Here is a 134,220-nt window from a genome sequence, read left to right on the forward strand (position 1 = left end):
GCTTAGCACGCTTTCCCCTGGAGTTCTCCTTTGGCTCAGCAGTGGCTACTTCATCACCTTGTGCTTGTACCTGAGCTGTTGGTTTTACCCGACTAACCCTTCCGGATTTCCTCAGCCCATCTACCTTGGTTTTCTTTTGCCCAGAGCTCCCCGCAGTTATACCGACTCTCCTGAGCGGTTTCTTTTCTTGCTTAGCACCAGGCTCCGAACCTCTACGGGGTCTTTTACTTTTCACGTCAGGTTTCCGGACTGAAGATTTTGCGCTAACGTTATTAGTTTTGGACTGTTCTTTCTTCGCAGTTCCTCTGGAAGTGTTTTTGCTATTATTTTTTTGGGATAAAACGTTCCCTTTTTGTACAGCGACAGACCCGGACCCGCGTCTAGCCACGTCAGCCCGAGTATTTTTCAAGGCTTTCGATGCCGTCGCCGCAGACTTACGCGTCAACGCCGATTTTCTCTTCGAAGGAGGAGTCTCTTTGGATATTTTCGATGCCGTTCTCTTTGCGATCGCAGTTTTTGTGTTAGTCTGGACTTTTTTGGCCTCTGTCCTTTTTGTCTTTTGCACAGCTTTTGTTTGACGTGACGGCACAGATTTCACAATGGCTTTTTTTACCGGAGCTTTTGGTTTTGCTGGATTTTTGGAAGCGTTTTTCTTTTGGGGACATGGCTTGCCTTTGTGCGAAACATTATTCCTTTTATCGGTTGTAGCCGTCTGACGTTTGGGTTTCTGTACATCCCTCTTTTGGAAGCACTTGGTGGGTGTAGATTTGCTGGAAACACTGTTTTTTTTCTTCGTTGTAACAGAAGGACATTCCCCATCGTTACCAAGCTTCTGCCGCTTAGATGTCGGTCCCGCTAAAGATGACTTCCTTTTCTGCGATGTCATCTCTGCAACATGAAATGATAATGAATCACGTTCTAAAAACGGTTTCACTTCCAATCAGCAGTTTTTATTCCGTATAAAAACATACAATCCATGTATTTGCTTCTATATCAAAACGAATCGGTTATAATTGGGATCTTTTGTCAGAACACAAAAGTCCACAAGCTGACAGATCAGCAACCCAGCAGATGAACAACCAAGATCATCCAACACAACCGCAACGCACTCTTACGTTATTGTGTTTCCCTTGTAGCAATTACTTTCATATTGTGTAAAAACTTACTAACTTACTGTATGTTTACCTCATCAGCTTTGAGATAATGCCGCTTAGATATAAGAGATGCTAATAACAAACATATAGACTTTACAAGCAACATGATCCTAGACCCCGGGCCTCGTCTTACATCCAGTCTCACTGACACTCTTTGCATATTTACATTGAATTACTGAATTATTATTGAATTCTATATAGTCAGTCACCAAATACTTTACATTTAAGCCAGGATGACATCAAGTCAAATATGTTTGTTATTGTGTGTGCCTTTAACTTATCCCACTGACAGCGCCACAGAATCTGCTGGCGCTATATTAATAAATGTAACGTTACATCCATAACTATAGGTTACAAATGTGTCCCCAAGCATGGAGGATGTATGGCGATCAAAAGCTCTGGCCCTTTACTGTCAGACTAAAGCAGGTGTGATGGCAGAAGCCGCTGGGAGGAAACGGCAGATCACTGCCAGGCAGACCAGACAGGCCGAGGGCTCACATGCTATGTTCCTACGGAGCAGCACTGATAACTGAAGCACGGGGTTTTCATTTGTGCAGCGCTACGGAATACGATGGCGCTACATAAAACAATAATTTGGCTACTAATGTATAGGTTACCTGATCATTACTATACCGCCATTACTATACATCCTGTTAACGGATCAGGCGCCTGCCAAGCAGTAATGATGATGTATCGGAACCTGCCAATACCGGCAGCTCAAAAACCCAACATAGAAACGGAACCAAGTGCCTATTGGAGGAGAGGTAGGATGTGGAGTGGAGTGGAGTGGAGTGAGAGTGGGATCTCAGTAACTCGTGCACACTGTGTTTAGCACTAAAGGCACACGGGGGAGAAGAGGCATTAAGTGTTAACCCTCTCAGCACCGCACTGCTCCCTCGATGGGAAGTCACTTACCGGCCTGAAGAGGAATAACAGAAGTATCCGTGTTTTCAACTCATCGGCTCCCTTTCTCCTATAATAACGAACCGCACTGATTGCAGATCTATTCCACCCGCGGGTCGTTACAAGACAAGCAGCAACGCACACATCTCCTCCCCAATAAATCCAAACCGGAAAAGAAGCGAGCACCGGCAGCTGCTCCGAAAACGCAGAGCGACAGGAGAAACTTCCCGGGAGGAGCAGCAAGGGGTCAGCCGAGCCGCCTGGAGCATGCGCTCTCCACGCTCACTAGCGCCCCACCTCTTCGTGCGCTTCAAGCCTCGTTCTGGATTTTCCTCTCGAATGCTGGTGACTGTGGGGAAAGTAGCCATTGGCGCGAGCGGGTGTGCCTGTTGCCGAGCTTGAGGCGTGACGTCATGTGCCTAAAAGCTGCGCGATACTATGATAAGGGGGGCATCAGAACATTTAAAGGGGCCTCTCAGCTATTGCAAGCATTTCACTGCAGATGATGGCTGGAGCGCTCCTTTATCCTCGGTGCTGTGTCTAGATACAGCCATAGGCGGGTGAGGCATTACACCTATAGAATTACCTGTGTTTATATATACACGTCTTTATATTCATACCTGAGAACTTTCGAGGGGGAGTGACTTTATATATGGGCGGGGAAAGCCACACAACGCCTTTCATTTGAGGGAACTGGGTGGAGAGCAGGTGAGTGGGAGTGGCCAGACACCTGAGTAAGGATGGCCTCACGGGAGGCTCGGGGTCAAACCTAGAGAGTTCCCACGAGTGGTTGTGCCGGCATTAAGTGTATTTTATTTATTGGTACAAAGTTTAAAAAGGGACCCTATCGCCTATTTATTGTCTTGACACTTCAGTTGCTTTCAATAAAGTTCAATGTATCTGGAACTAGGTGGTTTCTGGTCTTTTATTTTCCTACTATCAGGATATAATTCTGGGTTAGTCTGCATTGCTAAAATAAACTTACAAAACTGACTTAGCATTGGTTTTCCTTTGGCGAGAACATACATCAGCAGTGATGTATCTTCCGGTGAGGTCAACTCCTCCATGGTCAGCGTCGTAAGTACGATAAATGGTGCCAGGCGTCTTTAACAAACAGAGCACTGGGATATGATGTCATGAAGCCTATGGAGGCTGTGCCCAGTCCGTCTTGTAACCGGCCCATTGTGCAGCGGGATACTGGGAGGCTTGATTACCCCAGAAGATAATCTGCTAGCTGGTTTTGTACCAAGGGACTGCCAGTCTAGGCAACCTAGGCCATGATACGTCACTGTACATCGGTCACAAGCTCATTAGAGACAAATGATCACATATTCCCGATCCCAGAGGGAATCAAACTCAGTTCTCAAAAACATCTCCATCAAGGGGGGGCGAAAAATAGTACAACGGGACCATGAACCGAAAAACAAATTCCATCGGTATACAACACATGAATAATATTTGGTTTCTAAATACAGTGCAACGTAAATTAAAAAAGTCAGAACCCTAAATCTCCAATGTTGCGTTTTAACCAAACCATGTCATATTTTCCGTTAATAAAGCATCCATGGTTAAAGAATCATATTACCCATGATGCATAATTTATAGGCATTCTATAGAAGACAGCATGAATGCAGAACTCCCTCCCCACCTGGCCTTTCCACGTGTAAGTCATTAAAACCACAACATCAGTGTCCAGCGTTGGGTCAGATGATATCTTCAACTGGAGCTCAATATCTTGCCAGATGTCAACTCCCACCTTTCTACATAAGGTCCTGTCCGTGTGGCTGTACTTGGCTTCCACGTCTGGTTATCTCCTGAATATCAAGAAGTTTCCTTATGAAACTTAGTGATGCTTTTTGTTTTCATACGTTTTTCATCTTTCGCATAGACCCGATGGTTCTGTTTAACTGACGTAACAAAGAAACTACCATGTGTCCGGACTCCTTGAAGATAATTGTGTTGGCTGCACAGGACAAATAATCAACTACAAGAAGTTAGCAAAAACTCTTTTTTTTGTGGGATCAGGAAGAAAATTTTGTTTTCGAGAAACCACAGGATTCCAAACTCTATTCAATGCTTCATTTAGTAAATCATATGGCATTCTTTAATAAAAATCTTGGTAACCTTTTATAAACATATACTTGCAGTGCATGCAGAGGTCGGATATTGTAAATCTACTTTTTTTTTTGCAAACTTAAGATGCCGTAACCTTAGGCAGAATGATGATGAGAGTTATGGGAGTTGCAGCATCAAATGCATGGGCTCCAGATATGCAAAAAGGGTGTCATATGAAAAATGTGTAATTTTTCCCCAGATTGCCCTCCTTATTTATTGCATACATTTATTGCTATTAAGGGAATTATTTCTCTTGCTTTTATTATTTAGAGTGGACATTTTGAGGAAATGAGTTATTAGTACTTGAATTTGGACTGTTATAGCAACTAAGGCTTTGCCTTAAACTACACATCACTTAACTCACCCTGAAGGCAAAGTGTAAGCTGTTTATAAGGTTGTCACCACCGTAATACAATAGCACAAGAGAATATTCACAATCTGCCGCAGGATACAGATCCCTGCCTGACATTTTATTTTAAATTCCAGGTGGCTTCTCCAGGTGTGCCGTCTGACATACAGCATGTAGAGGCGCTGGTTATTACGGGCATTAATCATTAATAATAAGAAGAAAAAGATGCTGAGTAGTGTAAAGTCTTAAACAAAGGTGTTTGTAAGACTAAAAATAAATATTTCTGTCTTGCATCAGTTTTTTTTCACTAGCAGGATTACAGTTAAATAATATGGCAAAGATATTTCCATATACACCCAAGACCCAATGACACACATTCATACAAATCACTGGTTTTTCTGTTTATTTACTAATTTCTAATGTATTCATCCAGTTTTTATATAAGCTGCATCCTCTGCTTCTCGTATGGTTCATTTTAGGAAATACACCGACCCCTTAGAAAACCCCAGACTGTTCAGTTATGGCCAGCATTATGTGCCCCCTTGAGTGATTTCTACGTCACGTACGATATTTCTTGGAAAAAAAAAACATTTACTACAAAACTACAGAGGATAAAACAATAATAATTAAAAAGAAATGGGATGAAAGAAAGGATACAAATGGAAACATTATCATGACACGATATGAAACTAGAACTAGAATGTTGTTGCTGTGAAATTAGACTCACTTGTGATAAATTGAATAAAGCAATCAATGATGGTTTTAATGCTTAAAAATGTATTTTTTATTGTGTCTTCCTTTTTCACAATGATGAAGACAGAGAACTGTCTGAGAGTTTTAGAAACACTAAGAATTCTAAAGGGTACAAAGGCCATCTCCAAAGACCTTGGCGTCACAACATTATTAAGAAGTTTACTGCTCATGGAAATGTCAAGAACCTCCCGGGAAAAGAAGAAAATTGATTAGAGAAGTCTTTAAAGCTTGGTGCACACTGTGTAAAAATCACCATGTGAGACATCCGATCAGACAAAGGCTGAAGCAATGGAGCGATGCTTTCAACTCATAACACTGGCCGCACACTGAAGCTAGAAGGTCCTTATGGGTGATCGCCAAGGAGGGCCCCACTGCTTAAAGTCAAACATTAAATGGCACAGCTGAGCTTTGCCAAAACATACCTAGTGGGACAACGTCCAATGGACAGATGTAACAAAAGTAGACCTCAATGCAGGCCAGCTATATACTTATAGACGACAAATTTAAACCTATAAGGAAAAGAACACTGTACCTACAGCCAACTATGTGGAGGATCCGTATTGGGGATGCTTTGTTGCCTGTGGTACTTGGAGGCTTGGGATATATTAATGGAATCATGAAATCATAGAATTACCAAGGCACTTTACAGCAGAATGTGCTAACCAGAGCCAGAAAACTAGGTACTGTATCGGTTAAAGATCGTGGGTTGTCCAGCAGAAAAATGATCCAATGCACATATCCAAAAGCACAAAAGAATGGTTGAAAGGGAAGGGGTTTTAGAAGAAGCTTAGATGGCTACAAGACACCTTTGGGGCTCTGTCATTGTTTCCAAATGTTGTGCAACCAATTATTAGGGAAATGAGCATTTAATGCAGTCCAGGTCATAGTTTATGATTTTCCTGTGTGGTCACTATATGTCAGTTGAAAAGACATCTTTTTTGTTGCATACTTTTTGGATACCCCATTAAAATGTTCCGATAATACAAAGTAGGTACATTACACAATGTACAGAATATTCAAGGATGCTGATAATGCTGACCATAACTATATAAGTAAAAACATATATGACCAAAACTATGTGGACATCCCTCCTAATTATTAGTTTTATGTGTTTCAGCCTTTTTTAATTTTTCGTACACCCACACAAATTATATTGTTTTTTCAAGGACAGATACCATTTCTATTTTCTATACTATTTTTAGACATACAGTCCAACATTTAGTATGAATAATACATTAAAATATATATATATATATTTTAAATGTGTAATATTTTACTATGAAAACAGTCCCCCAACCAGTTCAGTTGACCAAAATACCACAAAATATATTAATGTAAGCGTCCTGAATATAAAAAAAAAAACCCAATATGCATAGGTTTTTTTAAAAAAAAGATTTTTGGAAGTTACAATAGAGTTTCCCTTTAAACATTGTTGCATATTTATGCTATGTATATCATATGGCATATAGTAAGAAAAAGGTTTTTTTAAAAAGCCAATTTTTAGTTGCAAACATATTTTGATCCCAAATATATTTCTTGTTTACACAAGATTAAGACTGTAGGGATATATGAATTTAGCCAGTACATAGTGTGCAGCTTTCAGAAAGTAGGCTTACAGCCTCCTTCCATTTCTTGCGAATGTTAGCTTGGAGGCACAAGAAATATTGTTCTGTTGTGCACGTGCAAATTAAAAAAGCAACTTCAATAAATATTAGAGAAGTACAAATATTTAAAATACTTTTCTCACAAACCCAGCGTCTTTAGTAGAAACACTTGAATCTTCAGTTGTCAGATTATCTGATCTTGACCTTGAAATTTGCCCAACTTAGGCCCAGTAAATATAGCCTTTTGTGATAGCAATCATGCTACCTTTCTTTTCAACATGAGCATCAGGATCAGTTTATAGTCTGATTGTCAGCACGTTAGTATTACTTTGCTGTATCTATACATATTGGTACTCAACCCACATTTTTGTGACTTGGTGATATAAGTTCTTTATTAAAAGGCTGTGTATTGTATTTTATAAATTGTTCTGAGATATTATACTACACCCCACATTATTCACCATGAAGGGCCACCATTGGCTTTGCTTCAGCACTCACTATGGAATCCCTTTCATGCATGGTTAATTTTATATATATTTAATATAAGCAAAGTTTACTTATTTTTTGTATTCAGCTTTGTGACTTTGCATTTATACTCCCATGTCATTTCTATAATTGCCCCAGGACAGGGTTTGGGATATTTTGTCCTAGTGATTACATATAATTAACTTTAGCGGATGCAAACTGATAATAAAGAAGAGCTGCCACCTCACTTTTATATCATTATTGTTCAATGGTTGTAAGGAATATCTATGTAATGTTTGGTGCATATAGTCACATAAATAGTAACTTCATAATGTATTTCTATGTTTCACGCAAGTACTTTACTCAGGACTCAGGATCCTCTGCTGTTTGAGAAACTCGTCCTTGTTAGCTTGAAGCCTTTTGGAAATCAGAATACGGCACTGATGCAGGGCACAAAATTATCACAATAATTATACAGTGAATGGCATCAATCGTCATTACATGAGCTGTACAAGCATTTGTATCTGCAACAATACTCTGGCTTCACATACAACACTTCCGGAGTCAGCTCAGGTAGTACGCCCCTTAATGTTTGGAGTCGAGCTGGGAAGAAGACGCTACTGTAGCAAACAATGGATTTACTGGCCATTATTCACACCGGGGTAACAGAAGCTAAGGAACAAGAGTCTTACTTTACATTTCTTCTTCAAGTAACAAAAATGTTCTTTGGAACCCCAACAGGGGAGAAGAAAAAAAAAAAAGGGAGATTTCTGAACATTTTATAACATTACAGCTTTTAAAAGTATAGGCAAGTTGGCCATAACAGCGCCATGGACCTTATAGTGTTCTATAATATAAAATGAACTAATAGAAATAGCAGTAAACGAGTTGAGCCAGACCCATCAGACAAGCTTCCATGTCTGAGCCAAACCATGTTCTCACCCCGAGCCTGGTCTAAATGAATTTCAAATCCAACAATATGAACTCAGAACGGGTTAAAATAAAATTGTTTATTTTAACAATGAACAAAAATATATTAAAAGAAATTCAAAATTAGCTGGTTTCGAAATAAATAAGTAAAAAGGACACCGTTTAATATTACAAGAACCGGCTATCTGTTGAAAGCCATGTAAGGTACACACAATAAATTAAGTAGCAATCTAATGAATATTGTTACAATACACATTTGCTAGATTTGATCAATACATTGTGCAATCATACGTTCTTCATTCCTTTTTATATTTCATATATTATTTATATATATATATTGTTACAATGGCCCCATAAGCATGCATTACGTTATAACAAATCAGGATCTGAGCATCCTTCACATTTGTAATTTGGCAATGCTTGCCGTTCTAGGCAAAAAAAATAATGCCTATACGAAAACCCTGAGGAATGTTTCTCTCTGTACATTATGATTTTGGTGGAGTGCAGCTCAATGTATGCAAAGTTTATTTTCATTAAGGTCATTAGTGGTAACATAAAAAAATAGAAAATGCTAACATTCCTGTATGTTCTTGTTTAAATAAAAAATACATATGTATATGCATTTGCAAGTGCTGTTGTTAACCCCATGTGCTTCCTTCTGTAGAGGCATAGTCTTTTGAGTACCAATTTATTCTGACTCAAATAGTTAATTTCAGGCTTCATCAGCAACTCGTGGGTTAACGTATAAGTTGCATAAATTGGATTAGCTATTTCCATACCTGCCACTGTACATTAAGGAGTTTTAAGATATGTAAAAAAAATCAATCAGTGTTAGGTAGCGTTACATATTGTGGATTTCATTTCCATTCTCGAAAATAGCCTGCACGAACTGCTTAAAAACCCTATCCATGTAAGTTTGCTGTCTTGGCCAAATTCCTTCAAGAAAACCAATATGGCCTCCGTACGCTGTGAGCACCAGAGCTATATTTGGGTTCTGTTTGGCACTTTCCACAGGAATTGCTAGAAAACACAAGCACAGTTTTACATAAGGTTAACGTCCAAAGAAATACTAGATGTAACAGTTCACATAAGGCTCTTTTATCAAAGAGTCCCTTATTTTTAGGTGCTTACTATTAGTTACTACTACAGCTTACATATGTAAGATACATATGTAACATGTCTTCAAAGTATGTATGTATATTATATATCTACAGTACACACACACACACTCTGTCATGGAAACCAAGGACATTTCTAGCTGTATAATTGTAGAATGGTTTTCTAACCATCAATTAGCCTTTTAAATGTAGACTTGGATGAGCGGATACAAAACAAAGAAGTGATAAAGGGCCTCTGTACGTATATGAAGATATTCCATTATAAATCAGCCAGTTCCAGCCACAATAGTCTTTTACAACATTAACAAAGTCTGCACTGTATTTCTCATCCATTTCAGGTTATTTTAATGGACAAACTTGCATTAGAAGTGGTGAATAACATATCTTTTGCGATTGTGCATCCATCCTCATATATCTTTCATACATTCCCTTTTTCTTGTGGTTTTCAATAAGTACTCACCATGTCCTGGTGAAAAAACATCATCCATAGCATTAAGGCAGAGCACCGGTATCTCGATTGATTTTAACCTGTGGCATGGGCTTGCATCTTTATAGTAGTGATTGTTTGTTGGATATCCAAACATCACCGACGTAAACCTTGTATCAAACTCCCGAATGGATCTTGCCTGCGATTTGAACAGTGTTAAAATGTCAAAAGCAATAAGTTCATAAAGCAAAATATAACATAACCCACGTGTCTACACCACAGAATAACACACAATTATACAATTAACCTCGCTTTTAAATGGATCACTACTCAATATCGATATACTGGAATTTAGTGGAAAAGTATCACTTTTGTAATAACACTTTTTGCATAAGAAACCTATTTCCTGGTAATGTTGAATGCCCTTTAATCAAGCTTGCCTAATTCCTACTTTCCTGGGAACACGTGTCATGTGACACAAAAGCCCCCACTGATAGGATGTTGCCATAGAAGTTGAAATGGCTTCTTAAAGGTGTCCATGTTTTATGTGAGTCATAAGAGAGTATAAAATGACACTAATACCGTGTTGATATTTTGTCTTAGTGGAACAACACCTTTAAGAGGTATAACGCATACATCAAAACAACCCTCTATTAACTGGCTATAAATTAAGTGCTCTCATAAATACCAATAAGAATTACGATGTGTACCTAGATGTCTAAAGTGTGCTTTTTCTAAGCAAAAAAACTTACCTTCAGGATGTAATTAATATCAAATTGCTTCTCCAAAACAGCCCGGTGTCTGGAAAAATGAATAATCATTAAATATAATAGATTATGCATAATAAGTGAATTTAAACCAACGACTATAGTTCCATATTCTTGAATACACCATATTACAGATCAGCAGTTCCCCTGATGGTTTTTTTGTTTTGTTTGTAATTTTGATTTATGTGCTGAATATATATATATCTTGTTTTTTGCATGTGGTTCTTTTCTTTTCCAAAATTCGCATTCAGAATAATAAGTGGTACTTTCACATACAATGTTTCGAATAAGCTATAAATTACACATTCTCTCAAACGTTTGCGTAGATTTACATTTCAATCGTAAAATCACTGGGTGGACAATCTTTCACTCGGGGGTCTATTCACTAAAGGGAGAGTTGACTTCACTATACATTATGAAAGGCCAATCCCAGTGAGCTTCTGTGGTAGCAAGAGCTCTGCTGGTCCTATATAACGTACAATTAAATTAGCCAGATTCCTTCACCCTTTAACTTGTGCATTATGCAGGGCCAGCTTATCTGCCAGAGAAACTTGCTAGTGTTGGCCCTTCATAATGAATAGTGAATAAACCCCAGCGCCCATTTCAATTTATTATTTAGTGATGTTATAAGAATTGTGTAATGTGTGCCGATTTAGTAAAAACTTTCACTGTTTGAGACCTTGGTACTTTGCAAGGCAAGAGATCAGACTTCCAAATTACCTGATACCTTAAAATGAAAGAAGGGAGAAAAGAGAAGGGTTTCACGTTTTAAGCTTCCGATCCCCTATCCGTTTTAAGAAACAGAAGTAAATTGAAAGAATAGCCAAGAAAAGCAGCGTGTAAGCAGACCTGGATAGTTAGCAGAGTTCTATTACCTCCGGGAGATATATTTAATATACCCATGCATTCGCTCTCGGGACCTCAGAGGCATCTTCTCCAACTCTAACTCGAGACTCCACTTTGTCTTGGGTTAATTAAATCCTATTCATGCTGCTTCATGCAACGGAGGCTCACCTGATAATTGAAGCCTGCAGACAGGTTGTTAAATAGTAATTGAAAAGTATCCAGTTGACGGGTTTCTCGAGGGTTGTAGCCGACTCAAAAACCTCCCAGCCAGCCGAGAACACAGCGGCCCCCAGCAGGGGAGTCTGGCGGCCACTTTTACCCAGGTAATTTAGCAGCAGCATTCTATACGGCATAAGCAGAGAGCATATTAAAAGGCATAGACATTAGATCATTCGTGTTACAGCAACATGCCCATACCGCACACGTAATAGCCTCTATTCCCATTGATTAGCGCTAGGTTCAGTTTATATCAATATCTGTTGTGTGCAGCCCAATGAGGGGAACATCAGCATCAAGTGAATTCTAATACTATAATAAACTGCAGTTCTAGAATGTTGGGTCGGAATTAAACTGCCTGATATAGACTCTAATTCTCGCAGATAAGTATATGTTATAACTGTTACACTTATTGATAATACCTTGTCTTACAATGCATTGAAACTTTATTGGCACTAAAGGTGATTTAAGATGAGGGTGCAATTTAACGGACCTCACCCAAAAGCCCATAAAATGAGACCAATCTGTATTTTTTGGTAGTGAGAAAGCGGACCTGTCATCCACAAAAGGTGCTTTTGACAGGATCCACTGCAGGTACGAATCACACTCCCCTCTGATTTGATTCCCACGAGTAACGTGAGGTCCTTAATCAGGGGTGTCCAACCTGCGGCCCTCCAGCTGCTGCAGGACTACATCTCCCATACTCCTCAGCCAGCCCCTTAGCTGAAAGAGCATTATGGGAGATGTAGTCTTGCAGCAGCTGGAGGGCCACGGGTTGAACACACCTGTCCTAAATGATGGCTAAATAGAACATCTAAGACATTACAACCAATACAAGGTAATATGGGCTTCACCTGAAATCACAGCAATGCTGCTGCAGTTTTGCCCCTGAGAGAGGGGAGATGATGCATATATAAACATTTGAGTCATTGGAACTATTTCCATTAGAATTAAACATGAATGTAAGAAATCATTTTTTATACTTTTATTTTGTTCTGCACATTTTAGGCCTGAATGCAACTTGAGTGCTAGGAACATATGGTATCAATTAAGTGACGTAGTTTAGAGGGTCTTCTGTGGAATGCTGGTGTATCATATTACTGTTCCAATAGGATTCCGTTACGTATACCCTAACCAAATGTAAAGGGGTATAAATTGGCATGACTACAAGGACAAGGTCTCTTTCTACGCTCTTTCCACGCTCTCATCTTCATCTCACCAAGATACTAAGCCTACAGTACCTTTTATCAACATTTGTTCCAGCATTGGTATTGTATGAATTGATAATTTGTCATCGAATAAACCTAATTAATAGACTTTGAAGCTGTGGTCTTGATTGCTGTTTGATCACTGGAGAAGCTTAGATATTCAAGACAAAGAATATTCTAACAATGAATAAATGAGTGTTATATTTCCTTAAATTAAGCAACGGCTCCCCAACACATGGGGTTTATTCAATAAAAGAAGGGTTGTTTGTGGTTTACACTTTCCTCTCTATTCATTATGCCAGCTGTCCTTGTAATGCATTATTCTTTAGGTGAGGAGACTTAAGAAATCTTGCTGATTTAACTATACATTATACAGGGCCAGCCAACAGACACCTCTGTAAGCTACATTAACTTTTGTTTCCTTTTGGACCATTTACAATGAAGTCTGCAGACAGACAGAGCCTTTGTCACTTGGGGCACTGGCAAATCTGTTGCTATGGCAATAGCGGTAACTGTAGCACTCTACTCTATAAGACACAGCTGTACCTTGACAGATATAGCCCATGTAAGTTGGATATGTAAGGTGTATGTGCAAGGGTATTGGATGGAGCCATTTATATCTGCCAAGGGCACATCCCAGTGCTCTGATGTGTACGGCCAATTCTTCAACTCCAGTGTTGCAACGGACTGGATGTCCGAGCCTGGAATGCACAATCCAGTCCAGGATTTCCATGAAACTTGCAACAGGTGCAGGATGGGACACACGCATATAATTTGATGGCAGATAAGAACCATTCGGCCCATCTAGTCTGACCATTATATATATACACACACACATACATATATACACATATACACAAATAGAAAATTCTATTTGGGGTAATCTGCAAGAATATCCCATTACTGGCTTCATTCGCTGATCCTTGGAAAAAAAAATCATAACTGCCCCTTTAAATCACTTACCCTCCCATTGAAACTCCTGCAGCCACAAGTGGAGCTCCTGGGTACAGACTGTGCACATGATGAATGACTCTCTCCAAATCCTCTGTGTTTGAAGCACAGTAAGTCCTCGGCGTCTACGGGAATTTAGAACAGTAAAAGGACACATTGAGCTTTGTGCAAAGTTTAAGGCAATATTAGTTTTATGGCTATTTCAATGTCCAACGCACTCCCGAACGTTTCAGGACAGGCATCACGTCCAGTCCATATTACTCAATGACTGTTCAGCGCCACTACAGGGAGCGCTCTGCCGGCTCGTTCATGAAAACGTACACAATAAAATGCATGCGTGTTTGGAACAATGTATTTATAACGTTCACAAATTTTCCCTCTAGATTGTAATCTCGTTTGAGCAGGGCCCTCACCTGTTGTCTCTGTAAGTCAAATTGTTATGTCACATACTACTTGTTATGTCCTGTCTACCCATTGTACAGCGCTACGGAATTTGATGGCGCTATATAAAACAATAATAATAATTATAATAATTAATGATATAACGATTTCCTGACATTCAAAAACTAGAAACCTTCATTCAGGCTTTTACTTTTTCCTGCGCAAATGATCTAGATTCACCTTACACCTCTCGTTTCCTTGGTGATTGACAGTGAGTTGATGGAAACCTCTTGCATTTAAATGGCTGTGTGCCAGCCATTCCTCTGAGTATATTACCGCGCCTATTGCATCCCTTTCAATAATGGGAACCAACGATTCTCTGTCACGGCGTTCAATGTAGAAGTAGCAGCAAACTGATCCCTGTTTTAGCCCAACCACCTATGGATCCATCAATTCCAGTCCAATGGTTATTAAATAGCGGATCGTCATCTTCTGACAAAGGAGGGCCTCTTAAAGTCCTCCCACCTTCCCATTTAAATGTATCTATTTAAATGGGAAGCTCTTCGTTAAACCATTTGACCCCTTGTTTTAATAGAGACTATATTTTTACTTTGGCTCCAGCCAGTCCCTCTCCATACATACTGGTTTTCTGGCTCGTATAGTTATCTCATGAGGCACGTTGACCTCCATTATTCAGTCTCAGTTGCCCAGTGACCCTGTTGAGGTAAGGGGCAGTTGATGACCTTAAATATACTAAAAATTGGAGCATACCAAGTATGCATAAAATGATTTTTTTTTTTAAATACTTTAATAAAAGTAACTGCACATTATAATAAACATAAACATCATCAATGACCATTTTTCTTTGCTACTGTCCCATTAACTATACTATATTTAATATTTGTTCACTAAACAATGAGATGACCAGGAACATTACTTTATCCAAATAACTGGTTTTTAAGCGAACTGAAAAAATTCGGAGGATTCGGGTCTTGACCCGGAGAACCAGCGCTCACCCGGCAATCTCCGGGTCAAACAAAATATACTTCTAAACCATTGTTCCTAAATTCTGAAAATACATTTTAACGATGCAAACTCAAAAGAGTTAAACGCTTAAACGCTGCATTTTAATTCACAACTGATGCGAATGCTCTAAATATACTTGGATTAGTCACTGAAGAAATATCAGTGGAAAATATTGAATTTCAAGATTACATGGAACAGTTGCTTAAATGATTATAAATAAAAAAAAAAAGGGAAAATCCGCATTTATTATGCGATTAGCGCCTTGGAATGCCGCATAATAGAATACCAAGCAGAAGCTTAGCATACCAGTATATGTTAAGCTGATTATGTTCACACACAGAGCGTGTTCATGTTGAAGATATACTTGGTTGATGGACTTGATCCTAATTAATAAGGATTTTGTACAGTTTGCTGCAGAACTGCAATTGTGGGGAAAAAGACACAGGACTGATTGTTCTCTTTGATAGATCCTAAACTGCATTTGCATTTAAATAGTTAGGCAAACAATAAAACAACTTAGAGACGATATCCAAGCACAGTTGAGTAAAAGTAGTACTGCGTAAGCAGAAGATGATTGACAAAGTGGTTTTGAAAGTTGTACGATGATGTTAAATGGTCGAGAAAGGTATAAAACTGTTAGGAAGCAGCCAAGCGAGCGATGTCATATCCCGGCCTCAGACCAAGTGAGCGTGCTGGGTATGAGGAAACACTGATGGAGTGAGCTGTTCTCCCCACTACCGGCCACTCCACCAGTTAGTTATCAATTATTTTATCAAATAATTTTATATACTGTAAAATCTCAGGTATGATACACACCTATGTCTAACATGCAGGTCTAACTTTATGGACTCAATGGATGCAACCACCAGGTTAGGTCACTGGCTGATGATGGGTAAGACCGATCAATAACCTTAAGAGTCATTAATCGGGTAACAACGTATTACAGAGCACTGAATGTGACTGTCTCCCCACAAGCTCTTCGGGACCAAAGAGTTAACCCTTTCAATGCAGACATTTTGTCATTGAAGGGGTTAACGCTGCACATTCGCTCTCATGGATCATGCAGCACAAACATGTTTTTACACAAGTATAACATGCGCCCCCATTTTCTCTAGTCTTAAAGAGGGGCTAATTTGTGCGGCACCAAAAGATCAGGGAAGAAGCCTATCACGCAAAGTTAATGCTATAGCGCTGGGCTTTACAGGGAACTTTAGCACCAATCTAGTAAAAAGTGTGCATCAAAGCGTGCATTTTATGATACGTGGGTCTTGGCACATTTCAGTGCACTGAATCCAGGCGTGTGTTGCACGGTGGATTGCAGCATCCAAATAGATCTAGAATAGATTCTAGGGGCACTGCGTCCAAAAAGTGCATTGCAACAATCTCCTCTGATGTCATCCTGATGCTGATATGCTGTTTAATTATATGACGCTCTCTGGCATGTCACTGACTTGTCCCAACCAGCCGCGCCTGCATGTTGCCACCGGTCCACCTGCCACTAATACACGGTGCCAGTCTTCTGTATAAATCCTACCCTTTATTCATGAAACAGAACCAAGAACAACCCAAACAGATACAGTTCTGTTGTGTATCTGTTAACAGGTTTTAAACAAGTGATGTGTGCAGTGTAATGACGGCTATAACCACGAAATGAGTAATAAAAAAAGGCAGGGATGCCAAAGATCTAATTATCAATGTATCATAAAGAGCATCACTTGTGGAACAATAATTAGAAACCTGCATAAACTACCATGTATTCATCGCTATGAACAGACAATCTCATCTGCTGTGGACTACAATTCTCATGATGCACCAACACAGGATGACAAATCGTGCATCACGCACACTCTGCAGTTTACAAATCCCACCATGGGTCTTGGCTCTATGACTTTTATCCTACACACCCTATTCCACCAAATGAGCCACAATGAGGAATTGACTTTGTGGACAGCCTGCAATGAACACGTATGTCTGGCTCCCTGTTTACAGTTTTGGTGTCTAGTTATTTTTTTTATTTGACCTAATAAACAATGTTTAATGTTTTTTTGAACATATTGGCTGCTAGTCTTTACTTTACAGGACCACATAGAACCTCTCCAATTCCACATTGTCCTAGATGGTTATAATAAAACATAATGAAAGCTGTGGCTGAAACTCTAGGATATTCATTGAAGACTTTAAAAATCGCATGTGATGAGGCTTTGGCAGGGGGTCTTTCAGCAATTTGATTTATTTGTTTTTTTGTTGTTATACCATTTCATAAAACCATGTTTTACACACCACCTAGTTATCCGTAATCCAAGAATACCTTCGTTTTAACCAAGTAGGTAAAACAGGTTCTAGCCAAAGCATTTATTCATTAAAAGGGAAAGTTCAAATCTAGTAGGCTATGCTGCCAGCTGCCCCGTCCCCCATTTCCTTGTCTGGGGAAAGAGACAGTAAAGGCATGCATGGTACAGCCTGAATACTAAACTAACTTCAATACGTTACAGCAAGCAGCTGATATACAAAGACTGGGATTTCAATATGTCAGAATTTGCATTGGAAGCAAACACAAAGGGGTGCTGGCTGAAGCCTCACAGCTTAAAAACTTGTACACTTGGCATACAAGACATAAAGATGATCATCCGCACAAAGAAAGAATAAATATTTCTCATGTCCTAAAGGCATAGTAAGTAACTGAAATAAATAATTATCAATAAAACTCCATTAAATGAAAAGGGTTTTGGAATCTTTACCTTCTTTACCCTTAATTCACTAATACACTTGGGTACGTGGCTGTGGATATTTATTTACAGCTCAAATTTAACAGATGTAGCATTTTTTATTTGGATGGCTCTCTTGGTGCTGACATTCGCCTGCAATCAGGAAATCCAATATTGCAGCAAACGGTTATATACGTAATATAGCAGAATGGCATTTCTGTCCATTAGTTAGAGGCTACATATTTATTGCTACATTCAAGGGGTCTCTGTGGCCAAGTATTCAATTGCTAGTCGTTATTTACTACTTCAATACCTGAGCGTTCCTTAATGCAGTGAAACAAACACAGTATGGACCTTAAACTAGGAGGCATCTGAGTCATCTTCTGAAAGTGGACCATCTTGCTGTAGGATTTCTATACCTTAAGGGTTTTAAAGCAAATTATTAAAACAGAAATAAATGCAAATAGGCCACTCACAGAAAGCATACTGCCGTTTCAAATCAAACATAGAGCGGTCAGGCTGAATTGTCTAGCTCCAGCTGACCACGAGTACAGTATATGCAAAGTGGTAACTGGACTTTCAAAATCCATGGTGGACTTTGCATTTACTGTACTCTCGGTCGTGATTCCTGATTTTCCCAAAGCTACACTATATGACCAAAAGTAAATAGACACCTCCCCTAATTATTGGGTTTTGGTGTTTCGGTCACACCCGTTGCCATCGTGTGATTATGGGTAATTCATCATAATGTGACATACCCAGGTCTTTACGCACATGTCCGGGTTGGACCCATTTTAGCATTTATGCATGCTCAGTACTTCATGCTCAGAGTACAACTCAGATTGTAAGATGATGCCCCACATCACACTGCATACTTGCCAGCTTTCCCGATTCGGTTAGGACAGTCTCAACAGCTATTCATTGTGGGTAGAGAGTATGAACATCCCAAATACACCCTGTGGCCAGATCCCTGTATTATGACTTTAAGGTTTTGGGACTGAGCACTGGCAGCTATGCTATTACTAAATAAAAATCTGACACCTAACATGTGAGGATTTACTAAAGTGAACGTTACTATGTATGGACATTTTACCCATTGTACAGTCCTGCAGAATGAGATTACTCTATATAAATCCATAAATAATATATAGATAATATACAGATTTAGTACAGACACACTAAAATACAGTGGTTGTCATTTAAAATCACACTTTACTTTTGCTTCCAGTTTCACCTTGTTAGGATGCATTAATTCCTGTTTGCAATGAAGGTTGAAGGTGTCCGTGAAAATATCTATTAAAAGAGTAAGTTCACATCTTTCCCTCTCCCGCTTGTAGTCTTCTCCCACGCATCGTTACCACATCCTGTGCCTTTCCATATCATATAACAATCATTTCGTGTAGTATCCTATGTAACTATTCTGTTTTATACCTATTGATTCCGGTTAACCCGCTCATTTACATTGGTAACACTACGAGAAAGACCGTGAAGTTGTTCTGTGCAAAAAAAACAAAACAAACCGAAACTGTCTCCCCCTTTAAACAAAGTAACTATCCCAAACCCCATGAGAAAAGTTTTATTGCTAAACTTGTTACAATGTTACACTGACATAATTCTCCTACCAAGAAGCCTAAACAAATGAATCTACATAAACTGGGAAACAACATCTCACTTAACTTTGCAACACTGTAACCTGAACAATACAATCATTTTCAGAAGGTTTCCACATATGAAGAATTTGGCCAGCATGAAGATCTGACAAATGCATCATGTTTTCTCAAAAGCCACATTATTATAGGAAACCAAATACCAAAATGTTTCAGTATATTCATGTCAGGAAACTAATACTATAAAGTTCTTGGCATGATTTTTACAATACTGGATATAGCTGAAATTTTTAAATATGGCAGCAAACAAGAAATCAATACAACCCATAAGTTGTCTTTAAAAGGGAAACTGATGCTGTCACAGCCTTTAAGCATAATTAAATTATATCATTGGAACTATTTCTAGCTTTCACTTCTTGTGTGGCAATCATGCAACCGTTTGGGAGATGTTCCGTTGACGTTAACCTGATGGAGGAGGAGATCTGTGGCAGGGCTAGCATTTTCTAATGTGTTTAGTGTCACGCAGTTATCGCGCTTCTCCTCATCCACTCTAACAAAGGCTGCCTGAAGCAATCAACAGCAACTCAACTATAGAGGAGAGATACCGTATTTCCCCATGTATAAGACACTCCCATGTATAAGACGCACCTTAATTTTGGGGCCCGAAATTTGAAAAAAATGTATTATCATAAAATTCATCCTCATCACTCCCATCCATTAACTGCCCCTAAATTAACCCTAAACACCCCATCAACCATAACTGCCCCTAAATTAACCCTAAACACCCCATCCACCATAACTGCACCTAAATTAACCCTAAACACCCCATTAACCATAACCGCCCCTAAATCAACCGCCACCTCCCCTAACTTTCAGCAGCCCAAATATTAATTTTATACTTACTGTTAGATGAGTTGCAGTCTGAGCAGTGTGGATGCTATAAGGAAAGGGGCGGGGCCAATCGGCAGTGAGTCAGAAAGGGACGGGGCCAATCGGCGGTGTGACTGCAGGGAGGGACTGGGAAGTAGTAACTGCAATCTACAATCTACAATCACTGTGTAAGACGCATCCAGTTTTTAGACCCCACATTTTTCGAAAAAAGGTGCGTCTTATACATGGGGAAACACGGTGATATAGTGGTGAAGAATTATCATGCAGATCCTGCAGAAGGGAAATTAATATATATTTCCTTATAGTATACATATAAGAAGAGTTTTTTAGTTTCGGATTCGTACAAATTTTAGTGCAATTTGTCAATTTTGTTGAGACGAATGAACAAGATGACGATGAGGAGCGATCCCAACAAAAAAGATATGTTGTTCTGTCTTCTTTCCTTGTCCGCTTGATACTTTTTTACTGACTTTCCTTAACGGAAAGGATAGTAGTTAGAAGTGGACAAAGAAAGAAGACAAAAGAACAAGAATAGGCAAGAGGTGAAGCGGAACCGTGGGAATTAAGATGGACACAGAAGCGGTTCGGTGGAGAAGGTAGGGAGACATTGAAAGAGAGTGACTTTTTTCCCGAATCATCATTCATTGTCTGAAAACAAATGGACCGCAAACAAAACGAAAACTTTGTCAGAATCGTTTTTCCATCTAATTTGTCATAAGAGGTGTATTTGTGGCTACAGAAAAGGGTAAGCTGGCTCAAAGATCTAGGTTTAGTATTCTTTCACTGAGCACCGAGCCAGAGGCAAGAAGGAGCTTGCTTGTGGCAATAAACAGCAGCAAGTCTGGGCAAGGCTGCCAGAGGAACCAAGTTGTCTGTATAATTATCAGTGATTTCTTTTCCAATTACATCATCTTGTTATTTTATTCTGAAAACACGTTTTATGATGTGTTTCTTACTTGTTGTATTATAATGTTAACTGAAACTAACCGTCCCTGAAATAATACAAGAATACAACTAACTACAAGGGGAATTGTGTTGGTACAGATTAAGTAAATACCTTACTTTATTTTTTTTACTTGGATGTTATGTTGAAATATCTACATAGTCAAAGTAATAGTGCCGCGGTGTTTGAAATGAAAGTATTATTAGGTACTCGGACTAATGCCTCTAAAACAGACATATGCAAATAAGGAGCCCGTGTGATTATGGGTAATTCATCATAATGTGACATACCAAGGTCTTTACACACATGTCCGGGTCGTACCCATTTTAGCATAAATGCATTTTTATGCATGCTCAGTACTTCATGCTCAGAGTACACCTCCCCTAATTATTGGGTTTTGGTGTTTCGGTCACACCCGTTGCCATCGTGTGATTATGGGTAATTCATCATAATGTGACATACCCAGGTCTTTACGCACATGTCCGGGTTGTACCCATTTTAGCATTTATGCATGCTCAGTACTTCATGCTCAGAGTACAACTCAGATTGTAAAATGATGCCCCACATCACACTGCATACTTGCCAGCTTTCCCGATTCAGTTAGGACAGTCTCAACAGCTATTCATTGAGGGTAGAGAGTATGAACATCCCAAATACACCCTGTGGCCAGATCCCTGTATTATGACTTTAAGGTTTTGGGACTGAGCACTGGCAGCTATGCAATTACTAAATAAAAATCTGACACCTAACATGTGAGGATTTACTAAAGTGAACGTTACTATGCAGGACAAACCCAGTTGTATTCAATTAAACTTTTTAGCAACAAACTTGTTCCCAAGTTCCAGCAAGATAAATGGAACAACTATTCTTTGGGGAATTTGGCAAACGGTGAATTCCCTTCTTACAATTAAACAAGTGCCGTCTAAACATAGTTGGGCTTCTGCCTAATTGGCCCAAATTTAAAGCTACCAAAACTCAATAACTATACATGTGGGACATAATCATTAGACACCTCCCTGGGATTAACAGGGAGTTCTCAGCACTGAAGCAGTCGGTTAGGGTGACATCCATAGAAATGCGGTATTCATTAGTCAGGCACTTACAACAACTTTGCACCTGTTCTAGATTTTAATAAGGTAGCTGGTCATTCAGCGTAACTGTGTATTCTAGCTTAAGCCACCTTGGCCAAGGCCTAGGTTGGCAGGTCCATAGGGAAGGCAGCCCTTCTGCCACATAAGAGGGAGCTTGGTCACTCTATTGGATGTTCAGGCTCTATGTAATGCCGCTACTCAATGGATTGGTTAAAAGGGAGGTCAATGATCTCCCCAACCAGCCCAACACAATGGAGTGCTGTTCTCAGTTGGTACAGTACCCTATAAATATATATATATGGTTTTCTCCCGAGCCATGCTTCATTTAAAAGTGGAGTATTAGGATATGATGTCATCGCCAAAGGTAAATAAACCACTGTAGAGCCTTACCGTAAGAAAGAAGAAAAATAGGCGTGCTTACATATTAAAGGAAAATGTCTACAGCAACAATCAGAGCCTTCAAGTTGCTGACAACTGTCGATTACTGTACAGCACAAGTGCATTCTACAGTAATAAGTAGTGATGAAGCCTTACCAAGAGTTCCTCACCAGCAACCCCTCGATTGTTGAACACAACACACCTAAAAAAAACAAATAAATAAATAAATACCAAACTGAAAGAGACAAACTATGTTCTTCATATTTAAAGGCATCATATCTGAAGACTAAAAACTTATATCATATCAGCAGTAATTCTCCAAGTACATGAAATGAGATCCATAGATGAGTTTTTCTTTAGTACATAGTGCCATAGTATGTCTTGTCACTTTAGGGAAACCTGATGTACAGAATGCTTAGGTTTGTCATTACAAACGCGAACATGAGGACAGCTTCATTAAAGAGTGACTGACATGGACTGAATCCACATAGAGGATGTCAGCCTATACTAAACCTAGCTCTTCCCCTCCAACACCCCATTTTCCCCTAGAGTTTAAGCCCCTGTTTGACTACGTGGCCACCAGGACTTGTAGGCTAAGGCATGGTACAGAAAGAGAAGGCAACCCAGAATCCAAAGACAAGCCGATAGGAATGAACCTAAGACAACGTCCCCAAATAGTAAGGAAGCGCACCCAAAGCTCAGAGAACTGGCAGGGAATACGGACGTCCCGGACCAATTTGTACGTTGGTTTTAGCGGAAAAAGATTGTTGGAATTGGACAGCAAACATGCATCCAAGGAATATAACAGACATGATGCGCATGATGCATCTCACCAGAAGAGAATGATGCACCAGGTGCGACATCCATTGTGTGATACGATAGACAGATGACAGCTGGACAGCAGAATGGGGCATTTGCAAGGTGGACACCACAAAAAATATAAAGAGACCACCAACGTATATGCCCTAAAGTGCATATAATGGCTGGAGTGTCCATTTAAAGGGTAAATGCAAACGGAAAGGCAATGCATTTTGGTTCTGCGTTCTCACGGTGAATGTAAGCTTCGTATATCAAATGTCTGGACTTTACGAAATATTTGCTTCCTCGCAGGACAACGTTATAGGAACACGATAATTAGCAAAAGAGAAAATGAAGTGAAAGACACCAGACCCTCTTCTACAGTAACAAATGACTATTAAAATGTAAATTGTGAACACACAATTCTAGTATAAGAACAAAAAACATTTTTTCAAGGTGGATTTGTTTTTCACTATGAAATAATCCCAAAAAGCACTGCTTTCAGATAAAAAAAAATAGTAAAAAAAAAATATAACTATTGAAAAACTTGATACTTTTTACCGACCAACCGTGTTATTTGACAAAACACACTGGATTAGGAGATACCGCAGCAAAGATCACACGAGGAACATGTCTATATTCAATTACTTCTAACCAAGGAACACGGGCTGCGTGTATCTAGCATGTTGCAGTATCATGACTCATTGCTTAGCAAGCACATTTACCTATGTGCCAAGCGCAAGCACAAGCAGCAAATACTGTGGCACCAGCTGGCCGGTGGGTGATTTACGCATTAACGATGCAAAAACAAGCAGGAATAAGTCCTGTTATGTGTTCTGTAAAACGTCCTGGAGGGCAAGAATCAAACGCTAACTTTCCGAGTACGCGGAATACCACGACCCGGCTGGAGACGCTCTCTTGTCCTGAAGGGACCCCAAATCGAATAGTATCCGTAATTCCTCCTATTTCCTTAGGCAGTTCTTACCCACATAGAGGCATTGTGATGTAGTGTAATGGTAGCCGTCAATGATAGCACCCTCATTAAAGAGAAGAACTATTGCATCCGGCACAGCCTCTTTCCCCCAGAGGTTCAGCCCCGGGGGAATTCCATGGCCATTGGGATTAGGAAGCTAAGGCGAGGTTCTGGTGGGTGAGTTCTGAAGTCTTAATACAAGCCAAAAAAGTCAAGGCCGTCAAAACTATGACAAAACATGAAAACGCGGAATTAACATACCTTTCCCCATGGACATACCTGGGAGGGTAAGCTACCTGGAGATCTCGCTCTTCTTGCAGAGTGGCCTTGTGAGGGTCAGGGGGCAAAACCAGAAAGCCTTAAATGGGTGGGCATGGAGAAACATCACTCCCCTGCCCGTAAAGAGGCGGCTTCACCTGCAGAGTTCCCAGGTATGCCCATGAAGCACACACCAACGCATAGGTTTAGTTAATGTACAAAACCTTAAGTTCTGGCTTACGCAATAATGACATCTACGAATGAAAGATGAAACTCTCTCGCAAAACAGACCCGAAATCTCAAGTGCGGCACTGAGCGTGGGTTCTTCCGGGACCAGCTATAGCGATATAGAATATTATATTTTCCCCATTATACGATACATTCGGGGTAGAACCGGCATTATTCTCTGATCCGCAGAGTACCGTACCTGTATCCTAGTCCTTCGCTGTGTTTAATCATGTGAAGGATATAGGACTCCCGACTTGTTCCTGTAAGACCAGGCAGTAGAAGGATTGTGGGTCTTGTGCTGGCGTCGGGGTAAAGTGTATTATCATCATCATTATTAAACCAGTCCAGTGAAATCTGTCCTCCATCTGCTGTTTTAATAAGCTCGCTGTAAGACACAATAAACAAGAAATAGATGCGCCTTCATTAAATTACAGTTATAATGATAATCACAGTAAGTAGAAGGAGGTGTAACATGTATGCTTTGGCAACCAGCCATCTCTATGATATGATGGATACACTGATCCCCTAATAACTCAGTGGCAGAATTTTAGATTATAATGATAGAGATTAGAATATGGCAGAGGTGACACTCTGCGCTAGATCAGATAACACATCCTAACCACAATACGCGATCTACTGCAAGACGAGATGTACATCAAAATGACTGATGGAACCGTATTCCCCGATGAAGCAATTACAGGCAGCCGTCCCGGACAGAAGACCCGATGTAGAAGATAAGGGCTTTGTGTTGAACGTCTTCGCCAATTACCCTGTTCTCTTCCTCAAGAACGCGTGATATTACCATTAAAGAGACATGCACTGCTTGTTAATGTTTAAAATAGCACACCGTTTTTAGCCGGGGGGGGGGTCCACAATCCTTCTCAACTCATTATCTGTTTGCCGGTCGGAAATATTGCTGCGATAAGGTCCTTTCCCTGCTTGTTGACAGCTAAAGCACTAATGGATGCCTGTATTCTATCCCACATTGATCGCAGTTAATCTTATTACATCTGGTCTATTTCATGGAGTCATTCTCTGTCTCATCGTATGTCTAAGCCGTTCCTTATGAATGTGTCTCCCCATTTCCATAGTAATCCTCTTAGCTTCATGTACCTCCTCGTTACTGCTCCCTCATCATATGCCTCTTCTTGAAACCTGGGTCACGGAACGGCTCTCCCTCTACCCTCGCTCTACTTGGGTGGGCAGCATGAAGAACATGCTCTTGCGCGAGAACGGTTGTGAAGACTGAGACATTCACAATATCCTTGCTGGTCACACTTCTTATAGTGGAGGCGCCATATATTTTATTATAATTGCATTTAACACAAATTATTGTTAAAAAGCGATCCGCTGTGGGCAAAGTTACCCGCTCATAAACGGTCGCGAGCACTGCGTTGAAGAGTCGTGACATTAATGCAATAAGTCGTACAAATAAATGTCTGACGTACGCAGTCCTACTCTATAACCCAGGCTCTCAATAAAGCGTTCGAAGTCGCCTCCCCGATGAAGAATCTATAATTAAATACTTATATGCGTATGCTTATATGCATACTATGCATAAATCATACATAATAACTGAATTCAACCATCGTCCAGGTAAACCAGTAGAACAGGTTGAATAGATATGAAACAAATGCTGTTCTGCTTACTCTGCTGAATCTAAGTTTGGATTTCGTCTGAACACAACCTTCCGTACGCCGTTCCTATTCCATGCTCGGAGCTATTGTACCTTTTGATTTGCTGTCCATTGAAGCCCCTAATGTGCGTACCATAAAAATATAATGAACTTCCAGATCTATATAGCCATTATGGTTTACTTCCAATATGTTAGTATTGCAGATAATATTAATTATTTATGAGCCGGTGTCTTTTCTCTGCTGTATGTCAAGCATACATTTATGTCAAGCATTTTTATATGAAAAATGACTGGAACCGTGAAAAAATACACGCACACACACACAGCGCAAGAAAACGTAATGTCCCATTTTGAGAAAATTGGTAACAAAGAAATTCCGGTGCAAAGTATGAAAAGTAGTAATGTTTACCATGGTTATTTGGTTGCCATGGTAACACAGCTACTTTTCCAATTTGCCCCAGAATAATCTTTAAAAAATAACCCCATCATGTTCATGTTGTCCGCAATCCATTTCAGGAGTCTGAAGCTATTTTCACAAGGCAGGCCATGTATAAATAAATACATTTGTAGATAAAAGCAGTAAATGCACCTATGTAGACCAGAATCAGCCGGGACCTAGTAGACGTTTGGCAACTGCCTGGAGCAAGGGGAAATCAACAGTTACCCTGGAAAGGGCATTAATGGTCACCCCAGAAACTGCCCCTAGTGTGGGAAGCCTCTATGAGACGGGCATTAAGCCATCCTGAGGTGTGAGTCTTTACATCAGGAAGAACGGGCATGTAAAAAGACTCAGCGGCATTTTTGTTTTTATTTCTAGGATCTTAAGTAAAATCAGAGTTACATCTCTTCTTATTTCTACACCAGAAACAGAAGAGAAGCAGGGGGAGGACTTTCCAAGAAATAAAACAAAGAAGAATAACGTGTGGGTGAGAAGGACGGCAGTAACCGGGTAAAGAACTTAGATCTCTATCAAAGAATGCAGAATTCTCAATGAAGTAACCTTACTAGAAACATACAATCTGACAGCATTTATGCATCGATTGGCCCATCTAGTCTGCCCTGATGTTAAGACTCAGACCTTACTTAGTCCTCGTTCTCGTCTTATTTTCAGGATAGCCTTACGCTTACACCATGCATGTATACATTCTGCTGGGAGGCTGTTCCACATACCTACCACTAAGTACAGTTAAACTTCCTGACCCTGACTTCAGATGATGGCCTCTTCTGGCGTTTCTCCCCCCCCCTTTAGCTAGCCGGGGAGCGCTGCGCAGCGATCACAGAGGCATTTACCAGCAGAGCCGCGGTGATTGGGTCAGAGCCGCGGTGATTGGGTCAGAGCCGCGGTGATTGGGTCGGAGCCGCGGTGATCGGGTCGGAACCGCCGCGCTCCCACCCGCAGGTACTCACTTGTTGTAATGCACTGGTGGCTTGACAGTGATGAACGGTCTCAGCAGCGTCTGGGCTCTGCCTTCCCAGCACCACATCGTGGGGTAGTAGGTTTCCGCCACGGCCGGGCAGCGCTGCTTCAGGAAACGGCTGAAAGCTTCCCCCCCGACCACCAGCTGAGGCTTCTGCAGCGTGGAGAGGAATGTGAAGGAATGATTGGCAGTCGCTGAGTGTGCGCTCACCCATAGCAATAAGCACAAGGAGCTGGCACCATTCGCCCTGATATAAGGCTGATTGATCACGTGCTGCCACCTGCATATACCCCGAACATACAGATAACCTATCCCCCACCCCGTCATTTATTGCCATAGGTGATAAGGATGGGGAGAGGTACCCCACGCTAATACCCCACTACCCACGGCTACATTGCCATGTAACCTCCCCTCCGTACACTCTCACTCACCTTCGCGATGACAGTCAGGTAGTAACATGCATAGGCTGCCCCGAAGCCCAGCACCAAGGACAAGCCCACCCCGGAGCCGAAAAGCCCCACTCGCACTTGACTCTCTAGGTACAGGGACAGCTCCCTGGTTAGCCCTTGAAGGTTAATCATGCCCAGCATTATAGCACCGAGTGTCAGCCCGGGGGGTCTGCTGCAGCCGCCGCTACAGGGTACCGCGATCCGAAAGCAGCGGGTAGGCAATCGGCACAGGAACCGGCGTTACACAGGGATGGGGAGACTGTCATCGCTCCACCTACAACCAATCAGAGGCTGGAAAATGGCGAGGCCAGCCCCTTCTTCGTTAACGACCAATCAGAATCAAGCAGCGTTCCCACGGTCAGCCCATTAAGAAACGCAAGGAACCAATACCAGGGCTCTTGTAGAGGGCATCCTCAGACAAAGCCGCCTCTCGCCTGCGAAGCAGTCACATTGTGCTGACAGTATCACGATGTCACAGGTGTGGCTGAGTGTTATACAATGCCTGTCACACTATCTTCCTGCCGGGGGCTGTCCGCCACATGATACAATATCCCCCCATTCTGCGATGGTATGTGCCATACTATTTAGTCACATACTGAGGCACCATGCACATCGCAAGGGTGAGAAGTACCATGTGGCTCTCCTTAGGTGGATTACAACGAAAAGCAAGTGCCATTACTGCTAGGAGCCGGGTGTTAAATCCCAGAACATCTAGCAGCCAGGTGTTTATAGGAAAAGGGGGGTTGGGTTATACTGGAGCCAAGATGTGCCCCCCACCCAACATCCACTTACACACTCATTATGCTTTCTAGTCCCCCATGATACTGAAAGTGTTAATTCGTAGTGCTGTATTTGTGGTTAAACAGTTAACTTTATGAAAGGCTGAATGAGCTTCTTCTGCAAGGAGTAAGATGTGGAGTTAATGTGATGAAGAAAAACGCTTGAAGGTCAAAGTGACTCAAAGTCCAGCCATCAAATGCATTATAGCTGAGAGGCCATTTCCATAACATGTAACGTGTAGGAGATCCATGTGTTTGGCCGGACGTGTCTCCTTGCATGTGTTATACTCACTAGACTGGTGCAAATGGACCAAAACCAGTTCAGACAAATTTGTCGTGCTGTTTTTGTTCCATTTGTTTTCAAACAATAGACTTTATTTCTTGCCCTTTCAGTTCAAGTTATATTTGGGGGGCTTTTTCCATTCGTAAATCCAATTTGTTGTCGCTCAACCTAACTCGCGTTCTCTCACATTCCCTATGCTCTCTGACACTCTCATGCTCTCATTTACTGTCTCTTGCTGTCTCTCAATGTCTCCCATTTTGTCCGAGGCCCATTTCCTGTCCTTGCCTCCTTTTTCCCAGCTCCACTTCTTGACTCTTGTTCTTACGTCTTCGTCTGCTTCTCTCTGGTACCAGATTCGATATCCAGGCAGCATTTTGAGAAAAAGACAGAACCTCCATGCACACCCTCTCCACAATTTTGTACTCCAAGAAGCCAGAATTTTGCAGACGGTCTCCGCCTTTTTCCGGAAATTCTCCTGGAGGTCTGGATAACAGAGCTGATATCGAAGAGAAGCAGACGAAGACAGAAGAACAAGAAGAGTCAAAAAGTGGCGCTGCGAAAAAAGAGACAAGGAGAGGAAACGGGCCGTGGACAAGGAATCGAGGCCCCCAAACAGTCGGCGTAGAGGGTGTGCATGGAGGTTCTGCCCTTTTCCCAAAACACTGATACCAGTGAGAATTGTACGAAGACAGAAGAACAAGAAGAGTCAAGAAGCAGAGCTGCGAAAAAGGAGACAAGGACAGGTAAACGGTCGGCTTTAATTGAAATTTACAAAGTTCATTAATTGGTACAGATGTCTGAACACGAAGAGGAAGCCCAATGACACAAACAAAAACAAAGCAGAGAGCTCATCATTTTTATTTGCATTTTGTTGCTTTCCCACTCTCACTCACACTCTTACTATCTCTAATATTAACCCTCTTTCTTACTCTCATTCACTCAAGCTCCCTGTCAATGTCTCCCTACCTCTTTTTCAAACATTTGTGCCAATTAAGGAAATTTTCAAATTTTAGTGAAATTTGTATGAATCTGAATGCATGAGTCTAATACTTACTGCCAGACAGCTCTGTCAAAGGCTTGGTGAATGCTGTCAGCAGGGGCCTATTCAGACCCCTATGAGCATGCGCAGAGGGTGCTCCCATTGATTTGAATGGGAGCACCTTTCTGCTATTGATTGCCTCAAAAGAATATGCAACTGAATACTGCATGCTATGGAAGGGGTACAGTATAAGTTGGCCAGTTGAGAACATCAAACCAGCCCACGAGATGTCTGACTGCCCAGCAGTGTCAGCTGCTCCCTTTTTGCCCCCAGACCTGCTCCACTAAGCCAGTATACACCTCCGTCTCACTCTGATCTATTTTTTAATACTTAAAATACTAGTTTTTTGTCTAAACATAAGAACATATCTTGGTTGATTGGTGTCCTATAAGTTACCAAATATCATAACTGTCAGAAGTAAAAACCATGTGTAGCATTAACAAAGGTTTCATATGTAATAGAATACCTGTTACCTTTAAACAGCTTCTGTGCTCAGCATCGCTCAGGACTGAACGTTCCTACAATAAAGTTGTCATGCGGTGAGTACAATCTCACAGATTTCCTTAAAGAATAGATACAGCAAACAAGTTACACAAAAACAAGTTACAGTGTAAAGAGTTACATACCCAAAGGAATCCACAAAATTCACTAGTGTTTGCAATCTAGTCTTGTGACGAGGGCTTCTGTTTCTCACGAAGTGCAACATTTCAGGATATCCTGACACCAAGGACAGGGGACAATAAGAAACCATTCGCTTTACGCAGTGAAGAAGTCTTCCTGTAATGAAAAGGGACTGCACAGGGACTGCAGAGGTCTACATTATACCCCCGCGTCTTGCAGCAGAAGCCCACTGGGGTGGGAAGTTTATAATTCATTGTGAAGTGGGCAAGACAAAACCCCTATGTCTTGGTATTAGAACACACAATGTGACAGCAGCTGTAATTCTAGATCCAAATGATGTATTATAACAAATCCCAGCAGGCGACTGTTATGCCTCAGTAATAAAAGTAATTTCTGACTGTAAATTATTACCTCTTATTTATTGTATATAGTCAATAGCACATTGTAAGCACATTAATTAATACGCACTGGCACATGTATTCACACACTCCCAATTACGCAAACGTACAAACTCGCGCTAACACACATACATACTCACAATTACACATACTCACATGCACTGGCCCTTTCTGAAGACTTTTGAACTGCCCCTGTGTTTGCATTAATTTCCCCCGGTAAAATAAACCTCTACATCCCTATGTTTGTTTCGATCTTCTTTTTATTGCTTAATTGTGCTGTGCTTTTATTTCCATATTTTTTTTAAAACACTAAGACACTGCGAGCAATTATATATCTAATCATAAAAGGGGTCTGTCTTCCATCCAACTCACATCAAAGACACCTTTCATTTCTAATTCAGTAAATGGCCCCTAGAATCAGCAGCACCCGCATGTAATAAGAAAAGTTTCTGAAAGCATAATCTCAAGTCTTTCGCCCAACATACATGATGGGAAATTATTCAAAGAGGAAGTGTTAGCAGAAAGTCATTAATAATAATTGCCCATTGCTTTTAGTGGGCATCAGTGCAGTTGTAGTGGAGATATTTAGTGTAAATGTCCACTCCATGGAAGCTGAGATTGGTGGCAGCCTATGGCAGGGCCAACATTATCTGAGCAATTTCCTATTTTCATCACTCTCCCTTACAAAAGCTGCCTGAACCATCAATGGCAATCAGCAAGATCTAATCGTGAAGATCCTGTGAAGATCCTGTAAAAATACATGGTCACATAGAATAGGCATAAGGTGTGTTTTTAGTATATATTGTTTATTTGAATCCATATACACTAATCGATGAGCTTATTTAGTGGATAGATACATAAAACGTAGGATCTGGGAAACGTGAAAGATCTGGTTTAAGAAAAGTAAAACATGATAACCACGATCAGGAATGTGTTCTAGCCTGGGACAAACTGACCCACTTAGACCACGGAGGATTTGGTGAACTGGCACAGCCTTCATACACTGTCTTTATGTCACGGAGTGCCAGGATATTATGGCATACCACGGCATTCCACGGTGGAGACAACAGCCATGGAGGTGGCGGCTGGGGGTGCTGCCCTAGGTAAATGTGTCACTGATGGTAACGTTAACATTGGAGAGGTCTAATGTGTAAAGCTCCGCAGGCACAGTGAAAACAAACATGGATGAAATGTTTAGGAAACAAGGAGGGCACCAGAGAAACTCTGAACACATGTACAATCCTCTTCTCTACTAGTTGATGTAGTTATTTTAATTGACAAGACCACGCTATACAGATACAACTCACGTGTAATATCCACAGAGGACATAGTACATCTAGTGATAAAAGCTAACTGCATCTTGGAGGTTACTATATACATCAGTCAAAGTACAATGTGCCAAAGATAGACCAAGAAGGTCCAGTGGCGCAAAGAGTATGTTATCACAAATTAATTATAAATTAGAGAGTCCACATTCTCCCTGGCACATGTTTAATCTCAGAGCTTCAAGCAGAGCACCCAGTTGGCATTTCCATCATGGCACTGCATATCTACAGGAATATCTAAAAAAAAAATATTAAAGAGCAGTCTAGTGTGTAATACAGTCTAACCAATGAAGATTGCATATATTGTAAGTGCTTTAATGCATTTGTCACCTGTAGGGAAATAAAAATATAATTTACCTTCAGGAGAAGCTGCCCATCCATAGTCTGTGGGGGGTCTCCTTAGACTTGTTGAGCTGGTAATGAGTACTCCACACATGTGCTATGGCAAGCAGGAGATATGTTCAGCTGAAGGCAGCTGATGCAATTTAAAGTGGACACTCCACTATCATGCATATATTGACATCATTATTGAGTTTACTCATTACAGATTCACCATACAAAACAGATCTGAGACACTCACCGAGAGCACACGTTCACTTCATAGCCTGTCCTACCATCCGTCCCACTTGGAAGCTTCTTACATTTTAGCTCTCTTATGCCATTACAGAGGAAAAACATCCATCAACATCAGTCTGATTGCCCCAGGGGCAGTCCAGAAATGAAATGTGAGGCAAATTTCCCCTGCACGAGGGAAACAACCACTCCAGATATTTGTTTTGGCCTTCATGGGCCTCGTCAGTGCGGTCCAGTTGGTATCGGCCAGTGATTCTATAAAGACATAGTGCTTACTGCCTACCCCAAGGGATCCATACCATCAGCACGATGTTTTGAATTATTCAGTGCTGAAACACTGTTGATACAAATTTATGTTGCAGGACAATTGCTACAAAGTTTTTAGTTGGATACAATTTTTATATACAAAATATAGGTTTTTCTTATATGGGACTTTATACCGTACTTATTTAGCCTGAACCGTGTACCAATATTGATTAGGAGTGTTATATTATATGTTTTATTATATATATTTCTTGGTATTTCTTTTTTTCTGGTCAATTAAGCAACTGAGTCTAGCCACAAGGGCCCTGACAGTTGTGATTTTATTAAAAGTGGTTTTTATGCTGTCACATATATTTCTAGATTTTTCTTATTTCCCTAAACTGCCATTTCCAAATGTCATTGTGGTTTACTGAGGACTGATACAATTGTTTTAGTATTTTTGCAGTTGGTATCCCTCTAGGCACAAGAGAGCAAGGAGGTCCACGTCTGGATTCACCTTTACACTTGGGGTGAGCCCTAAGAGATCCCTGAAGGGTGAATACCATAGAGTACAAATCTGAGAGGACAACCGCTTCATTGCCTGGGAGCATTTCATGTTATAGCTCTCTTGTGCCGTTACAGAGACACATCTTCATCAACATATCAGTCTGCACTGTCCTTGGAATGGGGACATAACCTTGAGATGCTCCCAAGCAGGACGCACCGTAGGATGGCTTATGAACTGGCTGTCTGTTCTTGGCAAGCATTTGCATCGTTACAGATTCACCAAAACAGCTTACAGTAAAAGTGAGAGATATGGTCACATTATTGTAAAGTGACGTATTTGTCATTATAAGAACATCCCATCACAGGTTGTCTAAGCAATATATACCGTATTGGCTCGGATATAGGCCGCCCCCGTATATAGGCCGCACCCTAAAAGTTTGGTGCTTTTTAAAAGAAAAAGTTTTTTTTCTTTAAAAAAGCACCAAAAAAAACATGCTGCCACTCTGCCCCCCCAAGATATGCTGCCACTGTCCTCCCTCCCCGAGATATGCTACCACTGTCCTCCTCCCACCCCGAGATATGCTGCCACTGTCCTCCCCCCCCCCCCGAGATATGCTACCACTGTCCTCCCCCCCCGAGATATGCTACCACTGTCCTCCCTCCCCGAGATATGCTACCACTGTCCTCCCCCCCCGATATGCTACCACTGTCCTCCTCCCCCCCCCGATATGCTACCACTGTCCTCCTCCCCCCTCCGATATGCTACCACTGTCCTCCTCCCCCCCCGATATGCTACCACTGTCGTCGTCCCCCCGAGATATGCTGCCACTGTCCCCCCCCCGAGATATGCTGCCACTGTCCTCCTCTGCCCCCCCCCCTCCTCGACTTACCGGAGCAGACTCCCGGGTGTCTTGCGGGGCCGGCGAGGGACATCTACGCAATACGCGTATGCAACTTCCGGTACCGGTACCGGAAGTTGCATACGCGTATTGCGTAGATGTCTCCCGCCGGCCCCGCAAGACACCCGGGAGTCTGCTCCGGTAAGTCGGGGGTGGGCAGAGGTAAAACGCTTAGACAACCTCCCGTGCCGGCACCACACCCCCCCCTGTGGGAAGTGCTGGCAGGGGAGGCTGTCTGAGCGTATCGGGGAGTAGGATACGGGTCCCCTGCACCGCTGCGGGGGATCTGTATCCTAACCCCGCTGCCTGCCCGGCGCCCGGGACTGCATGTCCCGGGCGTCGGGCGCTAGACCCCGAATATAGGCCGCACCCCCACTTTAAAAACTTAAAGTGGGGGAAAAAAGTGCGGCCTATATTCGAGCCAATACGGTATATAATAGTGAAGTGGGTTTTTATAGTCTGCTACAAAAGTAGCTTATGTAGTAAATAGCCCCAGTGCGTTTGTCAGAGCGATATTAAAATCCTTGTAAGAAAGATGCGAAGCTGTTGAAAACACGCTAAAGCCCTTGCAACGCCATGTTCATGAACGCTGATTCACATTAATACCTGTTGACCATAAAGGCTAAAAATCAAAGAATGCGTGAGAAATTTCAAGGCTATGATTTCCTGAACTCTACTAAAGAGCGCATAAATACTTTCCTTGTATCAGACACAGCATGCAAAGAAGGACTTTTCAGTGTGCGAGGCATAGTGTGGGTGTGAGAAAACAGGAGCAGCGATAAGCGGCAATATAGAGAGTTTGTGGGAAACTTGTTAAGGTCAGTAGCATCTAACAAGGGAAAGAATATCAAAATACATTTTAATAGGACACAGTTAACACTTTCGTTATTAATGCTGACAAATACATTGAGAAGAGTGTTCTGGGGTCCTAAATAATCATCTCTTATCCTAACTTATACTTTTTTTTGGTTTAGTGCAAAATATTGCTTGTCTCCTGTAGCATCACTCGCTGCAGAGTTCCAAACTGCCTACTGTAAGGTACCAAACTCTGGATAATGGTCTGTGGCTGTTTTCGGGGTTTGGGCTAGGCCCCTAGTTTCAGTAAAGGGTTAATGCTACAGTGTATAAAGACATTGTGGACAATGCTACTCTTCTAACTTTGTAGCACCAGTTTGGGGAAGGCACTTTCCTGTTCCAGCATGGCTGGCCTCCAGTGCATCCATACAAAGTTTGGTGAGGAGGAACTTCCACAATCAGGGACAAATTTAAACAAAAGATACAAACATGTTTCATTTTATATATTTTTTGATTTTATTGTAATTACTATTCCAGTGGGTAGCCTGAATGGATGCCAATGTATGCATTACTAATTATAGAATGGCTTAGGACAATCATTCCATAGATTTTGTAAAGTGTAATAACTATTTTTTTCCATAAATAATAAAAGAATCAAAATATTAGACTAGGTAATAATTTAAATTGGAATAATCATAGTCCTTTCACTTCAGTTTCTCCTATGGTAATTGATCATTTGATGGCGCTATATAAAACAATAAATAATAATAATAATAATAGGCTGCGTTTCTCTCCAGTTCAGAAAGCAGACGTCCACCATCAGTAGCAGAGTTTCTGAATCACAGAACTCGATGTACGTAAAAGTGTAGATAAGGTATCGTGTTCCTTTCTACTTTACTAGTCTGGCACTGCTCCTGCTATTACAAAGGTTGATCTGTATTGCAGCCATACATAGTAAAGTTGAAACAATGATGTGTCCATCGAGTCCAAAAGTTCCAAGATATCTCTAAACCAGCTGATCCAGATGGCCGCAAAGAAAAAGTTTTACTAAGATGAATATTGCACTGAATGTCTGTTAGTAGTCACTTAGCTAATATGCGTGACAGGGTACTTCTCTATGTACTGTATAAATAAAACATGTTTATTGATGTTCTCATCACATTAAAAAGCAATTTCAACATACAGCATGGTGATGGAAAGGAAACACGTATCGGTCTTATAGTCCTTCTTACTAATAGCGGCACGGGGCATAATAACTGTGTCTCGAATTAGCACACAGACTTTGCACAGCAGGTTCTGTGTATGTTCCGTCTCCTTTGCCTCTGTCTGAGGTTCCGTCAGTGACTTTCCTTGGGAGTTGGTTCCTTTTCCACAATACAAAAACCTACAGAGCCAAAAACTAACAAATCGGTACTATAAAAACCATGTTTAAAGGTGCTCTGCCTACTTTGCTGTGGTTAAAAGCAGAATATCCATCAAATATTATATATTAAAGTACTTTAAACTGCTTTCATATGCACTATTCAAGCCTAAGCATTTATCTTCAGGAGAGGTTGCAGCTCGAAGAGGTCAATAAGTGGTCGGAAAGCATTTGCACTGAAATCAAAGGAAGAGATTTCCGTGCATGCACACAGGTGGCGCTCCGGTGGGGGGTCAGTAAGTGCTGGAGCTGGCTGGCAGTGGCAGGAGATGTGTTGGGCCAGAGTAATCTAAAGGAACCAGCTTATACATTTGATGGTTGTAGTCTTTCTCTAACACTTTTGTAATTAAATGCTACATTGAATACATTATTTGCAGTACTACTGAATGGCCAAACCATTACAAAAATGTGAAATTTTGCTGGGAATAATTAATGGTCAAGTGAAAATAAAAGTTGCCGTAGCAACTTGTGTTTTTTTTATGCAGTTAAACAGTCAGAAGAAATAATTTAATGACAGATCTACTAAGATGTATTTGGTAAATGGGACAGAACCTTTAAGGCTCCGCATTGCATGGACTGGGCTGTGATGCTTTCTTTGGGTGAGCCAAGGTACTACAAAACAAGGCACAAACCTGGAATATGGTCATTCACAGTACGGTAGTATTTTACTGAGGACGCTAATGATGATTGATATTTATCTTTTTTAAAGCCCAGAGGTCATTGCTTTTATGTGAAAAAAAGTAGAAAAGTGAAAAAGGTCCAAAATGTGTCCATTTAAGTGGCATGTTGGGCACCAGATCACCATATTTTCTTTCTACCGAGCCACACTCCTCGAAGGCAAATGCAACCCCTTCCTTCCGTCCTCAGCCTGCAGGCCTGAGAGTGTGCCTTGACGTGGCGGGTGATCTTAATTATGCTTTGGCCAATTCATATAACCAAAACCTCTCATTTATATTATGTTTATATATTTGTTGCCAACTTTATTAGGGTAAGAAGAGCAGACAGTTTTTGTTTCTTGTATACATTGTACAGCCAATACACTGTTTCTTGCAGCATGCTTACACCTGTTTGGTAGGCCTCGTATTACACATTTGTATTATTTGAGCCTGGGACTAGCTTAGTGCACCGACATTTTTTCTTTTCCCAGGCCTGCAGGAGCGACAGGTCTTCTTGGTCCTTTGCTTAAGAGAAGGACCATTGCAAGTGCCTAAGGAAGGGGGCCAGCAGCAAGGGCTACCATATCAGAAAGGTCAAATCTTCAGGGGGGATCTGGCTCCATTGTGGTCATTTTCTGTGATTCAAAAATAATAAACTACAAAGCTGAATATCAGTGAAATAAACACACACACAAAAAAAATAAAACACATACACAATGTAGCAAACAAGGGCGAACATGAAGACATACAAAACATAAAAAAGTGCTTCATTTCAGGCCCCAGTGTCGTTAAATTCATAAAGTCTGGGGCTAGTGACACACTTAGAGAGGTCCAAGGTGCTTGGTGTACCTACCAGCTGTGTCATGTTATGGTGACACGTGCCCAGACTTGGACCTTAGTGTTCTTACATTATCAGAACCTGCTTTGGCACTCTATGTTTGTAGGCCACCAAATCCACCTCCAAAAACATACATGTTAATAGTGCTGCGGGGACGGGGGCAAAAGTCAGACTTGTAACCTGTACTCACAGAGACAAAGCAAATAGATTCGGTCAACGGATATTTAGATCTAATGATATTCTGCTTACTTGCGAGCAGGAGGCTGCTCCTGGAAATGTACAAAGAAACATGGCTGCCTGTGACGCGTTACTCACCTGCATGAGTTTTGATTACGCTATAAGGCTTGATATACCCCAATGCTAGATATATTTTGATCTATACATTACCAGCAGTATAGGTAGTATATTCAATAACTGCCAGCTGTCACACTTTCCCTGGAGACAGCTGGCATAGTCCAAGAACGCTTTTCAAGAAAAGGACTCAATTCTCCAAAGAGAGAATACATTTGATGATTTAAGGCCTAAGACTTATGTAAAAAGTTGTAAAAAAAATAATATATGCCAGAGTGGAATCTTCTTTAAAATGATTTTGATCAGGAAACGTGACCAGGCTAAAGATATAATAATAAATTGTATGGCGCAGTCTGTGTGTGTCGGTAATAAGCAATTTAAACCATGTTCTAACATTTTGAGTTAATCCTAAAAATCAGGTTTTAATCCATGTGGAAAAAGTATGAAGATAAATAATTTCACGAGCTTCATTCACTGTAATCTGAGTCTCTGCTGACCCCTATCGGACACGTAGTGTAATTACTCACAAATACTATAAATACGTGCGATAACAGAATGGGAGTATCACAGCAAGCAACCCCCTTCACAAATGACCCCAGACGCAGGAGCGCAGTGGGGCCACGTAATGCAACGTTATGTGACCCTACGGTAACAGTGTTATAAAATAATAGTGCTATAAAAGAAGGCTCCGGGCAAGGTAAAGGTGTGAGGTAAACATGTTTAAGTGTGTGTGTTAGAGTGAGTGTTAGCATGTGTGTGTGTGCTAGCATGTGTGTGTGTGCTAGCATGTATGTTGAAGGAGAAGACAGACAGGAAGGGGTGACAGCAAGGAGCTGAAGGGAGTGCTCGGCTTTAACTACCCAAAGGGTCAGAAGGTTCCAGCCCATTCTTCATCCTAACTTTTTCTTCACAGTTTAGTCTGGTGGAAGGTCATAAATTCTACCAGCCTTAAAAGGGGGATGAATTTAGCTAAGGGGTTCAATAAACTTGTCAGCTTTAGAGCGCTGCTTCCAACGCAATTTGTTTCCAAGAAATCTAAACTGCACAGCTGTATCTATTTCCACATTACTAAATCATACCTCCCAAATGTCCCATGTTTCCCAGTTTGAGGACTATGCCTCTTTTGTGGGCAGTATGGATCGCGAGTCAGTGGGGGACTGGGCCGGATTGGCAATGAAAAGCAGCCCTGGAAGTATATGGACACCACTTACAGATATCTGGGAACTCTCCGGGTCTGACCTGGAGATCTCTGGGTGAAGCACTTCTTCTGTGGTTCTACGGGTCAAGACCCGAATCCTCCCGGTCGTGGGGTCTTGACACGCCCCGCTCCCCGCCCATTTTCCCTTTAAGTGGGGGACTCCCACGGATGTCATGGGACCGCCCCCAGATGTCCTGGCCGCGTCCCGCAAGGGAAAGCTCCGGGTAGCCGGAGCCCAGAAGCTCCCAGGTATGATCATATATTTTACCGCGTGGTTGAGCGCTTGTGCCGAGACGGCACACCCCTCACACATACCTGTCTGAATCAAACTATTTGCCATCCAAATAGCTATAAATCATTCTTTATAAAATCATATGAAACTGTTCCTTAACCCCTTAAGGACAACAGATTGTACAGAAACCCATTACATGTACAGGCTTTGTTGTGAAGGGGTTAATGATAACAGAATTCCACATTGTTATTAAACCCCAGGAACCAAAAGTGTTAAAAGGCCCAAATAAGTACCTGGCAACCCTTCTTCTCAAACATGTCCCACAGTGCCACCTTTGCCCCCAAACAGCTTGTTAGTGCCCCCAAACAGCTTGTCTATGCCATCGTTTCCCCAAACAACTTGTCTGTGCCATCATTTACCCAAACAGCTTGTGTGTGCCATCATTTCCCCAAACAGCTTGTGTGTGTGTGTATGTCCTTAAACAGCCTGGATGTGACATCTTTGCCATGCCAATTACATATACATCCATACCACAAACACCTACACATCCCCATTAACACACACACACACACTAAAACACCAGTGGGTGACACGGAGTTTCCCCACAGTGACCTGGAGACCCAGAGAAACAGTGATTCACCCGGGTTCTCAGGGTGAAACCCAGAAAATTGTGAGGTATGGTGATTAAGAGTGTGTGCTTATAAGGGCTCACCTCCGTACCATGAATCTTGGGGCCACCAGGGCCAGTCTAGGGATTAAAAGTGACTCAGTTTAAGGAAACTGGACACGTGTGGCCATAAGCCATGCACTTCTACTCTCATAGTGTGCAGCCACGCACTGAAGAACAGGATCTACCTAAATAAACTGATAGGGCAGGGGATGACGATGTGGCCTTGGTGCTTTAAGGCCAGCGGCCAGCAAATGATGTAAGTGCGGCTGATGACGGGCTATGAGTGGCCGCACGTAACGTGTTTATGCTCACTCAGCCAGACATGTCCAGCCAGTGGCCGCACACCCAATCTGCCACTGGAGTAGCTGATTAGGTAAGTACGAAGCGATGCTGGCCAGCGGCCCACCGGGAACTTACCCCAATGTGCCAGATGGCAAGTCAGGGCCTGGCTACAAGCAAACAGAATATGTGACTATAATGATGGGATGCAGAAGCCGTCTGGAAGGTAAATGTGTGTTGGCTGAAGATGTTCACACAAGGGTTGTGCCCATTCCAGCTGTGATCATCTCCAGGTAACTGAAGGCATACATGCAGATCCCCGGGGCTACTGGATACATCAGATATGGCCGGCGCGCGGCATTCACCTCAGTACATGGGCTTATTCCCATAATCCGCGCTCGCTTCCAACATGGTGTGTGGTGACCACTGGGATTCACTCATACCGGCTATGTATGAAAAGGGAACGCATCCCGTGTAATGATCTCATATATTGGGCCCTATTCACTAAAGGGAGAGTTGCCGGGAGTTGTGGTTTCAACTCCTTGACTTCGCTATACGTTATGAAGGTCCGACCTGTGAGTTTCTGCTGCAGGATGAGCTTGGCTGGCCCTGTATAATGTATAGTTAAATCAGTGAGAGTTCTTCAGTCTCCTTACACAGTGTTAGCCCTTCATATGGAATAGTGAAGTTAGAGAGTGAATAAACTCCATGAGGTTCTTCCACTGCAAGAAGAGCTTGACTGGCCCCGTATAATGTATGGATAATATAAACCAGTGAGATTTCCTTAGTTACCTCGTTTGAGCTATGCATTATACAGGGCCATCTCTTGGTGTATAGCTAAGTTAACTAAGCTGAAACCACAGCTTCTACGAACTCCCGCTTTAGTGAATGAGCCCAGTCTCTGACGGCTATTTTTTAGGGATCATAGGAAAAAAATCAGCCCGTGGCCAGTGATAGCCACGAGGACTTCCTCCAGAAACCGGGACAATTCTAGAGCCGTCTCTGGGATTATATTGGGGTTTAGTTAAATGTTTTGCGGCTTTAATATAAACACTAAACAGGTACTTACACACTCAGGCCTACATGCATGTTTAAAATCCTAACTGGATCAGCCTCTACCACTTCTGCTGGGAAGCTTTTCCACGTATCTACTACCTCTCAGGTAAATAAAACTTTACATTACATGTAAGCCTCTGGGTTTATAATATGCGCTCTTGTTCTGTGTTCATAGATGGAGGTTATCAGGTACCCAGAAGCGGTTTATTTGATATAATAATAATAAAAACACGTAATTTTTTTTCTTTTTACTATTGGTGTTGTTTAAGCAAAAAGTCATTGGTTTTCACATAACGGCAGCGATAAGTATTTTCCAGGCGAATTCTTCGTGAATATAATGCAGGTTACGCCGTGTTCCCGGCAGACGTGCCTCCCCACACTGCCCCAGATGAGCTCATTGTCATGTAAAGCGCTGGGTATACCCGCCGGAGAGTCTGCTGTCTCCGCCCCGGGCCTGCCAGCGCGGTGCGCGCCCCCGTGTCCCCGGCGCAGGCTCGCTGCCCAGCAGACGGCTGTATCGAGCGGCTCCCTGGCTGAGGTGGCGGCCTTATCCCTGCTAGTTTGGTCAGACCCGGGGAAAGTTTGTGGCGGCTGCGGCTTTGCGGCCTGGTTTCCGGGTACCTGCGCCTGTGCTAGCGGCAGCGGCCCTCCCCAAAGGCCCGAGCGCTTGTCTGCTGCACGGAAAGGCTCGGAAAGTGAGGCAGCCGGGCCCTCGGTCTCTAAATCCCTCCCGGGGGATGAGCGGTTCCCGCAACAACCGGGTCATGGTGGAAGGGGTAGGGGCCCGGGTGTCCAGGGGCCCTGACTGGAAATGGGGGAAGCAGGACGGCGGAGAAGGACATGTGGGCACCGTGCGCAGTTTCGAGAGCCCCGAGGAGGTTGTGGTGGTCTGGGACAACGGTACGGCCGCCAACTACCGATGCTCCGGGGCCTACGACCTCCGAGTGCTGGACAGCGCGCCAACCGGTGAGAGGGGTGTCGGGGGTGTACACGGATAGGGTGTGCGATCGTGTGTGTTTATATAGGGCTGTGCATGTATACTGTGCCGATACTGACTGCAGTGGGCTTTATTCACTAAACGGAGAGTCCGCAGAAGAGCCCCCCACCTCACTAGTCAGAATGAAGGGCCAGCATTAGCAGGTTTCACCGTTAAGAAGGGCCGGGCTGGCCCTGTATAATGCATAACTCAGCGGGTGAAAAGATTTGGAAGAAAGCTCACTGATTTAATTATACATGATACAGCGATGTCAAAGATCCCGAACAAGCTCCCCCCTTAGTGAGTAGAGCCCGGTGCGTGTGTTCTGCTCCCCGTCCGCTGTAATTCACTCTTGCATTGGATTTGATGAGCCGTGCTGGGCTTAAAATGATGACATTAAACCCTGCTGAAGTGGAGTATACATTAAACCGCATTAAGGGGCCATCAAATGAAGAACCCCTATGCATTTCACAGTAGGCACGCGTCACCCTGTAATGCTTGCATCTTGGTAGGGTCTTCGTCTGATCAGGGTCCCTTGTTTATAATCCGCATCGGCCCGCTAGCTGGACAGCCCTGATCTGTCGCAAATGGTTAATATACGTTAACTGAACAAAGCATAACAAAAAACGGTGTCAAAATAGGGGAACCAAAAAGGGTGAATGCTGCAGTAAAGGCAGCCCCCAAAAGGGAGTGAAGAATGGCAGGTATTGGGGGGTCTTCTACGAATGGACCTGAAGTATAGGTGGGGGATCTACAGTGTAAGTAATATGGAAAGCTTTTGTTTATGAGTTAGTGTGTGTGCGTGCGCGGCAGCATGTGTTGGTTTGGATGTGAGATTAAAGTCATGTTTTTCTGATGGACGTGTAAACAAGTCCTGGATTTTTGATCCACGGGGTGTTGGCATTGGGCGGTCATTTATTTCAGCGAAGGTCTAGAGCTTCTTATGAATGTCGTCTTTTTGGTATATTACAGTGGTATGGAGGTACCGTACCCACCGGATTGATCCCACATTTTTTGGGGGGCTCATTCCTTGCAAAAATAAATCTGTGAACTCCTCCCATTGAGGAGCCGGTTTTAAGGGATTCTCCATGCTGGGGTTTGTACAGTAACCCAATTAGCATTATTTTTTTTTTAAGTGGTTTGTCGCTGGCATTTGATCTTAATATTGTAAACAATACACAAAAAGGATGAATCTGTGGCTTGGATATTTAGTTGGTAAGCAGGTGATTTAATGAGCCAATATTAAATAATACAAAAAAATATATATTATAAAAATATATATATATATTAATTAAAAATATTATAAAAAGCCGGAGAGCCGCACGCTCAGATATTTGCAATTTATTTCAGTGTGCACATAATGACCGGAAAATCCAAATCCATTCTCTTATAAATACCCTCTTTATTTATTTTTTTGTAACATACAGGTGTGAAACACGACGGGACGATGTGCGACACCTGCCGCCAGCAACCGATTATTGGAATCCGTTGGAAATGCGCAGAATGCACCAATTATGACCTGTGCACCGTGTGTTACCATGGCGATAAACATCACCTAAGACATCGCTTTTACAGAATCACGACTCCCGGAAGTGAACGGTGAGAGGATTTTAGGATGAATAAGTAACTTGGCGTATAACGTTTAGTAGATGACCAGAGCTGTAGAGCAGGACTTTCTGCTGGGGAAAGGGAATATTTACAATGGGAATACTTACAAGATCACTCTGCCTATCCTGCTAATGCTCTGTTATATATGCAATGTAATAACACCCTCTCCAGTATAGACATTGGGGTTCTGTCGCAGTATATATTCATATGATAGGATATACTATAAATATATTTTTCCATCTCTAGTGTACTCTTAGAGTCTCGTCGCAAGTCCAAGAAAATCACCGCGCGGGGGATCTTTGCGGGGGCCAGAGTGGTGCGCGGAGTGGATTGGCAGTGGGAAGACCAAGATGGCGGTAATGGAAGAAGAGGAAAGGTGAGTGCTTTTTAACTTTTTGTACCCAGTGCTCAGTATTACGCTTTTTAACGCTGCTCTGTATGTTTAATGCGATCCTCACACCATGCAAGTTGGTGCCAGAGAAATCTAAAGCCCAGCGTGATGATCTTTTTTTTTGACAACTTCGGACTCAAACAATGCAAGGAAGCAAACAAATGAGAGGAAATGCCGTTCACCCCGTGACCACGTTTGCTGTAAATATAGGACTTTGTGACTCCAGCATTTGCACCCATAACATTTTAGCTGTGATTGAGGCTCGGTAGTCTGTGTGGTGTTCATGAAGAATGGAGGGAGCTGCTATTCTGCCCCGTTCAGGGCGGTTTAGTAACACTCACACGGTAGTATTGTAAGGTAATGTGTGCGGAGCAAGGAATAGCCGTCATACAGTCTTCAGACATTCTTGATACCGTTCATTAAGTAAAAACCTATAACCAATAGAACAGTATGCGTTTCTGTGCCTTATTGCCACATTCACTCCTTCTTCTATATCCACTTTCTTTGTACAAACTATACCTTGCTTCAGAAACACATACATCACGGATTATATGAGGAGATACTGAAAGTCTTCTCTCTATGGCAGCCACGGTTATAAGCCCCCTTGCTTCAGGCTCGCTGCTGCTGCTGCTCTCACCAGATTCGCTGCTGCTCTCTCCAGATTGAGGCTGGGCGCATCTTATTGGCTGCTGTCATTTCAAAATAGCCTGCGTAGCCGGCAGGGCTCCTGGTTATAGGGATGGTGGGGGGTGCTTATTAGGAAGACTGAAGAACATAAAAGTGGTGAATTACAGCACTTGTTCATAGATAAAACTGTTCTGATTTTTTTTTTTTTTACTTTAAAACCATGGATGTCGCCTACGGCCTTGATTTATTTGCACACGATTATTTATTATTTATATATAACGCAGTAGAATACAGTCGGTTTTCCCCGGATTGGGAGGAGTATGTTTCTCAGCAGGGAGCTTTAAGAAAAAAAGGGATTACTTTTCCCTTTGGGATTAGAACCTTCATCATATGTGAAGCGTAATCCACCCTGCCCAAATCCTTTTATCAGAAAGTGTGCTGCTTAATGCGCTGGCGCCTGATGTGTTTGCTTGAAAACCACCATGTGGCTTGCGAGGAATCGTCTGATCCTGAGGAAGGAACAGCTCACGGTCAGAAACTGTTGCCGGTTGATCTTTCATCATCAATGGTCTTGACAAGGAGGACTAATCCACAGCCTCCTTCTTCTGACCCTTCATCATAGCCATTGCCCCCTGCCCTTATAACCCCCCATTCCCAGGTGTCATTCCTGCCACAATACTGCATTTTTTGCACTGCTGTGACCGTATAAGACTCTTGCGTGTTTTGCCTTTAATGCTTCTTTTGGGTTTGGTGTCGGTCTCTGATGGATTGCTTGTGTGCCTAATAGATTGTAAGGTTACACGTGCAGGTCCTCCTCTAGCAAAATCTCTTAACTTGTGCTACTCTTATGGTCAATTTTGTATTTTGTCAACTTTAATGTTATTGCTAAGTACTGCGTCATGGTACAATACTAACAAACAAAAATAATAAAGTGACACAAAAAATAATGAAACTGAGAACACCTCCCTATAAGTGTCAAAAAATCTATAACCAAAAATACAGTGAGAACACTACAGATATTATTCCTTTAAATATACAACAACCACACAAGAATAAATCAAACTAAACCAAATATAGCGACATGAGAAAGGAACCAATGTTACCATGTGTTTGTACATACTTACACATTTTATATATATATATATATATATATATGTCAAAACTGAGCATAGGTAAACATGTTTAAGGTTATGTTATGATACCCTTTAGCAAAACAATTATTACCTAGACGGGTGATCCAGAATACTAACACTTAGTGTCCAGCTTGGCTAATGCCCCAATGGGGTTCTTAAAGTGCCCGTAATGGCTTAATATTCATACGCAATTGAATATTTGCGGTAACGTTGGTGTTTCAGTCAAATGATGAGTTAAACTAATGGCAGCGCAGTTCCTGACTACCTAACATATGCTGAAGCCTTACTATCCCTTAAAATTGTAACTTTTATCCCCCCCCTTTGTAACCCCACGCAGGTAACAGAGATACAAGACTGGAGCGCGTCGAGTCCACACAGCGCAGCATATGTCCTGTGGGACAATGGAGCCAAAAACCTCTACAGAGTGGGATTTGAAGGCATGGTAAGCGTTAAACATGACAATGGTGGAACCCAGCTACGGGGGGAGTGTGGCGTCTTCTTTATAGTCCGCGTGCACTTTCTTTTGTTCTGACCTTCTGCCAGCTTGGATCATTAAGAGGGTCCCTTTGTGCGGCGCACGTTGGTGCTAAATGAGATGCACATCAATAGATTTCATGCTGACGTATGTTATGTTTGTATTAAAATATATTGAACTTCCGTTAAGGAAATGCCAAGCGGAAATCCATTCTGAATCGCATTACATTTTAAATATTCTTTTTTTCATTTGAGACGTTTGTGGGGAGGGAGGCTTCTTGAAAGAAATTCCTTGAGGGAACACAATAGACAACGCAATAGAGTCTATATCTCCACGATAACCTTCGTGTATCGGGACATTTATTTTTCTGTTATCCCGTATAATATATTAACATTCTTAAATCTTTTTAGTTATACCTTGTCTCTGTTGAAAGAAAATGGCAATTGTTTTTATTTTTTCCTTTAGTGCACAATACTATTTAATAAGTTGAAAATCATGTTTTTTTCTGAATAAGCACAAAAGGTGCCGATGTCAGCTTGTTTTTGCCAATATAGCTTTGGATTTTTTTCCAGTGCAGAATCCAGCCAGGAAGGTTTTGCGTTCAGTGATTACGAGCGCTCGGTTAGCTGCAGCTCCCCTCTTCTTCTGAAATTGCTTTGCCATTTAATTGTGGTTTATGAAGAATAACCGTTCTCTTGTACATAGAATGAATCTAGTTTCACAGGTTACGGGAAACACGTGATGCGTATGACAAATAATCTCTTGTTTTCCTTGGGACAAAATAAAAATGGCTTATGCTGTGGAATTAAATGTTTTGAATGCCAGTGGTGTAATGCGCACCGCTGTGGGGCAAAATTTACAGCAGGGTCCTTTATGGATCTGTTTCATGAACTTATTTCAGCTAAATGTTTGAGAATAGGTTATTGTGCAATAGTATATATATTGAAGGTTTCTGGTGTCAGAAGCCAGGGTCTCTTAAATATCGCCGAATTTAATTCAATTTAGAAAGTTTACTGTGTTTTGATGTATTTATCCATTTTTTTCCTAGTCTGATCTGAAATGTGTGCAAGACGCTAAAGGAGGGTCGTTTTACCGGGATCATTGTCCTGTGCTGGGTAAGTGATTTCTCTTCAGTCTTTAATGTGTTTACTTGTACATATCATTTACATATCTTCAGCTCTGTATCATTTACAGTTCTGATGCTCATAGGCTAGTTTTTGATGTATACAAAGCAGACAAAGGAAAAAAACAGGACCCAGCAGGCTCTTGGGCAGAATAATTCTAAAATAACTTTAAAACAAAAGCATAACAATCTTTGGGACCGATCATGGTTTACTCACTGGCTACCTGCAGTGATACCTCTCAAAAATAAAATATTATCCAACGACTATCAAGTACATGGTTATTAAATAATATAACATTTAATGTCCCTGACATCCGACATTAAAGAAGTACTCCAAAGCAGTGTGGGAGAAGAGACTCTGCCGAGTCCTCCCATGCATTTGCAAAAGCATGGCCATGAAGGTCTAAAGGGAGCACACAGCTGGCATATGCATGAAAGTGCTTTAGATGGCTTGTGCCCTTTCGTTATCTTCTGATGCCTCGATTTATAAGTATAACCTAGGATTACATGCTTTGTCAGAAAAGAACGTCTGCGATGACAACGGTCATTTCTATTTTTCCTTCATTAGGTGAACAAAACGGTAATCGGAATCCCGGGGGTCTGCTAATTGGGGATCTCGTTAATATTGATCTGGAGCTGGAAATTGTCCAGTCGCTGCAGCACGGCCACGGAGGATGGACCGATGGCATGTTTGAGACTCTGACCACTACCGGCACGGTCTGCGGCATTGATGAAGATCATGATATCGTGGTGCAGTACCCCAGTGGAAATAGGTTAGTATAGTCTCCACAGTTCATCCGTTTATTGTGAAATAATTATAAAGCAGGACTAGTTTTAAGCCGTAAACTTTAGCAATTTACATTTTTTTTAATTTCATTCTATAAAAGTAACTTACCTGGTGAAAACAGTAGGGTTCTATAAAAATTGTTGCCATGCAGTTGTTTGAATAGTAACTCTTTGTTTACCTTACAAAGTAGTGCACACAGTGCAGGTATCTAGACTTGTGTTATCTCTATAGAATTGCTATTTTTGTTTTGAAAGGTTACGATTAGGCTAATAATTTTAATGTGTCTCGGAATGCACCTTTTATCGTTATTATTATTATAGGTGGACGTTTAACCCAGCGGTTCTGACCAAGGCAAATGTTGTTCGAAGTGGGGATGCCGTTCAAGGTGCAGAAGGTGGAACATCTCAATTCCAAGTGGGAGACCTCGTGCAAATTTGTTATGACTTGGAGAGAATAAAACTGCTTCAGAGAGGTCATGGCGAGTGGGCTGAAGCGATGCTTCCAGTTAGTATTCTATTATGTTGTTATACAACTATATAAGTACCGTGCAAAGGTTTTAGGGATGTGTAAAAGAATGTCGTAAAGTAAGAATGCTTTCAAAAATAGACATGCAATTAGATTTTATCATTTAACAGAATGCAAAGTGAGTGAACAGCAGAAAACTCTAAATCAAATCAATATTTAGTGGGGACACATCAAATATTGGTTTGATTCCAAATTTGCTTCTGTTTGCATTTTGTTAAATTATAAAATAAAATATACATATATACACACAGCACTGTGAATAAAATGTGTGTGTGTGTGTGTATATTCCCAATGCACCCAAGCCATTGAATCTCTATTGTATAAAAGAAAGTCACAAGTAATTAAAAATGTTGCTGTTGTAAACAACTCTTTCAGAACTCCTCAAGGATTGTTTTCTATAGCAATACTCATTTCGTCTTTAATATAATATATATTGTTAAAGGTTCCAGTGTATTTTGCATTAAACAATCTTTTTGATAACAGCATCTGGTGCTGTCGTTGGCTCCATCAGTCTTATGGGTTTGCACCTGCAGTGTGGCTCTGCACATTAGCCTAGGTGCAATTCTCTGTAGTCCCATAGGATGTCACCATGAAGTATTGGGCTAGTAATGCTGATGAGTATTTTGAGTCTAATCGTTACATTTTCAAGCAAAGAAATGGTTTATAAACTAACACAAATGTATGTTTCTTTTCTTAGACCCTCGGTAAAGTCGGTCGAGTACAACAGATATATTCTGACAGCGATCTGAAGGTTGAAGTGTGTGGGACATCTTGGACATATAACCCAGCTGCTGTTACCAAAGTGGCCTCTGTAGGATCCGCTATAAGCAATGCGACTGGCGGTAGGTTATTACTGCATGTTTCTATTTCCCTTCATCATGCAGCTTTTAACTTTTCTATAAAATGTATATCTGCTGCACCTAGAATTACTTTTGAGTGGAAAATGTGACGGATCCGATTCTATAATACACATGCTGATCGTTGGTACACTATAATAGAAATAAAAAAATATCAGGAGCAGTCTACAATTTTTATTGAATGCGTGTTGGAGTGACTTTTGTTTACTGGTTGCACATGGTCACTATCACTCCTGTTGAGGTGTTTCAACCAGCAGCCAATCACATGTATGCTAATGAAACATCAGTGTTCATATTACATACATGTTATTGGCGGCGGCTGCTACTCCCATTAACCAGATTCTGCTGGGCGTATGTAAAATGCATACTGCGGTATGCTCCCTGCTTTAGGTAGGGGCAGCTGGGAGGACGAGTGAAATGATACAGAAGTCATGTTAGTTCATTTCAATAACTAAAGAGTGCAAGCTCATCCGTTTTGTGTGAAAGCTGCCAACCTGCTTGTTTTCATCCCTCAGAGCGACTGTCGCAGCTTTTAAAGAAACTGTTTGAGACTCAGGAATCTGGGGATCTTAATGAAGAGCTGGTGAAAGCAGCTGCTAACGGGGATGTGGCTAAGGTGGAGGACTTGCTCAAAAGACCAGATGTGGATGTGAGAGTTTTTACTATTTTCATTGCCTTTATATCCGGGTGTGCTTGTTTTGTGTTCTCTGCAGTGTCATCCTGTTTATGGAACACAGTCTGTTTCCTTGTAAATGTGCAATTCTTTGCCTATTCTTTCATCTAAGAAGTGGTTTAGTTCACAGATAGCATTTGCATGTACCTTCTCTACCGCTACCCCATATGACAATAGAAAAGGTAAAGTGTTAGAACCACATTCTTCCTTAATTCGAAATGTACCGTGCTTTCATTTCATTCTAATTAGTTTCTGTATTCGTCTTTATTAACTTCACATGCAGGTTAACGGGCAATGTGCTGGGCATACAGCGATGCAGGCGGCGAGCCAGAATGGACACGTGGACATTTTAAAACTTCTTCTGAAGCATAATGTTGATGTAGAAGCCGAGGTAACTATTTATTTTAACCAGTTTTGTATTTCCGGGACAATAACCAAACACAATGATTTAAAATTCACAAACATCGGACTGAGATGTGTGTCCTAAGAGTTACGAGCCCCTAACAAGACCTTTTTCATGTTAAAATATCATGATCTCTTCTCCTAGCGCAGTAGGTCAGCTTATCTATTTATAATTAATAATTAGCAGTTCAGGGGGGCCAAGTTACAATGGGTAATTGAATAGCAATTTCAGTAGACCTCATAGGTCTCATAGACCACGTTGAAAAATTTACGTATATTGGTTCAGATTCCTTAATAAGAAAATATTTTGCTATCTTTCATTGACATTGAATCCAAAACATTACCTGTCCAAGCCCCCCCTTTATGAACATGGAACTCATAGTAAAATAAAGCAGAAATGAGAAAATAACAGGGCTAACCCTTACGGGGTGCCAATCCCATCTGGATCCACAATAAACTTATTGTGAATTCTTAATAGCAGACTGCTCAAACTGTTGGTATTTCCCCCGTCCGCACTGCTAGTCGGTGCGTTCTCTGGGATTAAACGCCCCACAGCTGATTAGATTTATTAGTTTTGTTTTCATCGTTATCTGTGGCCCCAGATCAACAGAGAAATAAAAATAGCTCTCCTGTAGGTTACGGTGTAACGGTGTGTGTATGCGTAGCAATGAGCGATGCACTCTGGGTGTTCTAATAGTTTGTTTTCGTTTTTATTATGCCGGTTCTATTTTTTTATATATACGTTATGAGAGAAGGTCGTTCTGCGCCATTGCGTGCCATAACACAGACTGTTGGTTCCATAGGATAAAGATGGAGATCGGGCCGTGCACCACGCGTCCTTTGGGGATGAAGGAGCTGTTATTGAAGTTTTACACAGGGGAGGAGCGGACTTAAATGCCCGCAACAAGCGCAAGCAGACTCCCCTCCACATCGCTGTCAACAAAGGCCACTTGCAAGTTGTTAAAACCTTACTAGACTTCGGCTGCCATCCCAGTCTGCAGGTAATCACATTGCATCTAATGGGGCTAAATCAGCGGTTCACGTTCTGTAAATTGTTACCTGTGTAACCAAAACCAGTGCCTTGTTCATACATTCCACCGTTAACAGTTCATTATGGTAAAACGAATAGCAAAATTATACACATTTGTTTCTTTGGATGGTGCCTTTAAGTGCTAGATGATCCGTAAGTTTAGCCTCCTCTATTAAGTGAATGTGGTGTTTGTGTACTTTCTTGATATTGACACATAAGGGATATAGTTCTTTTTCTCTGTTGCTACCAGTGAATTGAATGAAGACTTTTAAACCATGAGCCCTCTTTGACCTCTTTGTTTTCTACATTGATGCCCTTGCTTTGTTCCTTGAAGGATTTAGTATGCTTCTGCTTGGCATGCACTGAAAAGAATACAACATGCAGTGAAAGACACAATAGGGAGGCCGACAGTAAAATAATAAAAGCCCCAAGACTGTTCCTAAACGCATTCAATTTACCCCAAAGTAATGAGCTCTGTTTATTGGCAGAAACAGTGTCTGGATGTCTATATGTAGGCAGCATGCTTTTCACTGCAGTTTTCCATGTGGTTTGTTATAGAGCAGAACCAACAGTTCGTGTTCTGCTTTCATGTACTTTATTCACTTAAGTGGGAGTTTGCAAGATAGTCTGAGTGATAGTTCACTCGCTGTTCAGAACGAGCCCAAAATGTTCAAATCTGGTGATGCGCAAGGTCGTTCAGATTTTTAATAAGATAAAATCTGCTTTTGGAGCAAAAAATCTTGTTTGATTTGCCCTGAATCAGGGCATGTGAAGGTGTGAAGAAAGCACACCTCGTCTGGAGTGAGTGAGTGAGTGTGTGATTAGGGACAATCTTGCTTTCAGGATGATGTCTCTGTAGACCCCAGCAAATGGTACATATTGGGAAACTGGAGCTTCCCTTTCTTAAATCGGGAATTCTGTTTGTTGTAGGATTCGGAAGGTGACACTCCTCTCCACGATGCAATAAGCAAGAAACGGGACGATATTCTCGCTGTGCTGCTGGAAGCTGGAGCAGATGTTACGTTCACAAACAACAATGGCTTTAATGCTCTCCATCACGCCGCGCTGCGAGGAAATCCCAGGTAGGAACCCAGTCTGCTTTATGTCATGGAATTCAAAGTGTGGTGCGGGTATTTTGGTGCTGTGCAAGTTACTGAGCTGGAAAGTCTTGCTTCATCCCCTTGTGGCCCAGCTAGAGCGTTTGCTTGTGTACGGCTAGCACGTGCCGTTGGGTTTCAGCCCAGATCATTACTGGCTAAAAATCTGCGCTTGGTTATTATTGGCTAGAACGGCACGTCTCTGTAGATGCCCTCAAAGTATAATTTTATTGTTCTGCTCCCGTGTGACGTGGGAGTAGGTGCGAGGTTTTAATAAAACATTTTATTATCTGTGGTTTTGAGTCGATCAGAGACAGCAGATGATTTAGGATAGGATACGGTACCCAGCGTAATTATCAGCGTTGTTGTAATCTAACCAGCGTTAAGGGGATTATCAGGTTGCCTCTGAGTTTGAAGTGTCTATGGATTTCAGAAATACAGTACAGACGTGTGATCGGATTTATTCATTTTTGTGTAAGCCTGACTATTCTCCACTTTGTGGGATGATACAGCCGCTCCTATTGCAATATCCAATGTCTAAAAATTTCATTTAATTGCAACTGCAGTCCATGCAAAAAGGGGAATTGAAGCTGATTTGTTCCCGCTGTGCCAGTAAGAGAACTTTGATTTAGTTTCTGTAATTGTTTCTAAAGTAGTTAATTAAATATCTGTTTATTTGAAGCAAGGTTTTATTTAATTTAAAGGGACTTTATTTTGTTTAGGTTTATTGAGAACTGTGAGGAGTTGCGGTGGGTGGTTTAAAATATATACATTTAATTATATATATATATATATATATATATATATGTGTGTGTGTGTGTGTATACTTTATGATGATTCTGAATATGAAATCCAATTCCGGTGGGGTCGCAGGAACACCACATATGGGTGATATTGCTGGGCTTTTGTACGGGGCCCCTGTTATGGTTATGCTATCTATAGGCCTTTTGAAAGCCCCTATGTTGTTATATGTAGCAGGTAGGAAGGATCTGATTCATACGTCTCCCGGTAGGAAACGGGACATCTCTGCTGCTAATAGTCATTTATCGGAGGTGGTATGCTTGGGATTAGAGGATACTCTGCTAATTACTGTTGGTGAATATTTACCACGCGGCGGTCTACGTGCTTCCGGAAACTTCTGTAACACAGCACATCTGGTTTTATATTCTCTCATTATTATTATTATTAGGAGCTTTGCTTTAGAACTATATACACTGTTTTGCAAAAACATCTATTGGAGAAAGGCTGGCTTTATTATTCTTTCTTTCTTCTTTCTTTCTCCTTAATTGTTGTGTGTTTGAGTAGCGATTTTGTCCCTGTCCCTCTGATTTTATGATGGGGTCTGGCCAGGTTGCCAGATAACATTTTATGGGTGGATCTGGCCTAAGAAAAATGTTAAATGTCTGGTATTCATGCAGGATGGCTTGTTAACCCTTTAAACATAGGCATGTAACATGGCACAAGTCCTTTACTCGTGAAGGTGTAGTAATGTAATTTTTACTTGCAGGGTAATCTCATCTGACTATATATATAGCGGCGGTTGGCAGCCCAGTGTTACTTTTCAGCACCTCTTTGATACGTTACGTATATTTTCTCCTATAGAACCTGTGTTTCGGGGTTTCTTTCAGCATTACTCGTTACAATGGATCTGTATTTTCTGTATAATTGTGTGGCTCCTGATGAAGGGACACGCTTCACGATGCACCCTTGGAACAGCTGCTTAGGAGCTCATTCAGACGGGTTTTTGTAACGTATTACCCTTCTCCGGTTTCTGTGACACGGTAACGCTTGCCCCCGTGGGGTTGAAGGCGTTCTACGGGGACGTCTGGACGGGGAAGTGTAACCGGTCCGCTCTTGTTGTTGCGCACCTGTGTTCAGAGTCATGTTTTATGAATAATACAATTATTTATCTTTGTTGTATTTGAATGATACAGAAGAATCAAACACCTTTCTATAACATTTTGAGGGATAAATCTTGTTTCCCCGTTTTTATATGTTGATGGAAGCCAGAAACAGAATACAGAGATGTACGGTGCAGGTGGCGCATGTTGTATATAAATAAACGATAGTACATCGTGATAATGCGGACAGCTGTTTATTGGATTGTTTGGTTACACCAGAGAGGAAAGGAACGGCCGTTAGATGCTTATACTTTGTGCTGCAGCTTTCTGGCGTCTGGGTGTTTTTGGGGTATCCAGGGTGTCGTCGTCATCGTTGTCCTCAATGCAATCCTACAGCTGGTTGAAGGGGACCAAATCCATTGAAGAGGTGATTTGGTTCCATTTTACCAGCTTTAGCGAAGCATTGCAGCGCAGAGAGCGTTCACATGAACCGAGAGCCCCGTCTTTGCGCGAGGCGGTGGATACTTACTACCTGCGGTATACGTTCAGCAACTGCCTACACCCATCATACACAGATCTATAGATATACGTACCCGGAATACATAAACGCTAGTGTATTCTGGGTAGAGCTGAAACAACGAATCGATAAAATCGATAATAATCGATAACGGAAATCATCGATAACGATTTCCGTTATCGATTAATCGAGTGATCAATTCGTTGTTGGAGCACTCGGCTCCTTTTACTTACCTCCGCGAGCGTTCCCCGCTTCTGCTACACGCTCTGCAGTCTCCGCCTTCTTTCAGCTACGTGACGGATGTGACGCGTTCCGGAGGTAAGTATTCTTCATGTCTATGTGCACGGATCGCACAGAGCCACTCGCACAGAGCGAATCGCTCTGTGCGAGTGGCTCCACTCGCACAGAGCGGTTCGCTCTGTGCGAGTGGCTCCACTCGCACAGAGCGGTTCGCTCTGTGCGAGTGGCTCCACTCGCACAGAGCGGTTCGCTCTGTGCGAGTGGCTCCATTCGCACAGAGCGGTTCGCTCTGTGCGAGTGGCTCCATTCGCACAGAGCGGTTCGCTCTGTGCGAGTGGCTCCATTCGCACAGAGCGGTTCGCTCTGTGCGAGTGGCTCCATTCGCACAGAGCGGTTCGCTCTGTGCGAGTGGCTCCATTCGCACAGAGCGGTTCGCTCTGTGCGAGTGGCTCCATTCGCACAGAGCGGTTCGCTCTGTGCGAGTGGCTCCATTCGCACAGAGCGGTTCGCTCTGTGCGAGTGGCTCCATTCGCACAGAGCGGTTCGCTCTGTGCGAGTGGCTCCATTCGCACAGAGCGGTTCGCTCTGTGCGAGTGGCTCCATTCGCACAGAGCGGTTCGCTCTGTGCGAGTGGCTCCATTCGCATAGAGCGGTTCGCTCTGTGCGAGTGGCTCCATTCGCACAGAGCGATTCGCTCTGTGCGAGTGGCTCCATTCGCACAGAGCGGTTCGTGAGTGTGGGTGCAGGGCAGAGTGGGGGTGGGGGTGCAGGGCAGAGTGGGGGTGGGGGTGCAGGGCAGAGTGGGGGTGGGGGGTGCAGGGCAGGAGACTGGGTGCAAGGCAGAGTGGGGGTGGGGATGCAGGGTGTGAGTGTGGGTGCAGAGCAGAGTGGGAGACTGGGTGCAGGGCAGAGTGGGGGTGGGGATGCAGGGCAGGGTGTGAGTGTGGGTGCAGGGCAGAGTGGGTGCAGGGCAGAGTGTGAGTGTGGGGGCAGGGCAGAATGTGGGGGCAGGGCTGGGTGCAGGGCAGAGTTAGAGACTGGGTGCAGGGGCACAGTGCAAAGTGCTGGGTGCAAAGTGCCAGGGCTGGGTGCAAAGTGCTGGGTGCAAAGTGCCAGGGCTGGGTGCAAAGTGCTGAATGCTGGGTGCAAAGTGCTGGATGCAAAGTGCCAGGGCTGGGGCAAAGTGCTGGGTGCAAAGTGCTGGGTGCAAAGTGCCAGGGCTGGGTGCAAAGTGCTGGGTGCAAAGTGCTGGGTGCAAAGTGCAAAGTGCTGGGGCAAAGTTTCTTGAACAGTAATAGTCCACCTCTTTTCAGAATGTTTGGGGTTATTTTGTTTCATAAATATTGTGTTTGGGTTCTTGTACTTTGAAAATATTGTTTTTTATTACATCATAACAAAATAAGAATGTTAATGTAAATTTTAAGTTGTTTTTTAACATCCAGTTCATTAAATTCTTTTAAATAAACGAAAAATTTGCATATTGTTTTTTTTTATCCGATTAATCGATTAATCGAAAAAATAATCGGCCGATTAATCGATTATTAAAATAATCGTTAGTTGCAGCCCTAATTCTGGGAAAAGAAACGCAGTGATCTGTGCAATAACCCCTGGAAACGCTAGAGCATGGAAGGGTGACAGACAGCAATGGGTTAAACCAGTTTGAAGTTCTGCTAAACATATTTCTGTAATATAAATAAAGTCTAACGCCGGCACGGCGTGTATATTATAATAGCGCTTACATCATGTATTTGTTCCATCACATGCAGACTACACACGCCTATCGCCCAGTTTATCCATGATCACGTTAATGCCCCCTGTATGCAGAAATAGAAACCGAGCAGCAGGTGCTGTCTCCCCGATCCGAGCGGCTATTTATACACGTTTATATGTCGCGCGGATACGGCGGCTCAACTGCGCTCTTGGATGGCAATCGGCTTTCGTGCATTTGCCATATCGGGGCAGAAAAGGGCACAGAGAAAGCGCCGCGGCGTTCGATAATGTCAGCGTCTGGTCGTGTCAGTCAGGCGCTGTTTGAGTTACGGCCACGTCAGCCTAAGCCGAGCGATGGACACGCGATCCCAGGGTGACTGCGGCTAGTGTGTCTGGCTGGGTTTATGTATTCGTGGCCATGGGGCTTATATTTTTAAACGATTAACGAGGGGGTGGGGTGTTAGATTAATGCAAAGCAGAACAAAATCAAATGAAATAATAACATTTAAAAAAAAAAAAGGCTCTTGAGACATTTTGCCGTTTTGTATTCATTGGAGCGGATGGCACTGGAGACTATGCCCTTGGTTGGCAGAATGGTACACCAGTAACACGTTAACTAATTGATTGCCAGAAGGGTGGGCAACACAGTGCTTTGTAATGCCCCTGTGGCAGAGTATTAAGTGTGACGCTGCACGTGCCTAGATCCGCATCCGGGGAATTAACATTGTCTGCCGGCATCCCTGGAATAAACCTGCCGGGGTTTTTCCTCCCCACGTAGAGGTTTCTTGTGCAAATGGGTGCCAGGAATCTGAAAATGTTGGATTCGCACCCTTTTAAGGTAAACCCGACTTTAATTTGTTTCACTGTAAGCTCTGCTAAATAATTCATTGTCAAATGGGACCCATCTGCATTTCATCAAAGGTACATAATGTCCATTTATAGTTTTATCTTACTGATGTTTGCTAGACTTAACCACGTGGGTGCCGGAGCAGAGTGCCGCTGCGAATGCCTGACCTTGAAAGTGTTTGTGAATGGGGACGTTCATTGAGATATGGTGCAAAATGCATCGCTTTACTGTCATGTTACCGCTTCCTGGGGTGAGAGAAGCCAGGCTAATACTATAAAATTAACCCCGCATGTGCTGGGCTTACTGAACCCCACCTGCTAAAAACTGCATAGGATACACCAGACGCTAGGACATTATTTGGGTCTGGGTACCAGCAAGCTGGCCACCGTCGACTTAACAGTGAAAGAAACACGATCACGCCGTCCCAACTAAAGCACCAACGAGCTGCTCCATCACACAAATAATAGAAGCCGGTATTTTCCCTCGTAAATCAGAGGCAGGTTAGCTATGCTTGGAAAAAGATTAAAGCATAATAATAATAATAATAATAATAACGTGACAGACAGCAGAGAGAGAAAAGTCTTCCAACAGTTATCGCCGAAGCCCCCCCCGCCCCCCACCCCCTGTCTTCCATCAGCTGTTGTGTGCGCGGCGTTTGGCACCTGGTGAGAATACATACTTCTTTACATTCCATAGCATTGTATGTTCATATGGGTACATAAAGAAGTATGTACTCCAATCAGGCATGGTGTGCGCGGCGAGTCACGTGATGCTGCAAAGAAAACGGTGTTTTTTTATACTTATATGCTTTATATTTTAAGTTTTACCGGATTAGACTGCGATGTCGCGTAAAGTAATGTTAAGGAACGGACTTCAACATGCGCAGCTCTCTGTAAAATGCACTTCTCTCTGCGAGTTCTGGCTCCCTGAAAATGAGAGCTATCACTTCAGATTAAAAGAAATATCATGCAGGAAAAAAACGTTCAACTCTAAAGTCACGTGAAATAATAACCCATCCCCCAGCCTGATGCTCATAGGAATAAAGAAATAGTAAAAATAATTTTTTTTTCACCCCAATCGGATTCTGTATGTGTACATTCATGCAAAGGTATTTATAATGCAGGCCAGATCATTGCATGCAGACATCCAGCCTTGACTCACCTCCACCTGCCTCCTTGTACCAGTCCGCATTCTTTACAACCCCCCCTGCCGCCCCAACTCGACGAGTGCGAGCGAGTCTCCCGACAGCACGCAGCCGCCGGAATCAATGGGATGATGTCATGCTGCTGGTGAGCTCTTACTTCATCTGTATGTCACGGGCTTTGAGAACGCAGGTATTTCCCGTGCCGTCGGCCAGGCGTCCCAACAAAAGGATACACGAGCCAAAGTAAAAAATCCTGCAGCGCCTGACACAGCTAGTGCATGCAGCTGATAGAGAGCAAATCAGAGCCGATAGTACGAGGAAAGACAGCATTGCAGCATTACTATCACAGCACACGCTGCCGCTGCACTGTACACTGCTAACCGTGCCACGTTATGCCCCAGCCTCGCTGCTCAGCGTGACACTGCAGATGGCATAGGCGATCACATCGGGAAAGGCGGCTGTTATTTACCGCATGCCATAGCGTGCACGGATCCGTATAGCGGTTGCCATCTCTTCTTACTGACGTGCTTTTTGGGGGGATATGGTGGGATTTCATGCACTTTTTTTTTTACATTAGGAATGACTTTGGAGGCAGCTGTGTCTGCGCTAGATCTTTAAAGGGAAATGGTTAATGATTGAACATGCAGTGGGACATTAACCTTTCCAATGCCACCGAGGCCTGCAGTATGATTGTTGCCCGCCTCCCCTGCATGGGGCATTTAATAATGAAGCTAAGGAAAGCCTCTAGTGTGTTTATGTTCTTATTGTTATGTTTGTTAAGTTAATATTAGTATTGACACACGGAGCCCGCAGCTGTTCATCGTATGTACTGTTTTAGTACGCCATTAGATTGGAGGAATAGGCACGGTAACTCACCTTCCACCCGGCGTGCGTAGGAGCTGACAGTCGCTGCACCTGTTTAGTCGATGAGCCCACGGGGGCTGTATCTTGACCCCGGAGCCAGTGACCCTATTCCATGCTTGAGTTCAGTAAAAAAAAAGAAAAAACACACAAATAGTGCAAGCAGCACGCTAGCAGAGCAAAAAGTTTGGACTGACGCCCTCCTTTATATAAACAATGCGGCTCTTGTGTCAGGATGTCCCCAGAAACGCAGAGACATCTTTGTTCAGCGACTTCTCCTCAGAGGTCACCGGAGCCTGTTAAGCGAGGTCAGGACCCCCGCGAGCACCCCATCCGGACGAGGCATTTCCCCCGCTCAAAGGGCACGAGCTAAAGTGTAACCGCTTTATAGGCAGCTAAGCATTTGAAACATGCGATCCCAGGCAGACGGTCCCTCCAGTGCCTCTCTCTTCCCTGACCATATTTAGTAAACCATAGCAAAAAATAGTCTCTCAGCTGTCGATTGTCGATCCCGGAGCTCCCGGAGCTCTTATCGCGCTCTCTGCTCATTGATTGTTCATCCTGCCGAGCCCTAACGCCGCTTGGCCATTTGTTCTGCTATTTTTAGCACTGCCAAATAAAGCGCTCTCTCGTGTTTCCACTCCCGTTACCCCTGTTCTCACTGAGCCTGCGCGGCGGCCGGTAAATCCCTATACTTAGAAACGCTGCGGAGAAAGTCCCTGCGTTGCCGGCACGCCGCCCGAGCCTAAGACGAGCGGAGAGTGCTTTGAATAATAATAACGCCTTCCCTCCGCAGTGTTGTCGGGCTGCGGGAGATCCGTGCTCTCTGTCCCCTGGCGTTCTGCGAGGCCGGTCCCCGCTTGGGGCTTTTGTCCTCCACGTTAGCCGGCGTGTAGAAAATTCTTCTTCTTCATCAATCATTAACTTTACCTTTTTGAAGCGAGTGTGAGAAGGAAACGCTGCTTCAACCACTTAAACAAAGACAAAGCGTGTAGATCAGTAATTGGTGATACTGTGTATAGAACCAATATAGTTTTGTGTTTTTTAGCTTTTTTTTAAAAAAAAAAAATTTTTTATCACTGATAATGGCCTCGGTGCCTCTTTGTGATGCAATATTTATAGGAAGTTTTATTCAACAGCAATAATTCATAAAAATTTTAACTTTTTTTCAAAGAAATGCGATGATGCGGAGACTTTCCTATTCAGAAGGGTCACATCTTTCACCGTATCTGTTTTTAGCAATCGCTGTAATTGTTTGGGGATATTTAGTTTAAGAAATAAGGGACTACTTTACCTTGGGGGGGGCACAAAACTGGTAAGTTTCCGGTCTTAGTGTACTCCTCTCCCTAGCCCACCATTACAAAGGTAGCCACAATAAACCAGTCGCTGTTACAAATATTAGCTTTATAGATGGGGAGGAATAATAGTCCCAGTGCACTGAACAGGGAGTTAAGATGGCTGCTCCCATGGCTTTCACTTAAGTTGGGTTATTCATATATTTCTGTACAAAACACTTATGAGTTTTATTGTAAGTGTAGTATATATATATTATACATATTGAGTGCTTTTAATGAAGTTTTTCGGTTTCTGGTTAAATACTTGGTTACAGTTGTAACCTTTTTTTTTATGAACACAACGTAGAAAAAGACATAAAGACGTAGAATAAAGTATACTGCTGCCCAGAAGCGGACTTTTCAGTTATAGTGCCATGACAGATTGGCCTGACCTTTTGTCCTTGCTGCGGTATCGAGATATCCCGTGTGCCGTTCGAGCCGTTTTTAGTACCGAGCGTCCCCGTTTTGGGAGTGAAGGGGTTAAGAGCGGCACGGCTTGGTTGGAGTGGCTGGGGGTGACCCTCGTCTATAATTAGAAGGCTCCTGCCACAAACATGTGGCGTGTCAGAGGCAGCTATCCGTGTCCGGCTCCCATGTGAATAAATGGCTCTCTGCTGTCGGTGTACGTCACACGGCAGGCTGTACACCGATGTAATGTCGCCCTAGAGCCTCCGTAACTGTCTGTAGTGCAAACGCAGTCCTTGTACCCCCTAAAGATGCTTAGCATTGTTCGCCCGTCCGCTTCTGGGCAGCAGTATACTTTATTCTACGTCTTATGTACAACGCGAGTAATCATTGTAATTACTGTACGGTAAAAGTAGGTTACGGCCGTATTCTACGCTGTGTATACTATTTGGAATTATCATTTTAAGCGAGTGCCCTCCCTGCTAGCTTCAATGTGTTTATTTTATTATATTTTTGTTATATTTATAACCAATCTCTTGTATTTTCTCATTCGTACATTTCAAGCGCGTTAATTAATTGCTATATTATAGAAAGTAGAGAAATCTTGATGCTGCCACCACTCCAGGGACGCCCTTATCTCACGTCCGTATTATTGACCGTATCTGGTGTACGGCGGCCATGAATATGGGTGACGTCAGTAACAGAAAATATAATTCATAATATTTAAATCCCTTCTTACCAAATCGTCGGTAACAGGCGTGTAGTTCATTTAAAACGCTGTCTAAAGCTCTGTGCCTCCTACAGAGAAACGTGAACACACATGACATGGGGGCGACTACAGTTGTGCACCAGAATTCTAGTGGTCCATGACAGCTTTACTCCCTGGTAACTTAAATGTAGCAAGTGCTCAAAGGCAGCGCTGTTACTGAAGTACCCAAACAGAATTACTGCGTACAAAGGAGATGTATGCAGAGAGATTTCCATGACTTCGTACCAAATATACATTTCTCCCTCCTAGAAGAAGGAAAGTACTCTGTAATGCCATCAGAAGAACATGGCTGCATGCTATACATTTACTGGGTGTAGCGTATGCCCCTTGGGGCATTTGCTGGTGGACAGTTTTGTTTTGCCTCCCTCTTTACCTCTGATGATGTGCTGTGTTTATTTTTTAGTGCTATGCGTGTCTTGCTTTCCAAATTGCCCCGGCCTTGGATTGTTGATGAGAAGAAAGATGATGGATATACTGCGTTGCACTTGGCTGCACTGAATAATCACGTGGAAGTCGCAGAACTGCTGGTCCATCAGGTAAGATGCTGGTTATTAGGAGAAAACGTTTTTATGGTATTTTAGGAAGCTCCAACAGTTAGAGTAGAAACCAGAAAACAAAACTTATCATAAAATAAACTGGTAGAGTTAGCGGTCCTACGTTTAATTAGGGAGTTGGGAGTCTTAGAGAGAGAAGGGAAGGAGAAAGTTGTGGACAAGATTGATATGACGGTGAAGGTCAAATGGACATTAAGGTGGAGACATTGGAGCCAGGGCAGACCATCTACTTCCAGAACGATGAGAGATATATGAGAGAGAGAAGGTTTTGTGGATATTAATGTCCTTTTAAGAGCCTTTCCAGCTGTTTTTATAATCCGAGACACTCATCATCCTCTCTCCAGCAATAGCTCCTCTACACCCAAATAACCGCAGGCAGCCTGGTAAACCCCATTTAGCTTCGTAAATTGCTTAAACTTTTGAAAATAAATAGCGGCTGAAATGTCCCGTGTTGTTTTGTTGTCTTTCTAGTTAAAGGTCAGTTCCCTAAGATGGTTCTTTTTCCTTGCATTATTAAAAACGCTCTAGAGCTTCCCATGGAGAGGGTGCCTAGCAAAACCCTCCTGCTTTGTTTATATGTTCATCCTACCCAGCGTAACACATTCCATAAAAATAGTTCTTAAAATCATGCTTCTTCAACGAGATCCCTATGAATTCTTCATAACTCCTATTGAAACCCTTGAATGTCAGATATGACGTGAAATCTGCTAACGGTACAAGTTTGTGGGATGGCATGAAGAGGAAGAACAAAATACGGAAAAAAGCGGTGTCTGCTAATTTTGATTTTAGGGATTCGAGCCCTAGCGTGTCTAACTATACGATACAATATTGTCTTCTTAATTTTTCAGGGTAACGCAAACTTAGACATCCAGAACGTAAACCAGCAGACGGCTCTTCACCTGGCTGTGGAACGCCAACACACTCAAATCGTTAGGGTAAGAAGGCAAAGCGAGATAGGAAAGAGGGCAGCTGGTTTCAGTCCATCGGCACTTTTTCTGTACCTGGCTTGGAGCTTAATTTGAATGTTGTTTACAAAGCAACAGAAAGTTGTGAAATAGTTTACTACAGCAAGAGAATTTCAGATGACTGATGGCCTTCCAATTCTGTGTTCTTCTCCCAGCTGTTAGCTCGTGCAGAGGCCAAACTGGATATTCAAGATAAGGATGGCGATACCCCTCTCCACGAAGCGCTCCGACACCATACGCTGTCTCAGCTGCGCCAGCTCCAAGACATGCAAGATGTCAGCAAGGTAGACACAAACTGGGAGCCATCAAAGAACACGGTAAGGATTTTATTGTAGGCCGTCCGTGTTTAATGCACAGGTATATCGCTAGATCTTCATGCCGTTATTTCTAATTTGGTAAAGGAATTGGGTATATATTTGCTGTTTTTATGGACTGGTGTGTCTTATAAATTTATGGTGCCAGTTTTTGGTGCACAGTTGGAAACGAGTTGCTCGTTATTCTGGAAACATATGAGCCTTTATACCAAAGCATCTTTTTAGGGAACCAAAATAACCCCTTAGTCTTCACACATGCTAGCTTGTCCTTTTGTGTAAGTCTGTCACGCCACTGACAGATACCGTGTATAAATCCAGACACTACAGAGTACAGTGTCGCTGCCGCTATTTATATTTACTCAGCACTGTAAGGTTTTTTATGTGATGTTTCCATACTTTTTGGCAGTTCTTTTGTCTCATTGGCATTCATTAAGTAGCGATGGCACATGCCTGTTTCTTTTTTTCCAGCTAATTATGGGTCTGGGAACTCAGGGAGCTGAGAAGAAGAGTGCAGCCTCCATCGCCTGTTTCCTTGCAGCAAACGGAGCAGACCTTACTATTCGCAACAAAAAAGGGCAGTCTCCGCTTGACCTGTGTCCTGACCCCAGCCTTTGCAAAGCCTTGGCTAAGTGTCACAAGGAAAAATCCAGGTATGTTTCAACATGGCCCTTGTAATTCTGCACCGTATGTGGAACTGTCATACTATGTGTGTAGGACTCCTAACATGGAACTGTTTGAACTCGCTTGTGTTCCAGTGGTCAAGTAGGGTCTCACAGCCCATCGCTTAACAACGACTCGGAGACGTTGGAGGAGTGCATGGTGTGTTCGGATTTGAAACGAGATACTCTTTTTGGTCCATGCGGTCACGTCGCCACCTGTTCTTTATGTTCTCCACGTGTGAAAAAATGCCTCATATGCAAAGAGCAAGTGCAGTCGAGGACTAAGGTAAATAATCGTGCACAATGCCCTATAACTGTATATGATGTATCGGGCATATTATTCCATTTACTCCTTTAAACACTTGTGATTTAAATTGCGAGGGGCATTGTCTTGAAAATAGAGCTAAATCATTGTGTTATGTGATTTTTCTCTACTTAATGATGGGATTTAAAGCAGTAAGGACCCCATCTGGCCTGATAGCATATTGTGTAAGTTTAACCACTCTGCTTACATACCAGGAATGCAACTGCTTCCTCTATCCCAGCCCTGGTTTTGTGTAATGTAAGTCGTTTCAGGTTGAACGATTACTACAGCCAGTTTCAGGTTATCAGTTAACTCGTTCTGGGGTCCCTTTACTGTGGTTGAAAGCCACGTTAATAATACATGGTAGATTTTGCTTAATATCATTTCCGTCCAAGCCTTTACGCTTATAATAGATTTCAAATAGTACAGTAAAGATGCACATAGGGAGCATTTAGTTGAAAGTGATAACTTCTCTTGGGCCAACACAGAAAAAGATGTAGAGTCACATAAGCTTCAGGAAATCTGGGTCACTAGCAAAAAACCTACATCGGATTTAATTTAAGTATATAAAGTGGTTCTGGTGCAAGCATTGCAAAGTCATGATTTCACCGTGTCGGCCCTTAGAATCTTCCTATTACATTGGTGACTACGGAGAGAAGAGTACATCTCAAACTTTCCACCGGTGTCCCCTTTTCATGGATAACCCCTCGACTGGGTGATGTGGATATAAATGCATTTGCTTTGTGCTGCTGATAGTTTGCTGTAACGGTTGTATCCGGGTTCTGTCCCAGCCGTTGGTTTGGCTTATATACTGTAATGGCTCTGTGTAAATGCGTTCTTCTCAAGGAGTTTCTCTTCGCCTTGCAGATTGAAGAATGCGTTGTGTGCTCGGATAAGAAAGCAGCAGTGCTCTTTCAGCCATGCGGACACATGTGTGCCTGTGAAAGTAAGTTTATATGCTCTCTGTGGCCTCGTTACCGCGTGTTTCATTATATCATTCTAAAAGCAGCAGTTCCTAATAAAATTCTGACATTAGTTGGCTGTGGAGGTACTCAATTGTAGGCCAATGAGTGCAGAACAGTTGTGATTTGTTATTGTTTCTTCAGTTTATGTCAAAGATTGTTAGAAACCCCGATATTTGACAAACTGATGTAAAGAAACAAAAAATCCAGATTGGAATATGTCAGAATATCGCATCAGAAGCCCTCTTAATACGTGGCAGTATGTGTACGTTTTGTCCCTGCTTAATTGTTCCTGTTAAAGCTCCCCTTCTGCCTTCACATGCACTTTAATGCGTGTAATAACTGCAATTATTTATTACTTGTAGCGTGTGGCCTCCTAAAACTACTCCATGCTGCCGTATCCTGTGGACGTTAATCTATATCGATCACTCCTTACATTTCTATTATGTAGTCTTTTGTTTCCTAAACATGAAAGGTTGTTGTTGGTGTTACAGTGAGGCATGTAATTGCCAATCGGGGAATCGAATCTTAATCCTGTATTCCGTCTCCAGATTGTGCGAGTCTTATGAAGAAGTGCGTTCAGTGCCGTGCCGTCGTCGAGCGCAGAGTGCCTTTCGTTATGTGCTGTACTGGAAAGGGTACAGAAGAAGTCACAGATGATATAGGTTTGTCTCTTCAGTTGTTTCCGTTACATTTGCGGTATGAAATTTTGACATGACTGCAAAAGCTTTCACATTTTGGTCTACCTTTAAATTATAATTATATAACTTCTTTTAATTAACTTCTTGCCACTAAAGCAGAGGTTAGTTGATACTTTGCTATTACTTGTACTATACTACATAGTGTTTTACCCATGTCATAATGCTCTTGTGATACTTCCAAAGACCACCTCTTACTCTTGCGTATTGTACAATAGCAGGGGGGGCCATTCCGGCCCTACAGAAGGATAAGGACAATACGAACGTCAATGCAGATGTGCAGAAGCTGCAGCAGCAGCTGCAGGACATAAAAGAACAGGTAACGGAAACACCATGCATTTGTATGGGATCTGTAAAGAACTTGGCATTAGACTGGAAGCTGTGAAGATTGGAATAGCATGGAATAGTATGGATAGTATGGAATAGCGTGTTTGAGGAGAGGATACCCGAGGCAAGGTTCCAGTTTCATTGAGGAGTGTTCCCAGTACACGGGCTATCGGCGAGTCCTCCTAGTGCATAACATCCAGACCAAAACAATGTAATTAACACACTAATTAAGCCCAGCAAGAACACAAAGATATGTGGAGACACGCACAAAGATGTGTATTCTAAGCAACACAAAATATGAGAAAAACACTTAATGCCAAGTCCACACAGCCAAATCAGTAAAAAAAAAAAAAAGTGCAGATAGGAAAAAAAGACAACTTACCGTATTTCCCCATGTATAAGACGCACCTTAATTTTGGGGCCTGAAATTTGAAAAAAAAAGTATCACAAAATTCATCCTCATCACTCCCATCCGTTAACTGCCCAGTGAGCCGTAAAGGGGCGGGGGCCAATCGGCAGTGAGCCATAAAGGGGCGGGGCCAATCGACGAGACGTAAAGGTGCAGGGCCAATCGGCAGTGCGCCGTAGATGGGGCGGGGCCAAATGGCAGTGTGACTGCAGGGAGGGACTGGGAAGTAGTAACTACAATCCACAACCACTGTATAAGACTCACCCAGTTTTTAGACCACACATTTTTCTAAAAAAACATGGGGAATACGGTAATTATAAACTGTGTAAGAAAATATTCAATTAAAGGGCAGGTTTTTTCCCCATTTTTCTTAAGCCTCCCCAAGAAAACAATTGGAATAGCTGTGCAAAGCTATACAGATGCATCATTTGTGGTCGTACTCCTCTCTTAATATAAATCAAATATATGTTTATATCATGCTATATGTATCATGTATGGAAAACATTCATGCCACGCCAGGGTTTAATCATATTGAATACTCTGTTGCTAGATGTAGCTCGGTTTTATCGCTACTGTTTTATAATTGTCCAGGATATTTTAACTGGTTTAACATTTTGCTTTAATGCAGACTATGTGTCCTGTTTGTTTGGATCGACTGAAGAACATGATCTTCATGTGTGGACACGGAACCTGCCAGCTGTGCGGCGATCGAATGAGCGAATGTCCCATATGTCGGAAGGCCATAGAACGAAGAATCTTATTGTACTAGAATTACCCCTGCTTTATTCTTATATATATATATTTCTTTTACTGTACATAGCTTTCCAAACTGCTCCAGCTTAGTGTTAGCAGCGGTTATCTTCCCCAGTACTCAGGGTACTCGAGCTATTTGGGGTTAAAAATCACAAAAATCTTAAATCATCTTTTAATATATAATTAAATATTTTTTTCTTTAGAAGCAATAAGGCTTCTGCGTTCATTGAGACTTTACACAAATCATTTTTAGCACCTGTATTTCAGCTTGATTAAAGAAAACTGACGTTTCTTCATAGAATTTAGCGTGCCAATCTTAATTTACAAAATAGTTTCAAGAAGTATCCTCTTGTTGACTTCTTTTAAGTACGTTTCTGCTTGAGCTCAGGTCTATTAGTAAGTTGTTCTGTCATTTAGAGAGGCTCACCTCTGCTCAAGCCAGCACGCTTTTATTTCAGCCCTTTTTGTGCCCTGAGGACTGGAGCCGATTATCACTGTGTTAGCTTCTGTAGTACCTATAAAACATGAGTAATGGGATCTCTTTTATTCATTTGCAGATACAGTATGTCTTGTTAGGAGTGCGAAAATCTCCATGTAAAAGAAACAGATGTTGAGCTCCCAAAGAGTGAAAAAAAGAAGCTAACTTGATATCTTTTTGAGATAACTCCATTGTGTACTATAAATAATGAATGTAACCATGTCAGATCCGGGGTGTTTGAGGACATACATGCAAGGTTTAAGAGCCATGTAAGAAACCCATCATTTGGTTGGTATTTGTTATGTAGAATATAGCTGTTTCCATGCTATCCGGCCGTGACGTGCATTTCTTCTGTTTTCCGACATACACACCTTTTCTATAACGAACCAAACTTTTTAAGTTTCACAACACTAGATATATATATATTTTCTTTTAGTTCCGTGCTGCACCGTTGTTTTTAATTGCTTTGAGCAGGTGTTTTATCGTTTAGGCTCGTGTGCTAGTAGATTCTGTCTTGAAAATGCAAATAAATACAAATGATCTAATAAAGTAACTGTTTTTTGAGGTCTTCGGCAGGCTGGGGACCACAGAACATTAGCCACACGCTTAACATTAGTATGCAGAATTGCGCTTGACTGTTAAAGGTGCTGTTCTACCTACGTGGCTGAAATCAATACTTTTATAACCAGCATTAGAACCAAGATTCCTAGTACTGTTGAATGAATAAAACCTTCCTGGAAATAACTCTTGAATCAACAAATTTTACTTATTTGATCAATTTTGCTGAGAATGTTTATTGTTGAGGCAACCCAAAGGCAGGCTTTAAAATGTGTCTTAAGCATTTGCGTCATTTAATGTGACTAAATCTTCGGGGCACGCTCCATCCATCATATGCTCTGTAATGTATATGACGGCTGAACGCCACGTTTTATATTTTCCCTATTTTAATATGCAAATACACAGAGAGACTGATCAGAATCCTCTCTATACGCCAGCTATTGCTTTGCTGCCGATGTGCTCCATGGCACACATCTCCTGTTTAGCGGTGGACATGCGATGCCAGCCAGCTCCATCGCTGACCTTAACCAACCCCATGCACATGTATAGAAAAGTGCCGCCATTAACCCCTTAAGGACAATGGGCGGTCCCACAGGTTTTGTCATTAAGGGGTTAAATTGAGTGATTCCTGCCAGCCGTCTGCTGACTGAGGGATGGTACACCGCAGGTACATTTATCAAGTGGCATCTGAAGTAGAGAAGTGGCCTGGGGCATTTGTATTCACTTTACGCAAAGGCGGTGGCCTAAAATGTGGTAAAGCCAGATTGTCTTGTGGTTATGTCGGTATGTCGAGGCCAACCTCGGATAAGTAACCAAGAATATTACGTCAAGCGAGTATCTTCTCATTGAAAAGGGAAATTGAAGTGAGGAGTGGTCCTTACGGGGGACCCAGACACATAGAGCCATACCCAGACCCAAAACTCCTGATGCTCTTCTGACTCCCGGCTATCATTATACTTTCAGTACACTTTATGTACCCTGATTATTCATGACCACTATAAGCCCTGCACCCTTCGGCGTAACCAAGGCTTATGATAGTCATGAATAATAAAGGGGCCCAGGTGTGAGCAGCGAACCATCTGTGCTTTTACATATTCCCCTCTCACTTTTACTTTTTCTTTTACATATGCCCATTATTAAAAAAAACAAAACAAATTGATGTTGCACACTTTGTAAAAGATAACCGCACCGTGCACTCAGAAGCTGTATGCGTTTTCCTCATTTCACAGTTAAAGAGCTCCGCCATGAACGGGTAAACAACCGAGTAAGCCGAAGATCTGTGTTTCTTCCATAAGCAAATGCTATATCTAAATATTTAATTGTTAGTGTGAAAAGCGTAATTAACTAAACTTTATGAAACTCTTAGAGACCACGTTTAAGAATGAGTTCCAGAATAGTACACGATGCTATATAAAAAAAATATATATGTATTCAGTCACAGCTTTTATTATTATAAACTGTCTGAAATATTGTTTAGTTTAATGAAATACTTTTAACGGATATGCTAATAATGACTGATTTTAGAAATAGAGGGAAAATATTAAAGACTTTACTACAAATGCACTTCAGCAAAAAAGAATGACCAATCGCTAGATAGCAGAATTGTTTTAGGTTTCAGTATAAATGGTGTTTAAAATAAATAATCACTTAGCTTATTAGACAATCCATTAACTAATTAACCTTTACTGAAATTAAAATGTAATTTAACATAACGAAGAGGCGGTGTGAGCCGGTGCTAGCAAATGGCCGCTTCATTCACATAGGTGGGTATTTAATGCGAGTGTTAGCTCCGTAACCTTCTTATATTCACGTAGATGCGATCTGCTTCTGATTTAATAGTTGGTTAAGCTCCTTTTAGATGCAATTTACCTTCACTGCCAGATGATCTCATGTGAGCTCTATATGGGATATAACATGAGGAGAGATTGTTATATGAAAGGGACACAACTATTGTTACCACCTACTAAAGGGCCTGAAAACTTTTTAACTAAAAATACAATTTGATGGCAGATAAGAACCATTCGACCCACCTACTCTGCCCAAAACAAAGCGGTTTTGTACCCATTGTACCGAAATACAACAACATCTGGGTAAGAGTAATGTTGCGGATTGTAAAAATGTGCACGGCTTCTTTTAGGGTTATTTTGATTGCATTAGAAACCATTCTGTCCTTGACCTATTGATAATGTGGTCCGATTCAGAGAAAATATAATATCTGTAGTAACTGTTCATTTTCCCATATAGCTATAATATATATAGAATATATATATATAACAGCTGTATGCATCCTGTACCAGATGCAGATGCAAAAATGAGTCCATGTGGGCTTCGAAGTAGCACCAGATACTATGTACATAATACACAGTTTTATATCCTTTGTAGCCTCGGTGGATGCAGGTTTATATTAGATACATATATGAGAACAGTTATATGTAAAGATACAAAGTTCACAATGGCATCATTCCTCCATTAAAGACCCAGTCTTAAGTTATGTTACATTTTTGCTGAATTCATCTGACCTCGTTATTATGACTTTTGCTCATTAGTAGTAACGCTACCCCTCTGTTCCTTTCTATTCAGCCTCCTGCATTGCTGTCGCGTTGCATGCTTTGTGGATATACCGTTCTGCCAGGTTCAATTTATGTAATTTTTTAGTTTTTTTTTAATTATTATTATTATTATTATAAAACCTGAGATCGGCAACATAACCCGACTTGCATCTTTTTTTTTTTTCCTGTCTAAAAATCGAAGTGGCCTTTCATCACCCTTTCCGGGAGCCTAAAGTAAATTTCTGACCGTAGCGTCCACCAGCAGGGCGTCATTAACCCTTTCACTACCAGGGCACAATGTTTATACATGGCACCAGTTCAAATGAGATTTGCGTTAAAAAGTGTTGTATATGGGGTGACTTTAACCATTTGCAGCCCGTTCCTTATGTTGACTGGAATTAGAGTGTAAAAAAGATGGCGATGTGTGTTTTTCTTTAGGAATGCATCGGGTGGTTATAATGTAGGTATAATGCTGTTAGAGTAACTTCACTTTAACTATAGCGCTCTCCTGTATGTGTGCAGCATAAGGACGTATTATCTTACACCTATATCGGTTACATTAGATACTAACGCCAGCACTGCGTGCTCTATTTTATGTTTTTAGGCGGCTTATACCTAAACGCCTTGCTAGTAGGTTTAATGCAATGATCAGCAATGCTTTGGGACAACCATGATTGTTTTAATTTTCCTTTGTGTTGTACTTTGGTCGCTAAGGTGTTACACGTGTATATTGATGCTACATTTATTTCTATTAATAAAAACAACATACTGCGTCTAATCATTTCTAATTAGTCTGTAAAGCGTACTTAAAGTCCCTTTGAGTTTCTGTCAGCGGACTTTCTGTTTCCCGTATTGGTTTAAGCAGCGCGGGTTGGTAATGTTTTCCGAATTGAGTTTTTTTGTCAGTTTTTTGTAATCTTAACCTGAGTGTAAATGCGATTAACATCTCGTTGAATTAGGAAATATACCATCATGCGTACCCCTGTATTAAGTGTTACGGCAGCAGAACTTTGGACGTGTTAGACTGCTCGAGTCTCACTGATTAGAGTAGCTGGGGGCCACTAAAATTTGCAAATGAACGGACCCGCTTTCTGTAGTGTTGAATTACATGCTAATATACTGTGCTGGAGAAATCCTGATAGATTCCATTTAATGAGCGCTAATAAATGCCTTTTGCTTGGCCTGTGTTTTTTTTCTTGTGGGACGAATAGAGCTTTAAATGTGAACTTTTTTTGTTCACAGTGTTTGTGTGTTTTTTTGTTTTTGCTATATTTTATTTGTATTTTTATGGTAACTGGTCAAGGCTGATTTCTTATTGGTCGATGCAATTGTTTTATGTTGTGAGCTAACAATTGAGGCCATTTTCTTTGAAAGTTGGCAACTTCCATTCATTTGGAAATCAACACAGATCGTGGTTACAGACATGATTAACCCTACAATACTGCACAAAAACGATAATATGGACATCTCATCTCCTGTGTTGAAACAACTAAAGTGTGTTGTTAGAGCATGAAAGCGTGATCATAATTCATCAGCCATACAGTAAAACCAGCTCGGTATGCTTGGCATCTTGCTTTAGTGGCAGCTTATTATTTTTTAAAGTTTTGTTCTGGTTTGATGTAGAAAGCTTTGGTTTATGTAAAAGGTTCTCATTTGTGTTGTAGTTATGTTTCCCCTATTCCTGTTCCCTGACAAATGCTGTTAAGTTAAAATGTATACACATCACTGCTTCATGTAATTATACCTTCTGGCTTGTACTTTGGTAAATACATTCTACATTCATTAAATATATGAAATAAAAGACTTGTTTTGTAGTGTTTTGAATTGGTCTATGTATATATATATATACACATACACACACACACACACCTACATGTTACTTGCTGTTCAGGTATATGGCATAAAAAAACAATAAATGTTAATAAATAAATTCTAATTATCTATATTAGACTGTAAGCTCTACAGGACAGAGACCTGCCTTCCTAATGTATTCATACAGTACTTACAGTGCTAAGTAATTGTGTTAGCGCTCAATAAATAAACATATACATGCATATCCACCTAAAACAGACTGTGATTTGCTGAATTAAATCAGTTGGTTGTACTACAACCTTTGGTCAGCAGGTGGCACCAGACACCTCTGCAGATTATTAGGGCACGATCACTTTAGCATCATAACTACCAAGCATGTAAAGATGAAATAATCAGGCGCACGGGCAGCTGTGCCCCCTACGTTTCTTCACACGGTCTCTCCCGTAATTTATTAGCTGACTGTAATTTACTCTTGTATATTATCACCGCCTCCCAGGAATCCTGCAACTATTGACAGGAGCAAAGATCCAACGCTGCTGTTTACCCTTTATTAGGTGGTTGTTAAGGTAAACTTGCCAGAGTGTATAGGTGTAATCTTATCTAAATGTATTTAAAGTGCAGCGGCAATAAGTGCTAATTATTATTTTCTCTCCCCTATCGCCCCATCTTTATCTCTGTTCGGCCCATCTTACATTAGGGTTTTGCTCCTTTAGATAAACCTGATCGCTAATATCTAGTCCAATACTAGATATATGTTTTATTAGTTTTATCTTTGGCACCTTTGCCTGATCTATTAAACAACCTTTCTGTTTTCTACAGATTCCTACAAAGGAAGATCTCATGTCTTCAGGATCTGTTTTAGATGAAGTATATTCATTACACTGAGCAGCTGAAACCTTAAGAGAAAATTTTAACAATTGCTCTTTTAAGGTCTAAACCACATATTTGTCTATATTGTTGTAGTTCACTCTAATAGAGTATCACATAATCTTATGCATCTCAGAAGCCCCAAAAGCTTACTTTTTTTAACTGAAAATAGGAAGCATTAGCGTGTGAATGTTGTGCACGTGCTCAATAGCATTTCCATTGAAGTCATTGAGGCAACAGCCAATCAAATGTCCAGTGATAGCATACATGTGATTGGCTGCTGGTACCTTCAATGACTTGACTCGAGTTCTACTGAGCATGCGCGAGAAGCATTCTGAGGTTTTACTCGCTGCTTTAGGTAAAGGCAGCTGGGAAGGAGTTAGATGGGCAATAGTTTTCTAACACTAATAATGTAACAATGCCTGCATTGATTTGCATGGAGTAAGACGCGCGGGAGGCAATGAAATATGGACTTCAGTATGCATTTAAATTAAAAATAGGGCTGCAGCGCTTCTTTAAGATGAACTATTATAGAGAATCATTTATTTGACATGGTTTTGCCCAATTGATATCTAATCTGTGCCTAGGTGAAGGCATGCTTGCCAATGTTTCATGGTGGCACCGTGTCCATGGAATTTGATGTAACGTAATGCTCTACCTACAATATTGGGGCAGTCACATTGTTGCCTTCCTTTCCATTCCATGTAGAACATCCAGTTGGAGCCATGATTATACCAAACTGCCAAAAGTCCTATTAAATGGACACTTGACGGCAAAAGATGGCAAACTTAATCTTCACGTGTGCAAACCTGCCATTAGAATATTGAGTGCTCTGAAATGGAGTCATACGGGTGACTTTACCCCTGATCGTGATCAAGAATAAGTTTTGAAGTCCCACAAGGGGCGTCCTTACTTAGGCCAGTGTATTGAGATGCATTCAACACTAGGTGGCAGCATTGTACAAAAATGACGGTTCATTCTTAGCTGTTTAGTGAACCATGTTCAAAACATGTTATTTGTAACTCTTTCCACCCATAATGGTGCACTAATTATTTTTATGCAGCAGCCTTTCTCTCGGCATCATTGCTGCGCCAATTAGAGCTTTTGTTGTGGAAAACGTTGTGCTGGTTAGCAAAGCCTTAGATTTCCCAGAGCTGTCAGGTCAAAACTTTTAATGATTTTTAAAGGGGGGAAATTTAATGACATCACAGTAGCTGTGCAAAAAGAAAAATCTAACGGTTAACATCAGACAGATGGAAACTGAAAACACAACTGAACAATGTTTTGTGACATGGGGAAAAACTGTCTAGAAAAGGAGTGACACAAAGAAAAGAACTGAAAGAATGCACAACAGAGCGGTCCATTCACTAAACAGTGAGATTTGTCAGGATTGTACACCATTAAGGCAGAAACAGACAGAAAGTCACGGTCAGTGACACATACAGTTACACATACGCTGGCAGTCCGGAGCTCAGTGCTCTAGGGTAAAATAATAGCAGGTCATCAAAAATTTGCTTTGCCACCTTTAAAATACTTTGATTCACCACAATGAAGGCAACATATTTAATGTAATAGGCACTTTATACAACATTGATTTTTTTTTTTGCTTCCCACTTCCGTCGTACTTGCTTCTTTTTACTTACCGCTTAGTTTACCCGCTTATATCTAGATTATTGATTGTGATTATATTGTGATTGTCTGTTGCACATTTTGATTATATTGATTACCTATACATACGGCGTAATCAAGTTGCAGATGCTGCTTTTTTCTTTTTGCTTTGGCAAACTATTCCCCTGGAATGTGCCAAATCTTTACAAATGGATGCAGATAGTAAAGGGCAAAGGGGTAATTTTTGCAAGTAATACAGGAAGCGATCCCAGCATTTCAAGTCAATGTTATTGACGTTTAGTGCTGAGGATGCACTAATTACGTTGTCTTCTATGGAAGGAATCACATGAAATAAAAACCTATATATTGGAGAGTGGTTTAAAAATAAAGATGCCCTGCATTCTATAATCATTAAGTGTGCACTGTAACAATGCATCGGTACAACTTACTCAAACTTTGTTAGAGAGTGTTATAAAGAAGACGTTAAATAGTCATCTTGTTTTTAAAAGTAAAGTTAATGCTTATTCCTGCCTAGTAAAAATAAAATATGTTCCCTTCTCAACAACCCATCCCCCTCTCTATAAGAAACATTACTAGAAGTGGAATCCTATAAAAGGGTAAAGGTCATGGTATATACATTTTGTCCATGTTCTTGGAGTTCTTGGTACTATCAAGTTAGACTTCTCTATGAAAATAGAAATCCTGCCCATGTAATGGGGGTTATTTATTAGCAAAGTATGGAGAAATAAACTATTCTTCAATTTATTATTCCTTTTTACCTTTATATGAATAATCATGGATAACGACAAAAGTAGAATGCTTTGGCAAGTTATGATTTGCCTTGTTTTATTTAACCCAAATAGAAAAATCATATAAAAAAATATTTTTCCACAGGATTTTTGACTTTACAAGTGTTATAAAGTTCCTTACTTAACACTTTGCCGTATTATAGAAATATAACATGCCTAGAGCTGTAGTAAAAGTCCCATCAGCTTGTAAGCTCGGGTTTTATGTACATATTGTTTAGAAACTAGAGTGACATAGGATGGCCAACAATGTGTGTCAAAGAACCTTGTTTTTCAAGTTTTAAAATCTATAATGAGGTTTCAAATTTTATAGCTCTCTACCCGATTTAAAAGCGTGTGTCGTGTTTGCCAAAAATAGGGACCTCGGTGAAGGAGACAAACAAGGAGTTGTGTGAACCCTCTCTACTAGAAATGTGGTGAACTAGAATGGTCCAGTTCGAGTAGGGAGTGTGTGTATGTACGAGGGATTTATAGTGTATGAGACATCGCAGTAAAACAACAAACTTCCTGTTACACCAACAAAACTACCTTACAAGACGCGTAGACGATGAAGGCTCGCTTATAAAAATCACAGAAACTAACTATTCGGTAAACTGTCAGAAATCTGGACAAAACACCTGCCTTTAACTAGTAACATGGATTACTGATTAAACAAGAGTCAAAAGTTGACTTGGTCTACAGGCTTTTGAAGCTAAGGGTTTCCACAATAGTTTTGTGTTTGATCGCCTTATGTACAGAAGGCTATCTGTAAGCCCAAGCGTATCAGACATTGAATACATAGATATACAGCGCGCTAGTTAACCAGCCACATATTTTTAATTCAGTCATTGGTGCATAGTAAATCACTCAGTGTTTGAGAGCTATTGAGATAAATGAGATGGTCGAGTCTGCAACCTTAAAAAGAGTGCTTTGTAGGCGTGCAGTGGGTGTAGCGCCACCTACAGCCCACCCAGTTACCTACATACCTTATGCTGCACCCATAATGCTTTGCAAATTAATATTCTACATGTTGTGGAGCATTGCCTGAAAACGCACAAGGGTTTAAACCGAACACGTGTTTCGCGCTACCCTGTGATAGGCATATAGAGAGCATACAAATACCCAGTCTGAACACGTGAAGCGGATACCGTCCACACGTGGGGAGAAGAAATCCATTTATATATTAACAAACCCCTAACTGAATGTTTTCAAGGGGGTTGCGCTACATGTCTTTATACATATAATTATAATCATCGCATATGGGGAGACATTGCTTATTTAGGTAATTATATACATAGTTATGTGTGGTTACTTTCTTCAAATTACATTTCCCATTACACAGCAGTTTACCATGATATGCAACAATCCTGGTCTTAGAAGTGATTATGTATTATGTAGTATTACTAAGACTCGATAATTCAATTGCGTACCACCCTTGACTGCTTTATCCATGGAAATAAAGATCTGCCGTCTGCCATCCTGCAGAAATGGATGTGTTCATAAGTTATTTCCACTTTTGATGTGAAATTTTACTTTTATTCTTAATGCTTAGTATTCCTGAAATACAGCCCTTTGTAGGCCTTCTGGGTGGGGAGGAATCTGTCGTTACCGCCATTAACTTTATTTCTCTATTACATGTGTCTACTAAAAAAGAGGGGAGTTTAAAACATTACATTACAAGACCGTTTTTTGTGTGTGTTGGCCAGGCAGAACCTGCCAAAAGTAGTCTTAGATCTGCTCTTCCAAACTCTTTAATGTCCAACAACTCGTAGAACTGGAAAAATATGTGTGCAAATATGTAGTCAAACATTTTCAAAATGTACATATTTTTTGTATACAAAAATATGGGGGGGAAAAGCCAATATCCAAGAAAACTCCCAAGTGGCCCCAGCTATACAAGTTAACATCCCATCCCACCGGGCAGGTTTGGGGGAGTTAGGAGGTCTCTGGCTGATTAAAATGCTGGATTATGTGTAATACAACACAGTTTGGTCCAATATGTTCTGTAAATAACTACTGTACTAGCCAACCAGTGCTTTCTTGTAATACATTTTCCCAGCTATGTTGGCCTTCGATTTAATATGCTGCCAGTCCCAACCATTCTACTTCTTTATCACATCTTAATACAATCTGTTTTCTCCTTACTCCAATCTGTTTATATAAATATTTTTTTTTTTAAGCGTCACGTAAATTGTTGGTGCTTAATAAATAATAATTATATATAAAACCAGAAACCCAATCTTACCAAGCAACATTTGCTACAGTGCCAACTTTGCCCTAAACAACTCGTGACTGCCACCTTTGCCCCAAACAGCTGGTCTGTGCCATCACTGCCCTCAAAAGGCTTGTATGTGATTTGCCCCCTATATATTAACACACACTCTATACATATGGATGCACACAACATTGATTTTGTCTGGAGAGAGATAACACAATGGGGAGGAATACCTGTTATTATTGTATAGTATATTATATACAAGCCTGGGAACTCCCTGGCTCTGGCTACCCGGAGCCCCCGTCTTGCGGGATGCATGTAGGAAGTCCCACTGTAGTTAGTTTGCAGGTTCCCATTTTTGGAGGGGAAGTGAGAGGGGAGTGGGGTGTGCAACGCTGCTCCCGTGACCCGGAGTTTCCCAGCGGTGGGCCGGAGACTCGGGGAAGCAGTGTTTCCAGGTGAAACCCAGAGAGTTCCCAGGGATGAGTATATTTTACTTTTAGAATATAGAACTGTAAAAGTCACAGAGAGGACAGCTTGGGATAAAAACCAAACAGATGGAGCTGCGTCTATAATCCTGTCCATATGACTTTTAAAAACTCTTCTAAAACACAGCGAGCGATAGTAATGTTTAACATGAGACCAACAAGTCTCACGTGGAGAGCAGACCGATTTGTAACCTCCGTACAACGAAATAAACTAGATAAACCCAAGGAAACCGATGGTTAATTAAGATATTCGAGAGAAAACAAAACACAGAGGACTCTTCCCTGCATAGATGTCTTGAAAGTTAACAGCGGCAGACATGATACGCTGCTTTGTGTCTCTAACACACAAATAAACCAGGGAAGGAGGCCGACTTGTTTACCTAATGTTGTATCTGTTCTTTCAAAGGGCTCATTTGCACAGGCCGTGGGCAGGGTCTGGGTGGACTCTGTCTACCTTATCAAGTAGATGGCTGCTTAAACAGGCCTTATCACCCCGCAGTCAATCACGGTTTATGAGGGATGATAAAGATGTCACCTAGATCCTCATCTCTGTGAAATTCATTTAATTACTATTTCACTACAGGGAACAGAAAACCTTGTGTATTCTCAAACATTGGGCTGAGTGTTATGATGCAAAAGAAATTAAATTTATTTAAAAAAAAAAAAACAAAAAAAAACCCCACAGCCGGTGAATGTCAAGCAGTATCCTGCGTTATCGTGATTGCTTATTTAATAATTATATAAAAGTATCTTGACTGCGCTTCATATGACAGTAAACTAGATTATGTTTTCTCTGATAACGTTTCAGGTGATAGTACAGAAACCGATATAAGAATTTTATGAGGATTTTAAAGCCAAGGGATAATTTACATTAGTTCCCATAATGTGCGGATTTAGTTACTTAAGCACTCGTTTCATTTCATAGTTCCTTTAACCCCTTTGTGTCCAAAGGTACTATGTACCATAGCGTCAGTCGTACAGGGTGACATGAACACACACGATGGCTATGCTTCAGAATCATATAACCAAGTAAATGGTGCCCTTGGTTTCTGTGGGACTTAATTGTTTATGAGACAGTTGCTTGTGCCACATTAATTTATATGATAGCGAAGCGGTCCCCTTAAATTTACATGTGGTCCCCATTGCAAATGCATGAAGGGATTCCACAGAATTGCCATGTGTTTGCCCCATCCTCAGCTATTTCTCATGCAACCCCTGTGCGCATGCACAGAAAGCTCTCCAAGTAACCAGTGGCCCGAAACATTGGGGCACCTGGAAGGTGTTCTTCTGCAGCTCTAAAGTTGCAGTTTCTACTAAATTAGAATGTGTATTCCAACCACTATGTTTGAAGGTACTTTGATGGAAATACTGTCTGGGGTCCTGAAGAGTCCCTCTAAAGTGTCTTGTCTACAAAATCATTATTGTTTTTTGTTAGTCATTTATTCTGTGCCAACAAATTCTAAACTCTTGTTCCAGTTTGTCTTTGTGTGTCAAAGTTGTGTTGCACCCTTCACACCTTGCCTTGGACTTAGGACAGCAACATGCAATCACTTTACTAGCTCTTGGGGTTTTGTGATGGTGACATTAGAACATAGGACTGTCTTCTGGTGCCCATGAAGGCCGGTTAGCAGTGATAGTGAATATCACCATTCCTTGCATTCCTAATTTTCCTTGGTTCCTCAACTCCCTTGGACTTCAATGGACGCTAAATTCGGGGTATGCAGCAAACCAGTTCACAAGGAAATCCTTTCATATAGCGTTAATTGGCTCTGATCACTGTTCCCAGAAGCTGGTGCTTATCATCCCATGTGAAAATGCCCAATACACGGTCCTATTAGAAATACCCCTTGGCCTATGGTTTACCTACCTGGTAAAAACTACCATCTGGGTGGATTCAGCCCACTTCTCAGACCAATAATGACTTTTCTAGGTCTTAAAAAGCTAAACTAGTAAACAAGTGATTAGTTTTAAAACATTATGATGTTCAAACACCATTTTACTTGGTATTAACATTCGTAGAAAACACTTAAAAGCTGCAGATTACAGCCACCTGTTTCACTTATTTTCTAAGTGAAGTTAAAATAACTGACGGCTGAATCTAGCTTTTTGTGTTTGCGCTGTTATAGGAGGACACTTAGTGACCCAAGTATTGATTGAGTTAAATTCAGTGCTAATACAGTAAAATAAACATGTTAAGTATTAACTTTATTAGAGGTCACCGCTGTATTTCTCACAGGCAATATGAAAAAAGATTCCACAATTTCTGAACTCTGGAGTATTGATTTTTCCATTCTTTTAACTCAAGATAAATTACCCATGCTTTATTGTTCCCTATTTAGAGTGCATATTTCCCCCAATGTATCTCCTGCCTATAAGTTCCATTATGTTCAGCTGTGCTCAAAAGTTTGTATACCCTGGCAGAAATTGTGAAATGTTGTCATTGATTTAATAGGACTGATCATGCAAAAACAGTCTTTTATTTAAGGCTAGTGATCATATGAAGCCATTTATTATCACATCATTTAAATCATAATGATAACAGATATCACCCTAATGGCCCTGATCAAAAGTTTACATACCCTTGAATGTTTTGCCTTGTTACAGACACACAAGGTGACACGCACAGGTTAAAATGGCAATTAAAGGTTAATTTCCCACACCTATGGCTTTTAAGATGGCAATTAGTGTCTGTGTATAAATGTATGAGTTTGTTAGATCTCACGTGGATGCACTGAGCAGGCCAGATAGTGAGCGGAAAAGCCTTTTCAAAAGACCTGCGTAACAAGGTAATGGAACTTCATAAAGATGGACAAGGATATAAAAAAATGCCAGTCAGTGCTGTTCAATTACTTAGTAAGAAGTGGAAAATTCGAGGAACTCTTTATACCAAGCCACGGTCAGGTAGACCAAGAAAGATTTCAGCCATAACTACCAGAAGAATTGTTCGGGATACAAACAAAAGCCCACGGGTAACCTCGGGAGAAATACAGGCGGCTCTGGAAAAAGATTGTTTAAGGAAGCAGAATATGACGATACTGGAACAAAAATGAGCTGCATGGTCAAGATGCCAGAAAGAAGTCTTTACTGCTCTAATGCCACAAAACAGCCGGTTACAATATGCCTGACAACACCTTGACGCACCTCACAGCTTCTGGCACGATGACAAGACCAAAATAGAGCTTTGTGGTCACAACCATAAGCGCTATGTTTGGAGAGGGGTCAACAAGGCCCATAGTGAAAAAATACCAAACTGTGAAGTATGGTGGTGCTCACTGATGTTTTTGGGGTGTGTGAGCGCTAAAGGTACAGGGAATCTTGTGAAAATTGACGGCAGGATGAATGCAGCATGTTATTGGAAAATACTGACAGACAATTTGCATTCTTCCGCACGAAAGCTGCTCATGGGACGCTCTTGGACTTTCCAGCACGAGAATGACCCTAAGCACGAGGCCAAGTTGACCCTCCACTGGCTACAGCAGAAAAAGATGAAGATTCTGGAACGGCCATCACAGTCTCCTGACCTTAATATCATCGAGCCACTCTGGGGAGATCTCACGCGTAAAATGCAAGATGACCAGAGACTTTGCATGACCTGGGGGCATTTTTCCATGAAGAATTTGCGGCCTCATAGACATGCAAACCTTTGATTACAACTGTATGGATTGTACCCTTTATATGAATAAACCCATGGCTGACAAAGACCTCCCATGGTACTTTGAGGAAGGGTCAAATCAGCAGTATCACCATCATTTTTCAGAGGTTCCCAACACATTAACTAAGAGCCCTTACGTGCGAATAAAGATACTAATGATAAACACTAATGATAAATACTAATGATAAATACCATTGTTTACACCTCAATAAAGCATAAAAGATATATATTACTATATAAGGAATACATATATAATGCTTTAGTTAAACCCTTAATTCTATTACGGTGATCCTATAGATACGTAGCTGTAATGGGAATTCATTCTTGTTCATATGCAGGATAGTTCTTCACTCCTGATTACCGTGTGTACCAAGTTGTGTAGCACCCCACTTCCATTACATTGATGTTCTATAGGTGGCTGCAAATAGGGATGGCTAGGTGTCCCACTCCTGGGGCTTTAAAGTTGAGAGGTTTGACTATTGCAGGGGGCACTTCTAGAGTTTGAGTAGTTCACATTCAAGCATCTGTTTTATTCAATTATATCTCTAGATTGTAGAGCAGGGCTCTCTTTACTCAATATATATCGGTTTGTCTTAGATTTCTCATACACATTGAATATAGGTATTGTATGAAGCGCTGCATAAATCGTTGGTGCTATAAAAAATGAAAGATAATATCATCCAAGCTAATTCAATAAACATTAGGTATTATGTACAGAGAGATAAAATATATCAAACGAAGCCTGAAAATGCCCACGTGTGTTAAATTAATAAGTTCCATAATGATGGCTGATACTAGAGCAATCATTTCTCAAAATAATACATTTCTTAACAATCCCCTGGTGTACGTTTTACGGTAAAACAGCTACTTTATATCTATGATTCCCAGAATTACAGCTTTGCTAACAGATGCTTGTGTACAGAGAAAAAAATCCCTAATAAGAGAGAATTGTGCAAGTGGCGAAATTTTACGTCCACGTTTACGTACAAAAACCTGAAAACGTGCAAAATATAAAGCGAGCTAATCCCTTCTCAAAGACCAGTTTTCTTGTTATTTCCCATCCAAAATGGCAGCATTTTCACGACAATAGTGGCATTCATACATAATGTTTTAATTGTAAGCTGACATGTGAGTGAGTTAAGTCGCACCTGCTATTGAAAGGTAATGGAGTTAGAAGGAGGCTGTGGCTGCTAATCTTTTCTTTCACTTAGTAATACAGTCACGAGATCTAGCAGCCGCTATTGCCAAATCATCACTCTACAAGAGCGAACATTCACATTGGTCTAACAATAAAGCCAGTGTGCTAGGTGAAGAGAGGCTTAATTTATATCCTCGCGTATAAATAAAATCTGTTTAACCGCTGTCACACCTCATAACTTTCAATAACAAAACCGCAGGTGACAAGTCCTTTGTAATGACTCTTGGTTTGAGTTGTATGCCAGAGCATCTCCTTCTTCCTGTGCCGGATTTTGGCTTGTGTTTGTTAGATGCTTGGACGCTTGCCAACAGTTCTAGATTAGCGCTGGGTTATTGCACGTCACATTATCTGCCTATAAAACAGAGGTATAAATTGTTTCCCCCGTCCATAAATTTTTTTTAAAGAACAATTGACCACCAATTGCATTTTTTTTTCCCTTAGTCAGGAGAGGTACCACCAGCGAAGAAGCAATATCCTCTTGCTATATAGTAAAAGTAAATAAAATCTGTGTAAATTCACAAAAAGAACTGCCGCTTCCCAGTATAATTAGTTCGGGGGGGGGGCACGTAAAGGAATAATGTGGCCGTCAAACGATCATGCTGTTATTATGGGGCTATTATAATACATATTATGAGATAACGCGGGTCGTACTTTAGTAAAAATACTAAAATAAAAGTAGGAAAGGGGAAATATGTTTTTAAGTAGAAAAACTGAGTTAAATCTATAATCTTTCAGATTTATACGTTTCAGCTAAGTCATCACGTTTCACTTCATCAATGCTATTTTTTTCATTTTATTTCGTGGGATGCCTTAGTGCAGATTGTATTGAAAGTTTGCTGTCAGCTCAATATACTACTTCTGTTCCATGAGCATTGTTTTGTCAGACTGCATGGATTATTTATAGCCGCACGGTTATAAATCTGTGACTGTGTTAAGGGAGAAGAAAGACGTGATGTAGAAGAAAGTGACAGCTCTCACAAAGAGCACAACGGAGAATTAAAAGATGGAATTTTTATATTAATATGAGCCATATTAGCTTCAATGATACATATATTATGCCTACACAGAAACAAGATGGAAAGTTACTTTTGGGACCTCATAGGTCTCTTCTTCAGTTGTCCCAAAAGATTACCAGAAAGCTTATGTAACTTTACATCTGTTTCTGTGTTGACCCAGCAAAAGTATCTTTCACTAAAGACCCCATGTAGGTGTTTGAAGTAGGATAGCGGGCAGCTCCTCTGTTATAAACTTACATAAAAGTTTAATAATGTGGTATTTCAGGGTTTTTTTGTATTTAACACATCACACATAGATGAAGAATTATCACTTCTGTAGCATTGACTGGTAAGCACAGAATGAAGACTCTCTGTGCCCTTAACTTCTTGGAGCTTAGAGGGATGCATGATTACATCACACTACATACTATGATGCATTGTGATGTAATCATACATCACAAATATGCATTGTTATATTACTGCTGATGTATAGATAAACCATGTGGAAGTTTTCACAGTGGATCTAATCTAATAAAGCTCTAAAAAGCTTATAAAGGTATATGATAGTGATCCGTATGGCCCTACACCCCACCACCTCTCTGCGGACATCTTAAACATTAACATGTACGTGATGTGACATAAATGCATCCCCGGCCTTTACAACAACTCACAGCAAAATATATTACATGCTTAAAATATCTTCAGCAGTACGACAAGCATAAATATTCAGAATCGCATTGTACATATGGTTAACATTATCAAGTGTGTTCTTGAGTGTTTTTGGATAAGTAAAATACCCCATGACCTTTCTCACTGTCAAATCTAGCTGATTTAGGAACAGGATTTACACTCATGATCTAAATTCAATGGAAGAGATTCAAATGAGAGCATGCAGTTAAATACAGACACAATGTTAACTATATTTCGAAATGTCTACTTAACAGATAGCATCATCTGCACGTTTGTATCCGAGATATACTGTTCTCAGTACCGCTTGTGCCATAAATGCGTCTGGCTGTTGGCCGTATTGTACTATACTGAGATAATTTATTCGAGGATTTAACTCCAAACTCCCCTACTAACTATAATAATAATAAAAAAAAATCTTTTGGAGATAAAAAGCATTGATAAACTCTGGCTACATATATGTATCTGTCGTCGGTTACGGATATATGATGTGTTGGTTTGCCTAGTTACTTTTCCATAGAATATACTTGGGCTCCAGGTGGAGCTTTGACCCTAAAATGTATTTCTAGAACATATATTCCTAAAATATAACAGCCTATGTAGCCTGGGAAGATTACCCATCAATTAATAGTTTTTCTGCCTTCTGGAAGTATCTTGATTTAGGTTTTTCTGCGCTTTTGAGGTTCTTCTACACTAGCTTTTCAGGGGTGGTGGGGTGTTTTCTTGGGGTTTAGGTTTGTTGGCCAACATGCACACCATTACTACTTAGTGATCATGAACTGTCAGCCTAGTCTCCTTACAAAAGGTGACAGTGATTAATTGATCTAGTGACTCCAAGTGAGCCATATCACTGAAGGGACAATAAAGTTTATTTAGGCTCATGTCAGATAACTGCGAGGCTGCTCTCTGATGGGAAGTTGCAAACATTCCATTAAAGAGCAGTCATTCTGTCCCATGCCTGGTTTAGTTGTCTGATAAGAGACAAACACTGTCCTTCTGACCCCCCTCCCTAACAAAGATTTACTTGAACTGCATATGCTCCCCTGTGTTTATTTACGTTCACAAAATGTGGTCTTCTAGCAATCGTCAATAAAAAAATAAATTCTCATAAATATAAAAGGTTAGTTGGTATATGGTACCATTTAAAAATATTATGATTTTTTTTATCCAACTTCGTTAATTTTTTTTGGGCATGATTCCGATCTGATCCTCCCTCTTTTCTGTTTTACTGTCCATTATGCATTATTATTATTTATAAAACGTTATTGTTATTATAGACTGGAAAAGTAAAGGATGCGTGATTTTCCATATTTTACGTATGTATTTTGCTGAATTTCACCTTATTTAGTTATTTTGAACAATCGATAGAAAACATCAATGATGGCCTGCCAACGGTTGGCTATAAATATGGGACTTGGATGATTGAAAGTTTCTATTTTTTGTAATCAAAATAAAAATAAAGGGAATTATCATCTGTGCCATTTTTTTAAATCTGATTTCCACCAATTTTAAGAATGGAAATTTGAAAATAAATATTTTAAAATTTTAAGAAAAAAATCAGAAGCCACGGAAAGAATCATAAAGTTGTTAAATGTAAAATAGAAAATATTGGTTAAATTTTTATTTAATTTTTTTCTTAGAAAAAGGAACCATTATTATGCCCAGTGCAAGCATGATATGTATTTAGTTTTTTTACTTTGTTTTACCTAAATATCTTTTTTGCACTAAAATGCCTTAAAATGCCAGCAACCTTTATTGCAAGCAGCACCATTCATGTTCCTAAATGGTACAAAGCCATTTAAAGGTTACTAGAAAGGGAAAATAAACATTACACATACCAAAAAGCATTCTAAAGCAGTGAGTTTTATGGGGGCAATATTACATGAGAGCACTGGTAAATAAAACTAAACCTAAAGCACTTTTAATCTATGACTGGCGACTAGGATGAAGGGGATATAAAGGTTAGGGATGAAAACTTTGAGTTTGGAGCCTTGAGTATGAAGATAAACAGTATGTGCCTGGTGAGAGTGACCAGCAGTAGGTCAGGCTAAGGGTTACTGGGGGGTCAAGCTGACCTGGGGAAGAAAAAACAAGCAAGGGCTAACAATGTCTTCCAGTTCCGGCTCCCACAGACAGGGGGTGCTCCAACCCTCCCAACAGAGCAAGCTATGGAACAGACAGACACACTAATCCCATTATAGCCACTTACAGACTCCCACCACACCTCTCAGAGGTGGAACATATGATATTGTCTGACAATGTTACTCATCATTAAAAAAACTGGATTTGGATATATAAAACATGAACTTTTATAGATCTACCATTTATTATTAATTGTCATACTATGGCATGAATCCATCCTCTGTTTCTATTATCAGTCTTATCGTTTTTATATAATCCCTTTTGGCAAGTGTATTTTGAACAGGACTAGATGCTATGTTACTTTCCACATTTATTTTAGGCTGCTACATTTTTGGCACATCATTTTTGGGGTTAGAGCTTTCCACATAAGGCTTTCTTCTAGTGGTATGTAATGTTATCCTCAGCACATTGGGCAGCAGCTCAAGCAAGAGACCCTCCATGAGGTAGGCCCTGGGGGTGACACAGGATGCCGTCCTTGGTCAGGCCTAGGGCGCCAACCCCCATAAATACAACGACATCTTCCTACATAGTTAGGAAGGTAGTTCATGACCTTAGGTTCTCATTGACTGCGGCAGCATCTCCGTTCCCACTACTGGTCAGAACGCTCAGTACTTTTATAAATGTTAAGAACCTGAGCCACGTCACCCCACAAGTACACCGGCCGGGAAACTTTGGGCACTTTGGCAGGTTCAAGCTGTACTGCTTTGACTTGGTCTTCATATGGTGATATTCTGTAGCCCTTTTAATCAGAGTTCTTGGGCCTTTCTGGTTTTTTTTTTTTAAAATATATCAATAGTAGTTTGAGAGGTGTCTAAAGAAATTAATTAGTTCCAGTGCTAATGAAGCTTGAAAAATCAGTGTGATCAGACAAGTTTGCTCTGTATGAGACAGAGAAGGCTGCCTTTAGTGAGTGTGGCATCAATCTGTCATGCTGTCGCTAAGATGTTCATTAATCATTCTTTAAAACCCATGCATTAAACTAGAAAAGTTAAAATAAACACAGCTCTGATTAATTTAGAATATATTCTGTTGGTGGTATTAAAGTTACCTGCTTCTGGGAGTGATCATGTTTAATAGATTGCAATCTCAAACCAGGGTCATATTCTCATTTTGCATTAAAATTATATATTATGTAATTATATATATATATATATATATATATATATATATATATATATATATATATTAGTAATTTAATATCTGCTCTCTACTGCAGAACAAGAAAATAAAACATGACAGTAGTTTTATGATTCTCTGTTGTTTAGTATTTAAGTACTTATTTTTCTGGAGTACTATTGACACTTTAATAGAGATCCAATTTTTACACATTCATTATTTTCTCTATTATATTTCAGATACTCAAGTTATTTTTTTTCTCAGCTGCAATCCCAGTTCAATCATTCAAGTCCATTATTTTTTTTCATTTTCACATATGGAACACAAAGAATATAAGCTTAAAAAACAATGTTGACGTTTTTATTGTTTTTAGTTCGATACGATGAAACATCTGTCCGTTCCTATATTTAATTTTTTAATGGTTTGTTATTAATTTTCACTATTTTAAAATACTGTCAAAATAGGTAATTCACCTTAAAATGTCTCATGAGATAACACTGGTCCCCATCTTATTAAATAATAAGAAACAGAAGAGAAGAATCCGAAGTAACAGAAGTTCCATAGTCTGCACTTAAAAAAAAAAAGTCTGCACTTAAAAAAGAACTGATCAAAAGGTAATCTCGTGTTCACATAGCGATCTGCAAATGCCAGACCGTCTGACGTTATTGCTTGGCTCCCTCTGTCACTGTGTACATCAGAAGCACATATCTCATTGTTCCTTTCCACCAGGACATACGAGACTGCGAAATCGCCTGCCTCAATTGCTTACGACAAATTTTGGAAATGGCTTTGGAATAAGGGAGGGACCAGATTATTCAAGGCCAGCTCGGAGGCTTAGTACCTTTTAATCTCATTAAATCATTAACCTTAAATCTAATTTAAGACATTGCAGTAACTATGTTTAATGCAGGTTAACCAACAGACCACACATTACCAACAGGTCAGTTAATCTTGAAATAAAGGCTTACTGAAAGTTGTACCCTACATCGAGCTGGGAAGAGGGACATCGTCCACAGCCATGCAGGCCCATTATGTTGAAATAAAACCTACAAAACAGCAAAAAAAATAATTGGAAACCTGACAAGTGTGTAGTTTGAGGTTACTAATAAAAGGTATTTTAATAACCTTGTCTGAGTAAAATAAAAATTGGCTTGGATGTAATGGTTTAGATAAATAAAATATTCCATACGTGTAGGAATTTATGTGGCTCTATAGCTTTTACTTTGTGCAATGTGCATGTTTTATTAAATACACAGAAGAGCTGAAACCTTAGAATTTGATCCATGGTGCTTCATCTGATGTCTGCAAACATTTACGCACACAAAACTACTGTTGTGACATCCAGCCCATTGTCTACCCGGTGACAATTTTCTTTGAAATTATTTACGAGAGCTGAGTGTTGAAAAAGTAAACAAACCCTACAGCCAAGGAGCACCAAAGCCCGAGGCGGTGACTTGCGCTGCTGTTTGCTCAAACACTGTCAGGAGAGGTGTTTAGAAAGAAGGTCGTTCCATGTTACAAGGAAGCACCCAGGCACAGCTTGAAGTGAATCACTGGTCAGGACCAAGGACATCTGTTTCCACAGAGACTGTGTTCAGGCTTCCTCAGCGTGACGCACCATCAAAGAATTTCATTTTTTTTACTTGGTTTATTTATTCCAATACCTACGCTAAAGAGTTTGAAGTACAAAAGTTATATTGTTATGATGAACACGTTTTAACAATAAAGCCGCACATTCCACTTAAGACTGCCAACTGCCTGGTGTCATAACAATAGACTTGTAAATAACTGTCTTATGGTCAGACATTCCCCACTGATGGACATGGTTGATATTGGCTTATTCTTTACCTGCCTGCTATAACAATAAAGGTTAGGTCATAACCCAAGTCATGTGGCCATGCTTGAAAAGGAGACAGAGCGCCCAAAATCTGTAATAGGTGTTAACACCTCTATTTTCAAAGTTCTGAGCAGACGAAGCCATAAGACTAATTGGAAGACATTTAGTGGAAACGTTCAGCCCAACAGAGACAGATAGAAGGGCTGCAGATATAAGAAGGCCCCCACTCTCATCTTTTGAAAAAGTTCCACTTTAAGTTCCAAAAAAGTGGTGCTCTCCAGCCCTTCAGCAAAGTGCCTTCTGCTACAGCAGGATATTTCAAGTTTTGACTTATCAGTCCAGAGCCTGCTGCCATTTTTCTGCACCCCAATTCCTGTGTTTTTGTAAATAGTTGCCTTGTTTCTACAACAGAGTTATGGGTTTTTGACAAGTCTTTCATGAAGACCGCTTCTGACAAAACTTCTCTGGACAGTAGATGGATGTACCAGGGTCCCACTGATGGCACTACTGGGCATCTTCTAATTGCAAAGGGAAGTAAGCATGATGTATCTTTCATCTGCTGCACTAAGTTTCCTTGGTCAACACTGGGTCTACGGTCTTCAACATTGCCTGTTTCTTTGAGCATCTTTAAAACAGCATAGACAGAACATCTGGAAACCCCCGTCTGTCTTGAACTGTCTGCCCGAGAGTGACCTGCTGATTCAGTATAACTATCTTGTGTCTTGTTGCTGTGCTTACGGTGCTACGGTGTTTGACATTAAACCGTCTTCTGTAGCCTCACCTTGTTAGTGAGTTTGGCTTTTCATGACTCAGTTTTATTCCTCCTGTAGTTGGTCCTATTTGTCCGTTGTAATAACGAGTGTTACGTCTTATAATTGATGGAGAGAAAGGGTGCCCTTACGTAAGCAATATGTACGTTAAACAAATGCAGTCTCGCATTCTATAAACACGCTTTTGGCGTCTATGATTGTGACATCAAATATAATATCACCCTGACACTGGGTATAATACCTTAAACATGTTCTGACAGCAGATTATATCAACTCGAGATATCCCTTACTAATACCTGGCATGCTATTTGTAATTTAAGACACAAATCTGTTTTCACATTTTTTTCTGTGTCATCCTACACATAAGCCGTAAGTAAACAAGTACTTCTTTGTAAATTGCTTATCAGCAAATGTTGGTTAACTATTTATTACTATGAAGCAGTCAATAGGTTAAAATGATTATAGTATGGATATATGTATCTAAATAACTATTGAATTTGGGACAGTATAATAAGGATGCCTGGGGGTAATGCCAACAGACAATCAGGCCGTTCTCTTTAATATGGTTATCAGTCTAATCACCCTAAAAAAATTCCCTAGTTTATATTTTAATAAAATGAGAATTCAGAATGACAACAAAAACTGAAATCGGGGATGATTCAACTATGTATGTTGTAGGCAATGTGACTCTTTAGAGCTGATTTAGAACCATATTTTATTAGATTGCATGTTATTAATAAAGCACCAGCAATAGTTTGACAATATCATTAAAATGAACAATAATGTTAGCAGACGTGTAAATTGCAGTTATGTCATAGTGCCGAGGTGGGATGTGCCTTAAATAGTTGTACTATACCTGAAAATGGTGCTACTACTAAATCTGTACAAATCTGCGGGATCTCTTAAAAATGGCCGACAATGGCTTTGTAGAATCATACTTACGCGGTGGCCTGCTTTCGGAGGCACATTAACTCTTTTTGACCTAAAAGCCCTTTCATTAATTCCTCTCGGATTAGCGTGTATGTAAAATGAAACATGTTTATAAGTTAAATTGCGTGAGTCTTGATTACTTAAACAGCTATATGTAGATAACCATGCGACATATAGAGTATCAGAGAACCCTAGTCACACCTCTAAACACCCCCCAAAACATAAAATGTTCTTCTTTGGCTATTTGAAATGTTGTGAGGTATGGTAGGATATTTGTAGAATCCCTGCATGACAATGTAAAGGAACTACTCTGCAGCCATAAGCATTTAAAGTCCTATGGCGGCTTGAGGGTCCCTTTAAAGAGGCCTTATGCAACTCTTCATCTGTTGGCAGCTATTTGTGTGTGTGAATAAAGCATTCCAATAACTTTTTACATTTTAATTTTTAAGCAATTTCTGCCTTTTCTTTACACATTATCGCAACTTTTAGGAGAGCACAACACTACGATCCCAAGACAGAAGAAGATCCCTACAGGTGGACACTTAGTCGATAAGGACTGTTAGCCCACCAGCCCTGTATTGTATTCCTAGGAGAGGCAACTGACAATTCCTCCTTTGCGTTGTAATACCTTTATTTCTAGAACCAACAACATGCCCAATACTATTTTTATTATTTTTGTACTTTGTTGACATAAGTATTATTAAGGTGCAGCCCATTCTAAGCCACTAATGCTATAGCAAATAATATAAAACGCCTTTTGTTTCTTATTTGTTGCACCTATTTATGGCCAATTAGGCCTGAAACCTGCATTGTATTCTAATAAAAGCCCTCTGAGATGGTACCGAGCTGAGAAAAGCCTTGATATAACAATTCACAGCCAACTCTGTTATTTTAACTCACTGACCTTTTCCGTTTTGTTATTTCTGTAAGAGCACAGAATAACTTCTGTATTAGACACAATAAAAATAAGTTGGAATAATTTGATCGCTGAGTCGCCGAGGGCAATTATGATTACCAGAGTGTTGCACAATCAAAAATAGTGGAATATTTGAAAACTAGGCTATGATGCTTTATTTATCATATATTTTTACCCTGTTAGTATGGTTAGATCAAATCAAAGCATGAATAACAACAATGCTGTATAATTATCATTTTGGTTTTACTGTTCCTTCGCCATCAGTTTGTACCAATTATAAACACTATTAAAGTAGCTGTTCCACTTAAACGTTTACAAAATAATTCTTTAATAATTGAAAAAATGGACTTTAGTGACACATGGAGTTTGAATGCAATATGAACTCTCTATACGGGAGGAAGTGCCTAACGCTATTTTACCTAAAATAGTGAGACATGGTTCTCCAGTACATGAGTTTACGTTTCTCATTCTGTGTCTTTACCAACTGACTTACACCACTGTGTTTTACCAACTATATTCGCTACTTATGTGAATAACTTATAACATTTGATTTAACATACAAAAGGAACGAATACGCATATGATAATTAACAAAAAAAAAAAAATTACAGTATTATTATTTATTGTTTTATATAGCGCCATCATATTCCGTAGCGCTGTACAATGGGTAGACAGGACATAACAAGTAGTATATACCGTAATATAAAAATTTGACTTACAGAGACAACAGGTGAGGAGGGCCCTGCTCAAACGAGTTTATAATCTTGAGATGTTAATGATAAAAAGTCTGGACTATAAGGAAGTTCTGGACACAAGCTATATAGGCCGATGCCCTTACATTATCTTTAACCTGCAGATTATTGTGTCGCCATGTGATGTTACAATGAAGTACAGGTTCTGCTGTGATGTCATTAAAAACATTGCCTGTTGATTAGTGCTATAAGAGAAGGAAGTTAACCTTTATTGAATTCTCAAGGATAAGGATCAGTGGGGAAGATTTTCTCCATTCATATGCCCTACAGATCCAGAGAGCTATGGAGCAAACATACCCCACCTTTACAAGACAGTACAGAGTTACAAGTCATTATAAATGCACCAGTCAAGTCAAATTTGTATGTTATATACTACTTGTTATGTCCTGTCTACCCATTGTACAGCGCCATGGAATATGATGGTGCTATATAAAACAATAAATAATAATACCGTCATTCTTTTTTTTTGTGACCAGCACATTCTTCTGTCGCCAGGTAAAACAGGGACTATAAAATAAATTCCAACTGACAAGTCATAATTTTTCCTCTTGGGATTTCATGTAAGTAATAATCAAGAGACACTTCCTTATTTATCAGTTCTCACATGGATTTCATCTCTATTGCCATTACAATTCAGAAGAATCTTCCATTTATTCTTCAATCAATGTGTGAAAAACATGAAACACTCTGAATTCCAGGCAAATACTAGTGGGTCTTGAACAAGAGATGTCGTGGTCTCCCCTTATACCTGCCACCACCTGCAGCTTGTGCCTGGTGCCCTTCACCCTTCTTCCTTTTGGTCTTGACCATTGAGGCGTGCCACTTCTCCTGTGCTTGGGCCTTTGTGCTGCTTTACATTGAGGTTTTCTAAGGACAGGTTTTAAGGGCTTTCTTTTGAGACTTAACTCTACTGTTTAACATGCAATAAAGGATGTGAAAATGAAAAAATGACTTTATTGCTTTATTTTCTTATGACTTTATTTTTTATGTCTCTCTGACACAAGATCAAAGTGTGTCAGTAAGAGAAAGGGAGGATTGTCACAACTCGGTGGTCACAGAACTCTGAATAGTCATTTATTGCATGTGATCTCTGTGATAGATTTTTATAGTGATCACGCAACTAAGTCCAAAAAATAGTCGCTGATTCTAGTCCGCCTAAGTTTTAACTCACCCAATCCACCCTCGTGAATTTGGGGACGGAAAGCTGTGGATTGTGACAAGCCCCTAGCCTAGTCAGATCTTCAGCACTCCCAACAATTGCATCCCCCTTTTTGGGCATTTGAAGCCTGCCAAAATCCACCACACGATTTGCATTAGATTTGGGGGGGTGATTGACTGAACATGTTTTTTGAATAATAAAAATAACCTCCAGTACTCTTGGTCATGGCAAACACTAACCCAGTGTATTCAGACAATATTAATGTTAGCTAAATCCTTCCGGCCCCTTTCTGGTATTAGAAGTGTTTATGTGTAAGTAATATTTTAAGGATGGGGATTATATTGCACTCAGGATTTGGATTTTAAAGGACCGGACTGCGTCTTCGTTTTAGGATAGGTCTGACAATGACAAGGCAAACCTTTATTAATTACCAATCTGATTTGAAACCTTTTATAGCCACATGCATATTAAACTATCATCCACTTTTCATTACATTGACACGTGGAAGGTCTGAAATAATTAATTACCTGTAATGAGATTAACAGTTTTTGTTTAAGAAAAAGTCCGCTCGCCCACCATGTCTGGAATCCTGGAGCATTCTGGTACTCATGCATGACCTTGAACTTGAATCCATAAGTATCGTCAACAGAACCTGTAATCTTATCCATATGTTCACCATGTACCTCCAAATAATAAACATACCCCATACACTATAGAAACCCCACTCAAACATTTAGCATTTAAACATGCTCAACAGAACTTTTTGTTAATTGCTCTTCTAGGTTGTTGCTAATACACATGAAAATTCATCCCTCTATTCCCAACACTATGCAACATACTATTAAAGAGCAAAAAAGAAATGTTAATAAACAGAACCCACCCCTCTGAATATATAATAAACCAACAAATACAAGATATAGATCAACAGAATGCATCTCCTAAAGGGACCACACAGCTCTCATATAGATATCAATCTTTTATGCATAATAATCTTACAAATTCATTTTGTTATACAATAAATGGAAGGATATTGAAATATAAGGAGCTAAACCGCTAACTTATAGCAGGAATTCAGAGTGACGATCTGAGATACCTTCCATTATCACCTGAAAGCCGTTATAAGAATCATCCAGCGAGCTGATATTATCTAATTAAACTATACCCATTGTACAGCGCTACAAAATTTGATGGCGCTATATAAAACAATAAATAATAATAATAATATCCTCAACTGTATCAACAGGACTTACTTTCAGCCAATTTATTTTTATAGCAAGAATTTGTCTTGGTATTTCAGAATGTGTATTGGTTTAGCAAAAAATACCAGTAAAATGAATTGGAAAATGACATCCTATAGGGTTTATAAGTGCGTGTGTCATTTTGTTATCTGTTTTCACTATTCTTTCTTCAGTTTGCTTGCTTTTGTAGCTTCTGTTCTTCCTCTTTCTGAAATAACAGTGTCTTTTTGTAAATCCGATCTTTAGCATTGTTCTGCGTTTTTAATTTTTCTGTCAAACTCTCCTTTCCCTGAAAACAAAATATTTAAGCTGTGAGAAATGGAATTCTGTTTCATTGTTCCCATGAAGAATATTCAAAGCTGGGCTGACCAGCACTCCTCACAAGAATTTCCCGAGCTGGCTTGTTTAAAGCTTTTGGCCTGTTTTTACTAGAAAAAGTAAGGGCTTGCGCAGAGGAGAACCCAATCTCTAACAAAAGCATGCCAGATTTATTTGAATGTTATTTAAGTAATGGATTACAGATGCCTAACATGCAAAATTGTTATAGCAACAAAATAATATGTACAAGCCATATTGCAGGAAATAGGCCACTCTTGAACAAAAAAATATATTCTGAACGCAATAATGATAAAATGTGAGATATGCTTTAAAAAATTTCAAACATGGCAGAAAATAGTTTCATGAACTCTCTCTTCAATCTCCTTCTCTTCTTCTCCCCCTTCTCCCGGTCATTTTATGTAATATAGTACATACTATAATATTTATATAATAGTATAATATTTACGGTCATCTTCACATTATCATAAAAGTAGGTCCAATTGAATTGCATGTAGTGATACTGTATGCTAAAATCATGTCCATATGGTACATAGAGTGGAAATCAGGAACAGCATTTAAAAACTGTCAAATTTAGCAGTATTTTGATTTATGCGTTTGCCGAGGATACATGTTTCAACATTTGGTTCAATGTAAAAATGTGCTTACTAACTATATCTTACCCCCTCAAGACCGTGAGTCCTTAAAAGGGTGAACAAAAAAAAATTATATGATTTTTGTAAAAATGTTATGTGCGGCAAATTAATGTGATTCATTTATTCAATTGATTCAAATTAGGAGCGTGTAATGAAAAAGGTCAGAGGAGAACAGCTAGACTTACTCAAGATGACATAAAGGCCCTAAATAATCAAATAACCACTATTTACGAAAGTGCTGTGCAAAAGGGCACCTCTGAGCGCACAATGAGTCCAACACTGGGATCGACTCCTTTCGGTGTACCAAATAATGTGGCCGTCTTCAACCGGCGCTTCCACCCAACTACCTTGGAAGCCTTGATTGACACACATTTTTTTTTTTGACACAATAACGCACCAATAAAGAATAGTTTTATTAATGAATAATCCAAAATGGGAATGAAAGTCACACCTGCAGACAGGAAAAAAGACTAAGTAATAGAAACAAAGAGGCCAGTGACAATAGTTATGATTTATGGTTATCAGAAACTGAGGCAACAAGCTACTCACGTCTCATACCCTGTGACTCCACCCTAAGTCAACACGCCGATCAAACAAAAGGAGACGAGGTGGCTTTAGCACGGCCTGGTACTGTACACCCTGCTTTGCTCACATGTGGAATACATATTAAACAGTATGATTGCTGTGTTCTGATGGCAATCTGATAAGCACTCAAGTCACTTAAAGGTGCATTGTTTGCCTCACCTCCACACCGGCTAATACATGATAACAGTCTTTGCTTTTTCTAGGCTTGTATTTGAATTTGTGCTAGTTTCATTCTAATTACTAATACACGGGATGTTGACATGCTTGTTGAATTGGTAACTCGTTGTAGGGAACAGCGCATTGGGAAGGAGAGCAGAATTATTAATGTTTGACAACCATTACTCTGCAGAATTGACCTCAAGCTGGAATGTTAGAACATTTGTACACAGCGTTTCCAGTCCTTACGTATGAATGCAAGAGTTCATAAGTCATTTCGCTTGGAGACTAAAGAAACCCTTTACACTCCTTTTAAATGACAACATTGTAAGCTTTAAGGTAGAAAATCTTCTGTTCTGCTAAAGCAAAATTACAAAATAACTCTATAAACAGCAGCCTAGTGTAGTTTATAGAAGTTAAAATCCAAATGATGCCATTCAATGAAATGGCAGCCAATCCTACTGACGAAACAACCCAGATGAGAATAATCCAATGGCCAATGTTTTCTACAAAATGGGGCAAAAAATCATCAGAGGTCAATAACACTTGCATATCAGTCAGGGGACCCATCAAGTGCTGTAGTGCCATCCTAAACGCTTGTCCCACCTAAGGGTAGTACTGTTAATACATTTCCAGGAAAGGCTGGAGCATGTGCCCCTTTTTGCAGACATCCATGAATATTGATATAACATCTTGTTGATATAGAAAATGCGGAGACTATTGGTTATTATTGGCCCTAAAATGTAATGTTTCCGATAATTAAGACTTGTTTACTTTCTCATGTGTCTGTTAACCTTCAGCTTCTTACTGTCTAGTTTCCATTTGCATGTCCTTGTCAACGTACTTTTTGTTGTTTGTAGCTGTTGTTGTGCCCCTATCTTGACCCATGTTCTGCCATGTTTGATTGCTGACAGCAGTGAGTTTCAGGTTAGGTATTTGTTTTATCTTTCTGTGGATGCTTTTCAATCAACTGGCCTGTCTATTCTGTTCTACACAGCAGGTCTCAATAATATGTGTACCTTGTCTGTCATTGAGAGCATTTTACAAAACCTACTACAACCTCACCATGTAGATAAAAGCTTGCAGGAGTCCAAGTCTCTGGAAAGTGTAAACATAACTGAACCACATTTTCCCTTTCCCTATGTTTAAAAGTAATTGTTGCCAAATGGACTTTTATGAGAATCATTTGGTTGCCGCCATTAGTCAGTCACTACAACAGAATCTTTGTGATCGGCTAAAAAGAACTATAGAGAATTGATAAATGAAGAGTTTTAGAGTCATCTTTTTGGAATGTTCCCAGTTACAGTTACCACTAGAAAGCAGCAACAACTATTGTAAAATATGGTATAACATGTTATTTATGTTATATATTCCGTTAGTAACACGCTACTGATGATCTGTCAGTGTCCATGTGACAAAGAACTTAGAAACCTTAGATATGTATAATATGGGTGGGAAATAGGGTTTTATTTATTTAAAGGACAATAAGTTGGCCCAAGAATAGCCTCAAGGTGACACGTGGCTCTTGCATAGCTCATTCTGTGAATTCCCTAGTCAAGAAATTCAGGGCTAAACTAGAAGGACTTCATTTGGCGCTGGTTCTACCATGTAACTAAAATAGGCACTGAGACACTGAGCCGTAAGGAATACTGACAACAAATTCTCCAAACACCTGCCCCATTGCCAGCTTTTGGCATGTATTTCCCCAGCATTATGTTGTGCTCAAATCATCAGACAAAACCAATTTTCAGGTGGAAAATCAGATAAGGAGCATAATCACATCAACACAAACAATATCCTGCCCAGACAGCCTGGCACCACAACCTGGCCGCCAAGCATAGCAATGCCTGCATAACCCTAAACCATTGTTTTTGGGGTGATCCCGAGTGAGTGTCGGCGATACCCAGGGCAGTCCGCAATGCACCCGGGCAGAGGCTCCAAAGCCGCGACTGTTGAACCACGGTCTAAAGGACAGGATAGAAACCGGGGTTCCTTATGGAGCTCCCTCCTCCAACCACCCCTCGTTCGTACCCCACCACACGGTTGGCAGATACACAAAAGAGTCAGATGGCATTCCTATGGATCCTAGCCGCTTAACAGCTCCAGAGCATTTCGGCTTAGACCAAGTCAGGCACAGGGCAAGGAAAATGGGAATCCAACGGGACTGGTAACATAAGGGTGTGATTATACTCTTGTGGGAAAGGTAGAACAGGGGGGAAACAATAACAGAACACGGTAAACAATCCTCTGCAGCCCTAGTTCCGTGACAGTTGGTGTTACTGATTTTAGCATAACTGGATTAATTTATTTCAACTATATAAAACGTGTGCTTTTTGTTAAGTGTAACTGTTTTGGAATCATTTACTTAGAATGCTTTCCTAAGGGTAATCAGAATATCAAAACAATTTCCTGTCCTGAAGATATCGCTTGGCCCCTACCAACCTACCATAGGCACTTGAACCTATGAACATCAGCAACTTAACATAGGAAGATAGCTTAATGTATCCTGCAGATTCTGATACCGGAAGGTGGCTGCTCCATCTGAAATACAGCCTTGTCACTTTAAGGCCAGTGGACGATAAATGATGTATGTGAGTAGCTCTTACCAGATACTTGTGGCCACATGCAAAGTATTGGTTTGGCCTGCCGAAAAATTGTAAGTAAAATTGTAAGGTGCTGTTGGGCACCAGCCTGTCTGGTATTTGCACAGAATGTCCGATGTGCAGTCCAGGCCTGTTTAGATTCTAATGTATAGACCACGGAAATTATTTGAGTTTTTGGAGTTTATGCACTAAATTCAATGTATGGTTTATTTTTTTTTACCTTGCAGGGGTATTTAAAACTATACTGTAAATGCAGTTGTGGTACAAAAAATGCTGTGTGTATTTACGACGTGTGAATAAATGTGTAATTGATATTGGGGGGGAGCTTTAAGAACGCTCACATTTTGTACATGGATCATCCAAAAAAAAAAAAAGCTTTTTTTTTCCAGAATAAAGCATAATAAACAAACACTTAATCTCTGGTATATCAGGGGTTTTCCTTACACTGAGCATTCAAACAATGGTCCCTTGAACAAATGAAATAAGAACCTGTGTTTCCTTCTGCTGAGTGAAATTCATTCACTTTCTGTACCCCGTACAGTTACACTCGGTTTGCGGTTTAGTTGTAAACGCGAGACCTTTTGCTTTTAGTCTTTTGCTCTCAAGGTTATTTTGCAATTCCACGCACTATTAATCTTGGAAGAAGTGTATCTGTACCGAGCCAGAAATTTCCCAAGGTTTGTGCCTGTTCAATTTTTTTTAGTAATCATATTTTTCTGTGGTCACTAAAACCTTGGGCATAAATAATCTAGCACTGGAAAAAAAAAGTATTGAGAGAAATGCAAGGCCACCCATCTGCTGCTTTACACACCCTGTTATCAGTGATGTCACAATCACCAAGGACCTTCTATTCATTAAAAGAGTCCAATCACCAAAATGATAAATAAAAAGCTAAGTCCACTTTTTTCTGCTGTAGATATAAAATTAATTAAATTACCATTTGAACATAAAAACTTGCCTAAAGACTGCGTTTACCTTGGATATTATTATATACCGTATTTGCTCGATTATAAGACGAGGTTTTTTTCAGAGCAAATGCTCTGAAAAATACCCCTCGTCTTCTAATCGGGGTCGTCTTCTAATCAGACCTCAAATAGAGGTCTGATTAGGAGACTAAGATCCAGATCCCCCGCACCGCTGCAGGGGACCTGGATCCTCCTGTCTCACCCCCCCCCATACACACACTTACCGGTGCTTCGTGCTGTATTGCCGGGGCAGCGATCCGCGCAGCCGGAAGGAGGTGGAGTTGGCAGCGGGGGTTTGTCTCCGTCCGTCGCGTATACCTTCCCCCGGCTGTCAGAGTTCCCCGCACCGGTGCGGGGAACTCTGATCTCTGACAGCCGGGGAAGGTATTCGAGACGGACGCAGACAAACCCCCGCTGCCAACTCCACCTCCTTCCGGCTGCAGCAGAAGGAGACGTTAACCCGCTTCCCCGGCAAAACAGCATGAAATTGGAAGCACCGGTAAGTAAGTAAGTAAGTGTGTGTGTGTGTGTGCGTTAGTGTGTTAAATGGGGGCATAGGGCATTTCTGGAATGCCTTATACCCCTATTTGCCACAATGGCACTTAGGGGGTTAAAAAGCATATTATGGGGCAGAGTGGCATATAGGGCATTTCACCTCCCTATTTCACTCTGCCCCATAATATGCCTTTTAACCCCCTAAATGCCAGAGTGGCATATAGGGGTATAAGGCATTTCTAAGGGGGGTAAAAATGCCTTCTAACTCCCTTAATGCCACTCTGCCTCCTGGAATGCCTTATACCTCCCTATATGCCACTCTGCCCCATAATATGCATTTTAACCCCTAAATGCCAGAATGGGATATAGGGGTATAAGGCATTTCTGGAGGCAGAGTGGCACATAGGGGGTCAAAAGGCATACCATGGGGCACAGTGGCATATAGAGGGTTAAAAGGCATATCATGGGCCACAGTGCCATATTGGTGTGGCAAGCCTGGGGGCAGATGTGCGTTACTGGGGGACAGGTTGGAAAATACAAGGAAATAAAAATAAAAAAAATATTTTTCTCAATCATAGCTTTTATTAAAAAAAAAATAGTTTACATGAATTAACATTTGCTGGTAAAACTTTTTTCCTTTAGGGTCGTCTTATATTCAGGCTTTTTCTTTTTTTCCTAAGTTAATATTCAGATTTTGGGGGGTCGTCTTATAATCAGGGTCGTCTTATAATCAAGCAAATACGGTATTTTTTATATAGTGCCATCATATTCCATAGCTCTGTATATACACTAATGTTCAAAAGTTTGAGGTCAATTTCCTTGTTTCCCCATGCGTATGATGTGAAATTTACTGTATATTGAGTGGTCACCAGACCGGAAAACATTGGAAAAATAAATATTTAAAATATTGAATAAATAGGAAAAAATATCAAATAGCTATTAAAACTAAATTATAAGAAGCCACTATATAAGCTATAAATAGAATAGCAAGATACGAATAGCATTAAATCTTCCAAAAAATAAAACAGAAACCATTAAATGCCTGACTTTATTAGGAACTACAACAAACACCAGGAGAGCAGGATATTATGACGCTGGGGCATAAATGAGTTCCAGGTCCAGAAAACAAGGACATTGGTTGTACTTAGACTAGAATATAAAAGTCTATGTAATTGAACCACCTTATGGGCCTTTTCCAGCGGACCTTAGAGAGTGGCCCCAGAAAAAGGATCATGCATGGCCCTCTCATCACCCTTTCCTGTAGACATGAATTGTTCTGGTCTCTGCTGTATTATGAGCTACTCAACGGCACCAATCATGTAGTCTCAAGATTGTAAGCTTGCGAGCCGGGCTCTCTCCACCGAATGTATCGGTTAGTCTTAGTCTGTCAATTCTTGTCTTGTCATACCCCTTGAATATATGTATTGTATTAAGCTCTGCGTAAACTGTTGGCGCTATATAAATAAAAGATAATAATAATAATAATAATAATAGTGTGCTAATTACCTGATGGGGACATCTCTCCTATATCTTCCAACTAATACATTATGGTTTGATGATATTGATAACTACACAGCAGCATTTTACCAAGGTACAGTATGCAGTATTATTACACATGCCCGCAGGATACCCAGCAATATGATGTATATTTTATAGATTTGCTAAGGAGGCGCCTGGTCAATAATAGTCACTGGTCACTTCCTATCACCTACAATTATACACTTCTATCACTTTCAAAAAGTTGGACATTTTAATTGTGTACATAAATGTATGTAATGTCGTTTGCAGATTAAAATAAGGAATATGTACAGTGTGTATTATAAATCTATGTTGTGTATTTATTATTTATTTATTATTATGTAGTATTTATGTCATAGATCCTTTCTATGCTTCTTTGTGCAATCCTGTAATTTTAATGTGCATTGAACAGGACTGCATCTTTGTAATAACATGCTGTATATTATTGATTAAACTAAGATATGAAACCTGCATGTTGTCTCTAAGAAGATATTTTATAATTGAAATCATCCTTTTCTGGGGATACAAAAATAATATTCTCCCCTTCGCCCTATGGGGTTCTAAACAAACTTCTGCTAAATCTGCCTATATGGTAGGGTCACTTCTACAAAAAACTGAAAAATGAATGTGCGCAATACCAAAATCTTTGTTCACTCATTCATCGCCATGGCCGCCTTATTAACTACACTATGAGGAGGAGAATCTCGCCATTTAAATTCAACTTCTTCTATGCATTTATTTCTTGTTCCCATGGCAACCGGATGGATGAACCAAAGATGAAGCCGGACAAATTTTTCCAAATACAAAGAAATTTTCTTCCACGAAAATGAATACGAATTTTCAGCTGGTGCCCAAGTCTAATATATATATATATATATATATATATATATATATACATATATAAAAACATATATAAAGTTGTGGACAATGTGCGACAGCTGCATTTTTTCAGTTAGAAAACAATGATTTAAATACAATACTTGAAAGTGGTTTCCAGGAAAAGAACATCGTATGCGAGAATTCCATTCTTCTTGTCAGTTGTACTATTTATCAAATACCAGGTGAAAAACAAGCAAATATGTTTAAGTTTTCATGTTACAGGTACTAAACATGTCATTCCCAATGAAGATTTGTCATCTCAGTTGCTTTGTGCTCCGTGCCAAAACACAGAAACAAACACTGTTCATAATAGTAATGAAGGGTCAAATTCTGCTGGGATGTTTCCCAGGCTTAATCATTTATAAAGCACATTGGTGTTTCCAGCAAACAGGAAATAATGATGAATGCTAAGAATTAAAGATATCTCCATCTTAAATGCACAAACGCACAATAAATGTGCACCTGCCGGTTTGTTAAGCCTAACCTGCTTTTTTAAATTAATTGTATAAACTATAAACTCTGCACCTCGGATTTAACACTAGCACTGTTTTCAGCTTTTTATATAGGTTGCCCAACATTTTTACTAATAAACTTATCCTTATCCGGGGGAAACCAAGCAGCCTGAGGGAAAGCTGCAGGAGTGGTGAGAGGTAAGTGGGGACGGGAGGTGAGATATATGTATATGTGTTTACACACACACACACATATATATATATATATATATATATATATATGTGTGTGTGTGTACTTGTGTGTGAGCATGCATGTTTACTTGTATGTGTGTGTGTGTGTGTGTGTGAGCATGGATGTATAATTGTGTGTGAGCATGGATGTCTAATTGTGTGTGTGAGAGCATGGATGTGTAATTGTGTGTGTGAGAGCATGGATGTGTAATTATGTGTGAGAGCATGGATGTGTAATTATGTGTGAGAGCATGGATGTGTTATTGTGTATGTGTATGTGTAAGAGCATGAGTATGTAATTGTGTGTGTGGTAATGGATGTGTTATTGTGTATGTGTATGAGCATGGATGTGTAATTGTGTGTGTGAGAGCATGGATGTGTAATTGTGTGTGTGAGAGCATGGATGTGTTATTGTGTATGTGTATGTGTAAGAGCATGAGTATGTAATTGTGTGTGTGAGCATGGATGTGTTATTGTGTATGTGTATGAGCACGGATGTGTAATTGTGGGGTGGGATGAAGTATGTTAGTGAGTATAAGTAAGTGTGTGTCATTTGTGTAAGTGTGTTTACATATGTTGTATGTTGGAAGGAGAGCAAGGGGCAAATAAGGCACAGACCAGTTAGTGAAGTTGGGGGGCCCCGTGGGCCTTGAGGGTTCTAGTTACGCCCCTGAAGTAAGTTCAAATAAGGTTTAAGGTTTTTACAGCAAAAATGGACTAGTTAAATGATTCTTAGCTGTCATCAAATTCTACGTCTCTCTGAGCTTGAGTCGATGTTCTACCTAACCTGTTATTCACCTGGATATGAATTTGTCATGTAAATGGAACCCATTGACCTTGTCATGGGACATGTGACCAATGTAGGGCAAGTTGCTCCTTCGGAAACCACACTTCCGTTTGCTTTCTGCTTTGTGTTAGCATTCTTACTTCAAGAACCGTTTACATAGTTTTATTGTTAATTCACTTTGTCGATACTTCTGTTTTCATATAAATGATATATGACTAATACTTTGATTTACATGAACACACAGAGGTAGATCACGTAGAAAGAATGAAAACACAATGTGTTCTTTCTTGCACTAGGTTCATTCCACCTACAAAAACATACATCAAATATTTTTTTGAGAGACAATCAATCTTTTACTCTTTTTTCACAAATGTTTTACATTTATGAAAGAGTGATACATAATAAAATAACCAAGGTTTCCCTTTTGACATTAGAACTGGTATGATGAGACCAACAATGTTCTGGATGCACATGAACCCACAGAAGATGACATGAATCAGAAATAGAGGGCGCTGAAAAATAAAAAACTGTTAGATTTATTAAAAATGTTACAAACAATTTATGTACAACCTATGTATTTTATGTAATGATAATTTGGTGCTTTACTTCTGATGGCTTAAACAAAAATAGTCCCAATATTATGTGAAAAAGAAGCAGATTTAAAAAATGTAAATAAAAATGAATTGATATTCACTCCATGAAACAAAACTACATAAAAATAGAGAGATAAATGATAGATGAATGTAATAAAGGCAAAACATTATCATCAGTACCCACACCACTTTCTGTAAAAAGTTTTCTTCATGTTTGTTAGTTCACTCCATACATTTTTTATAGATATTACCAGAATTATTTAGCATTAAGATCCAGAACTAGTCCCTCTAGTTCAAAAACAAGAACCTTCTGAGTTCTGTAAAAATAAACAAAAGAAACCAAAAAGACTGGAGTTATGTCAAAACAATAGTGACAATAACTGATAATGTACATTGCACTGTGCACCAGGGCCTATATTCTAGTCGGTGGATCAGTCATACGTTCCATGTAGTGCTGGACCACAGGTTCACCACTGAGCACATTCACTTATCATCAGCAATGGAACTGCACTATATTGAAAAACTACTGACATAACCGACAGATGACCCGGTCATTGGTTGTAGTACATTTTGATGCACATGTAGAAAAAAAAATAAAGATATTTCTGTACTTACAGCCTCTAAACCAAATTAATATACGCAAATGTCCAAAAACAGTGTGGTACAATGTAATTTGATTTGTTTTCTTTGTTCTTATCTAGCGTGTAATACATGACTAATGTATTGGCAGTTCATACGGGTTCTGAAAATGTATTTCATGTTGCGTTGGAAAGTACAGCTAAAAATAGGGATGGAGGAGCACCGGCCATTCCAGAAGAATAAAGGAGAATTTTGATTTTGTAGCGTGACCTAGGGGGAACTGCCCTCCTAATCCATCTGCATTCTCATAGTGTTAGTCGAGGACCATTATGTAAAGTATACAGGTTTAACCTTATATAAGTTAAAAAACACAGTTGTAGCTTTTCCCATTTACTGAAGTGATATTGTGATGTATGGTGTTTTTGGCTACAAAACCTACTATTTCTACATTTATTTGGTGTACACTTGCATTAAAAGAGAGAAAGAGACAGAGGAAGAGACTAAGAGGAGAAAAGAGAAAGGAGAGGGACCAAGATAAAGGTGAGGAGAGAGGAAAGAGAAAACAGGGAGAAAAGAGAGAAAAAAAAACTTCAACTGGTAGGGTGATAACTTTTGAAGCCACCCCCAGTCCCGCAGCTTTATCACAAAACTAGAAAATATACGTGCAAAACTTGCCCCCGGTTGTAGTGCTCCAGACAGTGTCATTTACTCTCTTCTCACAGAATCGCTGGTGATCTCCTCAGCCTACATACTGTAGCTTAACCTTCCTCACGCACATTAGCAGGAGCATGCATGGCACATCTTACCTCTTCATTCAGGGACTATCCAGGTGACAACACCAAGACTACTACAAAGATGTGTGAGATATCAACATCTGGCTGATCAACAGTTGTTATAGGCGTTATTTTGCCCTTGATGGCATCAATGATACTTAAAATATGCTGGGCATGGAGACAGCTATCTTCATCAAGTTATTTTAAAGTGATATTAAATATATAAATGCTTACATTTCTATTAGTAATTACTATTAGACTTTATAGGCAGAAATGGGTGCTTTATTATAAGAGTAGAGCCACACCAAAAATGACAAATTACCCCTTTAGACAAATGTATGGAAGTAAAGCAGCCCCGTCACCTGTCAACAAACTAAATGATGTAGAAATTCACAATTTCTCATCTAAAAATAATGTTTTCTAAAACTAAGGTGAGATCTCTGCAGATCGGAATCTTGGCAATCCTAGCCGAGACCAGAAGCAGCTACTGAGATTGATTTTATTCGTGAATATATTGAAAGTTTTCAAAAAGCCATTTGAAAATATTTATGACTGCAAGCAATATAAATACCGTAGTAAGTAAAAGCTAAATTTGTAGCTCTCAGTTTTCTTTTCATGAGATTCTCTGCAGGTACCATATAATAAACAGAAAGTCCCTGATATTCCAGGGAGCTTTTAAACTAATGACAATTTCATTGATTCAATTTGTGTTAAAGTTCAATTACCGTATTGGTGGCCATACCTGAACCAAAACCTATGCTCCCTGTTCCAGATGCCTGCTTGTTTATCTTCATTTTGTCTACACATTTTCAAGCGTCTGTAAGAATGTCTATGTTGCAGACAATCACAGAAGAGACTGCTACAAACAATTTGTTCAGTGGTAGAAAATGGATAAATATGGTTAAACAAGCTTTTGGAACCTCAGAGGTGTCTTCTTCAGAATGAAGAGACCTCAATTGATAAGACTCCCTGACACACTACCTATGTGATGGGGCAACTAATGTGCATTATTCAAATGTGTCATTTTGCAGTCCATGTCTTTGTCTATTAATGTCATCTACAATTTACAAAATTGATTTTCCACTTAAAATACTGAAAATACCGTGTCAAATATTAATGAACCAAGCTGGAGAAATAAATGGTCTCTGTTTAAATGAAATCTTGAAATATCACATTTGCAATTAGCATCAAAAATGTAATATATTCAATTTGAAATTTGTAAAAATAAAATACAGAAACTGGTTTAGTTGCCTTGAAAAAATTGAAGATGAGCTCAGGCCAAAGTCAGCATATTGGGAAATTACAGTGAAGGCGTAAGCTGTTAACATCATAGTGTTTGTTCAGTGCTGATCCATTGTTATGCCAAATCATTGGGGTGAGAGACGTGCTTCATAAAAAAAACAATTCTGACACGTTCTATCAGAGCTTGTGCTCTTTTACTTTGTGTTGTCTTTTAGTGGTTGTTGTCAGTGACTGGAAGGCACCAAGAAAGTTCAATATTGTGTCATCCGTCTCCTGATATTTTGCTTTCTGTTTAATTGTTGCGTCCTTCCTGAAAGAGAACTAACAGAAATAAATGATAATTCACTGTCCAATTCTAGGTAGAGACTGTGTTGCCTAAAAAAAAAAGTAAAATACAAAAACAGTTTATTGTATGTTGCTTTTATAGCATTAGTTACAACTGTTGTAACTGACATTTTTTTATTACAAGGACACTTATTAAAAATAATTTATTCAAACGTAAAATACAAGACATAATATTTTTACGCATTAGTGAGTACTGCAATGCAACACATGGCAATTTGTGTACAGAAAAAACACCATTCGTGGGGTAAATTCAAGTAATCATAGCCAGCTTTTTTTTTTTTTTTTCTAGAAGCTGAAGGTATCTTGTATTTCCCCTCCTCGTTCGAAGACTGTGGTCTATATCAAAAGTGGTAGGACAAATGTGGAAACTGTATACCCAGTATTTCCCTACTGGGGCAGCACTCCCCACATCCAGCCTTTTCATTCCACCCCTGTCCAAAACATAAGGGAGGGCCAGAGAGAAGAGTCACTGAAGTATTCAAGGGGGTGTCAAAATGGATAGCCTTTTGGGGACCCGGGTCCACTGTGGCGTTTCCAGTGTCAAAACAAGGTAAATTCATATATATATCGTAATAATATCTCACGTGTTAGTGAATGTACGAAGAAAACATTGGTCAGTCAGTTTGCTGTAATTTGGGAGGTACTTTTACCGTATTTCATGTTCTTTTCTGTGTACCGGACCCTCGACCTATGATTGGGCTCATTGTGCCCTCATCCTTTGGCTAGACTTAAATCACAGGTTTGTTTAATATGTCTAATGTGCCTTATTAGCCCTAGAGTACCCAGGGTCCTCCGAGTAAACCAGCTGGCTGTTATAGGTAAAGAGCTGGTTTTGTATTAATTTTCAATGAAGATCCACTCATTGACACCAACACTCACGCTGGTGAACCATGAAAAAAAGGAAGAAACAGGACAATAATTCCTGTAGAAACATGTCTTCTCCCTAGTCAAACCTGTCTTAAGCATCGTAAGTGACTACAACACATTGAAAGAGCAGGACACATTTTAAAGAATAATTTGAAAAAGTATAATATTCTACTGTTATTCATTGCAAACATGAGACCTTTACCAATCATTTACTAGTTTTATTGTTTTTTAGTAGAAAAATTAGGTTTCAATGATTTTATGTTGTACACATGTAACTTTTTGTTAATCCTTTTGTTGTTTTTTTTTTTTTTTTTAAATAATTTATTGGAATTTTTCAAATATATAAAACACATATCAGAAACATACAGAGCATATGAAGAATATACACAACGATTCTTTAGTAAACCAGAGTTACAACTCTTACTGATACAAAACCATTATAATTAAGGAAAAAATGAGCTACTCTGGTCCACTTCAAATAAACTACATTAATATCCTTAAACAGTAATGAGACGTATATACATCTTCATAATACCCTACATTCATACACATACACGCAAGACGCAAACAAGCGAGAGTGGCGGTGGGAGGGGTAGAGGTTGAGTTATCGGTAACTATAATGTACTCCGAGGACACTATACCCATTGGGGTCTTTAGTTTGATAAATACCTACTACAATCCACTATATGCAGACTTAAAGATCTTGAAATTTACTCCGATCTAAAAATATATCTAAGAAGTGAGATTTTAATTTCATCAATAATTAATTTGGATTCTAGAAGTAGTACAAATTCAAATTCAGAAAGAGACTCAAGGGAATTAAGGTTAACACCCAAAAGAGTATATCTATGAGATAGAGACAGAATCGTTTGACTCAAGGGAATTAAGGTTAGCACCCAAAAAAGTATATCTATGTAATAGAGACAGAATCGTTTGAATGAATATCCATAATATAATTAAACCACAAGGACCATATCTGGTTATATCTAGGCAGATTTTGATTCATCAGATAGAAATATTTCTCCATCTTAGCTTGGTGGGTAGTTTGATCCATTATTTCTTTCCAAGTAGGGGATTCAACTTTCCTCCAAGCTCTAGCAATACATATTTTAATAGCTAATAAAATATTAACTGCCAATAATTTAAATGCGCTAGTTGAAGGGGGAAGAGCTAAGTGAAAAAGCCAGGTATAAGAGTGGATGGCGAAGTTGCATTTAAAGATAAATGAAAGAAGCTTAGTAACTTCTAGCTTAATACTATCCAGTTTGCAACATGCCCACCAAATATGGAATTGAGTCCCCTCCTCATAGCCACATCTCCAACATAAGCTAGAGGTTGTATTAAAGAATTTACTTAGCCGGGAGGGAACTAAATACCAGCGATGTAGCAACTTAAAAAACATCTCTTGTATATTAATTGCATGCACCGCGTTCCTGACTTGTGTCCAGGAATCAGCCCAGCTCTCAATAGGTAGTATGATCTCACAATCAGTTTGCCATTTTTCTACAGAAGCAGGAATTATGTCGTTCTTTTGCGTATCCAGATACGCTGACATCAAAGAAATTAATTTTTTTTTCTGATGCTTATTAATTAATAGATCTAATTCTGAGGGAGGATGGACCATCTTGGAATTCAAAAAATACTTCAATCTAATATATAAAAATAATTCTTTATCAGGAAGCTTAAATTTAGTTTGTAAATCGGAAAAACTGAGGAGTGAGTCATTCACTTGTAAATCTCCAAACATATTAATATTATTTGAGGTCCAATTTAGTAACTCAATATCCTGAATATAATATTTAAGAACCTTCAGAGGAGTTAGAGTTGTAAAATCCACATCTATACTTTCAAATGATCTAAACTTATAGCTTGTTTTTATTGCGTCCGTTATAATCGGATTCATAAGATTTAGTTTTTTCGAAATAGAGGGGCTAAGCCAGAAGAAATTAAATAAATCATACTCATTTGCCTGACTACGTTCACAATACAGCCATCCCAAATTTGTATCCTTTTTAATGTCCCAAAATAGGACATGTGTAAACATTACAGCTTCGTGCAGCATTCTAATATCTGGAAATCCCAAGCCCAGATATCTATAACTTCTTTTTATTATTTTCTGACTTATTCTGGATTTACCCGATTTCCAAACAAAGGAGAGAGCCATTTTAGAAAATTTATCCAGGATGTAACCCGGGACTCTAAGAGGTATTGTCCTAAATAAATATATAATTTTAGGGATTAAATAAGATTTTACCATATTAATTCTGCCGAGCCATGATAACTCTATTGATTTCAGTTTTTCTATAGAGGAGGCAAGATTATTCAATGCAATTTCATAATTCAGGAATACTAATTTTTTTAAATCAAACATTAATTTAATTCCAAGATAGTCCACCCACTCCTTTGAGCAATCTAAATGATATTGGTCCGAAAAAAAAGTCTTTTGAGCAGAAGAGATATATGCTGAGATCGCCTGGGTTTTAGCAAAGTTCAATTTATAATTCGAATATAAGCTAAATTCTCGGATGGCTGACAGGGCCGCAGGGACTGATACCTCTGGATTTGTCAAAGTAAGTATGACATCATCAGCGTATAGTGTTATTTTGAAGGATTGTTCTTTAATTCTTATCCCTTCAATATCTTGTAATGACCTAATTTGAATCGCCAGGGGTTCAATTGTTAACGCATAAAGCAGAGGTGCCAGCGGACACCCCTGTCTAGTACCGTTGGCGATATCAAAAAATGTAGAATTTAAAGCAGGGCCTGTAACTTTAGCGGTAGGATTGCTATATAAAGCCATTGTGCTCGACTTAAAAAAACCATTAATCACTACCGCGTCCAGAGTCGCACTCAAAAAATTCCAGCTTACTCTATCGAACGCCTTCTCGGCATCTAAAGCAAGAAACACTGAGGGAGTGCGAGTATAATGAACCTGCGCAATTAGGTCTAATAATTTCCGAGTATTATCTTCCCCGTTTCTGCCACTAATAAATCCAGATTGATCTGGATGAATCAGATCCATTATTACTTTACTTAATCTCTTTGCTAAGATTTTAGAATAGATCTTTGCATCTACATTTATCAAAGAGATCGGTCTATAATTTGAAAGAAAACAGGGATCCTTCCCTGCCTTTGGGATTGGACAGATAGAGGCTTGGAGAAAATCTTTAGAGGCTACACCATCTTCTCCAATCTTATTAAAGACCCTCAACAAAAGAGAGGAAATCAAAGGATCTAATGATTTATAAAAAATTGCTGTGTACCCATCTGGGCCAGGTGATTTCCCATTCTTTAGATTTAGAATAGCTTCTCTTATTTCAGGTAATGAGAAAGGTCTATTAATATATTCAGCTTTTTCTCTAGATAATTTTGGAATTGGAAGATTATGCAGGAAACGTTCAATACGAGTAAGCGAGATATCTCTTGATCTAAGATTATAAAGGGATTTATAATAACCTCTAAAGGCTTCTGCAATTTGTGAAGGGTCCAGCAATACATTATTATTAACTATTAATTTTTTTATTCTATGTCTTTGAATTACTGACTTAATTTTATTAGTTATCCACTTATTTGGACGATTATTGTCATAGTACCACCTCTGTTTAGAATACGAGATAGCTCGCTCTAATCTCTCATCCAGTTTAATTTTAATCTCCCTCTGAATCATTGTTATTTCCTTAGTCAGATCCGAGGTGGGGTTTAATTTATTGGTACGTTCGGCTTTTGCCAGTGCTATATAAAGTTCAGACATAGTTCTGCCTTTTTGCTTATTAATAAAGGCATCAGTTTTTATTAAATAGCCTCTTAATGTGCATTTAAATGCCCCCCATAAAGTAGAATCTTGAACCAAGCCATTGTCATTTATCTGCAAAAATTGCTGGGCTTCTTTAAAAAGATTTTGTTTATATAAGTCGGATTTAAAATTGAACTCATTCAGTCTCCAACCCGGTCTAACACTATATTTAAGTTGATCACTCAAAGAAAAAAAAACTGGAGCATGGTCAGACCAGGAAATATTCCCGATTCGAGATGAGATACAATTTTTTAAAGCTACTAAATTAGTATAAACTGCATCAATCCTTGAGTAAGAAAGGTGTCTATTAGAAAAGAATGTGTAATCTTTTTCTGCAGGGTGTTGAATCCTCCAGATATCAAATAAATTATAATTTCCAATGAGTGTAGACAATCTCCGAGCCATAGTCCCTGCAGCCCTGTCAAAGGATCTACTATCTCTTAATTTCTTATCTAAATCCACATTCAGGACACAATTCAGATCTCCACCAAATAATAAGATGCCTCTTTTAACTTCCTCCGTTCTTTTAATGAGTGACGTCAAAAATTTCACCGGATAATCATTGGGAGCATAGGCATTAACCAAAGTGTAAATTATATCGTTTAATTTACATATCAAAATAACATATCTACCGAGCGGATCACTCTCATGAAATATGTAATCAAACTTCATTTCAGTAGCCAAAATTATCGCGGCACCCCTTTTTTTTTTAGTTGATAAATTAGATGAATAAATAATAGGGTACTTTTTAAATTTCCAGTATGAGGAGCCTTTATCATCCCAATGTGTCTCCTGCACAAAGCAGATCGATATCTTTTCTCTAATTAAGGTTTCATATAAATACATCCTCTTTTGAGGTGTGTTTAAGCCTTGGGCATTTATAGTAACTAAGTTTATCATTTTATTTTAAACTTCACCCCATAGTGCCTGATCCAAATTCTCCCGATCCACCAGTAACCCTCTACCACCGACCCACCGCCACAACAACTCACAAACATACCTTTCATACTCAAGAGATACAGAAAATTATGCATCTCCAGCTCTGATACCAAAATAAAATCAGAGCACACTCAAGTGGAGACGCGAGGACATAGAGAAATGGCGAGAAAATCATGCTCGGAAAAAAAAAAAAAAAAAAAAAAAATTAAATAAATAAATAAATAAATAAATAAATAAAAAACACAAATCATAAATAGAGCGCAGCAATATCATTTCATACATTAGTTCTCTATAATGATGTCATTACTACCAAATAAACAGATAATATAGGAATAACGCCTTTCCATGTTCACAATAATCATCTGTGCTCTATTATATATTCCCTTAACATAGGTGACTCTCTAATTAATCGATCATCGGCTAGTCACTATATTTCAGTGTTTTACAAAGCTATTTATAAAACATTAAGTATTTAGCAAAAAATTCATAAAGTGCTAATATATAGTATCCATCCTAAAATAATCATAATACTCTCAAATATCTTAAAATATAATAGTAAAAAAAAAAAAAAAAAAAAACTAAATATAATAGTAGTGTTAATATATCCTTTACAGTAGTCATAATTATTAAATAGATAAATTCGCTCGATACCTGCGCGAATCATTATAAATCTGTGCTTTAAATAACCACTTTATATGTGATATATAATAATATAATATAATTTATATAATTTCATTATGTGCAAATCATTATAAATCTGTGCTTTAAATAACCACTTTATATACGATATATAATAATATAATATAATTTATATATAAAAAAAAAAAAAAAAAAAAAAAAAAAAAAAAAATTAAAGTTCGAGCATAAAAAACCGAATGCAGCTTCAGTTTTATTAATTGAGTTCTCTTAATTATGTTCTGTTAATTCTGTTCGTCAGCCTGTACTAAAAAAGCTTTTGCCTTTTCTGGGTCTTCATAAATATGTTCTTGGTGCCGAAATAAGAAGAGTAATCTAGTTGGAAAAAGCCATCTGTATGTAATTCCCATCTTCCTCAGAATCATCGTTACGTCAGAGAATTTACGTCTGCTATTTCTTGTTGCCAAGGATAAATCTGAGAACAGCAGTAAGTCTTTATACGGGTCCGGAAATTGCATAGCTCTAGCCGCTTTCATCAGTAGATCTCTGATTTTATAGTTATTACAACATATAATCACATCTCTTGGTTTTTCCATATTGGGGAGATTTCTTGGTTTTGGTAGTCTGTGGATGCGCTCAAATGGAAAGTTTCCCAACATATCCTCTTTAATCACTGAGGAGGCCCATTTTTTGCAAAATATCTCTAACCGATCGTTAGAGACATCCTCAGGGATACCTCTTATGCGAAGGTTTCTTCTCCTTGATCGATCCTCCATATCTGTAACTTTAATCTCTAAGTTATGCAATTCTGCTTTCAGAAGTTTATTATGTGCATATAGTTGTTCTACCTCATTCCTCAAGGATTGTGTCTCAGTCGACAGTCTACTGATATTTTCTGAAATTAAATGGATGTCTTGCTTGAGATCTGACATATTTTCCTTGAGATCAGCTTTAATTTGTTCACGGAGAGTTTCCAAAGATTTTGTTAAACTTTCGTTAAAGGTTAATTCCGTGGAGAGACCAGAACTTTCGAGATTAGTTCTCTCAGGAGTTGCCATCAAACCAGGTAACGATTTCCTGAGTATATTCGCAGCTTTTGGGGAATAATATCCACTTATTGCACTCATTGCTTTTGTATTAGTACTTTGAAGCTTTTCTTTATCCCTCTCTTTTTCTTTATCCTTTTTCGGCGGCATTATAGAAACGGTATGTGTGATATCCAACGAGTTGATCTATTGCTCAAAAAGTTATAATCAGATATAGCCTTTAAAGCTTAATATAGTGATATCCAGCCAATTGATATATTACTCAGGAAATTATAGTCAGATAAAGTCTTTAAAGCTTAATATAGCACCATAGAGCATTGGAGTTTCTGCAGACTCTTCTAGTATCAAAAATCTCTATCCTGTCAAGATTTCCTTATTATGGGAAGTCTAAAGGATGAAGAGGAAGTATAAATTACAATAAAGTTTCTCCACTCTCTCTTGTTTAAGATTCTTCCTTTCTCAATTTGAGTTACAAGGCCTAATATGGGTCAGCCATTACTCAGCCTTCAGTTCCATAATTTTACTTTAATTGTTGCTTTCTCCTTAAAGACCGTTTTTTTTTTTTTTTGTTTTGTTTTTTTTTCCCCTTTTTTTTTCTTTTTTTTTTCCCTTTCCTTTTTCTCTTTCTCTCTCTCTTCTCCTTTCCCTTTTCTCTCCCCTTCCTTCCTTACTTGGCTCTCAGCAGTCAAAATAAACAAATGGAGATATATCCCCAGACAAAGAGAATAAATAAAATACTCTATAGTGCCTCCATACATCCGCCATCAAAATCCATCAAGTCTGTCTCTGCGTCACTCCCGCTCTCGCTGGTGCAAGCCTTTTTTTTATTTTATTTTTCCTTTTTTTTTTCCCCTTTTTCCACCTCCAACCTTCACCTCCTAACAGCCTCACCGCTGACCGCTTCTCCGTTTCGGTATTTCAATGTTTTCATTCGCCGCTCACCGCTCACAGCAGTCGCTCACCCTCGTTTTCGCCGTTTCACCGCTCACCGCCCTCACCGCTCACCGCCCTCCGCCTCACCGCTCCGCCGCTTCCGCGCTTTACCACCTCACCTCCTCTCTTCCAAGCCGAGGCCGCTGAAGTCGAGGCTGCTGGATGCTGGCTTCTGGGTGCTGGCTGCTGGGTGCTGGCTGCTGGTGACTGCTGGTGGCTGCTGGTGGCTGCTGGCGGCTGCAGGCGGCTGCTGGCGGCTACAGGCGGCTGTAGGCGGCTGCTGGCTGCTGGCGTCTGCTGGCGTCTGCTGGCGGGTGCTGGCTGCTGGCGTCTGCTGGTGGCTGCCGGAGAAAACCGCAGAAACCGCCGCCACTGAGAAAGAGAAGGGAGCGCCGATCACAGCTCCCTGCTGCTTCGCGCCATTCCTCGCCCCTCAACGTTCAACCACACCTCCGGTACGTGCGTCCTACGTCATCACCTGACTACTGTCTCCACCTGTCATCCTTTTGTTGTTTGAACAGCCTGCAAAGTCAGAACAGACTGACAACAGGTGCATTGCCATTTATTGAACATAACATATAATTATAGAAACACAAAGTACTTTATAGTCTCAATAGAGTTGTCCCCTTCACATGGTCCAAATAATATTTATGATATAAAAGCACTTCATAATCTGGACTTATTTTTTCCACATTTGTTGCCTAATATTATGAAAGTCCCCCTTTTGCTGGCAAAACAGATTTGACCCAACGAAGCACGGCCTCCACTAGAAGGTGTGCTGTGGTATCTGCACCAAGACGTTAGCAGCAGCTCTTTTAAGTCCTGTAAGTTGCAAGGTGGGACCTCCATGGATGCATCCTGGTGCCATGTGTTCTCCCGGTAAGAGACGTAAACACACCCGGCCATGTGCGTAATGTAAAAGAAAACGTGATTCATCAGACCAGACCTTCTTCCATTTTTCTGTGGTTCTAATGCTTGCATGCCCATTGTGGGTGCTTTTGGCAGTAGACAGGGGTTAGCATGGGCACCCTGACTGGTCTGCAGCTATACAGCCCTTTACGCAACAAACTGTGATGCACTGTGCGTTCTGACACCTTTCAGAACCAGAATCAGAACCAGCATTAAGTTTTTGTCTGTGTATATGTATATGAGTATGTGTGTTTGAGTTTTTGCTTGAGTGCATTGGTGTGCGTGTGTATTAGTGTCTGGTTATGATAGTGTGAGTGCCTCTCCTGAGATCAGGTTCTGGATCCACTTTACTAATGCTTATTGGACCAGTTACAAGAGAGATCTCTGATCTTCCAAACTGACCCATTCACACTACCCCGCACAGCTTCCATAGTACACTGTACCCTGGCGTTTAGTCGTAAGGATGATGGCCGCAGATAGGAGAGTAGGAGGCACCGCTCTATGTCAAGTGCAGGGCAGCCCCTTACATGACTATGTTGCTGCCTATACATGATCAACTTTGGTGTCCCACTGACACTGGTATTTTGGAATTAAAGAAGAATTGCAAACTTGCTGCTCCCAGGAATGTTTTTTGACATGAAAACATTTCTCAGAATTGCTTTTATAGACTGCATCCTGACACAGGCTCTTGGCCTTCCCACTGCAATCGATCCATAAAGAGTCAAGGTAATTGAAAGAGCTAAAAATGACATTTTCCCTGTTTGACCAATGGACAGTCCAGCCTGATAGCCAGATGATTAAGTGGTTCCAATGGGAAACATTTGCACATTTCCCATCTTTGCAGCTGAGCTGTCTTCTGAGAATATGAAGCACAACACACATGATCTTACCGGGCCAGGAGCAGGCAGCCATATGTCCCATATACATTTATTATTCTAGAAATCTTGTTATAGATGCTAGTAATTCTCTATGGGCACTTTACCTGAGAATGTTGTATTTAATAAACAATTCTCTTTGTGTGATTTGTGACAGTGAAGAATTCAGTGTTTGACTTGAGTTTTACCACATTAAATAAAAGTCTGTGGCAGCAGATATGTTTACGGTGGGAAAATTCTTCAATTACATTAAGTATCATTTGTATCAGTACGTGGTTATCTGTGTGTAGATTCGTATCTATATTTGCCTTTCTGTCTTTGTATAAATAATATAAAATGGGGTGGCTCTTAAGTGGATGGAGTGGTGGCATCACGTCATGCTCTGCTCACATTATAGTGGTCATGAAGGGCTGCCAACTTTTATCAGGAGGGAAATAGGAGCTGTCAACTGCCTCAGGGATATAGCAGGCAACGCACTCAATGCATGCTATCAAGTCCTGTCCATCAGACAGTTACCAAAAGCTACACGGAAAAACAATTGAAGCACCAGTCATCATATGTGCTTTAATGTGTATGATAGCTGTGTGAACGCTTTAAGTCCTCCCGTATGCATTTGCCTTTTCCCCCTGCCCCAGGAGAGGTGTTTGGCAGATGGGTAATTGACCCCCTTTTCAGTGCTCTCTGTGCCCCTTGTATGTAGTGCCCTGGCCCTGTCCTTCTTGTATTCTGCATTAGTAACAATTGTGGCCTGTCAGCCGACCAGACTTTCACAACACAATTGTGAGACTATTGACAGCTATGCCATAGCAAGCCAATGCCAGCGGAGAATCGAGTGTTGCAACGTACAGCATCTATTGCGATGAAGGTTACAAAAAACATTGTTTCTTGTGAAGAAGAAGAAGAAAAAATAGACACTGTTAACACACCAGGTGTGAAACAGAAGGTCCTTTATAACACTGTTTAATGCGCTACCGTGTACTTTGAACTACAGCATCATTTATTATGTTGTTCACAAGCTATCAGAGCAATTTTCATGTGTGTCCAAAATCAGGCTTTTCGGGAATGAATGGGTTAACGCGACCTCGCAGACTGCAATTCAGATGACAAAGGTTGCACTTACACCTGGCCAGGGAGTTTAATCATCTACTTTTTCCAAACATTATAAACCTTCGGGACGGGAGCTAAATACTGGTGCAGCTATTGGAGCCAGGTGATTGGCCAGAAGACCATTATCTGCAGACAAAGAACCAAAGTTGTTTAAACAAAGCAGGGTTACTTTGGTAACTTGGAGCTGATTATCGCAAAAACAAAATCCACGTAACTTTTTGTCATTTTCTGCTCGTTTTCATTATAATAGCAATGGTTTCTTTTCAAAAACCATTTACGAAAAGTTCAAAAGAGGTTTTCAGCTAACACTTCCTTTGCACATTGTTCCCACCTGGTCTCACTAATGTTGGTATTAGAATGAACAATACCAGATACTTTCAGAAGGGCTGATTTAGCAAGACAGACTTCCTCTGCAGGTGAAATGCTGACGCTTTCCTCTAACCACTGGATTTTAAACATTTTCGTAGTACTATAGACATTATTTTTACTATTGTATTTTTTTTATTTCAATCGTTAAAGTACGGAGAAGAGACCTGTCATATGTTTCTATGTTGACCCAATAAAATCTATTACCTTTGACTCAAGGTTCTCTTGAGCCAACATATATCCATTATCTATATATTCTGGTACAGTGATAGTTTATATATATAGTTTATATATAGAAGTTTGAGATCCAATCACCAGGTCCTTAACTGTTTGAGTGCAAGTTTATCTGTATACATTAACTCAAATTGCATCAAGTTGGAAGACTTCAGCTCTGTATTACACAAGGCAATAAAGAAGTATCCTCTAAAATAAAATGCCATCTAATGTGTTTTATAACTCAAAAGTTCCCTTTTCAGATTGTTAACCTTATGTAAAAAGAAAACTGAAAATTAACCTAACATTAGATATCATGAATGTATATAAGTTCAACAAACATTAATTACCCCTAAATATATATACCAGTATATACCGTATTGGCTCGAATATAGGCCGCACTTTTTACCCCCATATTCGGGGTCTAGCACCCGACGCAGGCAGCGGGGTTAGGATACAGATCCCCCGCAGCGGTGCAGGGGACCTGTATCCTACAGGGGGAGTCCCGGCAAGGGAGATTGTTAAAGCACATCGTGCAGATGTCCCGGCACCGGAGGTTGTTTACCCGCATCGCTGCAGCCGGTGACCGTCCGCACGATGCGTTTTACCTCTGCTCCCAAGACTTACCAGAGCAGACTCCCGGGTGTCTTGCAGGGCCGGCGGGGGACATCTACGCAATACGCGTATACAACTTCCGGTGCCGGCACATCCGCTGAGTGGCAGCATATCTCGGGGGGGGGGGGACAGTGGCAGCATATCTCGGGGGGGGGACAGTGGCAGTATATCTCGGGGGGGCAGTGGCAGCATATCTCGGGGGGGGCAGTGGCAGCATATCTCGGGGGGGAGGAGGACAGTGGCAGCATACCTCGGGGGGGGACAGTGGCAGCATATCTCGGGGGGGAGGACAGTGGCAGCATATCTAGGGGGGGAGACAGAGTGGCAGCATGTTTTTTTGGTGCTTTTTAAAAAAAACTGTTTCTTTAAAAAAGCACCAAACTTTTAGGGTGCGGCCTATATACGGGGGCGGCCTATATCCGAGCCAATACGGTATATATATATTTTTTTAATGCATTTGTTTTCCAGTGGAAAATGTGCTTAATTGTCCACATTATAATTAAACGTGACACCTTGGTCTGTTATTTTATGAAATAAATACATTCCCATGCACCAGGTACTTTTAGTATTGTCTACGTTGTGACCATAAAATCAGGAAATGGCCCTGAAAATCCAAAACAACTGATACAGATTTAATATTATGTTTCTTACGTACGTTGGGCCATGTGATTGAAGCGGTCATTTGTAGTTCATGAGACAGAGAAACTAATTGAGACAGCATACAAAACGCAGGCTCACAAATTTAGAGGGCAGTGAGGATTCTGCTGAGTCTTGGGATAATTCACACATCTCTGTTTACATGGTGAGATGTAAAGCTGTCCACAGGAGCTTTTACATTGTGTTTTCCACCTGAAAGCACCTGAGCCCTGCAAATGCTTGGTGATCTTTCGGTGACCCTTGTCCGGTTATACCAAAAATTCTTGAGACTTGTATTGGGATCAGCCCAAAGCAAACAAGAAGTTAGTGTTCCCACTGTAAACAATGAATGGTGTGCCTAATTAAAGCTATAAATGTGGTAACAGCCTAAACACCCTAACATTGACTGTAAAATGGTGAAGGGTCTCACTCATGCAAACAATACCGCTCTGCCTATAAGGTCATTTTTCCTTTTACAATACTATACATACAAGACTCGCCAAGTCATTGAGAGTTAATGCACATCCCTGTTGTTCTTGTGTGTTATTACACCCCAGTGGAGAATAGTTTAGGGTGGGTAGATTTCCCCATTAAACAAGGGTGCAAGCTTGCAAGAGCAAGACCATCTTCTCCTTCTGTACCATTAGGTCCTACATTTGTTAATGCTATTATAAATCGTATTGTTATTGCTAATGTTGGATTCTCCCCTCCTGTAATAGAGCTATGGGATCTCATGGAGCTATTTAAATGTAAGTTTCATTATACATGTAATAATATGCTCTAGAATTGTCATCTGGTGACACAAGGCCAGTGTGTATTGTGGAATCTCATTCAGTTTTATATTAACTAACAGACACCACAGCAATGAAAATCTTTAAATACTTAGATTCCACCAAAACATGGATAGGTAGATATTTTCAATAAGACCTGCATTAAAGAAAGGTAGTGCTGGTGAGTTGGGCAGTTCTTGGGGTAATGTCTTAAGTTTGCCACCCAGAATGAATGCTGCCAACTCTCCATTCAGGAGTACTGGTCTGGTACTGGTCTGTTATCTCCAGTGGTCTTTGCTACTTAATCCATCAAGGTAGTTAGTGACAGTTAGAGAAAGTTCTATTATAAGGAACACAAAAGTAAACGGCAGAAGTTGTCCAGGTGAGATGGCTTAAAGCAGATGTCATGAATTTCCAAACATTAGTGAAGACAGTCAGCAATGAGTAACGCTGTTCCATGTTCTAAAGAGATCCCATGATATACTATTACATAATATAAAATACATTGCATTTAATTACAGGGGACCCGCAGACTCTGCAATGCTTTTACAAATGGGGAGAGAGAAAAAATAACGTTAATATATTAATAACATATAAATATGAAGTGACGTTCTGCTTTGGTTCAACGGAAATTTGATTGTTTTGTTTTTCAAAAGCACTTTCCTTAACCTTATGTGAGAGAAAGAGAGGGAGAAAAGTAACAGACAGCAAAGAGAGTGGAAAAATCTGTATCATTTTTGTGAGGGGCATATACATTATTTTCACTTATAATTCGCATCTATATTTAAAACCTACATGCAAAACCTGTAATTATACATTTACATAATTGACTCTCATATGACATTTCTCTGACATCGTACCAATCATTCTGCAACTTGTTGTAGAGTATTTTAAATGAACTGAATTTCTAGTCCTGCACATTTTGCCATTATCTGCCAAAATAGACATTTTTACAATCAATGGTCTTATTACTATGTACATTAAACAAAAAAGCAAAGAACATTGGTGTACCCCATTTCTAATTGCAACATTAGAAGAACAATAACAACCCTGCTCCCAACCAGTTTTCAGTCCGGGAACAAATACTATTCCCTGGGCCGAGCCACTAATTTAAAGGTCAGCCTCACATAAGACGCTGTGTTAAATTTTTTTGATCAAAATCTAAATTAACTACATGTACAGCCCTACCCAGATCTGGAAACCAGAGAGGTTCATTTGGCAGAATCAAAAGCAATTAATGGGAAGATGTGGAAGAGGAAGAAGTCTATGGTAATTCATTGAAAAAGAATCAACTCATATTCAAAGGTACCTTTATTTAGCTTGGGAATCTCCAGAACGGGAATTCCATTGTTTACATATGTCCATACCTAAAAAAGGGAACTGATGGTACTCTGAACCTTTACTGTTATTTTAATTAACATTGTATGTTCTGCCCTGCAAAATTACCTGGATGGTTAGACGCATCCAGATATAAGCGGTGATCAATTCCTTTCAAGATGGTTAATATTCTTATTACTGATATTATCATGCTAACAATTGCACCCCCAGGGGCCACTCTTAGTTGTCTACTTTCAAACATTCACGATAGTGTTCCTTGAATTCAGTGTGGACACAGGGTGGACACCTGTACTTTTGATCTGAAGAAGTGTGTTGGCTATGAAATTCCAGATGAGGTGGAATCCTCAACCCCTCTGGACGCAAAACATGAAAATCGTAAATGCAGCAAATGGTCATATTTATAACAGGCAATAAATGCTTTTTAGATAAAAGAAAGAAAAATAAAGATTGCTATTACAACACCTCTAACCGAACTGCAGATGGAATGTGTTTGTTCTCTAGCTACCATGGTTAAACTAATGACTAATAATGGATCCAGGAAGAGCATGCAGCAGAGAATGCTACTCACATGTAATACTGAAACACACTCTGTTAAATATTATCCTGCATGCCATTCTGTGGCCAATATTCCCACAAACCCTTGCTGCAAGATCTCACCTAACATGACATTTCAGGATTTGAATGGTTGCCCATTAGCTGTGAGTTACCATTTCAGGAGCACACGTGTCATACTTCGTCACGCCTGCTAGTTATTGCACTGTGTATATCCAGCCCAGTATATAGTATATGGCATCATTATTTTGTTTTATATATATTATATGCACACTGCTGTCTGCCAGCTGTATACATTGATGTAATATCCAGGGTTATACTTTTAATTGCAAGGGAATAATATGAAAAATATTTTCCTTACTATTGAGACTTTTACTTTGTCACATTTTGTTATATGTAGTTTGGTCTGTTAAAGAACATTGTTCAAAGCTGTAAGAAGTTAACCAGTTTGTAAAAGCAGAGAAGCAATATTAAAACTAATTTATTATGATCTTTGTAATATTGTACAAAAAATCAAGTAATTAATCAAATTTAGACTTTGATTGTCTGGACAGAAAATGTTTATCCAAGATACATAATAGTGGCATGATCACCACCCATCGTTTTCTTTTAATGACTTTTAATGCTAAATTTTGTTTCGCTATGTGTAAGACACATATGTAAGACGCGCTGTGTCTCGCTGTTTCAGAAGGGAGGAGAAGAGAGGATGCAAAACAAGAAGATGCGAGACATGGAAACCAGAAGATACGAGACATGGAAACCAGAAGATGCAAGACATGGAAACCAGAAGATGCAAGACATGGAAACCAGAAGATGCGAGACATGGAAACCAGAAGATGCAAGACATATGCAAGACACAGAAGTGGCAGAAAAGGTAGGGAGACACTTAGAGTGCATGAGAGAGAAATGAGTGTGAGAGAGTGAGTGAGATGAAATGTGGGGGTCGGACAACAAATTTTGTTCCTGAACTTTCAATGGTGCCTGATTTTTGTCCGAAAACGAACCGAAAATTATTTTGGCCTATTAGCACGTCTACTGAATTCCAATAGAAGATAGATTGCTTCCCGGAAAAGAGACATGGACCAGCCTTTTTTATAGCAGAGCTGTTTAAGGAGTACATACATAGGTCATACATTTTCATGTAACAAGCACATTTCTTTTTTATAGTAATAATTATGAGACATGAGATTTCCTTCATATTTTATTTCATCATATATGATGTTGTATAAGCATCCCAGAGATTAGTTTGTACCCTTACTAAGTAATTAACTTCATGATAAACATATTACATATGACAGAAGAAGTATAATAATTTGTGTTATTTGTTAATAGGAGGTGTGGAGCAGACCTTTAGAAGTAGACTAAAGCAAGGAGGCATAGTTGAGGATTTTTGCAATATCTCTTCCAACAAACCATACCTGTTGAAGAAGAAAAGGGGACTTATGTCTAATTTATCTAATATTGTCCCCGAGAGGTAAAGAATTGCTTCTTGACTCCAAAGTAAAAACTGAATTCTGGTTTTTCAGGTCATTGTTTCTGAATAGTGTTCTAGAACCCCAGGTGAGGATACCTTATTGTTGATTATGCATTATAGATTTGAAAATCTTCCCAATTTGATGACATCTGTGACATTTGTGTTATGTCTCAGGAAATTAACTCCGTGTTATCTTGCATATTGAAGTAAGCATACACACACAAATTCTAGGGCATCTACTGTTTGGGGGGTTGGTTGATCCACTAACATTAAAAAAAATAAGCCTGCAGATGGGTTTAGTAATTGCAGAAACTCATGTTTCTGACCTAGAAATGTGGTACAGCATGTTGTGTGTACACTAAAGTAATACAATATGACATTGTTTCACTGCCCAGTAAGTTAAGACAATTACAATGTTGTACTCAATATAATGTTGTTAGGAAGAGGAAACATGCTCTGCGACTTCATTCTGCCGTTACTAATGTGAGCTGCTTCAACACGCTTTGGCAATAATACCAAGCTTTAATAAATTGGATTCAGTGATCCACTTCCTTTTGTTGATTTTTTTTTATTTGCCAATGACTAATAGAAACTTCCTTGTTGTGGCAGGACTGTCACTATTTTTTTTTTTGTCTTGAAAAGGCACCAAGTATGTGTGCTGAACGATTATGCTTTCCCTTTTAAGAAAAGAAAAAATGTTTTCAATATGAAATACATCAAAAGTAAAAGGAGGTGACAAATGTTTAGATTTGTTAAGGGCCTGTGCTTTGATCCAGGGTTCCTTTTTTATTTAAGGGTTTGACAAATGTTCTCCATGGCGTAGTCTCAAACATCTTGTGTCTGTCTGCAGAGTGCTTTACTCTTAGTGGAATCCATTTGATCGTACACTTGCTGCTCCCTTTGTACCTGCTGGGCTGCTCACAATAGAAGCATTTCACCAGACAAGTGCCGCAGTAGCTGAGACATCTTATAGAACACAAGTTCATATTTAACAGGAACTCAAGTATGTCACTGAAATCCGAGCCGGTCCTGTATATTTTCTGGCGGACGTTATATTTTTACTTAAAGAGCATGAAGTGAAGACAGTGTGGAAATACAGATACAATCAGTTAAGGCCTTAATATAATATTCCACTGAGTGCAAATTGCTAGAGATTACCTAGATGGATCCGGGCAGGAAGTCACCTGGTGGAAAGGACACGCCACTGTTTAAGGGGTAATGGATGGGATATGGGGCGTATGAGAATGCACAGTGGTTTTTGGTGGCGACCCAGAAACCTGGGGAAGTGCGCTTCTTTCTGGCTCCAGGGGCAAAACCCAGAGAGTTCCCAGGCATGGAAATTACTATATCCATCTATCAAAGTGGGTATTTTGTGAGATGTGCTAATACAAAGATTGCATACCCCCAAGATAACTGCACAGATTAAGTGTGTGGCCAGAACATTAGTTGTACTTTCTAGTATGCTGATGGAATAGAACTTAGCAAATCTGACATTGTGTTCTTCCTTCTGAAGATTTAATCACATAAAAAAACATTTAAGCATCTTTTTTTAGTTTCTCTGGAAGCAACCTGTGAGTCATGGGCGAGCTGGTCTGGGAATGGCCTACTCATGAAGGCAGAAGTGCATTATTTTCCACAGTGTTCAAATAGCTATAAGCAAAGGCTCCAGGCAAGGTTAGGGATCATGAGTAGCAAGGGATGGTGATGTGCGATTGATAGAGTGAGGTGTGATGGGGTGAGTATGTTTTAGTGTGTGGTTTAGAGTGAGTGTGTATGTATGTTGATGTGTGTTAATGTGAATGTGTGTGTAACAGTGTGTTAGTGTGTGTGTTAGAGTATGTGTTGTTGTGAGTGCATTATGGGGGTACAAAGGGCCAGGGGCCATGCAGTTGTACCTGCCCCTTGGAGCAGAACGTGCTAGCCCTCTCCTGCTACAAGGTCGTGCTTTTGTGTCACATGATAATTAAGTCCTCTTGCAAAAACAATATGAATAAGCAAAATTTTCATTTGATTGTAAAATGTGAAGGGTTTGTGACTTCAATGATACAATGAATGGTGTTTCTAATAAGTAAGAGGAAAGGCACCTTAAATGTTTGAGCTTTACGTTAAATAAGGTGTAAATGTCTTGAAAGTATGGAGTACCACTTATATATAACGCCAGTGACACTTTATGAAATCTGAGAATAGGAACTTGGCCTTATGACCATATGTGAATATCATTGACCGGTACCTGTCTTGTAAGTTATTGAGTGTTGTATTTTAGCGGGCCATGGGAAATATTGTCCCCTCAATATTAGCCCTACCTGAATGTAAGCTGTAGGAAAAGGCTAACTTAGCAGTTATCATAATCATAATTTAAAGCCAGATGTGATATATGTGTATGTTTTTGCAAGTATGTAATGATATACAGTAAAAACTGTTTTTAATGGCTAGCTGGTTTCATTATTTGCTGGTGAGCATTTTCATTTCATTCCCATTAGAAATATAAAGTCCTCTTGAAATGCTCCTGAGCGGGACACCATAGGACAGGCTATTGGGCATCTGTCAGTCCTCAGAGAGTTCATCTCAAATTTGTTTTGTATGTTTAAGAAAGCCCTAATTAAGGAAATTTACGTATATTATTCTAGGATAACTAGTTTTCTTTTGACAAAAGGCTCTACAGAATACAATCTAACAACTCTGGTTTTTAAGTATCAACAAAATCCCACATTTCAAGAACATGCCATAGATTACAGTACGTCAGTGGAATGTCCATTTTCTTCAATATCCTAGTTTCTTTCTTTGCTTAAGTAGGGATTTCCTTAAACTCAGATCTGTTACCAGGTATCTTGACCTTGGATTTTGTAGCCCTGCATAAGATGTGTATATTAAAGGTATTTTTCTGAAGGATCAGAAATGTGATTTTAGACAGTAGGAAACTCCGCGAGACATCTTCAAATACTTTGTGTTATCAGTTTGTAATACAGTGAAGGAATCTAAACATGTATCGGATAGACATAGGGTTTGGACTGAGGACCAAATAAGGTTTGAGGCTTTTACAGCAGTTAAAAAAATGTGCAGACTAGATGAGCCAAATGGTCGTTATCTGCCAGTTAAACTCTATGTTTGTTAGGGCATAAATGCAGCTGTCTACAGAAATCATTAGGAACACTACTATGTGTGTGTTCTCAATATTGAGCTGTTTCAAATTTGTGGTCCAGAGTGCCTTGGTCAAAATTGGTCATAAAGTGAATGGCAAGTATAAGATACTCTATTTTTATAGATTTTTATAGATACGCCAGTTCAGTCATTTATGTTCAAGTGATATCCTCCTTCTAGATAGACCTCTTGTTTCTGTCGGTGAAATTGGTACGCTAACTTTTACCCATTGTATATGGCTGCAGAATATGATGGAGCTTCATAAAAAAATAAATAATAATAATAATAATACACTCTTCTTAACCTGGTAATGATGGTGGGCTACAATTCCATAAAAAACTGTACTGAATGACAGCCCTGGTCACCTAGCCTTTTATAATGCAAATAAAAAATCTGTGCAACACAACCGTGAGACCCTCAAAGATGTTGTGACTAACCTCCATACTACTGCTAGACTTTTTTACCCATCTGGTAAATTAATTGTTTTTTTTTATAGTTGGACTATATGACAACTGGAAGCAACATAAGAAGAAAAAAAGGCAAAATAAGAAGAAAACATTTTTGAGTGTGTGGCAACCGCTAACATTTCTGGCTCCGTGACTATGCAGATGCCAGCCAATGTGTCAAGATAAGGGAGGCATTCGCGCTGAATACCAGCTACATGAGGTCAGAAAGGAGGAAGCCGGGGAAGAGTTTCAAGGACGCTGCTAAAAATTTGAATAATATAAACAATTTTGCAGTTTCTTACTAATGGGGCTTGACAACTGTCTTTTGTGTGAGATATGACATTTTAGGAGGTGTGGAACGGGTGCAAAAAAAGATTGAAAATGTTGCGATTTAATAATTTAGTATTTGAAAGGGCTTTTCCAAAACATAGTAGTTCCAAAAACAATAAAAAGTAAAGCAGTTAATATAACAATTGCATGATATTAGGTATAAACATTTATATACTTTACCATTGTGTTTTATTTTGCAATGCATCTAATCTGGGACGGCTTTTCACAAAGAATCTTGGTTCTTAGTCCTGGTTGTAGTGATATAAGGCCTACCTTGGCTTTTTTTATTGCTGTATGAGAATTTTTTGTTCCTGATTAAATTCACAAAGAATCTTGGAATCTTTTCTTTAGTTTCATGGCAAATGCATGTATAATGGAGGCTTGTGTGGTTCCATGGTTAATTAAGATAATGTAACATTTTGTGTTTCATTATGCTAAAGTTCCTAATTCTATTGTGCTGTATCCAAATAGTAGTACGCTTGAGAATAAACACATCGGAAGGTCTGAGCTGGGACGGCTACTGCTAGGTCAGAGATTATGAAGGGCCATTAAAATAACAGTGAACCATTCCTGTGTTGTAATGTTTAGCTTTATATGGCCAATGTAAGCACGATATGTGACAAATTACCTTATCCTAGTGCTGCAATCTATTATTTTAATAAAGTAGATATGAATGCTGCAGCTTGCTCCAGGAAATATCTATAAACTCACAGGGAAAAGAACGTACTTCTGGTAAATGTTTTTTCAGGTACTTCCTGAAGAACATTTTTTAATGTGTGCAAATTTTAATATCTCATTTTATGTGAAGGCATTCTATGAGCAGAAAACTGTATGCACTAAAGTGATGCTGCAGATGTCATTTTCAGATATATCGTCAGTTTTTAGCTTTCTTTTGGATCAAATGGAGCATCAGGGATGTGTGATGGGCTGACTCTAACCATCTGAGTGCCTCAGGTCAGGACACACTTTTACCCTCGAAGACCAGACCAGATTTTGTAATTACATTACATTCAATTATATTTAGGTAACAACCTTCTAAATGTGGCACTTTACCTAGGGAAATATTTTTTTTTCCCAGGGCAAGTTAAGCTATTCACATCACATGTTGTGATTGAAAAGGGGGACAACGCAATCATGATCTCAGGTGGCTTATACTCAAAGAGTCAAAATCAACAATAAAAATGTTGACATGGGCAGACACCATTTTGGTTTAATCTTAAATTCTGTGGCTCGGGGAGAAGGCATGTTATCATTATTTTTTTAATTAAATTAATCAAAATGAAAGTGCTTATTATTACATAATTT

General features: G+C 40.1%; 3 protein-coding genes across 4 annotated transcripts in view; 1 reads left to right on the plus strand and 2 right to left on the minus strand.

Moving 5' to 3' along the window:
• Positions 1-2,311, minus strand: part of ESCO1 (establishment of sister chromatid cohesion N-acetyltransferase 1) — a 7,464-nt gene extending 5,153 nt beyond the window's left edge. The window contains exons 1-2 of the mRNA XM_053467467.1: positions 2,070-2,311; positions 1-888 (exon numbers count right to left, since the gene is read on the minus strand). The exon at positions 1-888 is cut by the window's left edge and continues 815 nt beyond it. Of these exons, the coding sequence (XP_053323442.1) occupies positions 1-886 (886 nt within the window). The 5' untranslated portion in view covers positions 887-888; positions 2,070-2,311. The remainder of the gene's footprint in view (positions 889-2,069) is intronic.
• A 6,025-nt stretch (positions 2,312-8,336) lies between these two features.
• Positions 8,337-28,821, minus strand: ABHD3 (abhydrolase domain containing 3, phospholipase). The gene is made up of 9 exons (XM_053467622.1): positions 28,571-28,821; positions 28,129-28,292; positions 25,285-25,470; positions 22,985-23,030; positions 13,819-13,931; positions 11,600-11,773; positions 10,571-10,619; positions 9,852-10,017; positions 8,337-9,293 (listed from the first exon to the last, which is right to left on the minus strand). The coding sequence occupies exons 1-9, from the start codon at positions 28,727-28,729 to the stop codon at positions 9,115-9,117; spliced, it is 1,236 nt and encodes a 411-aa protein (XP_053323597.1). The 5' UTR covers positions 28,730-28,821; the 3' UTR covers positions 8,337-9,114.
• A 14,278-nt stretch (positions 28,822-43,099) lies between these two features.
• Positions 43,100-71,229, plus strand: MIB1 (MIB E3 ubiquitin protein ligase 1). Of its 2 annotated transcripts, XM_053466415.1 has the most exons (22): positions 43,101-43,656; positions 45,094-45,265; positions 45,521-45,650; positions 47,763-47,867; positions 48,949-49,015; positions 49,592-49,796; positions 50,131-50,314; positions 51,033-51,177; positions 51,708-51,841; positions 52,149-52,256; positions 53,071-53,268; positions 54,228-54,379; positions 64,466-64,598; positions 65,465-65,551; positions 65,737-65,898; positions 66,364-66,545; positions 66,651-66,840; positions 67,726-67,804; positions 68,372-68,485; positions 68,737-68,837; positions 69,883-70,016; positions 70,565-71,229. In XM_053466415.1, the coding sequence occupies exons 1-22, from the start codon at positions 43,428-43,430 to the stop codon at positions 70,581-70,583; spliced, it is 3,030 nt and encodes a 1,009-aa protein (XP_053322390.1). In that variant the 5' UTR covers positions 43,101-43,427; the 3' UTR covers positions 70,584-71,229. The 2 variants fall into 2 exon arrangements, with proteins under 2 accessions (XP_053322391.1, XP_053322390.1); XM_053466416.1 differs by lacking the exon at positions 70,565-71,229 and having other exon boundaries at positions 43,100-43,656; positions 69,883-70,023.
• The last annotated feature ends 62,991 nt before the right edge of the window (positions 71,230-134,220 follow it).

The sequence above is a fragment of the Spea bombifrons genome, chromosome 5, assembly GCF_027358695.1.
Source record: "Spea bombifrons isolate aSpeBom1 chromosome 5, aSpeBom1.2.pri, whole genome shotgun sequence".
NCBI lineage: Eukaryota > Metazoa > Chordata > Amphibia > Anura > Pelobatidae > Spea > Spea bombifrons.

Excerpts from the sequence above, each read along its gene's own strand:
- ABHD3 (XM_053467622.1), bottom strand. The coding sequence starts at position 28,729 with ATGCTGGGCATGATTAACCTTCAAGGGCTAACCAGGGAGCTGTCCCTG. Across the intron at positions 23,031-25,284 it reads AGCGAAGGACTAGGATACAG|GTGTGTTGTGTTCAACAATC; the intron begins GTACGGTACTCT and ends TGTTTTTTTTAG. Across the intron at positions 10,620-11,599 it reads CTGCAGGCTTCAATTATCAG|ACACCGGGCTGTTTTGGAGA; the intron begins GTGAGCCTCCGT and ends TCATTTTTCCAG.
- MIB1 (XM_053466415.1), top strand. The coding sequence starts at position 43,428 with ATGAGCGGTTCCCGCAACAACCGGGTCATGGTGGAAGGGGTAGGGGCC. Across the intron at positions 51,178-51,707 it reads TATAAGCAATGCGACTGGCG|AGCGACTGTCGCAGCTTTTA; the intron begins GTAGGTTATTAC and ends TTCATCCCTCAG. Across the intron at positions 67,805-68,371 it reads ACACATGTGTGCCTGTGAAA|ATTGTGCGAGTCTTATGAAG; the intron begins GTAAGTTTATAT and ends TTCCGTCTCCAG.